Source organism: Natrix helvetica (genome assembly GCF_964273705.1).
Source record: "Natrix helvetica genome assembly, chromosome: Z".
In the NCBI taxonomy this organism is placed as follows: Eukaryota; Metazoa; Chordata; class Lepidosauria; order Squamata; family Natricidae; genus Natrix; species Natrix helvetica.
The window spans coordinates 49,010,559-49,154,737 of record NC_138554.1 but is presented as its reverse complement, the minus strand read 5'-3'; the positions used below and the strand labels follow the sequence as shown (position 1 = coordinate 49,154,737).

General features: G+C 38.9%; 5 protein-coding genes across 6 annotated transcripts in view; 3 read left to right on the top strand and 2 right to left on the bottom strand.

The window, feature by feature from the left end:
- GRB7 (growth factor receptor bound protein 7) overlaps positions 1-5,084 on the top strand; it is a 56,890-nt gene extending 51,806 nt beyond the window's left edge. The window contains exons 11-14 of the mRNA XM_081970635.1: positions 1,047-1,107; positions 2,293-2,380; positions 2,951-3,044; positions 3,787-5,084. Of these exons, the coding sequence (XP_081826761.1) occupies positions 1,047-1,107; positions 2,293-2,380; positions 2,951-3,044; positions 3,787-3,933 (390 nt within the window). The 3' untranslated portion in view covers positions 3,934-5,084. The remainder of the gene's footprint in view (positions 1-1,046; positions 1,108-2,292; positions 2,381-2,950; positions 3,045-3,786) is intronic.
- A 1,874-nt stretch (positions 5,085-6,958) lies between these two features.
- On the top strand, positions 6,959-20,764 carry LOC309381578 (retinol dehydrogenase 8-like; the record flags this gene model as incomplete). The annotated part of the gene is made up of 6 exons (XM_081932737.1): positions 6,959-7,055; positions 9,858-10,019; positions 11,508-11,687; positions 13,097-13,190; positions 14,434-14,617; positions 20,525-20,764. The coding sequence occupies 6 exons, from the start codon at positions 6,959-6,961 to the stop codon at positions 20,762-20,764; spliced, it is 957 nt and encodes a 318-aa protein (XP_081788863.1).
- A 45,704-nt stretch (positions 20,765-66,468) lies between these two features.
- IKZF3 (IKAROS family zinc finger 3) lies at positions 66,469-114,490 on the bottom strand. 2 transcript variants are annotated; one of them, XM_081933891.1, is made up of 8 exons: positions 114,368-114,490; positions 107,497-107,550; positions 107,048-107,161; positions 94,838-95,101; positions 94,236-94,403; positions 92,035-92,151; positions 82,606-82,722; positions 66,469-69,158 (listed from the first exon to the last, which is right to left on the bottom strand). In XM_081933891.1, the coding sequence occupies exons 1-8, from the start codon at positions 114,372-114,374 to the stop codon at positions 68,455-68,457; spliced, it is 1,545 nt and encodes a 514-aa protein (XP_081790017.1). In that variant the 5' UTR covers positions 114,375-114,490; the 3' UTR covers positions 66,469-68,454. The 2 variants fall into 2 exon arrangements, with proteins under 2 accessions (XP_081790017.1, XP_081790018.1); XM_081933892.1 differs by lacking the exon at positions 92,035-92,151.
- On the top strand, positions 113,377-134,938 carry ZPBP2 (zona pellucida binding protein 2; the record flags this gene model as incomplete). Its single annotated transcript, XM_081933893.1, has 8 exons — positions 113,377-113,506; positions 121,762-121,839; positions 123,220-123,345; positions 124,747-124,908; positions 127,481-127,699; positions 128,709-128,794; positions 130,214-130,391; positions 134,841-134,938. Exons 1-8 carry the CDS (start codon positions 113,500-113,502, stop codon positions 134,936-134,938), a joined length of 954 nt encoding a protein of 317 aa, XP_081790019.1. The 5' UTR covers positions 113,377-113,499.
- Positions 134,939-141,048: 6,110 nt separating this feature from the next.
- Positions 141,049-144,179, bottom strand: part of LOC309401564 (gasdermin-D-like) — a gene marked incomplete at its 5' end in the record, with an annotated part of 13,509 nt that continues 10,378 nt past the window's right edge. Inside the window, one exon of the mRNA XM_081970634.1 lies at positions 141,049-142,667. Coding sequence (XP_081826760.1) covers positions 142,434-142,667 — 234 coding nt within the window. The 3' untranslated portion in view covers positions 141,049-142,433. The remainder of the gene's footprint in view (positions 142,668-144,179) is intronic.

The window sequence follows — 144,179 nt, the reverse complement described above, 5'->3', positions numbered from 1 at the left end:
AGAATTGAAGCCTAAAAGCCTGATATTGGAGTGTCTTGGAGCCTGATCTATTAATTAAACAAAGTAATTATTGGATTAACAAAGATTTTAAACACCATCAGGCTTCCATTCTTATTAGCAAGTAGCCTGAACCAAACACACAGTAATGTTCATTATTTGTTATTGCCAAAAGTATTCGCTCACCCATCCACATAATCAGACTCAGTTGTGAGTGAATATTTTTGGCAATATAGTGTATGTGTGTGTGTGTGTATGCATATATGTGTGCGTGTATGTATGTATGTATGTATATATATATATATATATATATATATATATATATATATATATATATATATATATATATATATATATATATATATATATATATATATATATATATATATATATATATATATATATATATATATATAATGAGTTATACAGCTGCTCATCTCACATAGATGAGTCTGAGTGGTGTACAGGCATGAAAAGCACAAAAGCCGCAACACACCATTCACAGAGCTCATAAATAAAACAATGGCCCCGCTTACACCCCAAAATACTCCCAACCCACATGGACAACAGCACAACTGAGCTAACCTCCGGTCGCAAACACCTTTAGCATCCCATTATTTCCCTCCTTATTTCCCTTTCTCTTTATGCCAAGCAAAAAAAGTCCAATATTGATATTCCTGAACACATTGATTCCTTTGGTGATACAAGAACATTATTAGACAAGTAAATCTGAAATAATTTAAGGCAACACAAAAATTAACTCATTTATCATACTATTTGGCTTCTGTGAAACTGAGCAGGCTTTGTCAGCTGAATATCCTTCTTCAGGGAAGTCCAATCTCAACATTTTCTCTGAAGAAGCTCCTACTCTACAGTATATAGTAAATTTAGGACAGCAATTTTTGTAAAATGTTTATATAGTTGCTCACTGGAATTGGTCAAAAAGTGTATGGCAATTATCCAGGACAATTACTGATGTCAATTGTCTGATGTGATGGCAAAGTTAAAACACTTGAACAACCTCTGATTTTATTTTTTCTATGCTGCAGAAAAAGACATCGCAGCGATACAGCCTGCCCACCGCATTCCAGAGCTGTCCATTCAGTGCTGGTAAGTGCCTGTCCCAAGGACTTGATATGTAACCTTGTTTCATAACTGCAACATTAGCTGAACAACTGATTGGTGTTGTTGGTAGCAAATTAAGGGATGAACGAAGCCTAGTGATAGATCAGGGAAAAAATAATGCTCTTTCTTATGGCATTTGCTGTAATAAAGACATCATCTATAGTGTTCATCTAAACCCACAATACAATCAGCATTACTTTTTAAAAATGGAACTCCAGTTCACTATCTTGAAACACAGTAGGCAGGACAAAAATTGAATTAGAGCTGTATTTATTTAAACTCTTTAACTGAAGCACAGTTGAATTGTTTCAGTATTTGATTATTGTACTGGCCTACAGAAAATAATAAGACGGGGCAACAATAAAATTCTTCTGAGGGTGCACTAATTGTCCTTCTCTACTTGTCCCTAGTAGCAAAATAGCTAAAACAGTGTACTATTCAAAATTATCATAGAACATTTACATTTATGATATTAACACCTTGCTTTTATCAATTTATTACAAAATGGGAAGGTGTCTTAGAAATAGTATCCAACATTATTTTGTACAACTTCTTTAATAGGGAAATCTGCAGTACCATAATAGTCCCGTATATAAGAAAATCATGTGTCATGGATAGTTTTTACAATCTATTTATCTGCAGATAAAGACTGAAAGTTGTGAAATGTTGGTTGACAGCATGGTAGATAAAATGATGCTGTAAAGAAGAATGGAAATGAAGGGAGATATAAATGAAAGAATTTCCCATTAATTAAACTTCAATTTAATTTAATTGGATTTCATACTGATTATATTAGTGCCTGAAAGATTATTGATTAATTATTCTTCCCTGTTCGTCAGCTCCAATTTATTCTCAGCAGGTCAACATTCACATTTCACAAAAAATGGATCCTTCAATCATGATCTTTAATATTCTTCATTGTAGAAGTTAATGTTTGCATGTGAAGTTCTTTGTGAATATTTTTTAATGCTTTGCTTCTAAAAAAAATCTTTTCTTTCTTTCTTTTTTCTTTCTTTTTCTTTCCTTTCTTTTTTCTTTTTTCTTTCTTTTTCTTTTTTTTTTCTTTTTTCTTTTTTCTCCTTCCTTCCTTCCTTCCTTCCTTCCTTCCTTCCTTCCTTCCTTCCTTCCTTCCTTCCTTCCTTCCTTCCTTCCTTCCTTCCTTCCTTCCAGCCATCCACAAAACTCAACCCTGGTTCCATGGTCACATTTCTAGAGAAGATACCCAGCGCCTTATAGTTCAACAAGGACTTGTGGATGGGTATGTTGTTTGAGTAATATTTCAGTTCGTAATGTTAATACTGATTATATTAGTTCCTGACAGACTTATATTACTATATTCAGATATAGAGCTATAGAAATTGGCCAGGATGGAGAGAGATATTGATGTACCTGGAATTATCCCATACGAACCTTGTAAGAGAGTAGAAAAGGGTATTTCTGTTCTGGGAAAGGCAAACAAGTAAACTTAGCAGTCACTTTTCTTCACCTTCATAGCCACCAGAAGTTTTGTTAGGCTTTGACTTTCAAGGAAAAGGAATCAACATCTGTCCAAGTACTTGGACAGAGTTGCATCTCCCAATTCTGCAGATAAATTCATTCTAGTAGCTTTCTGTGTAATATGGTCCTTTAGCTGGGTTAGAACATTTTTAATTCTCAGATCTGCAATCTGTATACATCTGGAAGAGATTAGTATTAGAAAAGACAAAATAATTCAAATATGTATAATTTGCAAGCATTGCAATAGCATGGATTGTAACAGTTTATGGGGAGCGGCTATGGCTTCTGTGTGGTGAAAACTAACCCTTGTTTGGGGTCTTATTAACTGCAGGTTATTCCTGGTGCGTGAAAGCCAGCGGAATCCCAAAGGCTTTGTCTTGTCCCTTAGTCATATGCAAAAAGTGAAGCACTATCTGATACTTCCGGTAAGTGAACAATGAAACTGACTGAGCTGCTTTTATCCATCCTGCTTAGATTGGTGTCCAAATGCAAAGCAGGAGTTTTTATTGGTTTCTTACCTAAATTACTGTTGCTTCAGTATGCTAGGGATGTATGTATTTCTGTTGTATTTTGTCTTCCACAAAGATGACTTCTATTTAATAGCATCGCTCCTAGCCTCTTTTAGCTATATTTACGGCATGTTAGAAAAAAAAAAGAGTTAAAAACATAATCTACTTTAATCTGCATTTGTGGATGTATAAGGAATTGATAGATCATACAACTCCCAACTGCTCGTTAGTTCAAGGTTATCTATGTTTAGGGAAACCAAATATGTACAGAATCTGACTAAACAGAACATAAATATGTGACAGGATTAAATTCCAATTCATATATTGGGGAATATGAAAGCAACAAAGCAGGGAGAAAAATATCTGCAGTTCATCTGTTTTGTCACATCAGCAGAGTTAAACAGTCATGCATAAGGAATTCTTGGGAGATCTGCAATTCCTCTGGTGTTTACTTTCTAGAAAAAAAAGATGTTGTACTGTACTCAGATTAAATTCTGCAAGCACCTGTTACTAGAGAGCAAAAATGGGCATGGATGGGGTGGACCACTTCTGCCTGAGATTAATTCTTGAGACGGAGCCTGATATCACCTTCCACTTCTTCTGTTCCCTTTTGCCTCTATTTCTATGCCAATATTTTCTAATTCTTTATGCCTTTCAGTGTGAAGAAGAAGGACGCCTGTACTATACCATGGATGATGGCCAGACACGTTTTGCTGACTTGATTCAACTAGTGGAATTTCACCAAATCAACCGTGGCATCCTGCCTTGCAAGCTGAAGCACTATTGCACATGTGTTGCCTTATGATAGACTGTCACCCATTGGCCATTCCTGGGCCCTGAATTACCATTGGCTAAGGCTTATATGTAGGTCCTTTTGAAATGGGTACATCAGGACCTACTTCTGATTTTCAACCTCTCTGTCACCTTGCCTTCAGCCACTCCTATAAGAAACCAAGAAAAGAACAGTATTTGAACCTTCCCATGAGGCTACTCATCAGAAAGCCTTCCGTTGTTTTTTCCCCCCAGAATCAAAGAAGGATTTCAGGTCACAGTATAGTAGTTCAGTTTGGAAACAGTCACAATGTTGTTGGCTGGTGCCTTTTTTTTCATATGACATTTTTTTACTTCTTGAGTGCCCTTCTGTATGTTTTAATACAGACTTTGCTTTTTCACCATGTTACAGAAATTTTGCTACATTGATCATTTAATCTTTCTAATGTGATTGCCAATTTCCAATGGTCTGGATGTTGTATGCCAGACGTATGCATTGTTTCAAAATCCTAACTGACTAGAAAAAATAGTAAGATGTAGGAATTGATTCGTATTGCAAATATTTTTTGTCTTATTATTAGCTCTCTTAAGAACTATTGTCTGGTTCTACCCAAGATTCTATGGGTGCTGTCACCTTTATTAGAAAAGGAGTTCTTTTGTTGTTTAATCTCTTCCCTGGTAGTAGCATCACAGTTTATGAAAGTAAATGCAACCTGTTCAAGGGATGGGCTACAATGTTATGAGGATCCGATAAGAGTCTTTGGGACTGTCCTGAAAGAATCCACAGCAGGAAGTCTCACATTAAGCCTGCTAAAGAGTGCTCTGAAATTTCTTTTGACTCTGTCAGATCTGAGAACAGTGGGCTGCCTGGCAGGCAGAATTGCCTTGGGCTCTTGAGAATCTTAAAACCCATGAATTCTTCTAATTGTGAGTCCTACAGCAAGAAAAGATTGAAACGTTTTTGGTTAAGTTTAGATAATGTGACAGGTGAGAGGTTGAGGTTTGAAGAATTGTTTTTTTTTTCTCCTCCTTGTGTTAAGGGCTTAAATATTGTGGGAGCGAGAAGTTATGATTCAAGAAGGCTGTGACACTCTTATTTCTGCTACTTTTTGAGGCCAGTATATATTGTGATGTTTTATTGTTTGTATGTGTAAATGCTGGTAATAAATCTTATTTTTTATGATACTTTCATGCTGGTTTTCTACTCAAATCAAGTTGTGAAACAAACTAATTGCAACCTTTGACATGCATAATCAATGATACCTTATAGAATGTTAAAAAAATATGTATCTCCGTATCTAAGCCACCAGATTTCTAATGACACACACACACACACACACACACACACAAATCCACTTACTCATCACAAAATCTCCAGAACTGTAAAGCCTACAAACTTGAAATTTGGCACATATATTCCTCTTGGCTTTTTGAAATGACCATCAGATCATTACTGTTTCTTGCCAGTTGCCTTAAATTCCGTTACCTCAGTTCAAACTGGCAGACATTCCACTCCTTCACTCAGGAGCAGTACTAAACGTCGGTACCTCACCAAAATGTCTACACCTTCCGCCTATGGAACTGCATCTGAACTCAAGGTGGCAGGAGAGATATTCTCTTATGAGTTTCAATCAACACTGACCAACACAGAGCCAACGGATTGTGAACCAAATTTCTCCTGCATAGTGTCCCAGCCCCAACTCACTTCTTACACTGACCTCCTCAGTTCAGACAAATCTGTTTCTTCTACTGTAAGACCAGTTAAAGGGAAAAGAGGGAAAAATGCCACCAGCACCTCTGGCTTTTTCATCTACTTAGCCAAGCTAATAACTTGCATAGCATGGACTTTCAATTCCTTCCTCAGGTGAATTGCTCGGGACCTCCCTGTAAACCACATTCCTGGTTTTACTCTCTGGCTGGAGGATGACCAGGTGTCAGGTGAACTGACTCTGGAGCACGCCACAGACAACTGGCCATGGGAGAAACAATCACTTCACATGCACACCAGCCACTTTTAAAGTCTGTCCCTGTGCCTTATTGATGGTGATGGTATAGCACACCTTAATGGGAAATTGTATGTGTTTGAACTTGAAATGGTAGTCTGATGGTATCAGAGGAATTCAGGGGATGAAAATGGTTTCTCCCTGATTGATGCCTGGGAAAATTGTGGGTTTGATTATGTGTTTGTACAGAGTCTGAAGCCTGGTGCCAATGCACAGTTTTGGAGGGCTTAGATTGCGTAACAGCATAATTAGACTGCCAGTCTTGAGGTAGAGGACATGAGTTGGTAATCCTTGAGTTGGTGGGTTGAGAGTGTGCAAGAACTCCACAGGGTAATGTACAGCATTCTCGACCTTAATTGCTCATTAATTTTCAAGCTTTTAATGTCAATTTATCAAGCCCAATCACATAGTTTCCTAGCGAAGCACGGGTATCCAGCTAGTTAAGTATAAATATTTCATCCTCATGTTTTCCTATCCTAAACAGTGTCTGCAGCAGGAATGATAAGAGAAGTCAATGACTTCCTTCATTGCCATTTTTTAAAAATGTGACTGCCCAGGATCTTTCCAGATGCCTTGGAGAGAGAAGAGCTAAATAACATTTGCAAAACCATCCAGTAAATATCACTTTAAAAATTATTGTATCACGAAAAAAAGATCACTAAGTTCCAAATTAATTATGATGATTCTTTGATATTTTGTCTACAAACAAACCAATCTGGGTAATGTGCCCTATAAAGGTTATTGTGAAATGCCATTTTCTTTTTTCCAAATACTTTGCCAAGTCTCATGCTTTTGTTCATGTATCACGAGTGGCTGATCCTGGAACTGATTAGGTGGGATTTGTATGCAAATCCATTTGCAGTTTAACAAAATTCAAGAGATTAAGAGTTTATATTTTAGCCAATTAGGTCTAAAGATAGCCTTTTTAAAAGCCCTTTGAACCTTTTGGAGAAGATGTAAGAGTACAAAGTTTTTAGGAAGTTCCAAGTCTTTTCAAAATATTTTTAAAAGTCCCTTTTTGGGGAGTCTACATTTCTCTCCTTCACATAGGGCACTATGTCTCCTAAAATTGTACTGATAACAGGTTGTTCATCTGGCATTGGGCTGGCTTTGGCTGCTAAACTAGCAAAAGATAAGCAGAGGAGGTTCAAAGGTGAGTTTTCAAAATTGTGGGGTGTGTGTGTGTGTGTGTGTGTGTAAATAGTGCATATGCAAACCATGGATAAATAAGTTCATTAAGTTTGTCTGTGTGTGTATGTACACACACACACACACATGTATATTCATATTCCTGCCTTATTATAATTCTGTCTGTCTTTCAATTATTCTGAAGTTAATTAAAAAGCTGGTATGTTATAAAGCAACACAAAGGAAATAAACACAAAGGAAATATCAGCCAAAGTAAACTATTTCCAGCAATGCCTCTCACATCCTTAAAATACCTAAAGCATTCTTAGAAAACAAAATATTGAGTAGTTGTAGCTGAGAGTTTTATTTGCCTTCCAAAATATGAATGTTAAGTGACTGGTTACAGCTTTTCCGACAATCATTTCACAAGCAAGCTTTAAAAAAACTATCTTTATTACAGCATTGTCTAATATCCTCAAACGTTGGGTGGCCTTGTTTTACATAATAATACAGATCATGTTAGTAACTGTTCACAAAACATGGTTAAACTGTCCAGCTACAGATATAACAAAAGTATTTGTACAAAACCTTACAGTTACTGATACTAGTTTAATTATGATAAATATGTTTGGTGATTAGGAGTTCTGTGTATTATACTAATCGAGAATCCTACCTAACCTTGAATTGCACAAAATAAAAGCAGGATATAAATGTAATTAATACAAGAATAACTTCAGTAATCAGATTAAAATGTGAACATATATAAATGGGCATAAGAGTATTTATTTGGCAGTGGGAGCAAATACAAGTTTTCTATAAAATAGGTTTTGATGAATTACACAATATATTGCTAATGAGGACTCAAATTTTATAAGAATTTGTTAAAAAGTGCACAGTACTGAATAGCAACCTCACTTTCAAAAAAAGTTTCAGTTCCCTGGTCCATCTCTATAAATTGTTATATATTTGTTCAGGACAGGCATGCTCTGTTGTATTGGAAACACTGATTTGTGGTAAATGTTGAAGACTTTCAGAGTTCAGACTTCCTTTCTAGTAATTGTCTGCATATTCACCAACAGGTCACAAGCTGCATTTATGCACCATTTCAGATAACAGTATTAAAGGAGAAAATTGTGAAAATATTAATATTGGGATGAGATTTAGCCATACTTAGATCCCTTTTCTTATTTGGCCTCTATATTTCATTGCCAGAAATGATTAAAATTTTAAAATAAATTTAAATTACTGGTGTTTGACAAATAGAATAATGAGAATTCTAATAGCACATAACAGCAATTTTAGAAGCTACGATTTCATGGAACCTTTGCTTATCTATCTATTGCAAATTTTGAATTCTCCCTTCAATTTTCTTAACAACCGTTGGTATAAGGAATTATTTCTTCATCTTGTGGCTCTGCATGGACATTCTGTACTTCCATTTAATTGTTTGCATAAATTGCCAGCTTATTTAGAATACAAATGTTTTTGAGATATACAAGAACTACAGTTTGTAGACTTGTCCTCTTGAGGATCAAAATAGTTTATGGCAAATAACTATGAATCTCTAGTGTGCAAGTTGAGAATTTATTTGCTACAATTTATTTTACCTCGGAATTCCTGCTTGATCAAAAAGCTGTTGATTTACTGTTATCTTTCATTGTTCCAGTTTTAAATATAGATGTCCACTGCATGATCTTCAAGACATTGATATCTTGGATCATAAAAGTATACTTTGATACTTTGGGAGTAGAGTATTTGCCTGTGTTACGGTCATCAACTGGAGAAAATAAAACATCCAAGCCTTGGGCCTTTAATAGCATTGATATAAAACAACCAACAACTGGTTTTTACAAACAAATATTGGTACTCTTCAAGGCAGGCTTTTATTAATTTATTACATTTTTATCTCTCCTTTATCACTTTATAAGTAATTCAGGGCTGTGATCATAAACAATATTCCTTTCTCCTCCTATTTTCCCCAAACAGCAACTCTGTGAAGTGGGTTAGACTGACAGAGTGAATGCCCCAAAGTCACCCACCTGATTTTCATTCCTAAAGTGGGATTAGAACTCACAGTCTCCTGATTTATCAGTCAGCATCTTGTGGGGAACACATCTGGATACTATTACATTAACAAATGTTACATTTGAAGAATCTTGAGATTGTTTTATATATACTAGCTGGCCATATAGTCCTGTACCATCCTGATCCTGGAGAGACTTTACTTGCCCATGCCAAATGTTAGTGGACTTACACCCAAGGCTAACAAATAGTGTTATTGCAAAGGGTAAGTTCTGTACCAGCATTTTCAAATATATAATAGATCATGTTCCATGCTGTAATTTCCAATGTTTGGCAAATGCCAACTTTGCTGTAGATCTTTCCTTCAAAGAAAATAGATTCAGTGTGTGATGAGAGTCTGCTTCAGTTTTGTGAGCACATGCCTCAAGAACACATTTGTGCTTCCAAAAGCTCTGGTATGAGGTAATTATTACTGAATAGTCTGGAAATAGATTACAGTACTTAAATATGAAGTAAATATGTATTGTAAAGTGAACCTGAAGACACCAGATTGAGAAAAATTATGAGAAGAACTCATCAAAAGCAACATTACAAGACCAGTTGGTAATACTAACGTATTATGTAATTTGATGTTTACTTAATATGCATATATTTATACAGTTGACAATCTTATTTATTATTGGGTATATACTTTGAGAAAATTTTAAGCATTTGGCCATTTGAAATAAAACAGGAAAGAATCCACTCCCAAATTTGGCCAGCCAAGTTGAAAGGAATATATGACCAAGCATCACCTGTCTTCTAGTGATTGCCACAATGAGGAACATTACCAAGAAAGAAAAACTGGAAACAGCCATAGGGCCAGCACTCAACCAGACTCTAGAGGTCAAACAGCTGGATGTCTGTGATGATAAATCCATCCACAACTGCATTAACAGCATTCCTCAGAGACATATTGACATCCTCAGTGAGTACTCAGAGTGTCGCATCTTTATCAGCCTTTTGGGGGACATACAACAAACCCCATGAACCTGTGAGTGTGTGTTGTGTGTGTTTCTGCCTACCTTCCTGTCTGCCTGCCTGAATCTGACTCAGTTAAGCAGATACCTCCATGAAAGCCAAGTATCCAGTTTCTCTTATGGCTCAAACCAAAATGGCCATGGAAAGCAAGTGCTTGTGATTAGAGAATAGGCTTTCCTGCAGCAGCCTCAACTAGAAAATATGAATTGGCAGATGCCAGCCCCTGAGAGTTAATCACTAAGATCATGAATGAGGCAGAGCTATTATAGGTCATTCATACAATAAGATATTTTTCAGGAGAAGCTGAAAAATACTCCTTTACAACTGCCACAGTTAATCATAAACTTAGGTTATTCTTCCATAATCATAATCAGTTTAAGGCAAACACTACATCATGATGACATATCTCAATAGAAGAGAGTGTCTGTAGCTCAGGATTGAACCTGGGGTCCTTGGTACTGTTTGGGGTTGGTGGGTTTCTTGCAGATGTATCAGACTAAGTAACATCATCAGGGCTAGTAAGGAGTAGGGTCGGGGAATATTATGTCTTCTAAAAATGGCTAATGGAATATTTCAGCTACATCTAATGGTCATTTGGGATAGACTTTTCTCTAATAACACATACTATAGGCCAAATTTATTTTTCAAAGGCAAAGAAAATACAAGGCAAGAGTTATACATCACATTACTTGAATTGAGACAATAATGCCATTGAGAAATATTATGGAAAGGAAGGATGAAAAATGAAGGCATGTATTCTGGATGACTGATTCTACTGAGCCCAATTTCTGAGTGGGATTAAAATCTAAAATATTTCATTACTTTGTAATCAGATGCCACATTTTGGAAAAGGGAAGAGTGGCTAGGACGGCACAAAGCAAATTAAGGACATATGGATGTTACTGAAATGAGGACGTACTTCCTCGGAGGGTGGATCTTCCCCAGAATTTGGAGTTTTAACTTTTTTGCTTGTTGAACTTATATAAAAATTTCTATACTTGTTCTCATTCTATCCCACATAAGCCATGCACATAAAGTCTGCTTTCACATATAATCTAGTTTTTCATCACTATTGAATAATAATCAGTTGCCAGGTATCCAGGCACTGTACTTTGAATGTATTGGTGAACATTTGGTTAATCTTTGCTGCAAGCAGCAAGAGTCTTGAGTTTTCTTTGGTGATGTCCATCAAAACAATAATCATGTGGTGTTGCAGACTTCCTAATATTATTAATCCTCAGGTCTCCAGATCTCTGATTAACTGGAAAAGTTAATGGTATCCATATTTTCTGACTCAAAGCTTTGGATATCCAAGTGGCAAACTTTCAAGGTTCAATAATGTCATTTTCAATTGACTGTTTCCATTTACGTAATGGTTTATCTTATTGTGTGGTGAATGGGTAAAACAGTCAAAATTCTTAACTACTTATTTTAGTCAACAATGCTGGGCTGGGCTCCATTGGTCCTATTGAGTGTCAATCAATTGAAGAGATGAAGGCTATAATGGAAACCAACTTCTTTGGTGTAGTAAGGATGATTAAAGAGGTCTTGCCAGACATGAAGAAAAGGAGGAGTGGGCATATTGTGGTCATCAGTAGTGTCCTGGGTTTGCAAGGTAAGGTGATTTTAATTTATCTACATTGTCCATACAGTAGTCAATTTAGGAGCATCAGATAAGGCATTTCATTTAGATGCATATCTTTTAGGACAATATTTCTTGCCAAACATGATACTCTTCAGGTATATTATACCACAACTAATTTCCAGGTAGCATGAGCAAATAAACTGTGAGAAGTTTCCTCGAAGATATCTAGAGGATCTATGATTTGAAAATAATGTGGTTGAAGTTCCAAATTATCTACCAAATTTCATAAACATTTAAGATCAATAATGAGGTAGAGATATCATGGATCATTCATGTACCAATATGTTTACAAAATAAATATTCTGTACATGTAATCCTATCTGTATAGATCCACTTGTGTTATTCCCATAGATAGTTTGGGACAAATCTTGCAGATATTTTGATTGGTATATCATGGTATGTAAATAATACAGCAAGTAGCAATTTTTAACCTATCTGAAAAGTAATACATGTATTCAAATTTGAGTGACCAAAAATCTTTGTTGTAAAAGCAATAGGCACATTTTGCTTTCACTTTATATTTAGTATCTCCAAATGTTTCTTTGTTTCCTTAAATGCATAAAACTCAGTTTCAGGCACCCAGATGAATGAGAATTTGCAGCCTGATCGTATGTTTTAAAATTAACAATAAAAATAAAACCAATGCCAATACCAGGGACTGGTTGGATTTTCACAATACATCAGACTAGGGTTTGGTAGTATCTGGTTCAGCATGTTACAGGAACCTAGCCATTATCTTGTCCTGCTGACAGCCAAGATAATCTATTATCCTAGGAATTTGGTTATTTTCCCTTGGTTAGGGAAAATATCTTCCCATTGAAGGGCTACAAGTAACATGATTGAAAGGACAGAAGCAATGTTTCTAGCTAGTGTAGGCTTTTACAACCAGTTATTTGTGGGACGCATTGAGCTTCAGAGTTGCCACCAGACAACAAATTTCTTGATATTTTTCTGGCAACTGTGAGTTGGCATCGTCAGAGGCAAGGTGGCCCAATGGTTTCTACTTTTTAAATGCATTTTTCTAAACTTTGGGGAAATAAAATGGGAAAAGAAAAGTTGTGGGAAGCTATTCACTTCAATTTTCTCTTGCAAAAAACCCCCTTCAACAACACACAAACACACACCCAAATAGGTACGGGCCAGGAAATGGCCCTTTTTAAAAACTTGTCCAACATGATTCAGGCTTGATCACACCAGTAGCGTAAAGAAAAGCAGCAGTTCAAAGGAGAACTATACAACAAGTGAAACTATTTGGCCCTTTATAGACTGCATTGGAAAGGGGAAAACAGTCAACTGGACCTTACCATCCTAAACTAAATTAATAAAATACAGAGATACGGTCATGACTTAGTCATAATCTATTGTGTTTTGTCTTCTAGGCATCATTTTCAACGACATCTACGCTGCATCCAAATTTGCCATTGAAGGTTTCTGCGAAAGCCTTATTATTCAAGCACTTAAATTTAATATCTTGTGAGTGGGTAGTAGTGGTGATGCTAATAAACTCCCCTCCCATTCGAATATAGTTGGATTTGCCTTGTCCTTATTTCTGTAAGGTTTTAATGAATGGAATACAAACAAAAATTCAGGAAAAGCAGCTGCATTCATTGGAATAGTCTAGCAAAAGGCTTAGGTTTTAATCTTTGGCAGAAAAAAGTGGCAATATGTGGAAAAAATTGTTCTGTTAACTGAACATCACATAGCTGCTGATCAGATAAAATCATTACGAATAGTTCAGGGTTAACCTCTATGCAGATAGTCCTTGACTTACAAGAGTTCATTTAGTGACCATTTGAAGTTACAATAGCAATGGAAAAGTGATTTATGACCGTTTTTCACACGGCCGTTGCAGCATCCCCATGGCCACCTGATCAAAACTCGAATAACTGGCATGTATATATGATGTTTGCAGTGTGTTGGGTCATGTGATCACCTTTTTCGACCTTCTGACAAGCTAAGTCAATGGGGAAACCAGATTCACTTAACAACCGTGTTACTAACTTAACAACTGCAGTGATTCATTTAACAAATGTGGCAAAAAGGTAATAAAATGGAGCAAAATTCACTTAACAACTGTCTCGCTTAGCAACAGAAATTTTGGACTCAATTGTGGTCATAAGTCAAGGATTACCTGTATAAGCTTTTGGAATGTGTTTCCCTCCAGATCAGTTATAATTGTATTTGCCCAATCCTTCAGCTATGAAAATTCAGAGTGTTGTTAAATAGAAAAAAGCTGCTTTAGCATCTGTACACATTTTGATTAAAAGCTATTCAACTGGGACATTTTTAATCTAAAACAGATATTCCTTGTCCTGGTGTCCTCCAAATTATTGAGTTAATAAAAGAATACATTGGAATTATGTGAGTTGTAAGTTCAGCATTTATTGAGTCTTGAAGAAGTTAACTCAACATTTTCTTAATAAATCAATGCAAACAACTTTCACTCTTTTCTTGGGAAGCTTACCTGATTGGTTCCAGTCTCCAGTATGAATTCTGATCAGTATAAATGCAAGATCTGTATTATTGAATAGATTTATGCAGCTTATTCAATGATTTTTAAGATAGCTGGTGAAATTACCAATGAACATGACTAGTTCACAAAAAATGAAAAATTGGAGGAACAGAAATTTTGTACCCAATGTCCTCCAGAATAGGACTGCTGGTCGTACCTTCTAAAAATCCATTTCTGTTATGATTTTTCATGCTTTATTTGTAGTGTCAGCTTGATAGAGCCTGGTCCAGTGGTGACTGAGTTTGAGATGAAAATCTATGAAGATGCAGAGAAAGCTGACTATTCCCAGACAGATCCCGAGACAGCGGAGATGTTTTCTCAGATCTACCTGAAAAATTCCAAAGCTATCTTCTCCAGCCTGAGTCAAACACCTGAAGATATAGCGAAGGTGATATTAACTTCTAATTTGGGGTTTGATACTGTAGAATCAAAAGGTTAGAGATGCCCCATGATCTCACCACACTAGCTACACACCTTGTGTCCTGCCTCCTGTCTATTTACAGTATCTGTAAGCATGTGTGTGAAAGGAGGTTGTATTCACATAATTTTTTATGCATTCATACAAAATTGATAAATGTTGTATGCTTGATACCTTGGGACTCTTGTTCATTTTTATCATATAACCTCATTTGCTCTATTGAGAGAAATCATCTTTCTTTTTGAAATAATGCTTACACAAATATAATCTTTTTTAAAAAAACATTTTTTATTGTTAAAAAAAAGTTGGACATGGTGGAACCGTACTGGCATTATCTCTGCCATGCAAAACTAAACTATAACACAAATACCTTATGTATTCTGTTAGATATTAACATATATCGTAGGAAGTCTCCTCTCTGGTCCGCTGCTACAGCGGGAAACAGGTATCGCTCTGATTGGTCGAGAGGCGTACCCGAGTCCTATAAAAGGGGAACCCTCCGGCCACAGAGCAAGCTGGATCACTACTACTACTAATAAAGAGCTGTTAAGTCACTCCGTGTCCGCAGTCTGTTCTCTCGTTGCCCAGATCTAACATTGGCGACGAAGGTGGGATCGAGAGACAGATAGGACGAAGAACGCTACTTCAGAATCTCCGGATTTGATCCAGCCTAGGAATTCGGCAGAAATTCCGGCAGCCATCTCAGGACACCGCAGCGCGGCAAATTCAAACAAGAGAAGATGGCGATGCACACTCCCCCCGCTCCATTCGACCCAGCGAACGACGAATGGGAAGCCTTCATGATTCGCTTCGAGTGTTTTCTCGAAGCGAACGAATACACGGGGATAACCGACGCCCGAAAGAAAAACATCTTCCTCGGCTACTGTGGAAAGGAAGTCTTCAACACGGCCAGAGACCTCACCTCGCCTACTCCGATACAAGCGGTATCATGGATGGCGTTGCAACAGGCTCTACAGACTCATTACGCGCCAAAACCTTCCCGCCACGTTTGCCGCCAGGAATTCAACACGCGGAACCAGAAGGCGGGAGAATCAATCAACCAATATGTTGCAGCCCTGCGTAAAGCAGCAACTCACTGCGAGTTCAGGGATCTGGACGAGCATATCCTGGCACAATTTGTCTGTGGGTTAAGAGACATTTCACTACAAAAGAAGCTGTTGGCAAACCCAAATTTAACCCTACAGATAGCACTAAACGAAGCAAGGGCATCAGAGTCAGTGGAGAAATCATCGGTAACCATACAACGCGGTTTCAGCGTAAGCCAGCCAGCACCCAGGCAAACCAGAGTTCACTACGAGGACACAACCCCCGACTACGAGGATCCCGAGTTCGAGGACAGTCACCTGATGCGGAGCAGTCACATGAGGCCTGGGGGGAGACCCGGATTCCGTTGCGCAAGCTGCGGAGGGAATCACCCCCGGTCTACCTGTAGGTTCAGGAACGTTGTTTGTTCGCACTGCAACAAACTTGGGCACATTGCACGAGTGTGCCGGAGCGAAGTCCCTGCCTCACGGCAGCCACCTATGTACCACCAACAGAAGCCCAACCCAGGGGCTTGGCGAAATCAAAAAGGGCGCCCAGAGAGAAATCCACAAGTGTTTACCCAGAGAGAAAATCCCCAAAGAGCTGAGCGAGCGTATTCCCAGAGAGATTACACACAAAGAGCTGAGAGAGCGTTCTATCAAGACGCTCAACGAGAGTATTTTCAGGATACAGACGCTGAAATAGAGTTGACCCAGAGAGAGGAATTGCGAACGTATCTCACCACAATAAGCCAGGTCCGCACCAAGCGGCCTAAAAAGCTGAAAGTCACAGTCCTTTTGGAGGGCTCACCTTGCGAGCTAGAAGTTGACACAGGATCATCCCTGACGATCATTTCATGGGCATCCATGAAACAGGCTATCCCTAGCCTCAAAAAGATCCAACTACGTATTCCAGACATCCTGCTTCGAGACTACCAGGGGAACCGAGTCCCCATCGTGGGCCAAGGCACATTCCAGATCCGTTTCAAGGACATCGTAGCCCAGCTGCCCGTGACCATCACCAGCGCACCGTTACAGAACCTTCTTGGACTAGATTGGTTTGAAGCCTTGGGGTTAGAAGTCACCGGAATCAACGCCGTGGAGAACAGCAGCGCTGAGCAGATATTTAAGGAGTTCGAGGATGTGTTCAGCCCCGGTCTTGGTAAGTATGTGGGTAAACCAATCTCATTTAATTTAGACCCCAAAGTGGCGCCAATCCGACTTAAACCGAGACGAGTGCCTTTTGCACTCCGCCCAAAAATAGATAAGGAGATAGATAAGTTAGTGGAACAAGGAATCCTTGAGCCGGTGGATCACGCGCGCTGGGAAACTCCCATTGTGACCCCAGTCAAGCCAGACGGGTCAGTCCGCATCTGCGTGGACTATAAATGCACAATTAATGTTGCGCTACAACAAAGCGCATATCCTGTGCCAGTAGTACAGCACTTATTGCACTCGTTGGGGCCAGGAAAGATATTTGCTAAATTAGACATGGCACAAGCTTACCAGCAGTTGCCCGTAGACAGCGCCACAGCGGAGGCCCAAACTATAGTGACGCATAGAGGAGCATTCAAATGCAACCGGCTACAATTCGGTGTGAGCATCGCTCCAGGTTTGTTCCAGAGCGTCATGGAACGACTTTTGCAAGGGATACCGGGAGTCGTCCCCTATTTCGACGACATCTTAGTGTCCGCTGCAAACGAGGAGCAATTAAATAAAAGAGTCAGGACTGTTTTGGCCAGAATCAGAGAGAAGGGTCTCCGCCTTAAAAAGGAAAAATGCCAAATTAACGTGCCTAGCGTAGAATTCCTGGGTTATAGAATTGATGGTCAGGGAATACACCCCACTTCAAAGAAAATTAAGGCGATCCAGGACGCTCCCACACCACGGAATCAGACCGAGTTGCAGGCCTTCCTCGGACTACTTAACTTCTACAGCATTTTTCTGAGACAGAAGGCGACCGTTGCTGAGCCGTTACATCGACTACTCCAGAGGAACGCACCATGGAGATGGGGGCGATCCGAAGCAGCAGCTTTTGCCGCAGTAAAGCGCCTGCTCACCACTGACTCGTTGTTAGTCCAATACAGCCAGACACTACCGCTGGTATTGACCTGCGACGCATCACCTTTTGGAGTTGGCGCAGTCCTTAGCCACAGGATGCCAAACGGAAACGAAGCACCCATCGCTTTCTACTCTAGGACTCTTTCATCGGCCGAGAGGAACTACAGCCAGATGGACAGGGAAGCATTAGCTGCTGTAGCTGGAGTCAAACGTTTCCATGAATACCTCTATGGCCGCGACTTTGAACTAATTACAGATCACAAACCGCTGTTGGGACTCTTGGCGGGAAACCGCCCCACTCCAGTCTCCCTTTCTCCACGCATGACCAGGTGGACTGTTTTCCTGGCTGCGTACTCCTACAAGTTAATTCATCGACCGGGCTCCACTCTAGGACACGCAGACGCACTCAGCCGTTGCCCACTACCAGACCTTTTGCCAGACCCCACTCCCGAAGTACCGGTGTTGCTCATTGACTGTTTGGACTCAGGACCGGTTTCCTCCTGCGACGTTGCAAGGTTCTCCTCTAGAGACAATATAATAAAGCAAGTTCAAACTTGGGTTTGGAGGGGGTGGCCGAAGGGAAACGTGGGCCCGGAATTCAAAGTGTTTTGGTCGAAAAGGGACGAACTCTCAGTGTTACAAAGTTGTTTATTGTGGGGGGATCGAATTGTTATTCCTTATGCTTTACGTAGAAATGTGTTAGATGCATTACATGTTGGGCATCCGGGGATCGTTAGGATGAAGGCGTTAGCGAGAAGTTACGTCTGGTGGCCAAATATGGACAAAGAGATAGAGGAGTGGGTGGCCACTTGCGATCCATGCCAAGAATCGAGACCAGCACCCCCGGAAGCGCCCGCCACAGAATGGGAAAAGCCAAAAGCACCCTGGTCGAGAATACACATCGATTTCGCAGGGCCAGTTCAAGGTCAGACGTTCCTTATAGTTGTGGATGCATACTCCAAATGGCTAGAAGTAGTCCTAATGACTTCAACCACGGCAGAGGCAGTCATTAAGGTTCTACGGTGACTTTTCGCCACTCATGGCCTGCCCGACCTCCTGGTCTCCGATAACGGGCCCCAGTTCACGGCCATGCAATTCGAAACATACTTAGCAGGTCAGGGAATTCGGCATGCCCTCGTCACGCCATTCCATCCGGCATCAAACAGACAGGCGGAGAGAATGGTGCGATCCGCAAAAGAGGCCCTCGCTAGGATGGGTCCAGGTGATTGGCAAACACGCATTGATCATTACCTATTAATCCAACACATTACCCCCAGCGCAACGACGGGTAGGAGCCCCGCTGAGCTACTCATGGGCCGCCGTCTACGGTCTCACCTGGACCGTCTTCACCCAAATTACTCTGCCACAGCACCCCCAGACTCCACAAGCAAGATTTGGAGCTTTAGCATAGGGGATTCAGTATACGCCCACAACTATGCAGGGGGGACATTGTGGATGCCGGCAAGGGTCATTGGCATCACGGGTCCACGATCGTATCTGTTAGAACTGGAAGACGGACGGAACTGGAAAAGGCACATCGATCAACTTCGGGGTCACCTGGCACACTCAGACCTACGAACAGAGAACGAGAGCTACCAACCAATGCAAAGCCAGCCACTCGAGAGCCCCAACACAGAGAACTACGACACCTGCGAGCCCAGGACAGCGCAAGAGGCCGAGCGCGAAATGGAACAACCCCCAAGCAACGCAAGCGAACAGATCCCTGAGCGCCCAAGCAACGAAAGCCTGCAAACCTCCGAACTCGAAACAGAGAAAGCAACCGATCCTGCAACGACTTCTGACCAACCCGAACTACGACGCTCCACCCGAGTAAGGCAAACGCCTACATATCTTAAGGACTACATAACTAACCACAATGTTCCGTCTAAGAGGGGAGGGGTGTTAGATATTAACATATATCGTAGGAAGTCTCCTCTCTGGTCCGCTGCTACAGCGGGAAACAGGTATCGCTCTGATTGGTCGAGAGGCGTACCCGAGTCCTATAAAAGGGGAACCCTCCGGCCACAGAGCAAGCTGGATCACTACTACTACTAATAAAGAGCTGTTAAGTCACTCCGTGTCCGCAGTCTGTTCTCTCGTTGCCCAGATCTAACATATTCAGTATACGTTACTAATTATATACACATACTTAACCCCTTCTAAATGCTTACATTTACATAATATATTACATGTACTACATCATCTTTTGATCTACACATCCTTGTTCTTTTCTGCTCATACTTCCATTTCTCATATACAACCATTGGTAAAATCTCTTCCAAATCTCATAGTATTCTGTCTCTCCTTTATTTTTTAGTTCCAACATCAGTCTATCACATTCTGCACAGTCAAATATTTTCTTTATTATTTCCCTTTCTATAGGTATGCAACTATTCTTGCTGCTGTTATGATATGTAATGTTAAATATGTTAACCCTTTACTTTGACCTTCTTTTATAATTCCTAATAGGAATAGTTATGGTTTAAACTCCAATCTCTGTCCGGTCATTTCTTCCAACCACATTGGAATCCTTTGCCAGTAGTCTTTTGTTTTTCTACATGTCCACCACATGTGGTAGTAGGTGCTTGGTATTTGATAACATTTCCAGCATTTAGGTGATAATTTTTTGTACATTTTGGCTAGTCTACCTGGTGGTAGATGCCACCTATAAAACATTTTATATAGGTTCTCTTTGTATGATATGGCCAAAGTTAATTTCCTATTTGACTTTTGAAATAATACTCACACGAATATCCTCTGATTCCCTTGGCAGCATGTCCTAAAGATCATTTGTATGGCCAGGCCATCCTTCCGTCACCAAACTAATGCCATGTATACCCCCATGATGGCTCTCAAGCAAGCTGATCCAACTGGGGCCCTGATGACTGACTCGCTCTACAAATTGGTCTTCAGATATGGCAACCTTTTGCGCATTAGCCTAAGGGCCATCCAGCTCCTCCGCTGGCAAGCACGCAAAGTGAAGCAAGGTGTCCGATTGCTGGGCTTCAGATAAAGTCCTTTGTGATGGTATCCCAAACTGCACAGTCAGCATGACGATTAGGGTTAGTTGCATGGAAATTCTTCAAGCAATTGCTTAATGTATTAGCTTTAGACTATTGAATTTATACTTTATGTCTGTTAAACTCTCTTAACTCCCAATTCTTGTTTTATGTGCACTGTGGCATTATTAATTGCAATGTGTATATAATTATTTGCAAAACGAAAAAGAACAGAGCAAAAAAAGATAAATGAGCATCAATAAGAATCTCTCAACAGGAAAGCAATTTATGAACACAGGAAGCATAGCTGGAAAAAAAATCACAACTGGAAATTTGCCAAACTGATAAATTCACAAGTGTATACACATAAAGATGTCATAAACACAAACAATTTTAAGGGGGGGGGGGAAATAAGCATCCATTTTCAATATTTCTGACAAGAATGATATATTAGAACAATTATTAATATAACTTTCAAATGGTAAATAAATTTGATTAAATTTTCCTGCTTTTAAAATAATTTTGCAGCTTTTCTATAATAGTAATTTTATAGAAATACAGTCTACATTTTAAAACACTATTGATAAAATAAAAGAGATATTTTACTTTTCCAATATATTGTAATAGTCAACTGAATGAATCAATTCATGTTGTATTGTAAACAATCTCAGAATTCATTATTAAAGACTTCAAGTAATTTTCTTGGTTTCTTTAAAAACCTCTGACCAAAGCACTAATTAATTGGGCATTACCACTACAGTAATTGATAATATGCAGCAATCAGTTATACACCAGATAGCACAATCTATTATATTTCTAGCCTGAAGAATTCATGCTCTGCTAATTGAAAATTAATTTGGAATTGAGTATTGTTTATATGGCACAGAGTGTTAGAATATTATCTTATTTTATTGTATTTTATTCTTTCAATTAATTCTGTTTTCTATCTTGCTTTATGGCATTTTATTATACTTTTTAAATTTTGATATACTAGGTAAGCCTGTGACTTGATTCAATTGAACTGAATCTAGCACAATTACAATGTAAATAAAGTAACATTAATGAAGTGTAATACCACTGCTGACTTTTTGAGCGGACGAATCAGCAGACAGGGAAGAAGTCAGGAAGGTATCCACATGGTGTTCAAAAACAACCTACACCTAAATACTAGCAAGACAAAGGAGATGGTGCTGGATTTCCGGAAGCACAGAGAGGGACCTGCCCCACTGTATACCAAGGGAAGAGGGTTTCCTCTTTTACATTCTTGGGAGTGCTCATTAGTCAAGATCTCACCTGGAAAAACATGTCCCTGGTGGTTAGTAAGGCTCAACAGAGACTTCATTTCCTTAAAGTCCTGTGGAAAAATCTGGTGGAACCACGGCTGATGACTTCTTTCTATTGGTTCACGGTAGAAAATGTCCTAACATACTGTATAACAGTATGGTATGCTGGTTTAACAGTTGCAGACAGGAAGGCACTACAGAGAGTGATCAATTTGGCATGAGAAACCATTGGTTTCCCTCTAACACCACTGAATGACATTGCCAGGTCTTGCTGTTTCAGCAGAGTAAGGAAGATACTTAGGGATGATTCACACCCTGCCCAATGTCTCTTTTCACATTTACCTTTGGGCAGAAGATATCAAAATATACAGGTGAAACTCGAAAAATTAGAATATCGTGCAAAAGTTCATTTATTTCAGTAATGCAACTTAAAAGATGAAACTAATATATGAGATAGACTCATTACATGCAAAGCAAGATAGTTCAAGCTGTGATTTGTCATAATTGTGATGATTATGGCTTACAGCTCATGAAAACCCAAAATCCACGATTTCAGAAAATTAGAATATTTTGAAAAGGTGCAATATTCTAGGCTCAAAGTGTCACACTCTAATCAGCTAATTAAGCCATAACACCTGCAAAGGGTTCCTGAGCCTTTAAATGGTCTCTCAGTCTGGTTCAATAGGAATCACAATCATGGGAAAGACTGCTGACCTGACAGTTGTGCAGAAAACCATCATTGACACCCTCCATAAGGAGGGAAAGCCTCAAAAGGTAATTGCAAAAAAAGCTGGATGTTCCCAAAGTGCTGTATCAAAGGACATTAATAGAAAGTTATGTGGGTGGAATGGGAAAGTGTGGAAGAAAAAGGTGCACAAGCAGCAGGGATGACCGCAGCCTGGAGAGGATTGTCAGGAAAAGGCCATTCAAAAGTGTTGGGGACTTTCACAAGGAGTGGACGGAGGCTGGAGTCAGTGCATCAAGAGCCACCACACACAGACATGGGCTTCAAATGTCGTATTCCTCTTGTCAAGCCACTCCTGAACAACAAACAATGTCAGAAGTATCTTACCTGGGCTAAAGAAAAACAGACCTGGTTTGTTGCTTAGTGGTCCAAAGTCCTCTTCTCTGATGAGAGCAACTTTTGCATCTCATTTGGAAACCAAGGACCCAGAGTATGGAGAAAGAATGGAGAGGCACACTCTGCAAGATGCTTGAAGTCCAGTGTGAAATTTCCACAGTCTATATTGATTTGGGGAGCCATGTCATTTGCTGGTGTTGGTCCACTGTGCTTCATTAAGTCCAGGGTCAATGTAGCCGTCTATCAGGAGATTTTGGAGCACTTCATACTTCCTTCCGCAGATGAGCTTTATGGGGATGCTGACTTCATTTTCCAGCAGGACTTGGCACCTGCCCACATTGCCAAAAGCACCAGACCCTGGTTCAATGACCGTGGGATTACTGTGCTTGATTGGCCAGCAAACTCGCCTGACCTGAACCCCATAGAGAATCTATGGGGCATTGCCAAGAGAAAGATGAGAGACATGAGACCAAACAATGTAGAAGAGCTGAAGGCCGCTATTGAAGCATCCTGGTCTTCCATAACACCTCAGCAGAGCTATAGGCTGATAGCTTCCATGTCACACCGCATTGAGGCAGTAATTGCTGCAAAAGGGGCCCAAACCAAGTACTGAGTACATATGCATGCTTATATTTTTTAGAGGTCTGATATTGTTCTATGTACAATCCTTGTTTTATTGATTGCATGTAATATTCTAATTTTCCAAGGTGGTGGATTTGGGGTTTTCATGAGCTGTAAGCCATAATCATCACAATTATGACAAATCACAGCTTGAACTATCTTGCTTTGTGTTAGATTGGATAATGGAAAGGCACACACAGGCTAACGGTAACAACAGCTCTTACACAAGTTTGAACAATCCAGCGAAGGTTGAGTCTGACAGAAGCCCTTTTATAGGGAGCTGTCAGACCCTTCGACCAATGAGATTAAATCTCTGTTCCTGCTGGAACAGAGGACCTTGGTGGAAATCATTATAACTGAAGTTGTATCTAACACCCCTCCCCTCTTAGATGGAATAATCCTACTGGTAACATAGTTTTTGGTATCTCGGCCTGACCTGCGCAGTTCAGTTGGAGGGTGTTCTTTGGACAGGTCAGACAGACCTGTTTGCTCCGCAGCTCCGCTTGGTGGAAGCTCCTGAAACCTTTCACAGGCCACAGCTGGAGCTTCTACATCCAGTTCTCTCGGAGAGCGCTGCGGGCCTGCAAAACAAGAAGCTAAGTATCCTGGTGACTTTGGGTTTGAGTTGGCTGTGGAAGGAGTGACTTTGTGCTCCTTTTAGGTAGGGCTTTGGCTAACTCATGCAGGAGTTACCTCTGGCTGCTTAAGAGTGGAGTTGGAGAGGCGGCCATGGAGCTCGTCAACATGCCGTCTCCAATTCTGACAGTCCTCAAGCTCTACGAGATAAGAGCGAGGCCTGGTGATGCCTATCACTGTGGCAGGAATCCCCAGAGTTCCCCCAGCATAGTTGTGGGCATAAACTGAATCCCCTATGCTAAAGTTCCGAATCTTGCTTGTGGAGTCAGGGGGCGATGCGGCAGAATAGTTTGAGTGTAGCCGGTCTAAGTGGGACCTTAGTCGGCAACCCATGAGAAGCTCGGAAGAGCTTCTCCCTGTATTGGCACTTGGTGTGATGTGTTGAATTAGAAGATAATGGTCAACCCGTGTTTGCCAATCTCCTGAGCCCTGGGCCTCTTTTGCAGATCTCACCATTCTCTCTGCCTGACCATTGGAGACTGGATGGAATGGCGCGACCAGGGCATGCCTGATTCCCTGGGCTGCTAAGAAGGTCTCAAATTGCATGGCTGTGAATTGGGGCCCGTTGTCAGAGACCAGGACATAAGGCAGGCTGTGCGTGGAGAAAAGTCTCCACAGTACCTTGATCACCGCTTCTGCCATAGTGGAGGTCATCAGGACTACCTCTAGCCATTTCGAGTAGGCGTCCACAACTATGAGGAATGTCTGGCCATGAACTGGCCCAGCAAAATCAATGTGCACCCTAGACCACGGTACTTGAGGCCACTCCCACTCCTTAGCAGATGCCTCTGGGGGAGATGGTCTGGACTCCTGGCATGGTGTGCAGGTAGCCACCCATTTTTTGATCTCCTTGTCCATGTTAGGCCACCACACGCAACTCCTGGCCAAAGACCTCATCCTGACAATTCCAGGATGCCCTATGTGTAAAGCCTCTAATACTGCAATGCACAGTTTGGGTGGAACAACAACCCAGTCCCCCCACAGAAAACAGCCATTAACAACAGACAATTCATTCCTCTTACAATAGTACATTTTGAAATCAGACCCCTTGGGCCACCCCCTCCACACCCAATTCAACATTTGTTTGATGGTGGAGTCTTTTGCAGAGTGGCAGGCAATGTCACTAGATGAGACAGGACCAGTCTCTAAACAGTCAATAAGCAGGACTGGCATCTCGGGGGTAGGGTCTGCAAGAAGTTCTGGCAGCGGGCAGCGACTCAAAGTGTTGGCATGTCCCAAAGTGGACCCAGGTCGGTGGATGAGACAGTAAGAGTAGGCAGCTAGGAAAATGGTCCATCTGGTCATCCGTGGTGATAGTGAAACAGGAGTATGTCGGTTGGGCCAGCAAGCCCAAAATCGGTTTGTGGTCTGTAATTAGTTCGAAATCACGGCTGTAGAGGTACTCATGGAACCTCTTTACTCCGGCCACTGCAGCCACAGCCTCATGGTCCAGCTGGCTGTAGTTCCGCTTGGCAGAGGACAAGGTCCTTGAGTAATAGGCTATGGGAGCCTCAGTTCCATTGGGCATGCTGTGGCTGAGGACAGCTCTGACGTCAAACGGGGAAGTGTCACAAGTCAACACCAGTGGCAGGGTCTGGCTGTACTGCACCAGGAACATGTCTGCTGACAGAAGTCTTTTTACCGCGGCAAATGTGGCAGCCTCAGCTCTGCCCCAGGACCACTTCAAGTTCCTTGCCAGGAGACAATGTAAGGGCTCAGCAACGGTGGCTTTCTGTTTAAGAAAGACCTGTAGAAATTAAGGAGCCAGAGGAATGCCTGCAGCTCAGTTTGATTGCAAGGTGTAGGGGCGTCCTGGATTGCTTGAATTTTTTTAGTGGTTGGGTAAATCCCAGAGCCATCGATTTGGTGCCCTAAGAATTCAACCCTTGGCACGTTAATTTGGCATTTTTCTTTTTTGAGATGGAGGCCATTGTCTCAAATTCTGATCAAAACAGTTAGCAAACGTTTGAAAAGTTGCACCTCATTTGCATGTCATCAAAATAGGTGACAACTCCTGGAATCCCCTGCAAAAGCCATTCCATGATGATTTGGAACAGTCCAGGGGCGATACTAACTCCAAATCGCAGGCGGTGACATTTGAATGCACCCCTGTACGTCACAATGGACCACAATGGTCCGCAGTAGCACCATCTACAGGCAATTGTTGGTATGCCTGCACCATGTCCAATTTAGCGAATACTTTGCCGGGGCCTAAAGAATGTAACAAATGCTGTACAATGGGTACAGGGTAAGTGCTTTGTTGTAACACTTTATTGATTGTGCATTTGTAATCTGCACAGATGTGGACAGACCCGTCAGATTTGACAGATGTCACTAAAGGCATGCATGATCAACCGACTCTAGGATTCCCTGGCCTATGAGCTTGTCAATTTCCAGATCAATTTTTGGGTGGAGAGCAAAAGGTACTCTCCTGGGTTTTAGCCTTATAGCTATGTTGGGGTCCAAATTAAAAGAGATTGGAGTCCCCACATACTTACCCAGACCGGTTCCAAAGATGTCCTCGAACTCCTTAAAAATTGCTTTAGCACTCTCGTCTTTCAAGGCATTGATACCGGTCATTTCTAGGCCCAGGGCTTCAAACCAGTCAAGCCCCAGGAGGCTTTGCAGGTCACCGCTGACCACCGTCACTGGGAGCTAGCTGCTGTATTTCTTGAATTGCACCTGGATTACCAGGGGAACCTGGACTTGGTTCCCCTGGTAATCGTGAAGGCGGATGTCAGTGGCGCATAGATGCTGCTTCTTCAAGCTAGGGATAGCCCACTTGAGCATGGACCATGGCATGATGGTCAGTGATGACTCCGTGTTGATCTCCATTTCGCATGGAGAGCCCTCGATGAGGACTGTGACCTTCAGCTTTTTTGGCTGCCTAGTGCAGACTTGGCCGATTGAGGTGTGGTAAGTGACTCTGGTTTCGCCCTCTGAGTGCCATGGTGGCTTCTGCCATTCCCCTTGGTTGGGCCTCTGCTGGTGGCTGGGCCAGTTTCTTGGCTGCCAGGTCGTTGTGGGGTGCTCGCTTCTGCAAACCTTGGCGATGTGCCCCTTTCGCTCACAGCACTGGCAAATAGCGTCATGGAAATGGCAAGCCAATCGGGCATGGTCTCTTCCACAGCTTGCGCAAGGTGGGAAATGCTGTTCGAATTTGCGTGCTGGCTTGGCGTGGTTACTGCGCATGCGGCAGCTGTCATCTTCGTTGCCTTTTGAGCTCTCAGCCTCTGCAGCCCTGTGATGTATGCGTGTGTTCTTTCGCATGTCTTGTGGAGTGCCTTCGTGCTGCAGAGTTTCTGTTGACTTGACGGCTGATTCTGATGCCCTGGCTTCGTCCAAGGCAATTTGTAGAGTGAGGTTAGATTTGGCAAGTAACCTCCTCTGTAAATTAATGTCCTGCACACTGCATATGATGAGGTCAAGAATAAGCTCGTCTAGGTCTCGGAACTCGCAGTACACTGTAGCCTTTCATAGTGCCGCATCATACTCGTTGATTGATTCACCTTCCTTCTGGTTGAGAATATTAAATAATAATATAATAATAATATGAATTTATTAGCCGCTCCCTTTCCAAGTAGGACTCGGGGCGGCGTACAATGGAGCATATAAAACATAGAAGATGTATAAAAAACACATAGACATACATACATACAAAACACACATACACATACACGGACACGGACACGGAGGAGGTAACAAATTACATCATATAGACAGTTAAAAATCAGCATTAAAATACCCCAATTGTAAGAACCCAATATGCAATTAAAAATTTTTAACGTTTAAAAGACAATTTAAAAACAGTTAGGAGGAATAAGAGAAATTACGATTGAGCCAGGCCAGATAATTGAAAGAGGTGGGTCTTCAGCTGTACACGGAAGGAGCGGAGATCGGAAGTAATCCTGATGTCACGGGGGAGGTCATTCCACAGGGCTGGGCCCATCACAGAGAAGGCTCTGCTCCTGGGTGTCGCCCCCCGGCACTGTTTGGCGGACGGCACCCGGAGAAGTCCCTCTCTGTGTGAGCGAATTGGTCGTAGGGATGTGTGGGGCAGGATGCGATCCTGCATGTAACTAGGCCCTATGCCATGAAGCGCTTTAAAGATCATAATCAAAACCTTGAAACGCACTCGGTAGACCACAGGAAGCCAGTGCAGCTCGCGCAGGAGAGGTGTTACAGGGGAGTATCTAGTCCTCCCCATAATCACCCGCGCGGCCGCGTTCTGGACCAACTGTAGTCTCCGAGTGCATCTCAAGGGAAGCCCCATGTAGAGAGCATTGCAGTAATCCAGGCGAGACGTCACTAGCGCATGGGTGACTGTGCGTAGGGCATCCCGGTCCAATAAGGGGCGCAATTGGCGCATCAGGCGGACCTGATGGAACGCCCCCCTTGCCACGGCTGTTACATGGTCATCCATGGACAGCCGGGCATCTAGGAGGACGCCCAAATTGCGCACCTGTTCCATGGGGGCTAGTTGGACGCCCCCAATGGCCAGAGATGGAAGCACCTGGTTGAACCGGGAGGCCGGAAGCCACAGCCACTCCGTCTTGGAAGGGTTGAGTTTTAGTCGGTTGCCATCCATCCAGACCCGTACGGCCTCCAGACACCGGGACATCATTTCGACGGCCTCATTGGGGTGGTTCGGGGTGGAAATGTATAGCTGAGTATCATCAGCATACAGATGATATCCCACCCCAAAACCACGGATGATCTCGCCCAGCGGTTTCATATATGTGTTGAACAGGAGAGGCGAGAGCACCGATCCCTGTGGCACTCCACATGTGAGTGGCCTCCGGGTCGAACTCTGCTCCCCTGCCAACACACGTTGCGTCCGATCAGAGAGGTAGGAGCCAAACCACCATAAAACGGTGCCCGTGACTCCCAGCCCCTCTAGCCGGTGCAACAGGATACCATGGTCGATGGTATCGAACGCCGCCGAGAGATCTAATAGGACCAGGATAGAGGAACAACCCCTATCTCTGGCCCTCCAGAGATCATCAACCAATGCGACCAAGGCCGTCTCCGTGCTGTGCCCGGGTCGGAAGCCGGACTGGCGCGGGTCTAGATAATCATTTTCCTCCAGGTGACGAGGGAACTGCTGTACCACCACACTCTCTACAACCTTCGCTAAAAAAGGAAGGTTGGAGACTGGACGATAATTGACTAGGTCCGTTGGGTCCAGGGAAGGCTTCTTGAGCAGGGGCCTCACCACCGCCTCTTTCAAGGCGGCCGGTAGGGACCCCTCACCCAACGAGGCGTTCACCAGGCCCAGGAGCCAGTCGCGCGTAACCTCCCAGGATGCCAGTACAAGCCAGGAGGGACACGGGTCCAATAAACATGTGGTGGGTCGCAGACGTCCACGCAACCTGTCCAAATCCTCGATGGCAACCGAGTCGAACTCCTCCCAAAGCGGTCCCTCAAGACTCGCCACGGGCGTCTCTACTGGACCACTGAAAGGGGCCCATCCCGTCCGGATTTCAGCGACTTTGTCCTGTAGATATTTCCCAAACTCCTCTGCTCTGCCCTGTAGTGGGGCTTCCCGTGGTCTCTCAAACAAGAGGGAGCGGGTCACCCGAAACAGGGCGGCAGGGCGGTTATCTGCAGACGCAATAAGAGCGGCACAATGTTGACGTTTGGCCGCTCTTAATGCCACGAGGTACGTCTTCAAATATGCTCGTACCTGTGCTCGGTCAAATTCGGAACGGGAGGATCTCCAACGACTCTCTAGGCGTCTCTTGTGGCGTTTCATCACCCTTAGCTCCTCGGTAAACCAAGGTGCCAGGGTGGTTCGTCGCCGCAGGAGAGGCCGCAAAGGCGCCACCCGGTCTAGGGCCCCGGTAGTCGCACTATTCCATGCGTCTACCAGGTCCTCCACCCGGGGGCGGGTCAGGTCCACAGGAGGTGGCCCAAGTTCCGTCTGGAACCTATCTGGTTCCATCAGGCGCTTGGGGCGGAACCATCTAATACCTTCCAGTTCCGCCTCCTCGCGGCGGGGGGTAGCACCAGGGAAGTCCAGCCGGAGAAGTGAGTGATCCGACCATGACAGGGGAATAATGTCTAGATCCCCTATTCCCAGATCACTCGTCCACTGGCCAGAGACAAAAACAAGGTCCAGGGTGTGGCCTCCCTCGTGAGTAGGGCCCTGAAATTCATGCTGGAGGACATGCTTAGATGGCTTGGGAGCGTAGTGAGTCCTCAGCATCTGCTGGAGCACGGACCAAGCGACCGATTGTAGCGGCGTTGGCTCTGATAGGTCTTTGGCAGTTTTGAACACTTCCTGTCCACAGTAACCGAGGAACATGTTCTTCTTGCGGCCTTCAGAAAGGCCCATGAGGTTGTTGGCTTTGAGGAAGCAGTCAAACCTTATCATATACGAGTCCCAGTGCTTGGTGACTGGGTCATACGGAGTCGGTGGGGCGTGCATGGCCATTTTGTGTTCTGAGGGCATTTTGAGTTTGCCGCTCAAAAATGGCTACTCGAAGCCGCGCTGAGCTCCAGGCTAGATGTACTTGCTGGATTGCTACACTCTTTTTGGTTCGCCTAGTTGCCTTCCAATCCCATCCTCATCGCCAGTGTTAGATTGGGTAATGGAAAGGCACACACAGGCTAATGGTAACAACAGCTCTTTATTGTAACAGAACAAGTATGGACAATCCAGCCAAGGTTGAGTCTGACAGCTGCCCTTTTATAGGGAGCTGTCAGACCCTTCGACCACTGAGATTAAACCTCTGTTCCCGCCGGAACAGAGGATCTTGGTGGAAACCATTATAACTGAAGCTAATATCTAACACCCCTCCCCTCTTAGATGGAATAACCCTACTGGTCATGTAATCACGCAGGTAGTCGGGCTTTTTGGTAGCTCTGCCTCACCTGCACAGTTCAGTTGGAGGGTGTTCTTCGGACAGGTCGGACAAAGACAATAACAATCACTCCACGTACATATGGAAACGGATGACTAGGTTTCCCCCCCCCCCAATTACTTGTATAAATTGGGAATTGTATTGTCTTATATTTTCTGTTATGGATTGCACCAATAGAGGCTAAACCAATTTCATTGTATACATGATGCATAATGACAGTAAAGGTTGTTTTGTTGTTGTTGTGATGATGATGATGATGATGATGATGATGATGATGATGATGATGATGATGATAATCTTTGGTGAGATTCACTGCCTTTGGGGCTGGTTGGTAGCCTAACAACTCGAGTCCTAACCAAGGACCTAGGAACTGTTAAGGTAACATTGGAGGATATAAGTTGTTCCAAATAGGGTGGTTTTTGTAGAGTCAGACTGTTCAAGTCAGGTAAATTTAGAATTTTCAAATAGTGAGGTAGCCCTTTAGGTATTGCTCCAAGGGCTCCAATTACAATTGGGACAGCACATGATTTCTTTTTCCACAGTTGCTCAACCTCAATTTGCAAGTCCTGGTATTTTGTGATTTTTTCTTGCTGTTTATCTTCAATTTGTGCATCACCAGGTATTGCAATGTCAATGAACCAAACTTTTTTCTTTTCAATTATTGTTATGTCAAGTGTGTTGTAGGCCAAGTGCCTCTCAGTCTGGATTCTGAAGTCCCACAAGATTTTGCCTTTCTCATTCTCTAAAACTTTTTCAACTTGATGGTCCCAGTGGTTTTTGCTTTACTGAAATCCAAACTTTTGGCACAATTTCCAGTAAATAATCTTAGCAACTCGGTCATGGCATTGTAGGTAGTCAGTTTGTGAAATTTTGCTGCACCCGCTGATCAAGTGGTCGACTGTCTCATCTTTCTTATTACAGAGACGACATTTGCCGTTGGTGGTAACATGTTGAATTTTTGCGTTCATGCAGTTTGTGGCTAAGGCTTGTTTTTTGAGCTGCCAAAATAAAGCCTTCTGTTTCTTTTTTCAGTACTCCTGATCTTAACCAGTTCCAAGTTAGTTTTGGGTCAGCTTTGCCTTCAATACTTTTCAAGTATTGGCCATGCATAGCTTTGCTTTTCCAATTTTCAGCTCGCTTCTCAATTACTTTTTTCTTATATTCAGCTTTTAACTTAGTTGTCTTCAAAAGGCCTCCTTTAAGGAGAAGGAGGAGCCACGTTGCGATGACACAACGTGCAGTCTCGACACTCCGAGACCGCCGTTGAAACTTTTGCCGCTGGATGGTCCAGCTGGACCTAAACTGTCCCGTAGAGATGGTGATCAGGAAGACAACGCCTTGCTGGTCTCAGGGACATCACAAAATCCCTGATTGACCCAAGGGAAGTTCTTCAAGCCGGCGGTAAACAGGCAGCCCTAGGCTGATGAAGTTGGGACTGCTCTGGAAGGAAGGAAGTGAAAAGAGAAAGTGAGTCCATCTGGTGAGATTTTTTTTCTATTTTGGGAAAGACTGCCCAAAGAAACCTTTTTTTTAAAAAAAAAAAAGCCAAATTAGATTCTCAAGCAAGAATTAAGCTGCAAAATTAACTAATACTGGATTGCATTGGAAAGCTTTTTTTCTTTGTAACCATATTTTGAGGATTGAAGTGCTTGTAACATTTTTTCGTTTCTTCTCTTAAAGTGAACGGATCAATCTTTTTTGTTTCTTCTGCTCTTTGTTACTTTATTTTTTTGACTTCTGGACTAAAATCTTTCTTTTTGTTTTTAACAATTCTTCCTATTACTTGTTATTAAATTTTATTGAAGAACTTTATTCCATTTAAGCCTGAGATAGTGAAAGTGAAAAAGTAGCAAAGTTGCCACTCGGAAGTCGGAAGCTAGAGTTTTTGAAACAATGTATCTCTTTTTTTCCTCTTTGTTTTCACTGACTTTGTAGCTGAAGGGTTTGTAATCTGTTTATACAAACTGATAAAGAGCCAAGGGCACGAATTGTTTTTGCAGGTGCCTGTGAGAACTATTTTGGCAGGGGAGAGAAAGGGGGAAAAACTAAACAAACAGAACCCTTCGCTTTTAAAGAGCACAAAAAAAAAACCACATTTGTGCTTAAATCAACCCAAAAATAAAAAAATAAAAGAGGCTTGGAAGGCTAGAGTGGCAGTGGCTATTAGTTTTTTTCTTTTCTTTCTTCTTTTTTGGAAACATGGATAATATTCAGAGGAGGAAACCTTAAAATTTCAAAATATTTTGGCTGGAATTCAAAATTTATTGGAAGGATATGGGAGAATTGAGAAGAAGTTGAAAAAACTAGTATTCTTCACATCAAAAGGCCTAATCCAAAGTATTGAATTACAGGTATAACCCAGGTATTTATGGCTTTTATGATGTTTCCTCCACTCAGTTTGGACTTTAATATCTTGCAAATTCGTCGAATGTACTTGGCTGAGGTTAATTCCTTGACTTTATTATGCATTACGTCAGAGGCCTCTAAAATCCCCAAGTACTTGTAGCCTTCTTCTGGTTTTACTGCCTTTATCATTTCTTCATTCTCAAGTTGTATTCCATCATCTTCTAGGACCTTGCCTGCCTTGGTTGCCATTGTTGCACAGTTGTCAATTCCAAACTGCATACCAATGTCTTGGCTAAATTCTTTTGTGCTTTCAATTAATAAATTCAGTTCAGCTCTTGTTTTACCAAACAGCTTCAAATCATCCATGTACACCAAGCGTGAAATTTTCAGTCTTTTCTTTGCAAGTTCATATCCACAGTTCACCTTCTTCAAAATGGGAGAGTATAAAAAGTAGGAGTGAAAGGGAATCACCCTGGAAAATGCCTTGTTTAATTTCAACTTCACTCAGTTCTTCTCCATTAGCCATAAGTTTCGTTTTCCAGAGGTTCATTGAAGTTTCCATGAATTTTTGTATGTTGCTGCTAATGTCAGATTTTCAGGCATTTCTTGATCCAGCTGTGGGGAACTGAATCAAACACTTTCTTATAGTCTATCCAAGCCATGAACAGCTTGGTTCGTCTTTTCTTTGAATTCTTTAGGATTAGCTTGTCAATCAGCAGTTGGTCCTTTGTTCCTCTTGAATTTTTGCAGCATCCTTTCTGTTCTACAGGAAGCAAGTCATTTTTTTCCAAGTATCCGTAAATTTGGTTTGCAATGATACCAGTAAGGAGCTTGTATGTTGCTGGTGATTGGCCTATAGTTTCCAGGGTTCTTTCCTTTTTCTTTATCTTTTTGGATCAAAAATGTCCTTCCAGTTGTCATCCATTCAGGTGTTTTTAAGATCTGGTTCATTTGGGCTGCCAATCTTTCGTGCATACTTGTAAGTGCCTTTAGCCAGAAACCATGTAGCTCATCTGGTCCAGGTGCACTCCAATTCTTCACTTTTCTTGACTGCTTTTGCACCATTTATTTTGTTATTTTCACATCTTCCATTTTATGCACTTTCATAGAATCCTCAACCTGTTTGATCTATTTTGCATTTCTGTTGTGCTTCTTGTTGTTTCCCCCCAAGTTCTTCCAGAATTTCACAGCTTTTTCTTTATCAGGCTTTTCATTTGTTGTTACTCCACCTCCACTTTCTAAGCTCTTGTAAAACTGGTGCTGATTTGCTCTGAACTGTGAGTTTTCCTTGAACTGAATTACTCGATTTTCATATTGTTTAATCTTTTCAGCAATGGCAACCCTCTACTTCAGCTCTTCAATTACTACTGCAATCTCCTTATTCTCCAAATCGTATCTTGCTTCCAGGTTGCTTTTGACTTGCTTGTTCTTTAGCTGACCTTGCCTTAGGTTCTTCAAGTTGCTCAAATCTCAACAAAATTTTTTAAACTTCAATTCCAGCCGAATTTTCCACTTAGGCTTCCCCTTCTTGCCTCTTTGGTTCTTTTGTATTTTCAGACCCAGTTCTTTGGTGGTTATGAAGGCTGCTGCATACATCAACTGGTTTGTTTCAGCTAATGTAGTGGTTCGAATGGTTTGCACAGCCTCATTGACCTTTTAAATATATTTCCCAGTTCTTTCCGGTTCACTTGGTTCAGCTTCAGCAAATGTGCTGTTTCAGTATCTTTCATTTGGTGCTTTATTATTATTATTTGGTTAATCTTCGGTGAGATTCACAGCCTTTGGGGCTGGTTCATAGCTCAACAGTTCGAGTCGCTCAACTTCAATTTGCAAGTCCCAGTACTTTGTGATTTTTTCTTACTGCTTATCTTGAATTCATGCATCACCAGGTATTGCAATGTCAATGTCAATGAACCAAACGTTTTTCTTTTCAACTATTGTTATATCAGGTATGTTGTGGACCAAGTGCCTGTCAGTCTGAATTCTGAAATCTCCCAAGATCTTGACTTTTTCATTCTCTAGAACTTTCTCAACCTGATGTTCCCAGTGTTTTTTTCCGTACTCAAATCCAAACTTCTGGCACAGTTTCCAGTGAATGATTTTAGTAACTTGGTCATGGCATTGTAGGTAATTAGTTTGTGAAATTTTGCTGCACCCACTGATCTCATCTTTCTTATTATAGAGGCAGCATTTGCCATTGGTAATATGCTGAATTTTTGCCCTCATGCAATTTATGCCTAAGGCTTGTTCTTGAGCTGCCAAAATAAAGCCTTCTGTTTCTTTTTTCAGTACTCCTGATCTTAACCAGTTCCAAGTTAGCTTTTGGTCAGCTTTGCCTTCAATACTTTTCAAGTATTGACCATGCATAGCTTTGCTTTTCCAATTTTCAGCTTGCTTCTCAATTACTTCTTTCTTGTATTCAGCTTTTGACTTGGTTGTCTTCAAAAGGCCTCCTTTATTTACCTCCTTAATCATTGGTTCTTCACTTTTCTGAATGTAGTCATTCAAGCCCAGGTATTTATTGCTTTTATGATGTTTTCTCCACTCAATTTGGACTTTAATACATTGCAAATCCTTCTTCTTCTTCTTCTTCTTCTTCTTCTTCTTCTTCTTCTTCTTCTTCTTCTTCTTCTTCTTCTTCTTCTTCTTCTTCTTCTTCTTCTTCTTCTTCTTCTTCTTCTTCGTCTTCGTAGTATTATTATTCTTCGTATTATTATTCTTCGTATTATTATTCTTGATGGCTTACTAAAATGTTTTAGAAGAAATTGAATGTAACAAGAATTCTAATGATGTTCATAAAGTTTATTGCTGAAATAATCTCATGACTTTAAAATTCTTCATAGAAAGCCATTTTGCTTAGTATAAAATTCTGATAAAGTTCTCTATCAAATTAAATGCAATTAAATGGGAACAATCTAAGGTTCTTATGAGAGGTAAGAAATCCCGATCCAACTCCTGGCATGGTAACTTCATAGAAGACTTATAGACTAGTCCATTTCCATGCCAGAATTCATTATGTCCCTGAAATGACCAAACTTTAGTTCCTGCTATATCTGTCCTTGCTAGTTATGACATCAGTATTTATTTCTAGATCCATGCAACAAACTTCAGTTCAGAACCTTAGCAATTCTGCTCCTGTTCATCATTATTCATGCCTTGATCAACTCCCAGTTGGATTACTGCAGCATGCTTTACCTAGAGATGCCCTTGAAAACTTTCAAAACTTCAATTAGACAAGCATGCGTAGTTCTGGACAAATCTTGTTGTTGTTTTTTTCATTTATTTATTTAGCAAATTTATTTGCTACCCATCTCATGGTTCAGGAAATTCTGACACTTAAACCTATGTAACACTGCTATACTACAAGGTGCATTGGCTCCCAATAAGGTTCTTGATGAGATTCAAGGTGCAGGTTACTACTTTTAATGCTCCATATGGCATAGAATCAGGTTATTTGAGGGGTTGCTTTCTCTCAAGAACAACTATCTATCCCTCATGTTCCTAAAGGCAGCCCGCTTCAGGTTCCTTCTTTTAAATCTTGTCATCTTATCTAGGAAATGTGGTCTTTCTCTGGAACAATCTCCCTTCCCCTTCCTCTTGATATATTACAAGCTGTAACTCATCTTGCCTTTACAAAAGCTATTAAAACCTTTGTTAGATACTTATACCAACTACAGTGGTTTCCACCAAGGTCCTCTGTTCCAGCGGGAACAGAGGTTTAATCCTATTGGATGAAGGGTCTGACAGCTCCCTATAAAAGGGCTTCTGTCAGACTCGACCTTCACTGGATTGTTCTTACTTGTGTAAGAGCTGTTGTTACCATTAAGCCTGTGTGTGCCTATCCATTACCCAATCTAACACTGGCGACGAAAGTGGGATTGGAAGGCAACTAGACAAACTGAAAAGAGCGTAGCAATCCAGCAAGTATATCCAGCTTGGAGCTCAGTGCAGTTTCGAGCAGCCATTTTTGAGTGGCAAACTCAAAACGCCCTCTGTACGCAAAATGGCCATGCACACCCCACCAACTCTGTATGACCCAGTCACCGAGCACTGGGATTCGTACATGCTATGATTTGACTGCTTCCTCAAGGCAAATGCCCTCATGGGCCTTTCTGAAGGCTGCAAGAAGTGCATGTTCCTCGGGTACTGTGGCCGGGAAGTGTTCGAGACAGCAAAAGACCTTTCCGAGCTGACACTGCTCCAATCAGTTGCCTGGTCCGTGCTCCAGCAGATGGTTAGAACTCATTACACACACAAGCCGTCCAAGCACGTTCACCGGCATGAATTCAATATCAGGAACCAAAAGGAGGGCGAGTCGATTAATGAGTATGTTGCTGCACTGCGTAAAGCTGCAGCATACTGTGAATTCAGAGACTTAGATGAGCTGATTCTGGACCGCATAATATGTGGCATGCGGGACATTAATTTGCAGAGGAGGTTGCTCGCAAAATCAAACCTCACTCTGCAAATCACCTTGGACAAAGCCAGGGCATCAGAATCAGCCGTCAAATCGACTGAAACCCTGCAGCATCAAAGCGCGCCCTAAGAAGCGCGGAAAAGCACACGCATTCATCGCGAAGCCGCAGAGCCCGAGAGTTCTGAAGAAGATGATGACAGCTGCTGCGTGCACATTAGCTGTGCCCAGCTGGCACGCTCTTTCAAACAGTGTTTCCTACCTTGCGCAAGCTGTGGAGGAGACCATGTCAGATCGGCTTGCCATTTCCATGACACAACCTGCCAGTGCTGCGAGCGAAAGGGGCACATCGCAAAGATCTGCCAGAGCGATTTCCCTGCTACTGCCTGGCAGCCTAGGGGTGCACCAAGCCACCAATCGAGGCCCAGCCAAGGGGCCTGGAAGAAGGCTCTGCCATGGCATTCTTCTTTCAAAGACCATCTTCATAGGCCTATATAACTAATGATCAGTAAGTTTTGTCTGTTGTTTCCAAATGCTACCCTACTGCATTCTGGGCTAATAACACACTGAAAAAATCTATTTCTCTAGCTAGCTTTCTGTGTCAAGGGTAGTTAGATGCCCCATGATGCCTTTTTGAATCTAATGGAGTCCAGCTATACCTTTTTCCCAGTGGTGGGTTGCAATTTATTTTACTACCGGTTGGCTCGTATGTGCGTGTGCATGATTGCGCAGAAGCTGCCGGGCTGGTAGGTGGAGCCTCCCGCCGCTGCCACTACTGGTTCACCTGATCCGGGGCAAACGAGCAGCAACCCACCTCTGCTTTTTCCAACAACCTGCTAGTCACAATCCTTTCGAGATCCATAAGGATTTGCCCAATCATACTTTTATTAGTTTTTTGAGGCTTTGGCCGCTGTGGTTTACTCAGCTGTCTATTGTCTCTCCAAGATTATCTTCATCTTTGAAAACATTATGAAAATAGTTTGCTTTTGTTGTGGCCAAGCAGCAGCTGGCTGAGTTGTTGGTAGACTCTGACAGTGATGACCATTATGGGACTGCTCTGGACGATGAAGAAGACTCTGGAGGGTGTTTGGAGTCAGAGCAGGGACTAGAGAGGCCTGTTGGCCACCAGGTGGCATCTGAGTCAGGGAGCAGTGAGGAGGAACAGAGGAAGGTTGTCCCTGATATGCATGTTTGTAGAGCTGAGAAGAGAAGGGAGCAGCTGTGGAGAAGACGTCATAGAAGGAAATAGGGACAGGTGGCGTCTGTTGTGGCCCTTCCCAAAGAGCTTATAGGTGGAGCGACGGGAGGGAAATCTTTGCAGGAAACAACAGTCCACTTTACTAGTCGTTGAGAAAGCATTCCGTAAGTCTAATCTTGGTTTCTTGAAGATAGCGTTCTAGGCTCCTAGCCAAGGGATGGCTTTATCTCCATAATTAGTTGGGGCAAACAGCCACGCCTGTGTTCGCATATTCATTAGAATCATGGGGCATGACAGTTTGTTTCCTGCCTTAAAACAAAATCTGTAAATATCATCACCACGGAGCAGCTATGTGCTGAAAACATGCAACTTTCGCAACAGATGGCTATGTTGGCTGCCCAGATGGCACAGCTCCAAGCTCACCCTGCTCCACCCCCACCTTGGAGGAAATGCCCGGTTGCAGTGCCTGATAAATTTGATGGCAACCAAGCCATGTTTCCAGCTTTCTTGGGACAATGCCAGCTATTTATCAGCTTCAGAGGAGAGGACTTCCCCACTGACCGAGATAAAGTGGGGTTTATGATTAGCTTACTCTCCGGCTCTGCAGCTCGTTGGGCGATGCCACTGCTGGTCCAAGCTAGCCCTTTGCTGGATGATTTCAGGGGGTTCTGTGACCACCTCCGGTTAATGTATGAGGACCCCATTAAGATGGAGATGGCTACCCGATGTCTAAAGGCTCTGAAGCAGGGCTGGGGTTACTTGCAGGACTACATCAGTGAATTTAGACTACTAAGCCAGGATTTGGTGTGGAATGAGGCAGCCCTCATGGACACATTTGAGGATGGGTTGTCAGAAGAATTGCAGGATGAGCTGGTGCGTGTGGATAGGCCACCAAATTTCAATGCGATGGTCCACCTGTGTCTCCGGATTGATGCTCGGTTGCAGAGGCGGGGAATTCGCTGCATGTCCCAGGAGAACAGGGTGGTTCCGGCCATACGTGAGACTCCAGCTCTACGAGAGGAGCCCATGGAATTAGGTGCAGCCAAACCCCACTCATCGATAATGGAGAAAGACAGACGGTGCTTAGGGGGGTTGTGTTTTCATTGTGGGGAACCTGGGCACATGGCAGCCTTTTGCCCCAAGAAGAGACGAGGGGCATCAGTTACTGGACCTACACCCCAGCTCCAGAATGTTTTGTCGGGAAAGGCCCCCAAGCCCAATCTAATGGAGACATTGGGTCAGGCGCGCATCAATTCAGAGCCATGCTCAGAGACAGTGACTTGTGGGCCTCCCTGACACCTGATCCTGGCCTCATGAATAGTCCTGTCCAGTAGTCTGCAGGGGATTCTGGCGCATGCTCTGGTCGACTCCGGGGCTACCACGAACTTCCTGGACGAGGCGTTTGCGACCAAGTATGTGGTCCCTCTGTGTTCAGTAGATCCTCCTATGCTTGTGGAGACCATTGATGGCCGGGTGCTTCTGTCTGGGCCTATCAAGGCTGCCACGCAATCCTTGCACCTGGTCATTGGGGCTCATGAGGAAGCCATCCAGTTCTACGCTACCTCTGGCCTGCATTTCCCCATGGTCTTGGGCTTGGCTTGGCTTCGGGCACACGACCCACAGATCTACTGGTCCCAGAACCTTGTCACCTTTCCAGCCTTGCAATGTGTGGACCATACCCGTCATGTCTGTGCAGGCCAGCTGCTGAGTCCCCCAGGTTGTCCTTGCCTTCCAACATAGCAGATTTTGCAGATGTATTCACTGAACAAGAAGCAGACCAATTGCCACTGCACCGGCCATATGATTGTCCCATCGATTTGATTCTGGACATGCCACTCCCTGTGGGTCATTTGTATTCGATGTCAGACCCGAAGTTGGCTGCATTGCGGGACTTTTTGGACAAAAACCTAGCTTGGGGTTTTATCAGACCCTCGTCTTCACCATTGTCTGCCCCGGTCTTGTTCGTCAAAAAGAAGACCGGAGATTTGAAACTCTGTTGTGACTATCGTAGGCTCAATGCTATCATGGTGCACAATCGATATCCCTTTATTCCTGAACTGTTGGAGCAGCTCAGAGAGGCTAAAGTGTTCACCAAATTGAATCTCCATGGAGCCTACAATCTTGTCAGGATCCAACCCGGGGATGAATGGAAGATGGCATTCAGCACCAGGTACGGGCATTCTGACTACATGGTTATGCCTTTTGGGCTGACCAATGCCCCTGCCGTCTTCCAACATTTTATGAACGACATCTTCCAGGACCTTTTGGACCAGTTTGTTGTCATTTATCTCGATGACATCTTGATTTACTCATCCTCCCAGGAGAGCCATCGGCAGCACCTACGCCTGGTCCTACAACGGTTCCGTAAGAATCGCTTGTATGCAAAACTGGAGAAGTGCCAGTTTTGGCAGTCCACCATTGAGTTCCTGGGACATCGTATCTCTCCTGAAGGCATTGTGATGGAGCTGGGCAAGGTGGAGTCTTTGTGTAGTTGGCAACCTCCTCGACGAATGAAGGATGTCCAGAGACTTCTTGGGTTTGCCAACTACTATTGGACCTTTATCCCCGGCTTTGCTTCCCTGACTGCATCCCTCACTCGGCTCTTGCAGAAAAAAAGTTCATTTCACTGGGGGGGGGGGGGCTGAGCACCATGCATTCAAGGCCTTGAAGCAGGTCTTCATGAAAGAGCCCATTTTGAAGCATCCTGACCCCCACCGTCTGTTTGTAGTGGAGGCGGATGCATCCAATATCGCTGTGGGAGCAGTGTTACTTCAGGCTCATGCCTCCGGTGGTACCCTTTTCCCTTAGACTTATTACTCGCGGAAACTCAATTCTTCTGAGCGCAATTATACCATTTGGGAGAAGGAGTTACTAGCCATTAAGGTGATGTTTGAGGCTTGGAGGCATCATCTAGAGGGGGCCAGGCATCAGATTGAAGTCTGGACGGACCATAGGAATTTGGAATTTCTGCAGACTGAGCAGAAATTGAACCAGCGCCAGATCCGGTGGTCCCTTTTCTTTGCATGGTTCAATTTCCACGTGACGTACATCCACAGTGCGCACAACCAAAGGGTGGATGCCCTATCAAGGAAACCCGAGTATTCGTGTACCAAAGACCCGATTCCATCCCGGACAGTTTTGCCCATGTAGTCTTTCTCCACGGTTCACGAGCCTGTGGACTTATGGCCTCAGATATGGGAAGTGCAGTGGCATGACGATTGGGTGGAACAAAGGAAGGCAGAGGTGGGGCCTGCCTCCCCATGGACATTCACTGATGAACCTCCTAGATGGTTCCGCCCCAGGCGCCTGATGGAACCTGATAGGTTCCAGACAGAGCTTGGGTCACTTCCTGTAGTCCTGACCCGCTCCCGGATGGAGGACCTGGTGGCCGCATGGAACAGTGCGGCTGCCGGGGCCTTAGACCGGGTTGCGCCTTTGCGGCCTCTCCTGTGGCAGCGATCCACCCAGGCCCCTTGGTTTTCCGAGGAGCTGAGGGTGATGAAGCACCACAAGAGACGCCTAGAGAGCAGATGGAGATCTTCACGCTCTGAATCTGACCAAACACAGGTAAGAGCCTATTTACGGACCTACCTTGTGGCATTAAGAGTGGCCAAGCGTCGATATTGTGCCGCTCTTATTACATCCGCAGACAACCGCCCTGCCGCCCTGTTCCGGGTGACCCGCTCCCTCCTTTCACAGAGGCCGCGGGAAGCCCCTTTGCAGGGTAGAGCAGAGGAATTTGGGGAATATCTGCAGGACAAAATTGCTCAGATCCGCAGCGAGTGGGTCCCCTGCAGTGGTCTAGGAGAGACGCCAGAGGCGAGTCTTGTGGGACCATCTTGGGAGGAGTTTGACTCTGTTACTGCCGAAGATATGGACAGGTTGCGTGGTCGACTGTGAGCCACCACATGTTTACTGGACCCGTGTCCCTCCTGGCTTGTACTGGCATCCTGGGAGGTCACACAAGGCTGGCTCCAGGAGTTAGTCAATGCCTCCTTGAGAGAGGGGTTCTTGCCAGCCATCTTAAAAGAGGCAGTGGTGAGGCCCCTACTCAAGAAGCCTTCCCTGGATCCAGCTATATTAGCTATCTATCGTCCTGTTTCCAACCTTTGCTTTTTGGCAAAGGTTGTAGAGAGTGTGGTGGCACAACAGTTCCCACGCCACTTGGATGAAATTGATTATCTAGACCCGCGCCAGTCCGGTTTCCGGCCCGGCCACAGCACGGAGACGGCTTTGGTTGCGTTGGTGGATGACCTCTGGAGGGCCAGAGATGGGGGTTGCACCTCCATCCTGGTCCTATTAGATCTCTCGGCTGCTTTTGATACCATCGACCATGGTATCCTATTGTGCCGTCTAGAGGGGTTGGGGGTGAGGGGTACCGTTTTGCCGTGGTTCTCCTCCTACCTCTCTGGCCAAACGCAATGTGTGCTGATGGGGGGGGCAGAGGTCGACCCTGAGGCCGCTCACTTGTGGGGTACCGCAGGGGTTGGTCCTCTCGCCTCTCCTGTTCAACACATATATGAAGCCACTGAGTGAGATCATTCGTGGTTTTGGGGTTGAGTATCATCTGTACGCTGACGATACTCAGCTGTACATATCTACCCCGAACCACCCCAATGAGGCCGTCGAAATGATGTCCCGGTGCCTGGAGGCCGTACGGGTCTGGATGGGCAGTAACAGACTCAAACTCAACCCCTCCAAGATGGAGTGGCTGTGGTTACCGGCGCCCCGGTTCAACCAGTGGGTTCCATCACTGGCCATCGGGGGTGAACAGCTGGCCCCCGTGGAGCGGGCGCGCAATTTGGGCGTCCTCCTGGATTCCCGGCTGTCAATGGATGACCATGTGACGGCCGTGGCAAGGGGGGCGTTCCACCAGGTTTGCTTGGTGCGCCAATTGCGCCCCCTATTGGACCGGGGCGCCCTGCGCACAGTCACCCATGCACTGGTGACGTCCCGACTGGACTATTGCAATGCTCTCTACATGGGGCTTCCCTTGAGATGCACCCGAAGGCTGCAGCTGGTCCAGAACGCGGCCGCGCGGGCAATTATGGGAGGTACCAGATACTCCCATGTAACACCTCTCCTGCGCGGGCTGCACTGGCTACCTGTGGCTTTTCGGGTGCATTTCAAGGTGTTGACTATCATCTTTAAAGCGCTCCATGGCACAGGACCTAGCTACCTGCGGGATTGCATCCTGCCCCATACATCCCTGCGGCCGATTTGCTCTCACAGGGAGGGACTCCTCCGGGAGGGACTACTCCTAGGCAGTGCCAGCGGGCAACGCCCAGGAGTAGGGCCTTCTCTGTGATGGGCCCGACCCTCTGGAATGACCTCCCCCCCCGACATTAGAATAACGACCGATCTCCGCTCCTTCCATAAGAAACTTAAGACCCACCTGTTTAACTTAGCTGGCCTGGCCTAACTGTAGTTTTTGTGTCCCTCTAGCCTGTATTTTAAATTTTAAATTTTTTGGGATAGATTTTTTAGGTTGTTTTAATTTTTAACTATACTGTACAGCCTATCATTTAATTTGTTTTAATGGGTATTTATAATTATCTAAGTTTGTATATTGTTTTATTGTGGTCTGTACACCGCCCCGAGTCCCTCTGGGGAGAGGGGGCGGTCTACAAATTTAATAAAATAAAATAAAATTAACTCTTGCGGTACCAAGACAGACTCTATGTGCCAGCAGGGCCCCTTCGGGGACTTATTCTCTCCCAGTGCCATGATAATCCTGCAGCATTTTGGCCTCTTCAAGACCTTGAACCTGGTCTTCCGTATCTTCTGGTGGCCCCGATTGCAACATAATGTACAATCTTATGTCACGTCTTGTGTATGGTGTCGGCAGGCCAAGTCAATGACGGGAGCCCCTCCAGGGCTGCTCCAGCCATTGCCAACCCCGAAGAGATCCTGGGGGGCCATTTCTATGGACTTCCTGACAGACTTGCCTCTGTCTTCTGGATTTACCACGGTGTTCGTGGTGGTAGACATGCTGACGAAGGTGGCACATTGTGTCGGAGATTACTGACAGCCTGCGCCACCACCCACATGTTTATCCAACATGTTTTCAGGCTACATGGCCTATCTGACAGGGTCGTGTCGGACAGAGGAACGCAATTCACAGCCCAGTTTTGGAAAGGGCTGATGATGACCTTGGATGTTAAGATCTATTTGTCCTCAGTGCACCATCCCGAAACCGATGGAGGGACAGAGAAAGTGATCGGGAGCTTGGAGCAGTACCTGCACTGTTTTGTGAACCAGCAGCAAAATGATTGGGCGGACTACCTGGCAATAGCGGAATTTGCATTCAATAACTCACAGCACACATCCACGCAGACAACGCCCTTCTTGGCCAATGTGCAGTATCATCCTCGGTTCTTTCCCCTCACACCCATTGACTCACTATTCCCCCAGCTAAGGAATTCCTGTTGGAACTACAGGCAGTCCATTAAATGGTGTGGCAATATCTGGATAAAGCCAAGGAGGACTTTAAGAGAGTCACGGACAGGTCTCGGCGCGCAATGCCGGCGTTGACTGTGGGCGATCGAGTGTGGCTGTCCACTAGACACCTTCCGTCAAACCAGCTGGTCAAAAAGTTAGACCACCGTTACCTTGGCCCGTTTCCTGTTGAAGCAGTCATCAATCCGGTCGCCTATTGCCTGACTTTACCACGTTCGATGCGAGTCTATCCGGTCTTTCATCGATCTCTTCTTGTTCCTGAATGGCCAGCTTGTCCTCTTTGCCAACCCGATCATCTCCAGCCAGAACCCCATGCCGATGAGGAGCCGGCCGAGTACGAAGTTGCCAGGATCCGGGATTTCCGATGGCTGAAAGGACGGTTCCAATACCTGGTGGAATGGAAAGGCCATGAGCTGGAGAATGTTACCTGGGAGGATGCGAACTCTGTGCACGCATCTGCTTTGGTGCAGGCCTTCCATGAACAATTCCCACCTAAGCCACACCCTGAGTGTCAGACCCGAGGGAAGGGCCCTGTGATGAGGGATAGTGTTGTGGCCCAGCAGCGGCTGGCTGACTTGTTGGTAGATTCTGACAGTGATGATAATTATGGGACTGCTCTGGACGATGAAGAAGACTCTGGAGGGTGTTTGGAGTCAGAGCAGGGACTAGAGAGGCCTGTTGGCCACCAGGTGGCATCTGAGTCAGGGAGCAGTGAGGAGGAACAGAGGAAGGTTGTCCCTGATATGCATCACCGAGTCCCTTTTTGGGAGAGGGAGCGGTTTAGAAATGCGAAGAATAAATAAATAAATAAATAAAATAAATGTGCGTAGAGCTGAGAAGAGAAGGGAGCAGCTGTAGAGAAGACGTCATAGAAGGAAATATAGACAGGTGGCTTCTGTTGTGGCCCCTCCCAAAGAGCTTATAGGTAGAGCGACGGGAGGGGAATCTTTGCAGGAAACAACAGTCCACTTTACTAGCCATTGAGAAAGCATTCTGTAAGTCTAATCTTGGTTTCTTGAAGATAGCGTTCTAGGCTCCTAGCCAAGGGGTGGCTTTATCTCCGTAATTTGTCGTGGCAGACAGCCACGCCTGTGTCTGCATATTAAATAGAATTACGGGACAGAACAGCTTTCACCTCTGCTGATCACTCCTTGGAGTTTCTCCCTCTGGTTCTCTTCATGTTGCCAAACGGTTTGTATCAATATCCTCAGATCTTATTCATCACTTATCATTGAAGATAGTATTTTTTTTTAAACATTCAGGTTTTTTTTAATTCAGAAAGTTAAAATACAAATTTCCCCAAAGTAAGAGATTTTACAAAAACAACACAAAAGTAGGCAAACAAAGAGGAAGGAACATAATATTTTAATATGCCCCTTAGCACCAAATGTAAGGACTTTGCAATGGACTGCACCTTTATTATTTTTTCATAGGGATAATGGGGTCTTTTGCCCAGAAATCTCCAGTAACTTTGATTCCATTTAAGTTTGGACATTATATTGCATCCCTTTCCCCCCAGTTCAGAGGTGTGTCCAGAGAATCCTTGACTTTTTCTTGCATCAAATGGCTTCACTTTATAAACTCCAACGTCTAATTTGGACCTTTCAAACCCCTCATTCAAAGGGTATGGTCCTTTCCCTTACTATTTTCCAAATGGATACTAGCAATCATTGAGCTTTGTTATTTGCAACAAAGAAAGGGTACATGCAAGCAACTTATTAAGCTGTTGAATATTTTTCCTGATATTCTTTGCTAATACTTCAGTAATGAGGTCAAAGAAAGTGAGATAATTTAGTAATCCTATTTGTTTTAAAATGTCTTTTGCTGAGTCCACTGCTTTTAATTAATTCTTTTGTGAGTAAATATAACTGATTGATAATAAAATCAACTAATTGTTTCCCAGTCAAGTTTTTAAAATTTACCTTCTGCTCCTACAAAAGCTTTCAGAATATCTAAAAACAGTAATGATCAGCATACTGTATTGTGGTCAATATTTTTCTAATTGAAGATATTTTATTTATTTTATTAAAAAAAACAGAGTTGATCTGCAGCGATATAATTATATAAGGATAGATTTAATTTTTGGACAATAATGTAGGGCTTTATTTCTAAGTTTTCACTTAATAATGCTTATATTGTTAAGTGAATTTTAATAATATATTCAATTAAGATATTGTTTCTAGGGACCCAGAATTTTCACTAATGCCTACCTTTGCTTTGGGAAACGAGACCACTTTATAACCATGTGTATAAGTTGCTCTACTTCCCAGATAAATTTAAAGTTTTTTACTCTTTTGCAGTGGTGGGATACATTTTTTTATTACCGGTTCTGTGGCCGTGGCTTGGTGGGCATGGCATAGCTTGGTGGGCATGGCTTGGTGGGCGTGGCAGAGGAAGGATACTGTAAAATCTCCATTCCCTCCCCACTTCAGGGGAAGGTTACTGCAAAATCCCCATTTCCTCCCGATCCGTTGGGACTCGGGAGGCAGAGAATAGATGGGGGTGGGGCCAGTCAGAAGAGATATTTACTGGTTCTCCAAACTACTCAAAATTTCCACTACTGGTTCTCTAGAATTGGTCAGAACCTCCTGAATACCACCTCTGCTCTTTCGAAAGCTTTTCTCATGCTGATTGTTCAATTTTTGCATTATGGCAAATACTTTTTTCTCACAAGGTTTTAAGCAATATTGCCTTTAATTTAATTTGGTGGTTTTCACACTTTTAAAAAAAATCTGATTATTAACCATTTCCAAATGTTTTCACTCACATGTGCACAGCATAGAAAAGAATAGTCACTTACTATTCATTAGTAAGTGACTATATAGTTCAATCTCTTGGTCTACCTCAAATCACCACAAAGTATATTCTAATTTTCTTTACTATGGTGGCTTCTTCCAGATATGTTAGGACAATAGCTCTCAATGTACCCAAAATCAGCATGGCTAAAAACAGAACTGCTATTCTAAGCACTTGAGAAACTCAAGTCGGAGAAGGTTATAGCAGTTGGTACTGGTTTCATTTTCTCCAAGACTAATAGAAAAAAATGTAAAGAGATATAATGGACAAAGAGAAATAATGAAAAAGAGATTAAAACTGTGCCTAGCCAGATGCCCCCCCCCCCATGTGACAACTATGTTGTTTGGGGTTAATGAGAATTCTAGTCCAATAACCTAAAGATCAATATAACTGAATAGCTGTTTCCCTCTTTAAGTCATTGAGTTCATGGCATTAGTTCTACATAATTATCTGCATTCTCCCTTATTCTGTCCCACATAATTCATTCTAATTCATTCATTGCTAATTCATTGCAAAATGTGTATCTTTATCCTAAAGCGTACAAATTAAGAAAAGTATGTGCTGTGTAGTTTCTTTGATGCTCATTTATAGCCAGTGGCGATGATCTACTGGGTATAAAAGTTGCTAATGCAGGAAAAAGTGCACAGTCTTAATGTAACTGTAAGACATTTCATCACAACTACAAAATGAAAGGGAAAGTAATGTAACATTTAATTAACTCTGATGAGATATAAGGTAAACTCATCTAATAAAACTAGGGATATAAATGGGCTGCAAAAAAGCCAGATGCCCACTTGATGGCAGCAAAAAGAGATCTAAGTGAGATATCTGTACCTGGAATGAATTCCAGGCCTTCAACATTGAATACTTGGGTAAGTGGCGACACCTAATGGTTTATCTTGGTAATTTTTTATTCCTAATTATATTTTCTAAGCATATTGATTTAAAATATTTTTATAAGGTATTATACTTCATTTATTTTATTTATTTGTATCTCACCTTTACTGTACAATTTTTATCTAGCTCTTTCAATATATATTTCAAGATGTAGATGCATATATACACAAATGCATTAGGATTTCTATTTCAGGTAGTCCATGATTTATAACAGTTTGTTTAGGGACCATTCGAAGTTACAATAGTCCTGAAAAAAGTGACATGATCATTTTTCACACTTATGTCCATTGAGGCAACCCCATAGTTACATGATCAAAATTCAGATGCTTGACCACTGACTCATCATTACGACAGTTGCAGTGTGCTGAGACCATGTGATCACCTTTTACGACTTTCTGACAAAGAAAGTGAATGGGGAAGCCAGATTCACTTAACAACCGAATTACTAACTTAGCAACTGTAATGATTCAATTAACAGATGTGGCAAAAAGGTCATAAAATGGAGCAAAACTCACTTAACAAATATCTTAACAACAGAAACTTTGAGCTCAGTTGTGGTTATAAGTTGAGGATTATCTACACTACTTCTAAGAAGTCAAAGTGCAAATTATAAATAGTGCAAATAGGGGAAATTTGAACAGTGAGCTACAGGAAACACCATTGGCTGTCTTCACTGCACCCTCTTATCCATCTACTAAAATTCCAAGATCAAGTTGTCATCCCAAAACTTCTGAGAGGCCTGCAACCAGAGAAAGATTGCTATGGCCAATATATTTGCATGTTCACAGTCATACGTTCAGTCCCTGTTATTGCTGATTATAAATGGTTCAGGCAGAATGTGTTAAGATCTGAGTCATACACAGATATATATTTTTTCATTACAGTCACTGGATTATCAGATTTTGCTCCATTTCGGTATCTTAAATGAGTAATATATTTGGAACTCAGCACTTTCCAGCCAAATCATCAACTAGAGCTGTGTTTTTCTTAAACTTCAAGGCAGATCTAGGTGGAGCAACAGTTCAACTTTTCCACATACAAAGGGCTTGGTGTATCCTATTTTTGAATACTTTTTTCTGTGCAAATATTTTTCCCCCATAAGATTGCTTTGTCCTAGTGGAGACTCTTGTTTAAGAATGAAGATGGTGCTCCCACACCTTCAGATGTTTACGTGTCTGTTTACAGAAAGTACATAGAGTACACCTAAAATTTTCTGAAGGAATCACTGTTCTGTAATACTCTTCAGTAATACTCTGAAGTCAGAGACAATAGGGAGCTTCCCTGGGAGCACCTGATGCTGCTGCTTTTTCTGAGGAAGCAAAGTGACAATACAATTACATCCAACGAGGAATTATAACATTATCTACTCTATGAATCTGAATTGTACACAATCAGAACAGAACTGAGCTATAGCAGATATCCTCCAGATATAGATGTGTGTGTGTGTATGTACACAAACACACACACACACACACAAAATTTAAATGGTCATTGGGGTGCAAACACTCCGTTTTGAAGAATCTAGAGAATTAATTTTAGAACTCTTCCAGAATCAGAGGATTAACCATTTGAACCAAAAAAATTAATCTGATTTCCTTGGTTCTACATAAGTAAATCCAACAGTTACTGTTGGAAAACTATGATTTATAACTTGGTTTTATGGCCTGTTTAAGGCAATATACACCACGGCGTGAAATGATTTCTTCATTTTAGCTTTGTGCAGACTATGATTCCAAGCATATGGTTTTTAAACAATACCAAATTATTTTCATTTTATGCGAACCTAACTTTGACAATTTTACAACTACAGTTAAACAAACCATTAATATAATGCATGAATTCAGCAAATATGGAAACCCGTGGAAAAAAACTTAGTCTTTGCCTATCTGGCCCTTTCTTTGCTGTATTAATTGAAGGTTGAACATATGAAAAGATAACCTCCTAGTACATTGTGTTTGTTCATTCTACTTCCCTCACTGCTTGCTGCTTTCAGTCTTATTTGCAATCATTATGTTCCAACTTTTCCTGTAGTAGTTTCACTGCGGGGGAGGTGGTAGCGGTGATTGTGGCCATCTCTTTTGAGTGAGAACTAAAGTGTGCGCAGGGAGGGAAGCTTGCATCAGGTTGAACAGCTCACATGATCCTAAGGCAGGCAGCCCATGACCAGCCATAGGAGTTTCAGTTCCCAGTCCCAGACAGAAATATCTCCAGTGAGAGGTATTTATTAGACCATGACACAATATTTTTAGTCATGATGAGGTCTAAGCAGCAACAACAACAAAAATGACTGAGAAGCACTGCATTTGCTTTGTGACTGCTTGGATTGTGACTGCTTGGTGCCAAGCAGGTGCCAGGACAAGACCTGTGACTTAAAAGGCAGAAGGATCATAAGTGAAGCTGATGCTTTTTGAGATATAGCTACAGAATAACAATAGCGATGGAGGTTTTATGGGCGGGAGGGGGGGGAAGACTTCTGTGCAAGGACATCTTTTTTTTTAAGGAACACACAGCTCTTTCCCCAGAAGGAAAGAAAGAGGATGATTTACAGATAGTTCTTGTCATATGGCCTCTATTGAGATCAGGGTTTCCATGGTTAAGCCAGGCAGTTGTTAAATGAGTCATGTCTATTTTTCCAATCTGTCCACCCCCCCCTCACAATTGTTAAGCAAATCACTAAAGCTGTTAAGTGAATCATGCATTCATTAAGTGAATCTGGCTTCCTCATTGACTTTGCTTCTCAGAAGTCAGTTGGGAAGGTCACAAATGGCGATCACATGTAACCCTTTTAAATTCATGCTGGCTACCAAGCACCTGAATTTTGGTCACGTGACTATGCAAATTTTGCATCTGTTGTAAATGAGAGGACCAGTTGCAAGCGTCCTTTGCATGTCACTTTGCCAGGGACAACCTTATAAACAGGGGCAGCTGCAATATCAGTGGTAGGATTCAGCCAGTTCGCCCCTATTCGGGAGAACTGGTTGTTAACTTTCTAAGCAGTTCGCAGAACCAGTTGTTGGAATAAATTTTATTTTGTTTTTTTTCCACTTTACAGGGCTAATCCTGTAAGGAAGGCAGGAAGGAAACATTCTGGTGTTGTTCCTAGCCTAATCATTATTGCCCCGCTTACAGAAACTGCCTCTTTGGTTAACCCTTATTACATTGTAACAGCTAAGGCAAAGTGCCCATCAATGTGAATGAGTTGGCCATGCCCACCCAGTCACATGACCCACCGAGCCACGCTTACCCAGCTTACCTTCTCATTAGGGCAGAGAACAGGTTATTAAATTATTTGAATCCTACCACTGGGAAGCACAGATGACATCAAGCTGCGGGCAATAGCCAACACTTTAGAAGTTAGGCTCAAAAGCTAAAACAATCTTGACAGACTTGAGCACGGGTATAAAATAAGTGGTATTCAACAGCAGTCAATGTGAGAGGGATCTAGTGGACAATTCTTCAGTATGAGCCAGCAGTGTGCTGCAGCCAAAAAAGCCAACACAGTCCTAGGGTTCATCAACAGAGGAATAGTATCAATGTCACGTGAAATGTCAATAGTGATTTATATGCACTGGTAAGATCACACTTGGAATACTTCATCCAGTTTTGATCACCATGATACAAAAAAGATGTTGACACTCTAGAAAGAGCGCAAAGAAGAACAATAAGGATGGTAGGTATACCATGCAACAAATGTCTAGTCTAACAAAGAGAAGGACTAGGGGTGACATGATAGCAGTTTTCCAATATTTGAGGGACTGTCACAGAGAGGAGGGGATCAATCTAGTCCCTTTTGGAACAATGGGTTCAACACTGTCCAGTATAGGGAAAAAATGGAGGAGCCAAGGAAAAGTATCAGAATGTGTGTGGATGCATTACTGCATTGGACACAGGAACTGAAGGCTTGAATGTATTTAAGAGGAAAAGACAAACCTGACCACGAATACAAATGAAATATGAGGACTTCAGAGTTGGAAGAAACTGAAAGGAGTCATTTCAGAGTCACTTCAGTCCCACAGAGAATAACATTCTGACTTATAGCCACATTGTAGCCTCCAATGAATGGTCTCGTGCAGCCTTTTTCCTCCTACCTGCTCCTGGGCTCAAAATCTCAGCAGAGTATCCAACAGCACAGGAACCAGGGGAAGCTAGGAGAAATGAAGTGCAACTTGTAACATTTAAGCTGATGGTAAGGCATAAAACAATTCATCAATCCCACCTCTGGGACCCATTGCACCAGTCCTTCTTTATCAGTCCTACTTCCACTTTACTATGTCAGATGCCCAAGAAGCACCATTCATCCTATTGGAGATCTTCCTTGCATTTCAAGTACTTGGATGACAATCAAGTGCTATATCAGAGCCCTCCTATCTGCCAGCCTGCTAAAGCCAGCTGACCTATGAATAAAGATGTAAGTCATGGGGAAAAGCTGTGGTCCTTAAAACATTTGGGATGGGAGAGAGGATGAACCCCAAGCACTTTAGTCCAGTGCTAAAGTGCTGGGCTAATAACCAGAAGTCTGTGAGTTCTAATCATGAAAGGCCCCTGGGTGATGGGTTTAGGCCAGTCCTTCTTTCTCAAACTAATCCATTCTTGGGGTTGTTATTGGAAAAATAGGACTATTAGATATGTATGCTGCCTTAAGTTTACAAAAAAGCAAGGACAAGATAAAAGTCAAATAAATAAACTTAGAGGGGTGAGAGGGTAAGAAAGACATTTGAGCCAACAGTAACTCTAGCCACATGCAAATGAAGTCTTTCTTGAGGAATCCCTCACCTGTTGTCTTACAATGTCCTATTTCATACAATATTAAATTAAATTATTATTTTATTTGGACTTTGAATACTGTGCAAAGACAGAACACGTTCGATGTTTTAAATGGCATTTATTTACCATGTCCAATGGATCCAGCTAATCATGATTTATTCAACTATGAATAAAAAAAAAACCATAGGTGTGATTCATCCCATTTTGACTGCAAGGTTCTAAGAAGTCATTTGAAAAAAGTAGGCTAGCAATGATACCCAAGAGCATCTATTGCCATCCTTCTCGCTTTGCTCATTGGGGCCAGGCTTCCCTTGTGGGCAGGATACGGGATGGGTTTGGCAGCTGTGAGAGCGTGGCTGAGGGGAAAGGAAGGCACAGGCAAACAGTCTGCAGCAGCTACCACATGTGGCCTCTCAACCTGTTGCAAGTACATTGGTGAGGGAATATGGGAGGAGAGGAGAGTGGTACTTCCTGAGTGCAGAGCCAGTACCTTACTTAGCCCTCTCTGGGTAGATTGCAGCCCATCTGGCTTATCCTCTAGGGAAACTGCAGGGGAATGGTGTGGTAGGGAGAGCATGCTCGCTCTCTGCACCTGATCCTGTGGTCCTGAGGCAAAAGCATTCATGCATATTCGGCCAATGATGGCAGCAGTTAGAGCCAAGAACCTGATCTTTGCTTATCTGTCTATAGGATTCAACCCAAGAAAGTATTCGTTTCAACTGGAAATTTCAGCATGTTATTAAATCTTTTCCACTGAAATTGGAAGTGGTTAAAATCAGCAGGGATTGTCCCCTGCACACCCCTTTTTTTTCTTTTTTCTTCTTCTTTCACACAACTTTTCTCCTGCGCTCCCTACATTTTTGAACAAAGGAAAGTTTTATTCAAATCTGCAGAAACCACAGAGTCAGGGGTGGCTGCATCTTTTGGGGTCTTTGATGGGAACACATGTGAACTGTGGATCCGGCAGGTGCTCTTCCTGTTGCTGCGGCAGCGGAGGAGGCGGCAGCTGGCTGCAAAGCTGGCAGCTCCCTGGCTTCTGGTTCTCTATTTTTTTTTCAAGTGAGATTCAGCAAGCAATCTGTAAGAGGGGGGACGGGGAGAACCTCTGTTGTGCAAATCCAATGAAGGTAAAAATGGATTCTGCAGAAGAGTTCAGTTACAGAAATCATGAAAAGTCTGCCCAGCATAATTAGAGAATATTATTAATTACTGTTACTGCAGTAAACATTCAGTTCATGGGAAACAAGCAATAGGCTTGTTTTCTTTTTTACACATCTTTTATGACAGAAAGAGAGAAAAAATAAAGAGAAAGAGAGAGAGAGAGATGCTTAATTCTATTTTGCACCAAAGAAGTCATTTGGGATGGGTTCAAGTCCTTGGGAAGGACTTGATCAGTGAATAAAAATCAGTGAATAAAAATCCAGGCTAAACATCTGGCTGACTGAGTGACCAATCATCATCATACTAATATAACCCATGGATAGATTGGATGGAGATGATGGGAACTGTGCTTTGAAATACTGTACATCTAAGAAATTCCAGGCTGCGAAAGCTGATGTCTGCAATGGATAATGGCAGATAGGTAACTTTCAATTCAATAATAAAAATATCATCTCCCTACCATCATAGTATCTCCCCACCTTGACATAAAAACTGCATTCACAATCTTAATACATTTTAAAGATTATTTGATAATTTTGATATAAAAATAGAAATATTCAAACATATGCAGCTTGGACATCCAAACTCATTTTAATCATAGCATCATCACAACCGGAATAAAAAGGAGTTTGTTTCTACTGCCTCCATGATAAACATTTTTATTGGGAAATAATATATATATATATATTGTTTTAGAAGAGGACAATTTCAAGTAAATAATAATAATGAACATTTGTATCCACAAATATGCCCAGCTGTCTACAGAATGTTTTTACAAATAAGAGAATGCTGTGAGGATCACATTGGAAATGGTTGGCCTTTTTCAGTTGTCTGTTACACCCTGTTCAATCATAAAGTGTGAATATTGGGTTGTCAGATTTTCCTCACAACAACAATTCTGTGAGCTGAGTTGAGCTGAGAGAGAGTAACTGACCAAAGTCACCCATCTGGCTTTCATGCCTAAGGTGGGACTTAAACTCAGTCTTTTGGTTTCTAGTATGGTGTCTTAAATACTAGACCAAGGTATTTTCCCATCCCAATTAAACACGATGGCAAGTTTGCCTAATCTAGTATTCTTTGCTTGGTTGGGGTTGAACATTTCTGTTCAAAATTCTTCAATTCCTTAATGAATTTAAATCTTGAATCTTAAGAAACACAAAGTATAGTCAGATCAGGGACTCTTAAAAAACAGGGCAGAAAGAGTATTGATGTCTTTGAACTTTGGTGTTGGAAATTCTATGGATAGCCAAGAAAACAACAAAGGAATCACAGAATAAAGGCATGTTTTGGATACTGCGACCAATTCGCTCTCACAGGGAGGGACTCCTCCGGGTGCCGTCCACCAAGCAATGCCAACGGGCGGCGCCCAGGAGTAGGGCCTTCTCTGTGATGGGCCCAACCCTCTGGAATGACCTCCCCCCCGATATTAGAACCACCACTGATCTCCGCTCCTTCCGTAAGAAACTCAAGACCCACCTGTTCCAATTAGCCGGCCTGGCCCATTTATAGTCCTATTCCTTATCCTCCTGGCAGTTATTTTTAATTTTGGGGTAGATTTTAATGTGTTTCTAATTTTATTATTGCTGTACAGTCTATATATTGCCTCCTATAAGTATATGTATATGTATATGTATATGTATGTTCATGATGTTTTTACTCTGACTGTACACCGCCCCGAGTCCCTTCGGGGAGAGGGAGCGGTTTATAAATCTAAATAAAGTAAAGTAAAGTAAAGTAACATTATGCAAGATATAATCCCCCCTTGAGAAGTCCATAATTCTAGAAATAGTGGAAAGAAAGAAGAAATGGTGAAGGGCCAGACTGGTGACAGATCACCCTGGAGAAGATCTACCTATATTGCATCTAAGAGTGGACATTGTGATAATGTGATGGCACTATACAAATCATTTTTCCCCAACCAAGCAAAGAATACTAGATTAGGCAAACTTGCCATCGTGTTTAATTGGGATGGGAAAATACCTTGGTCTAGTATTTAAGACACCATACTAGAAACCAAAAGACTGAGTTTAAGTCCCACCTTAGGCATGAAAGCCAGATGGGTGACTTTGGTCAGTTACTCTCTCTCAGCTCAACTCAGCTCACAGAATTGTTGTTGTGAGGAAAATCTGACAACCCAATATTCACACTTTATGATTGAACAGGGTGTAACAGACAACTGAAAAAGGCCAACCATTTCCAATGTGATCCTCACAGCATTCTCTTATTTGTAAAAACATTCTGTAGACAGCTGGGCATATTTGTGGATACAAATGTTCATTATTATTATTTACTTGAAATTGTCCTCTTCTAAAACAATATATATATATATATTATTTCCCAATAAAAATGTTTATCATGGAGGCAGTAGAAACAAACTCCTTTTTATTCCGGTTGTGATGATGCTATGATTAAAATGAGTTTGGATGTCCAAGCTGCATATGTTTGAATATTTCTATTTTTATATCAAAATTATCAAATAATCTTTAAAATGTATTAAGATTGTGAATGCAGTTTTTATGTCAAGGTGGGGAGATACTATGATGGTAGGGAGATGATATTTTTATTATTGAATTGAAAGTTACCTATCTGCCATTATCCATTGCAGACATCAGCTTTCGCAGCCTGGAATTTCTTAGATGTACAGTATTTCAAAGCACAGTTCCCATCATCTCCATCCAATCTATCCATGGGTTATATTAGTATGATGATGATTGGTCACTCAGTCAGCCAGATGTTTAGCCTGGATTTTTATTCACTGATTTTTATTCACTGATCAAGTCCTTCCCAAGGACCTGCAATAGACAAGGACAGACAGATGCTGTTTAATGGTGTGAAAGATCTTGTTGCAGGTAAGAACTTGTTTCAATTATTATTATGGTTGATCAATCAGCCAGATGTTTACACTGGATTGACATTAACTTTCAAAATATTATAAAACACAAATTGACCAATTGAAGGTATTATCATGGGAACAAGAAGAAGAAAGACGTCCCTATGGCCTGTCTGCATCATAATTGTATGCCAATATGGAGAGGGTCTTGGCGATCTCTCAATATATAAAGCATGGAATTTCTCCAGACTTTAGAAACATAGACCTTCCAGTTAAACTTTCATTTCATTTGTTGTTCAAGTAAGACTTATTGATACTTCAACTGCTATAGGAAGACAAAAAAAAAAGTGACACCAAATCATTGAATCATTTCTCCTCCTCACTCACACCTCCCAATAATAGGAAAATGTTTTCTAAGGGTTGTGAAAACCTCTTGAAAGAATTTTAGAAGATAAAAATCAATCTTAAAGTTCTCACCTTTCAGTGGTTGTTCGCTAATTTGAGGTGGAAAAATATATGTGGGTGTTGGGAGCCTTGTTTGGGTCAAGGCTTATGAGAGGGGAGGGGGGGAAAGAATGTAAATTCTCGTGGATAACGTGGTAACATGGAAGAAACATAGTGCCACAAACAGTGGTGGGTTTCCAGTGGTGGTTTTTTTTTACTACTGGTTCACTCGTGTGCATGTTATGCTTCTGGGCAAGAGCAGAAGATTCTGGGTGGGTGGGCAGAGCCTCCTGCTACCGCTACTATTGGTTTACCCGGTGTGGGCCAAACCAGGAGCAACCCTCCTCTGGCCACAAAGTTTTGCTAACTAAGATCTCTCCACAAGTGTCAAACAGAATCTTTCAGAAGCCTTTCAATGAAGTCAGTTGTCACTGTTAGAGCTGCCAAGTATCTGGTGGAAAAAACAAAAACAATCCTTGCCCAACAATTTAAAAGAACCCATTTTTTGGTTTCTTTTTCCCCTCTTTCTTTTTTTATTGGCTTATAATATGTAGTAGAAAAATACAAAAGAAAATAATAGGAAGATAAGGGAGAAAAAAAGGGAAGGGAAAAGTGAAAGCCAAAGGGAAAAAAGAAAAAAAAAAGGCATTGATGTCCGACTTCCTTTGGTGCAATAGAATAAGATAATAACATCAAACTTGAAGTTTTTACTTTTTCATAATAATTTAAACTAGCCAGTTCTACAAGTATTTTTTGTGCATTGCTTCAATCAAATAATATTTCAACTAAGATGATTGTTCTTCCCTAAACTTTATAAATACAGATTAACAGAGTTGCAAGGGACCTTGCAGATCATCTGGCTCAATCCCCCACCCAGCAGACCATACACCATTTTTGACAGGTGACAGACCAGTCTGTTCTTGAAATTTTCAAGTGATGAAGCTCCCACAACTTCTGAAGGCAAGCTGTTCCATGGGTTGATTGTTCTCACTGTCAGAAAATTCCTAGGTTGAATCTCTCTTTGGTCAGTTTCCATCCATTATTCCTTGTCTGGCCTTCAGGTGCTTTGGAAAATAGCTTGACCCCTTCCTCTCTGTGGCAGCCCCTCAAATATTGGAACACTGCTATCATGTCTCTCCTGCTCCTTCTCTTCACTAGACTAGACATGGCCAGTTCCTGTAACTGTTCTTCATATGCTTTAGTCTCCAGTCCCCTAATCATCCTTGTTGCTCTTCTCTGCACTTTTTCTAGAGTCACAACATCTTTTTTATAGTGTGGTGACCAAAACTGGATGCAATTTGTAGATGTGGTGTTACTAAGACTTTATAGAATGGTATTAATACCTCCCTTGATTTTGATTGCATCCCTCTGTTAATGTAACATTGAATTGCATTGGCTTTTTTGGCTGCCTTTTGACCTGTATTTAATTGGTTGTCCACTAAGACTCTAAGATCCCTTTCACTGCTATTAAGCCTGGTTTCACCCAATCTATAGGTGTACTTTTGTTTTTTCCTGCCTAAGTGTAAGACTTTACTTTACATTGAATTTCATTTTGTTAAATAGGGTCCAGTGTTCAAGTCTGTCAAGATCCATCTGGATCTTGAGCCTATCATCTAGGGTATTGGCTATTCCTGCCAGTTTAGTATCATCTGCAAATTTGGTAAGTTCCCCTTCTATTCCCTCATCTAGGTCATTTATGAAGATATTGAAGAGTACTGGGCCTAGGACAGAACGTTGTGGTACCCCACTGCTTACTTCCCTTCATGTAGATGTAGTACCATTAACGACTACATCATTCAGTATGGTTTGTCAGCCAGTTACAAATCCATCTAATGGTGTTGCTATCTATCCCACTTTTTTCTAGATTACCAAGAAGTAGTTTGTGGTCTTTTTTGTTGAATGCCTTGCTGAAGTCTAAGTATATTATGTGAAAAGCATTTCTCTGGTCTACTAATTTTGTCACTATATTGAAGAATGAAATAAGATTGGTTTGGCATGATCTGTTTTTAACAAACCCATGTTGACTTCTAGCTATTACTTTACTCATTTCTAGATGTTGGCAGATCTGTTTTTATATTCTTTTTCCAGTATCTTCCCAGGTATTGATGATAGGCTGATTGGTCTGTAGTTTCCTGGTCTATTTTCCCCCCTTTTTTTGAAGATGGAAGCCACATCAGCTCTTATCTTATCCACTAGGCTGCAAAGATTGTAGCATCTAGAATTCCTAACCAATCAGGGATATCCCACAGAAGAAAAGGTGAATAGTGTCATATACCGTATTTTTGGAGTATAAGACGCCCCCTTTTCCCTTAAAAAAGAGGCTGAAATTCTGGGTGTGTCTTATACACTGAATACAGCATTTTTGGCCTCCTGAAACCACACACCCTTTGCAAAAATGGCCGTGCATAGCCTTTAGGAGGCTTCCAGAGTGCTCCTGGGGGCTGGGGAGGGCAAAAATGAGCGAAAAACAGGCCATTTTTTGCCCCCCAGCTCCCAGGAGCACTCTACAAGCCTCCTAAATGCTATGCATGCCCTTTTTCTGGACAAAAAACAGGCCCGTTTTCACGAAAAAAACCGGCTGTTTTTGGGAGGTCTGCAGAGTGCAAAAACTTTTTTTTTATTATTTGCCTCTTCAAAATCTTGGTGTGCCTTTTATTCTGTTGCATCTTATACTCCAAAAAAATACGGTACATCACTATATCTAACCTGTATTTGTCCATCTTGATAGGAGAATATATTTCATTTTTTATTTTTGTAGTTTAAAGTTCTTTATTATACATGTTTTATACATGCCACTCACACTTTTGTCTTTCTCTCTGCTTTCTAAACCATTCCTTTTTTCTGGCTGCTGTTTCTCCAAGATTTGAAGTGCTATTTCTGCATTCTCTCCCCTCCTTTTAATCACACACTGATCAACTAAGTTTTCTAATATTAGCAAATATCACAGTTCCAAAGATTAAACAGTCTGACAAACATAGAGGGAACTTCATCTAAAAATTACAAACACCAACCACACAATCTTGAGGGTCTTCTTAAAAAGTCTACTGCTTCTAGTTATCCCTTGCTGTAAAATTTCCAACTTTTTTCCTCTGAGTTACTTGTTGCTTCCCCAAGCAGGAGCATCATTCTTCTGAGATGTAGCAGCAAACACAAGAGAGACAACCGCTTCACTGCACTCCAATTAAGCTGGAACCATGCTTGGATACTTGACATTTCTAATAATATAATAATAATAATAATAAATTTGAATTTATTAGCCGCTCCCTTTCCAGGCAGGACTCGGGGCGGCGTACAATGGGCATATAGGACATAGAAACATGTGTACAAACACATAAACACATAAACATACAAAAATACAAAGACACACATGCACGGAGGAGGTAACCAATTACAACCTTTAGACAGTTAAAATCCCCATTAAAATACCCCAATTGTAAAAGACCCAATGTACAAATTAAAATTTAAAATTTAAAAAGACAGTCAGGAGGAGTGAGAAAAATTACGGTTGAGCCAGGCCAGATAATTGAAAGAGGTGGGTCTTCAGCTGTACACGGAAGGAGCGGAGGTCGGAAGTAATCCTGATGTCACGGGGGAGGTCATTCCACAGGGCTGGGCCCATCACAGAGAAGGCTCTGCTCCTGGGTGTCGCCCCCCGACACTGTTTGGCGGACGGCACCCGGAGAAGTCCCTCTCTGTGTGAGCGAATTGGTCGCAGGGATGTGTGGGGCAGGATGCGATCCTGCATGTAACTAGGCCCTGTGCCATGAAGCGCTTTAAAGATCATAATCAAAACCTTGAAACGCACTCGGTAGACCACAGGAAGCCAGTGCAGCTCGCGCAGGAGAGGTGTTACAGGGGAGTATCTAGTCCTCCCCATAATCACCCGCACGGCCGCGTTCTGGACCAACTGCAGTCTCCGAGTGCATCTCAAGGGAAGCCCCATGTAGAGAGCATTGCAGTAGTCCAGGCGAGACGTCACTAGCGCATGGGTGACTGTGCGTAGGGCATCCCGGTCCAATAAGGGGCGCAATTGGCGCATCAGGCGGACCTGATGGAACGCCCCCCTTGCCACGGCTGTTACATGGTCATCCATGGACAGCCGGGCATCTAGGAGGACGCCCAAATTGCGCACCTGTTCCATGGGGGCTAGTTGCACGCCCCCGATGGCCAGAGATGGAAGCACCTGGTTGAACCGGGAGGCCGGAAGCCACAGCCACTCCGTCTTGGAAGGGTTGAGTTTTAGTCGGTTGCCATCCATCCAGACCCGTACGGCCTCCAAACACCGGGACATCATTTCGACGGCCTCATTGGGGTGGTTCGGGGTGGAAATGTATAGCTGAGTATCATCAGCATACAGATGGTATCCCACCCCAAAACCACGGATGATCTCGCCCAGCGGTTTCATGTATGTGTTGAACAGGAGAGGCGAGAGCACCGATCCCTGTGGCACTCCACATGTGAGTGGCCTCTGGGTCGATCTCTGTTCCCCTGCCAACACACGTTGCGTCCGGTCAGAGAGGTAGGAGCCAAACCACCGTAAAACGGTGCCCCTGACTCCCAGCCCCTCTAGCCGGTGCAACAGGATACCATGGTCGATGGTATCGAACGCCGCCGAGAGATCTAATAGGACCAGGATAGAGGAACAACCCCTATCTCTGGCCCTCCAGAGATCATCAACCAATGCGACCAAGGCCGTCTCGGTGCTGTGCCCGGGACGGAATCCGGACTGGCGCGGGTCTAGATAATCATTTTCCTCCAAACTCTGCTATCTTGGATGTTAATTAATTCAATGCTCTGAAGGATAGCACATTTTTACATGTTAGCTGAAATTTATCTTTAGTAAAATGCTTCATTGTTTTGATGAGACTTCAGCATACTGCCAACAGAGCCAATGATTTGAATGGAATTTAGTGGACTATAGTCCAATCATATGGAAGACATCAGACTCGAACTAGGTTTAAAATATTTCATTTCAATAGGGTTTGGAAAGTATACGTGATAATTCTCAGCAGCATGCCTATTTCAGCCTTTGGAATTTTCAAGGCCCACAAATGACAATGTGTAATATTTTCTCACAAGTAGGGAAGTGGCCTAGATCAGGGGTCCTAAATCCCCAGGCCGCGGACCACTATTGACCTTGAGCTGTTGGAACTGGGCCGTGGAGGTAGAAGGTAGATGAACACTTGTGCATCACCATTTGCATGAGCAGTGGGCACATGGACACACTCTCATGCAAATGGGGCTGGGCATATGTGTGTGCTTGCCCGCCGCTTGTATGGAACCAACCCCTCACCCGCCATTAGTCCACAAAACTGGAAAGGTTGGGGAACTCTGGCCTAGGTTCCTATTAAAATGTTTAAAGCATTAATATGTCACTGTCATAAGACTAGAAATTGAGTTTTTTTTAAAAAAATGGTTTGACAATAAATTCAAGACAGACTTAATCCAATCGTTTAACTTTGTATTTTCCATACCACAAGTTATACAATAGTCATTCATTTAGAGGAATTCCAGCTTTGATCAGTTTGTCTCCAATAAACACCTTCTTAATGTGCTAACCAGAATCCTCTCAAGAGAGGTTACAGTATCTATGGAAGCTTAGTGTATCAGAACCAGTGGTGGGATTCAGCCAGTTCGCCCCTATTCGGGAGAACTGGTTGTTAACTTTCTAAGCAGTTCGGAGAACCAGTTGTTGGAAGAAATCTTATTTTGTTTTTTTCCACTTTACAGGGCTAATCCTGTAAGGAAGGCAGGAAGGAAACCTTCTGGTGTTGTTTCTAGCCTAATCTTTATTGCCCCGCTTGCAGAAAATGCCTCTCTGGTTAACCCTTATTACATTGTAACAACTAAAGTGAAGCACCCATCGATTTGAGTGATGTTGAGTTGGCCACGCCCACACAGTCACATGACCATTAAGCCCTGCCTACCCAGCTGGTCATTAGGGCAGAGAACCAGTTGTTAAATTATTTGAATCCCACCACTGATCAGAACTTTGTTGCAAGAGGACAATCCATATATAAAAGAAGCACATTCACTCAAATGAGGCATTGTTCTTGTCCCTTGCAGAGACATATTATTTCTACCCTTTCTTCTATGCTAATGTTTCTTAACCTTGGCAATTTTAGGATATGTGAACTTCAACTTCCAGAATTCTGCAGCCAGCAAGATTAAAGTCCATACAGTATATCTTGAAATTGCCAATATTGAGAAACACTGCTCTAAGGAAATCACAAAGGGGTTGTGTTTGTTTAGATAATAAAAAGCAATTGAAGTTGGGGAGAGCCTGGGAACAGCATGTGATGGGGGGAAAATGGGATCCCATCATCCTGCTCATTGACCTCTGAATACCTCCTGAAATTTATTAGAAGCTGAGGGAGTTCAAGAAAGAAAGCAGAGTACTTTTGCTTCAGAAAAATGTCTTACTTTTATGGAAATAGTTAATAGCTAGGAAATAGCACTAAGATTTTTTATTTCCATTTGTGAAATGGAATTTTCTGTAAAATTTAAGACAATACGTGGATCTTTATTTTTAAATTTTTATTTTAGATGTGTTATCCCATCTTTATTATTTTTTGTAAATAATTCAAGGCACCAAATATATTCCTAATGTTCCTTTGTCCTACTACCTTCCCCACAACTACCCTGTGAGGTGAATTGGGCCCAAACAGTTTCATGTCTAAGGCAGGATTAGAATTTACAATTTCTTGGTTTTGAGCCTGCTCTCTTAACCAGTAGACCAAACTAGACCAAATGTTAATCTTTTATTCAATTGTCATGACTGTTTATATAGTTATATTTTTCTATAAAATTGTTTTAAAATCCTCCTTTCTTTAAGTAATGAAAATTTCCATTTCTAGAAAACCAGTGCCATCTTGTGGCTTGCCTGATATTTTATTATCTTTCCCCCTTTTTTTAATTCCTCAGAAAATGGTTGACCTGAGTTGGTCACTTTGTACTAGAATCTCTTCTCCCTGAATATATTTTAAAATTTAAAGTTAATAAGAGATTGACACATTTTATCTGTTTTCTTTTTTTTTTAATAAAGGTTAATTTTGTTCATTCCTTATGAGATTGGTCTATCACTCCCAATAGAAGGGTATTATTATTTCAATTTGTTTTTATCTTTTAATTATCATAAATGACCTAGTTCTGCCATATGCTGGTTATCAAATGAGCAACAGATAAAATGCCCCCTCCGGAAGATAGATGGCGGCAACAGAAATAAAGAAAGCAGAAATTGGGGCTAGAGTTGAAAACCCAAGGACTTCTAGTAGAGGAGATCTGAGGCCTTCGGCTTCCAATTTTGCTAGTTTAAGCAATCCACTAAGACTTGGCTAGCTTCTACTTGAAACAGCACCTTGGACTAAGTTGACCCAACAGAGTTCCTATATTGAGAAATTGTGTGCTTAAGTATAATGAGTCCTATGCCAAGGATAATAAAGACTTGTGAAATTTTCTGAATTTGCTGCTACTTTGTTCCCATATAGTATTTTTCTCATATGCAAGATATCCTTGTGATAGGAAAAAAATATTGCAACGATTGATTACTAGCATAATAAATCTGAAAGTAGTAAATCAGCATTTGTCAAATAAGGATAGCAATTTTTTTTCATGGAAAATGAATGTGATAGTGGAGGATCCCCCCAGACAGAGAATTTGGCCTCCTATTTCCTTTGCAATTAAAATCTTTTATGTATGTTGTCCACATTGCTATTTGTTCCTAAAAGGATTTTGTGGGTGGAGTGAGTGGAGAGCAATTTGACTGTAACAGTATGTGCCTTTTGATCCCACTGTTATTAGGTTTCTCAACTTAGATGCCTTGATTCAAGTATTAACAAGCTGTTTCTACTGGATTACAAAGATGGTTTATAATTTCTAATCTAGACCAAAAATAACAATAAAGTAAAATAATCAGAGCCATGTATATTGAAAATCATATTGTATTAAAATTATATCTATTAATTTACATTGAAAAGACATTAAAACAAGCGATTTACAATATAAACTAAACACAGTAGAGATTTATATTTAAAGTCAAAACTTTCCACCCAATTTTTCTAGGGAAGAGTTCTGAGCAGCCAATAGTTGAAGCAGCAGTGTTTATACACAATATTACCATATATTAGAAATAAGATTTAGCTATTACATGATAATATTAAATCTATTTGGATAATAATAGTAGATTTTTTTTTTGTTTACTAGGTAAGAGAAAGGCTTCTTCTTCCGGAAGTATTAAAATGAAAGGAGACTAAGCAAACTTGAGTAAAAAGTTACTAGCACAGTAATGCAATTTCCCCCCCACTGGCCTGAGTAATATCTCTAGCTGTATAGAAACGTCCGTTTTTTTTTCTTAAGAATTATTTGAAGGAAAAGAAAATCTAGATTTTGAAAGCTGGTGCTGAGTAAAATTTCTTAGCATGTATTGGATTTTCCCCCTATTCACCATTGAAAGATTTTGCTATTCATTATATCTCAATATCCCTTCAAAATTCCCATACTATTTTGCTCAGAAGAAATGTTGACATTTTCATTGAAACATATTTCATTGAAATGTGGTGACATGTCTTCACCCCCACTCCACCCCCCAATCTTCCCTCTTCATCAAATCTGGAGTTTATCTTGAAGGACAGAAAACAACAAAATTGTCTTCTGCTTGGTATGATTTTATAACTAGCAGGCTATTATTGTCCATGTGACGCCGCTTTAGGATTGGAACACTAATATTACAGAGGATAACTTCATTCCTAGAAAAACAACAAATCCTAGCTACCCATCTTGTCTTCAGTACTCAATATTCAACAAAAGCTAAAGGCATTCCCAGCAAATTTGACAAATATCCTTATAACACATGATTTCAAATATCTATTGACTAAATATTAAAGTGCACGTATCAAAGAATGGCATGTATAAGAAATTCTTAAATTCTTCCCCTATAAATCTTTATCCAATGTTCATATAAACATGTACCTTCACTTTTTTCCATAGATGTCCAAAACATGATTATGCAATCCTATAGCACTATCCCTAAGTCTACTTTTAATACTAAAGATGGCAATGAGTTACATGTTCAGCCCTTTGGTTTCATAATGATTTAGATTCTAATTCAGTCACAGGTTTCCACATTTTAAAAATTTCCTTCTTGTTGGCATTCCTTAGGTCTTAATCACATGAGTTCTATATGTTTGCTAAATTGTAATTTCTTCCTGTAAGAAAAAGCCTTTAGTTTTGTCATTATACCTTTCTATATATCATCATTATGTGTTTCCAGAGTGCTGCTGAAAGACATTGTGGAGCGATTTGGGAGGTTTTTTCTTTATTGTAATTCTGAGACAAGATGGTTAGAAATAGAAGGTGATGTCATTTGGATATTTAGTAGAATTCTGAATAAGGCAGTTTGACAGCTTAATAGAAGTCTAGTATGGAAGAAGCCTTTGTTTTCCTTAAAAAGCATGTAGTAAAATAAGGCAGTAAGATTTGCTGGAGTTAGGCAGCGCTATAATACAGTAAACTCTTTGCCACAAGACATGCAAAAGATGTTTAACTAGACAAAAGATGGCTGGGCCAAATATTAATACATTGTTAATAAAATGTTGAAAAGCAAAGAATCACTGAAAAATAAACCAGTTTTTCTAAAAACTTCAAAATTTAAGGAGATCTTTGCTTTAAAAAAGATCTTATTATGCTGCCTGTATTAGAAAGTATAATGTTTAACCTTATTGGTTCCTGATCAAAGAATGCTGAACACGTTAGTTCTTTAAGTGAATTTCGTAAAAATACTCATTCATACATTCATGATCAGATTTGTTTTGCTTTATCTTCTTGAGAAAACTTAATATTTAACTCTACTTCAAAAACTGGCTAATTTTGCAATACAAAGTGTCTCAGAAAAGAATAATTTTGCTCTCATATCAGACCACTCTATGTTCACCCCGAATTATGTGGGAGGAGAACTCATATTTGTCATGGCTTCTGTACCCACACATGTTACATTCAAAAGGGTCACGAAAACCATGACATCCCATATGGATAGTGAACATAACATAATCCAAGAAAAGAACACGACAATGATCACATCGAAAGAATCCAACGGGTTCACCTTCTTTGTTGAAAACTTTCAAGACATCACAGGGACAAATAGTTGATTGCCTTAACATGTCATATGATCTAGGGTTTTCCTTGAAAGTCAGCAGTCCATTCCTGGCCTGCAAAGGAGGAGGAACCATTTGATTTTGAAGGTAGGCATGATTCTGGTTCTCTTCTTGAATGTTATCTGAATCTGTAGAATGTTGACCACTATTGTTTGGAGAAAGGCCTTGCTCAGTAGGTATCTTGTCTCTCGGTTGGATGTCACTCCTTTCCATTCTCAGTGGGTTATTATTGGGCATTTCAGTGTGAGTGAATGTAAGAGGGTATAGGCTGCTGATAACAGGCACCATCTCTGAAGTTGGAGCAGCTGAGGTCTGCACAAGTGAGCGTGCTGGCTCTGCACCAAGATAGCCAATGGCATTGTTGAAGGCTTGCTCTGCCATGCACCCTGGCAGCATAGCCTCTCTCTCCTTTTCATATAAAAAGCCATGGCTGTAATTCACTTCAAAGTTAGGATGTTTTTCACCTACAGAAGAAAATAATACTTGAGGAGTTAGAAAACAAATTTCCCAAAGCGCAATATTTATGATGAACAAAGGAGGTTACACCTTTGATGGGCAGCATTTAATAACCAAACAAACATTTTCTGCATACTTTCTAGCCTTATTCAAGTCCTGGAAAATTATCTTTAAAGTAATGCAGAAAAGGGGGGAAAAAACCAGCAGGTAAAATGGTTCACAATATAGGCCCGGTATTTGAAAAATAAAATCATGGAATCAGGGTGAGTAGTTTTCATCAAAACTGCTGACACAGCCAACTTTTTAACCTGCAGTAGACAATACTTTCATATTAAAACTTTCTAAGCTACTTAATAGAAACTAGAACAAAACCTTGAGATATTTATCACTGGCACAACTATGAGTCAAGGACCTCCAATGTTCGGTGGATAGAAGTGAAACCATACACTCACGTTTCTTTAATAATGTGCTTGAGAGCGCTGACAGCTTATTGCCAATCTCAAGACCCATCTGATAGTTCAAAGGAATTTTAAAAAATCCCCACAACATGACATTTCACTATGACTCATAATACCTATTCTAGAAAACATGAATCAAATAATATTCTTAAGCTAAGTTCTCAAGAGGCATCCTGATTATATGTCAATATGTTTGCCACCCCTCCAAGTTGCTGGGATGTGAACAAAAGTATGCAAATATACCAACTTGCTTGGAATAAGGTGATCATTTATGTGGTAAAACCGAGATTTGGTTGAACTTGTTGAATTTGGCCTACATGTGCCTGAATGTATCAGTCTTACCTTTACCATTAGTAGGAAATGCCCCATATGGCACACAGATACTAAGGCTGGTGCTACAGTCTAACCTGCCCTTATCAAAAATGCATTATGCAAAATCCTTGAATGACCAAAGCCGTATTGGGCAGTGGAGGTCAATTTTTAGGGGGCCATCTGTGATGAACATGGTAAAGGTAGCCCTCAACTTACAACCACAACCGACCCCAAAATTTATGTTGCTAAGTGAGAAATTTGTTAAGTGAGTTTTGCCCCATTTTACAACTGTTCTCACCACATTAGTTAAATGAACTGGCTTCCCCATTGACTTTGCTTGTCAGAAGGTTGAAAAAGGTGATCGCAAGACCTTGGGATGCTGCAACCGTCATAAATGTGAATCAGCTGTGAAGCATACAAATGTAAATCACGTCATGGTGATGCTGCAACAGTCATAAGTGGGCGAAATGGTCATAAGTCACTTATTTTAGTGCTGTTGTAATTTTAAAAAGTCATTCAATGAACTGTTGTAAGTCAAGGACCACCTGTATAAGGAAAGTCCAATTCAGAATTTAAAAAAGTAAATGCTAAGGAATACAAATGAAATAAAAAAAGAAAACATTGTTATTTTTTAATGAAAATAAGATAAATGATATAATATTTTATATGTAATATAAACTAATCTGAGTAGAATTGGTAAATACTTGCAGGGAAATAAAGATATACATTTAATTATGAATAAAAGGGCTGCAAAATGTCTGAACCAGAGTCATTTTGATTGCTATGATTATGTATGAAAACAGGAATTAATAGATTGGTGATGACTGAAAAACTACAGAGGAGTTAGACTTTAGAATGGATGTGATTCAGAGGAAAATATTATTCTCTGAGGTGACATGATTGAACGAGTGAAAAGAAGATAATGAAAGAATACAGAAAAAGTTTGGGTTACTCTTGAAAACTGAAGAATGAATGAAAACAGTGATTAAAATTTGCTTAGAAGAAGTTCTGTTTGTTTCTAATACATAACATCAATTTGTTCATACATACTTATGTGACAAATATTACCCTAAAATCATAATAGATTTAATTATGATTTTATAATGAGAAATTGAGAAAATTAGTGAAAGATACAATAATAATGAATAGCTCCAAATGAGGGGCAAACCAGTTCTCATTAGTTTCATAAATGCTTCTTAAAAAAAAAAAAAGGGGGGGGGGAGAAACATAGGAAAAAAAGAAGTAAAAGATCCTAGAGTTGAAGTAAAAACCTGTGGGAAAAGAAAATACAAATTATGTAAAAGGGAAAAAAAAAGATAGATTAAATTTCCAGGAGAATGAACATATGTTAACAAGGAGGAAAATGTGAATACTGCGTACAACAGAATGAAAAGAATTGTGTTATAGAGGATCGCAGAAATATGAAGACTTACTCTAATGATCACTATGGAAAAAATGTTGGGTGGGATGATGAAGTGAAAAACGTAGTGGATCTGGAAAATGCACGTAACAGAATGTTGCAGAAATGAGGATGAAAGCAAGCAAGCGCTATAGATAAGAGAGAAGGATAGCTGCAAGCTCTTTAGTCAAAGAGAATAAGGAATTGTTAAAATTTAAATGAAAAGGGAAACTCACATTGATGAAGATAAAAATCTTGTGAGTGATCAGAGCTAACCAAGGAATCTTCATCAGAACGAAAGGAATGGGATTAAATATAAAGCCAATGAAATTTGAACTGAAACTAAAATGAGAAAAGCATGTTGGGCTATCTGAAGATATTTTTTATGTAAACTACAGCTATATTTTCAGGAGTAGAACTGAAATGAATGTTTTAAATATTTGTGCATATGAATGAAAAGGAAGTCATAAATACTGGGGGAATATTGAAAAAATGGTAAAAACTGCGGGTGTAGACGATGTAGCAGAAAACACATTAAAAGTATGGATGTGGCTTGTGAAAAAACTATGTGACTTATTTATTACATATGTGATGCCTGCATCTCTAATTAGAAGTAATGGTCATGTCTTTACTGAGAACTATGCAGAGTTCATCTCCATTGAGCTTGATAATGATATTGATCCTGCAGATAATATTGATTTTGATACAATTAATTTTCCAACTGCTTTTGTCGTATGAACAGAATCAACAACATTTGGAATCATATAAATGGGACCATACAAGTTTCCTACTAAGATAAAAATGCACTGAATAAAATAAAAATTTAAAAATCTGAGGTCGATACGATATTGTGACTTTGGGCCAGTCATGCACACTCAGCCCAATTCATCTCACAAGGCTGCTGTAGAGAAAATGGGAGGTGGAAGAAGTATTGTGTATGCTCACCTTCCTGGATTATTTATACAGACAATAAAGGTGAAATTAATATATAAAGAGGTGGCAAATAGAGCACATTTGCCATCTCTTTATACAACCTTTTAATTCAACCAATCAAGAGAAGACGAATGCTGATCGAAGCAATTGGTAAGATATTTTTCACCTTTTTTGGAGAAGAGGCTTATACTGATCAGTATTTAATTTCACTCCCTGACATGGGAAAGAACTGAGTGATGGAGCCACTGGGGTGAAGATGGGACAGATCTAAATCTGGATATAAAATTGAATCATTCAGTATCTCTACAATAACTGGAGATTTTTAGTCACCAGACAAAATCTCAGATTGTCTCCTTTCTCATTGAATCAGGGAAAGTATTGTCTATGATACACTCTTCTTTATGCTTTTCATTGTCAGAGCTCAGTACTAGCAAAACCAACATCGCAGTTGGTTATACTGCAATGGAACTCTGCGCTGGTGAAGAAGATGGTTTGTCCCAAGTGGCACTATCCGTCTCAATGTTTTCTTGGTTTATTTGGAAACTAAGTTTTGTCAGATGACTAGACTGTGCCAATGAGGATTTTAGTTATGGGTTAAAAAGGAGTAAACAGATATACCACTGCACTCAAATAAGACACAGCAGAAATAAGGTGCTAGACCCTGCTTATTTGCCCCAGGAATTGGTGTCATCCTAAAGTTTCAAATATTCCCCATTACTCTCAAGAGAGTAGCATAAAAAGCATAGACACAGTTTTTAAAAAATCACTATCCTAATTTTAAGATAGCCTATTCTGCTGTTTGAAGTTCTTAAATTTATCATTTTTGGCTGCTAATAGAGATTTGTATCATGTAATTCCCAGATTATTCTAGAGTAGACCAAAACTATTTTACTAAATTGCTAATTTACTCACTGGACTATTTTGTGTACATCTTTATATCTAATTCTCTCTTTCTTAAACAAATACTTAGGTAGAAAAATCAACATTTTCTTTTAATAATTTTTTATGTTGTACTTAAAAATGATTAAGTACAGGTTAATAATGTGATTTCGAGGAAAAAGGATGGAGTGAGGGAATTATTTTGATTTTTTAAAAAAGAACACCAATCCGAAGGATAATATTTTAAAACAAGAAAAACAAATGCAAAAAAGGTATCAAAATACCTCTGTATTTTTTCCTTTTTAATATGGTCTGCAAAAAATATTTTGCCAAATTACACCACGGAAAAGAGTTTATTTATTTATTTATTCATAACCCTCATTTGTTATTTTAACAAATAACTTAAGGCAGCAAACATATTCAACACAGCTTCCTCCTCCTATTTTCCTCATTGCAACAACCCTGTGAAATGCATTGGGAGAGAGAGAGAGAGAATCACTGACCCAAAGTTATTTGGCTGGCCTTCATGGTTAAGGCGAGACTCGTCTTGAACTCATAGTCTTTTGCTTTCTACTCTGGTGTCTTTTTTAAATATATATATAAACAAGACGGATTGATGACATCCACAAATATTGTGGGCCCAATTGGTAAAAGAAAGGACTCAGGATTATATTGATTGGAAACATAAGGAAGAGGCTTCATCCTGCAGTGGATAGATAATGGCTAAAATAATGGTGATGATGTTTTATCAACAGGAATAAAATGCAAAACAGAGAAAACAGAAAAAACATTCATCCAACAGTAACAACAACAAAAAATGTGTCCAAAAAAGGAAAGCAATAACCCAAACACCATAAAGGGCTAACATTGAACATACAGAAAAAAATATATCCTAGCTGGATGCTACACACACACACACACAGAGAGAGAGAGAGAGCCCGTATTTTTCAAAATATAAGACACACCTTTTTCCCTCAAAAAAGAGGGTGAAAATCTGGATGTGTCTTATACACTGAATACAGCATTTTTGCCTCCCAAAACCCTGCCTCCTTTGCAAAAATGGCTGTGCATAGCTTTAGGAGGCTTATAGAGTGCTCCTGGGGGCTGGGGAGGGCACAAATGCCCCCAAAATGGGCCGTTTTTTGCTCGTTTTTGCCCCCCCCCCCGGAGCACTCTATAAGACTCCTAAAAGCTATGCATGCCCTTTTTTTTTTTGATAAAAAACCAGCCAAGTTTTGCGAAAAATGGGGCATTTTTGGGACGTCTGCAGAGTGTATATAAGAACAGTCAACAGGTTAACCAGAACATTATTCCAATCTTCAAATCCCTCTGTTAAACATCTGTTATTGTATTGTATCTAATTCACCTCCAGTCTCTTATAAAGCTGTCTAGTCCATTGTCTCTAATCAATTTATTTGTAAACTGCTATCATATTTCCCCTTAATCTTCTCTTTGCAAGCTAAGTATACAGTTTCTTTCTTTATTTTTCATATGCCACTGTTTTTAGATCCATCATCATGTGAGTTGCCTCCTGAAGTCATTTTTGTTTTTCTGAATCTCATTTAATGTCTGATGCCCAGTCCTGGAGCAGAACTCCAAGCTAATAAGTGTGTATTATTTCCCATCACACAGGTGTAATGCTTTTGTTAATGCAATCCAAAATAACATTGGTCCAATTAGCTATTTCATCGTAATTTTTGCTCATTTTCAGCTGGTAATGTACTAAAAACCCTAGATTGTTCTCATAGGCATGGTGGTCAATGATGGATCTATATATTTGATGTTTCCTCTGATGCATCATCTGTTAAGATACAGCTAAATGTTCAAGATTGTAAGCATTATTTCATTTGTGTGTTTTTTCTTCTAAATTTTTTTAGCCAATCACTATTTAATGTCATCAACCAATTTAAAAAGTTTCCAGTCCATCCAATAGGCCATGTATAATAATGTTTAATAGCAGGTGTCCAAGGTCAGAGCTCACTCAGTATGCTCCTTCCAATGAATTTATTAGTATTCTTTGTGTGAGCTTTTCAACTAAATCCTCTGCATTGCAGAACTGCAGAACCTCTAGTTCACATTTACCTATCTTGTGTGCAAGAATGTAATGAGAGGTTTTGCTTTTGCTAAAGACAGTGCTCAATGTCCTATATCATCTAATAATATCAGTTTTCCCTTTATTTTCTACCAAGCTAAGGGATTACTCTGTCATGAAAAAGAGACAGACTGACATTTGTCCTTAACAAACCAATTCTTACTCCTACTAATCACAGTATTTTTTTAACATTCTCGGAGACCTACATCTTTATAATCTCTTCTAGTATCTTACCCAATGCAGATATTAGTTTGTATGTTTTGTATTACTTTACAGTCTGACGTTTTCCAAGAGAATCAGCTGATACATTTAGCAAACTATTGCAGAAAATGGGTGACAGACATACATATGACCAGCTCAAAGAACACCCCCTCCCCCCAAAAAAGATGTAAGTCCCAAAAGATAAAAGTTGCAAAATAGTAGTGCCAAAATGAATATAGCACTCCCACTAAACAACAATTTCTAGGCACCCAAGTGGTCAGGAGAATAATAGATTAAGAGTGGAGTGAAATGACAGTGAAACTGCAGCTTTAACTTCTGAAGATGGAATCAGCAGAATAGTTAAGTTCTTAGAAAAAAATCATGATGATGTGTCAATTCTTACAAAGATTAGAATCAAGCAGGAAATTGTTTTTCCTGTGACATTCTAGGGAAGTAAAGTTGGACGTTAAATTAACAGAATAGTAAAAGTATTGATACTTTTGAACTATGGTATTGGGCAAAATACCTGAGAATACCATGGATAGCCAAGAAGACAAGACAAAACAAAAGAAAAAATACATGCATTGAAAAAATCAAACCAGAGTTCTTATGCAAGGCACAATTTACCAAACTCAAACAATTATACTTTGGATACATTACACAAAGGCCTAGATCTCTGGAGAAGTCTATTGTGCTAGGAAAAGTGAAAAGAAAGAGAAGAAAATGAAAGAGAAGATGAGTACAGGTAGCAAGATGGATTTACTCAATTACAGGAGCAATTGATGCACTCATAGAAGACTTGAAAAATCAGAATAGAGACAGATAGTCTTGAGAAAGCCAAGAAGTTGATATCAACTTGGTGGCACATAATCAACCTATGTGGAAATTTTCAAAGTCTTCTTTGATTTGATGGACAGTTTAGGACTAATTGATATATTGAGACAGAAGAACAGTAATTCAAAGGATCCGTTTCAAGAATGGATCTGATTTGGATTTCAAAGAACAAATGTAGAGTTAGTATCAAACATCTTTTAGAATTATAATCTTGTGGATTTGGTTTATAAGGGAAAGTCAAATTCTTTTAGATGGAGACTGAATGAAATGTCACAGAAAGAAGAGTAGCAAAGGATTGTGAAAAGAAATTAAAACGTTTTTGAAAATAAAGGCACTCATTTAAGTATGATTTGACATGCAGGTAAAACTGTTATTAGAGATTATTTTACACACCACAATACTGTACTTAAAAAGAAGAGCCAAGAGAAAACACAAGCTATTTTGGATAATACAAAGGGGGTGGGGATGGAGACAAATGAAAGACATTTCTAGAGAAGATATGTATTTCTCAACATATTAAATTGCTACAACATCAGTAAGAGAAATGGAAATAAAAATCATTTATTTAAAGCAAAAAATGGTTGAATTTGCAAGTAAAGCAGAAAAATGGCTAGCTTATAAAATATAAAAAGGAGAAGAAAATGGCCTATAGTCACTTGGTTGAGTTAGAAACTGAATGAATGAGTGAATGAATAAGTGAAATGATAAGAGGGAGAAACAGCTATAATGGACAATGCGGCTGTACAAAAAACACTCCATCATTCCAATTTACATAAAGCAGGGGATATTTTACTAAAGAAAACAGATGAATTTCTAAAGAAATAAAATTTATCAGGGATTACAGAGGAGCAGAAATAAATTATGAATGAACCTATAACAATAAGAGAAGTTGCTGAAGATTATTGTTGTTGTTGTTGTTGTTGTTGTTGTTGTTGTTGTTGTTGTTGTTGTTATTTTAAAAAACCAGGGAAGATGCCTGGACCAAATGGATTGCCAGGTTCTTATGTTTTGAGGATGAACATAATGAATTTTATTTAGGAAAGAAAATCCTAGATACTTGGAAAGAGATCAATATAACACTAATAGCTAAATAGGGACAAAATTTGATTTTAACAAGAAACTATAGGCCAGTTTCATAACTGAATAATTTCTACAAGACATTCATAACCATTATAGCCAATAAACCTAAAATATTTTTTTTAAATGTATTTATTAAGACCAATGTTAATTTTTTTTTAAATCTAAAAGACTGTTATAAATGTGCTAGATATTTTGGAATATTTAGAGCAACATAATGCAAAAAAACCTGCACTGATTTTGTAGATGTAGAGAAGGCTTTTGACCATTTGAATTGGGCCTCTTTATTCAAAGAGGTTTTAAATGATGTTTATTTTGGGGAGAACTTTATAACATGAGTAAGACTGATTTATACATCACAGAAAGCACAAATAATTGTTAACAAAGAGCTAACAAAACCATGTTAAATACAAAAAAAAAAACAAGAGAAGGATGCTCTCTGTCTCTCCTCTTATTTATTTAGTTTCCTGAAATACTAAATAGAGATAGAAGAGAAGATGAGAGACTTTAAAAGAGACTTACAAGTTAAGAGCTTTTGTAGATAATTTGATGTTGATTCTGGAAGATCCTTTAAAGAGAACTGAAATATTAATGGACACATCAAAATTAATTGGTGCACTGGTAGGTTTTAATGAGGTAAAATATTTGGGTATCATTATGTCAAATATAATTGTATGTTATTTCAAAATAGTTATGTGAAGACATGGAACAATATTAAAAAGATATGTTAAGATGTGGAAACCAAAATTTGATGAAAGAATCTTTATGATAAAAATAAATGTTTTGCTTCGAATGATGTTGTTATTTCAGACAATACTTACATTGATAACTGATGCCCCATTTAAACCATATCAGGAGAATATGTCTAAATTTGGATGGCAAGGGAAAAAAACACGAGTTAAATATAAACTTTTATAAGATGCAAAAGAAAGAGGATTGAACACACCTGGTCTGGATGAAGAATGGGTGTTGGTCATAGGTGGGCTCCTGCCGGCATTACTACCGGTCCGGTGCCCGAAAATTTTTGCTAGAAGTAAAGATATTAGAAGTTGGACAAGAGAAATATAATATAAAATCAAGAAAAAAGCTTGGGGCGGAGGGATAGAGATTTCAATAGTTTTCTTGTTTGCAATTATTAGAAAATTTTAAAGTAAATAAAAGAGTTTATGAGAGTGAACATTGTAAGAGTGACTTTGAAATAAAATCTAATTGCTAAAATATATATATTTTTTTAAATTAAAACTTGAAATAGAAGAACAGGTGAAAGAATGCATGATAAAGTAGCTTTAATTCTTTTATTATAATATGCAGATGTAGTAATGTAAAATATATGGCTGAAAGGATTGAAATTAACATTATGTTATAATCTTAAAGAGAATTTTTATAAAATGATGTACCATTAGTATATATCACCAGAAAAATTGTCTAGAATGTTTAAAGACAATCCAAATCTATATTGGAAATATGAACAAGAACAGATATTTTACATATTTGGTGGACCTGTAAAGAAGCTAGAAAATTCTGGCTTCAGCTATTTATAGACTAATTCATACGATATTAAACATTAATATACAATTGAGACCATGGGTTTTTCTTTCAGGATTGATGGACAAACGCTTGGAGAAAAAATCATGACACTTTCTTTTGATACATTAGAATTACAGCAAGATTATTGTATGCACATAAATGAAGAGATTTGACACTAAATGTGTCAAAGACTAGATGGAGAAGCTGATGAAAGTGGCTGGGATGAACAAATTCATTTATTTGATCAGAGAAAAGACAATATTTATGTTTATTGCTAACTTGGAAACCCCTTATAGACTTCCTTGCACAAAAAAGAAAAAAATGAACTCGTGATTTATGGTTTTGATGATTAGACAGAATATATTGCAGAAAGAAGAGAGCTACGTTGTAATCATAGAGTAAGAGGTAAATTCATGTTGTACTTATAACTGCTGTGAAGTAAATCAGAAGCTATTTCTTTGTATGGTTCATTTTCAGATTTTTCTGTTTTTCTCTTCCTTTCTTTCACTTTTAGCTTTGTCTTTGATTTCTTCCTTCTTTTCTTTTTCTCACTTTATATTAATTTATATTAGTCTTTATCTTATTTTATAAAAATCTCTAGCATAATTATACTAAGAAGGAAGTTGGCTTCATAATCTTTACAGATATCTAATCTTGTTTTCATACTGACTGTGTATCAAAAGTTTGATGTTTGTAAGTGCCAGCATATGCTGATAGGTACAGGGGAAAAATAGAGAACAGAATTTAAATGATCTTTCTTTCATAGAGTTATTCACCAGATTAGATTTCATTAAATAGATTTTTGACAGTTCTGTTCAATAAGAAGAGTACTAACAATGTCGAGGCCAGTATATGTTCTTCTTTATCTTCTGGGTCTGAACAGTAAGACAATTGTGTTATTAAATTTGCACTTATAATATGAAAGAAAATGACACAATAAAAGAAAAACAATGCAATCAGATGTAAATTAAAATGCATTCAATAAAAAATCAGGAATCATATTGCTTTAGTATTCAGGTGGCAACAGGCCGGCTAGAGAGTACCCAGTACAGGTAGTCCCTGACTTACAACCATAATTGAGCCCATAATTTCTGTTGTTAAGTGAGACATTTGTTAAGTTAGTTTTGTCCCATTTTACAACCTTTCCTGCCTCAGTTGTTAAGTGAATCACTGCAGTTGATAAGTTAGTGAAATGGTTGCTAAGTAAATCTAGCTTCCCCATTGACTTTGCTTGTCAGAAGGTAGCAAATTTAGCATCACATGACCTTGGGACACAGCAATGTTCATAAAAATGAACCATCTGGTATGCTTCTGAATTTTGATCATATGATCATGGGGATGCTACAAACATAACTGTGAAAAATATTCATAAGTCATTTTTTTCAGTGCCATTGTAACTTTAAACAGTCACTAAATGAACTGTTGTAAGTCAAGGATTACCTGTAGTACCTTATAGGCTCTGAACTTGTAGTTTGCCACAGTAAAACACACATTATCACTGGTTTAAAATACAGCATTCCTATACCAATTCCATGCACCTATCATTCTCCAAGAAGTTTAGGGTGGGATGCATTGACTTTATGTATTTTTTTCTCACAATATGAAGTTCATAGCAGATTGAGGATTTTATTTTCTCCTTACCAAGTATTCTACCTCCAAAAGCTGTGATTTATTGACTACTACTGGAGGAAGAGTTATTGATTAAGTATAGAGTATTAATACCAGTAATGTTAAATCAAACTTTGAATTTTCTTAGTTCCCCAAGCACAAGCAAAAATAATCTGCTCCTTCTGCAACCCTAACATTTTGGATTCATCTCCAATATTCACAATGAAGCTTGCACAGCAGAAAATCTGTGTCACTGCAAATCCGCTCTGATCAACAAATTCTTACACAGAACCATTTCTGGAGTTTAATATATGGTACTATCAAACAATTTTGCATGGCTTTTGATGTAAATGACTGAGGGAGGTCTTTGCAGTTAAGGTGAACAATTGTTCCCCCTCCACTTTTGCAAATTCAGAAGAAAAATATTAGGTCAACTTTATTTTTGTTCAATGGCAAAGGAATAATAGCTGTAAGATCTTTAGACAAATCCAAAGTATTGTAGATCTCTTCATACAATTGTGGGGGGTTTAATTTGGGCGCTGGGGAGCAGGGAAGAAAAAGATGTCATATTAGTTTGGGCATGTTTGTACTGTCAGAAAACAATATTTCCTTCTACTCTGAATGGAAATAGAATAATACACAAAATCAGAGGTTAAAGATAGAAAATCTATCTACTTTTAAGGGCTATTGCTTAAAGATTTATATTATAGCATTAAGATCGAACAGTGAAAGACGTATAACTATGATTCAGTGGGTTTTTATTAATCTTCAAAATTTAAATGAAGTTGCTGCCAAAAACTACCTGCCCAAAATGGCCAAGCCTTTAACATTATACTGAAATCCATATTGAGATCATTTAATAGGCCTCCTTTAAGTTGTGTAAAAAGCTGAGAAATCAAGCAACCATCCAATTTTTCCAATTGAGAAATATATTTGATTTGACATGGCCACATAATTAAAAATATATTTTCCCTTATAGTCTGGTTAGTATTAATTATTATTCCATTATTTCATATTTGATAATATAATATACTTAGGAAATACTATAAATCCTAGAAATTAACAGCAAAAAAAATCTTTTTTCTCTTTTTCAATTAATTATTTCAGTTACAATTGAACAAATCATATTTTCATTAAAATTCCACAATATAATTATCAGATGCCTAAAATAAACTGCATTAAAATAAACATAATTTTGAAAAGTCAATATTGACACTGACACTGATATTATTTTATTATAAACAATCATTCTAATTAATAAATTATTTTTAAATAAACAATATATGATAAGAAGATAGGAATTAAAAGGAATATTACATGATTGTATATGCAAGCACCTGAACTTTTCATTCTACGAACAACTGATGTGATCGAGCAATCATAATAGTTATTTTTAAAAATTCATTACTGATTCAATATTCAATTGATCTAATTAGTAAGTAGAAGAAAACAATTCTTAATCAACAAAACAGAATGTCTCTGCATTTACTTTTAACACTGCTTCATCTAGCTCTCCGACGGTGGTAAAGAATGAGATGTTTTACTCTTGTAGCAGTTTACTCTATATTTCAAAAGACGTATTGCTGAGCTTTTGAAAAAATATTTATCAATGAAAAGCAGTAAGCTAAAACCAGTTTTGCTATAAGTATTTATTATAATATCTATTTCATGGAGGAAGAAAGAATGCTTCTTCCCCACCCCCCAATGTTAGATAAAGGAGAGAAAATTATTTGCCCTATAGTATCTGCATATACTTTGGTAACAGGATCTGCTGTTTATACACCTTTTTGTTTTGTGGCTGCCTTGATTGGTTGACAATAATTTGAAATCAGTGACAATTCTCCATCTAATGCTCTCCTGGAGGCTTTGTGGTTTGAAAGAGTCATCTATCATCAGAAACCTCTCCACTGTATATTTCAGGGGCTGGTCTGTATTAAGCCATGAATACGCCTAAATCCATTCATGTCATGGTAAAGAGGGAAGAAGGAAATATGGTAACGGCTTTTCTTTATTTGATATGTTACTGTTGTCTAACAAATGCAAGTTTATATTTGTTCGTAAGAAGAACCATTTCATATTTACATTGCTTTTAATGGCCATACCCAAAAGAGGGTCCATGAAAAAAAAATCCTTACCAATAAATTTCTGTGGCATGGAACGTTTTCGTTTGGCAACGTTGCTTGCTAAGCGGTCCAGGACAAGGGCCCGCTCAGTCCCCATTTCAGTTCTGATGTGCCTTCTCTCTGAACTTTCTAGATTGGGAAAAGCAAACAGAAAAATTAGAATAAAGTCCTTAAAAGCAAGTTTTAAAGGAAGATGTAAATGCCCACAACTGTTCATTTAGCAGATCTGCATGGGATTAACTGTGTGGTTATTTTTTTCTTCTTCTGCCTCTCTCTTATTCTCATACCTCCGTTTCACTAATGTGGTCAGCAGAGCTGGAACAAAATAGAAGACACATCCAAATTTTGCAATTCTCAGATTCACAAAGCCTCACAGAATTAACATCTTGATTATACACTTCCTCTTGTTAATGAACAAGCTTGACCTGGTAGTTTATGAAACACAGAGGAAGACCTTGTCCCGCCCAAATTTCCATCTGATTTTGAGAACGATAACTAGACACCTGCAGAACGGCCCCTGAAGATGTAAAACGCAAGGGCACATGGAGAATATTCAAACCCATGAAATGTTGATCCACTGAGATGAAATCTTACTATCTCCACCCTATGAAACGTTACTTATTATTAATAGTGATAGTAATATTCATGATAGCAGTATATTATCAGTAGGCTATACTGATAGCAAGAAAGAAACTTGCACAACAAAATTTCATGGTGGCTGGGTTTATACCACATGTTAAATTCTATCTACAATGCATTTTTCTCTTAATTTCTATGGAATAGTACAGTCTAGTCATATTTTGTTTTATTATTATAGTTATATTTTGTTTAGAGTACTGTGAAGACAAAACAACAGAATGTTGGGGGTTTCTTGGTTGGGAAATATTCTTATTACATCTTATTACAATTATTTGTCCCACAAAGCAAGGAAGTAGGTTGGTAAATGCAATAATTGCCATAATAAAACTACCCCATTCCTCCATTTTCAGTTTCAGTGAATGTTTCATTGCAGCTACATCCCAATTCCTTTCAGTGCAGAAACGCATGGTAACCTCTCCCAAGGATAACACTAAAACCATTTTTTAAAATCAATTATATATCTTCTTAAAGAAAATGTATAAAATTGAAATCATTAGCATTGGCATAAATGTGTCAATTTGCTTCTGTAAGCGTAAGGGAAGGCTGCAGCCATATATGAGGTTATTTCTATATGCAGATGAAAATGTAAAACAATTGAAATGGTGTTTTTAGTCATTTTTAGTCTTCCTGCATGGAGAATTGGTGTTTCCAGGAATCTGATGGCACTAATAATTTTGACAGTGCAATGGAATGGGGAATTGGCCTGGTATTGTTGGCCTCTCTAAGAAACCCTGGGAAACAGATGGCAGGCTACACTTATGCACATAGATACATACCTTTACTTCATAAGATTTGATGTTTTGCTCCTTTATTAACTTTATAAACAGAACATAATTTTAGCTGAGAGATGTAGTACACTAACATTAGTAAGAATTTCCTAATCTGAATTATAATTTTGAAAAGCAGTTGTCCAAGTATGTTTCCAGTCTCTTGAGAATGGCTTTTTTCCAAACAATTTGTCAAATTCTAGAATTTGCATACAGTTTAGGTGAAATGTTTTAATTTTGATCTTGACTGGATGGACATAATTTTCCCAGTAATTTGATGTTTCAAAGGTGGCTTTCCAAAAATTCTTATTGCTCTTTTTTTTTAAAGCAAAATCTTATATTATAGTCTTTTAATTTATCTAATAGTGGTTTTTTAAAGTTCTAAATAAAAAGATTCCTCTCCCTCCATATTGCAATTTTTTATAAATTAAATAAAATGTCCCCTAAAAGCAAAAATATATCTTGGAGGGGAAAAGGTTAAATAAATTTTCCTAATTTTTTTTTAAATCAGAGTATATTTTTATGAAATGATTTGCAAAAAAAATATGTAAAACAGACAATATCTGTGAGCACCTTGAAAAAATATGGTAAATACATGGGATTTATTAATAATTACTTTTTCCAGATTAACTATATTTTATTTTTCATCAGTAGATTATAGCAAAGCTGCATATGTAATATAGTTTGTAATATATTTCAGCAATGGAGTAGGTAAAATACCTCATGATTAGCAGCTACTTAAGTACAACCATAATAAATGGATATATAGCTCAATTAACAATTATAGCAAATTTGTTTCAAGGTAGATCAAACTGAACTCAGGTAGGAGTGGAGTGTAACGAGGTTTAATCCTGGGTTTCAATGATTTTTGTTAGTCATTTGGTTGAGGAAAGAGGTAATGCTTATCAAATCTGCTGATGATACAACAACTTCTCAAAATATTTGTCAAAAACTTTGAGGAGTTGCAAGATTGGGAGGTTCCTGAGAGAATGCCTTCTCAGCAAAGCCTTATGAGCAGGCTTACCACTTCAATGCAAAATTTTGCTAAGCAAAAAACAAAACAAAAAAAATTATATTTTCAGAGCCTGTATAAAGATTAATATGTTTTGTTTTGTTTGTGGTTTCTCTCCCGCCCCGCCCCCCAATCCATCTGCTCTACATTTGACTTTTTAAGGAAAAATAATTATTTCTTGAGCAGGACTATCGATTTCCACCCTGGAATTATGAATGAGGAAGAGAGGTAGCTATCAGACTACAGGGAAGAGGGGGTTGCAAGAACGAGGGACAAGATTTTCAAGTATCAGAGTCTAAAGGAAATAGATGATCAGGCAGTGACTTTATGGCAGTGCAACTACATGGGGAAAGAATGCCAAACCCAACTTAAAGTCTTTAGCGGTTTGCAAGCTTTAGTATTTTAACAGTAGGTGATTTAAAGGAAGTGGGATTTTTCTTATGATCGTAATAGCTCAGGAAAAAAACCCCATCAATTTCTATTCTTTTTTTGGACTTCCTTGAGTAAAAATAACAAAGTGGGGAGAGAGTAAGTTATAACAAAATCAATAATCATTCTGATCCATATACAAACTAAAATTAGTATAGGAATTAAGTTTTTGCCTATATTTGTATTTGTCTCATGAATAAATAATATCAAAATGTATTACTTTACTTGAAAATATCGTAACAATATCTAAACAAATATTGTTTGGTTTGGGATTCAAAGATAAGCAAATTTATCCTGGCCATTAAAAAGAAAAAGGTTTTAAATTCCCAGTCAGAGAGATTTTTAAGCTGATATGTTCTAGCACTGTGTTGATATATGAATTATTTTTTAAATAGTATTCTTATTTCTTGCCCAGTCTTAACCCAAATGAAATCATTAGTTTTATTCATGTAGTGGGTTATGCAAAATCTTTACAAAAGTCTGTTAGGGAACAAGAATCAAGTGCACCAAAGAGACTGGAAATGTGGTTTAGAAACAATATTTAGGGGGGGGGGGATTATATTCCTTAGAAACCAAACATGAGTCAATAGCATTTGGCTGCAGAAACATTAATTCCAATTTTAGGCTACATCAACAAAGGTACAGTTTCCAAATCTATAAAGTAGTACTTATACTTTATTCAACATTGGGCAGCTCCCATTTTAAGATCTGTATTTGGTTTTGAGACTATCCCAGCACTTTAAAAAGATTGAAAAATCTGGAGGAGAAAAATTTGGGAATTAGAAATTACATCCTATTCAGAGAGATTGAAATAATTGGAAATATTTAGCCTCGAGAAATAAAAACTGAGTGTGGCTTTAAAAAGTACCGTTAAATGGCTAAGCATGTGTTACATAGAAGATGGGGAAAGTAGGAAGTCTCCCATTTGCTTGGATAGGAAGTTTATTTTCACTCCTGCAGTAGAAAATTGCACTTAGTGCCCAAACTCTATCATTATTTTATAATATAAAATAATTATGCATTTCAGTCCAGTGTCTCATATTTTTATATTAAAAAATATAAAATAAAACAAGAAAAGCACAGGTGGCAAAATAGGAGCACAAATAAAAGCAATAAATAACAATGCAGAAAAGAATCTGATCAGACTTGTTTAATTATTTAAATGACTGCTGATGCTCTTAACATTCTTTCAGCGAACCTGAAATAACACCAATTAAATTTAATGCAGTATTAACATAATCTGGAATTGTGGCTTTCAAAATTTGTTCCTCCGAGTGCAACAAGTTTATCAGTATTTTATTAATGAGAAGATTTATGAAAGCAGACAAACTTGCTAAAAAGTAGTTTGTCTAACATATTTTCCTTTGTTTGAAAGATAGGAACAAATGCTAAATATGCTCTAGGCCACTCGTCCACAGGAAAAGCATACACAGAGTTTCATAATCAATTTCACACAAACTACTTTAAGCTAAAACTTAAAATACAGAAAAGCTTGGATTTTTTTTTTACCAAATACCATCCATTCTGAATTTCACCTCCTTGGGTTAAGCAAGTAAGAATAATTTACTGGGAGGAGATCAAAGATCTGTCTAACTGGAAATTTTGTTCTTTGCCAGAGATCAAACTGATGGCTTAAAGACTGATGCAGAGAGTAGCTAAGATGATTATGATCTGCTCCACTGGAAGAGATTTGTCATTAAAGAAAGAAGTGCTTAAAAAGCATTATATAGACATAATATTGTACCACATATGAAGGCTGTTGCTCTGTAGATACTCGCTCTGTTGTTACATCCACAAACACTCATAACTTTAACCTTAAACTGTCTAGTGTGGACCTCACTAGGGGGCCTCACTAGGGGGCGTGCATAAGCGCAGCAGCGTGCCTATCATCACTGTCCTATGGTCCCCACTTATTCGTACCCATTTCCTGTGTTCATGTCCATCTTTATACTTATACCTGTTATCTCATGCATGTGAATAAATAAATGAATAAATAAATAAATAAATAAATGTTTTGACAACTAAATTTCAAATTCAGAGTTATTTGAATTGGCTCTGATATTCGTCATAAAAAGGCAGATTACTTAATTTACAAACTTGCACTTTACACAGCAAGTGCTACTGAAGGCATAGGGCCATCAAAACACACATTTCCTAAATGGTGCTCTGGAAATTAATCAAAACTAGTGACAGGAAAGAGTAGCATTAACCACTGCTGTGACTTTTTGTTTCTTTCTTAGGACATTAAGTTGATAAAAAAAAAAAAAGATACAGTCCTACTACACAGCAGTTAAGGCAACAACGTAGGCACTGAAAGAATGTGAGTTCCAGTCCTGCCTTAAGCATGAAGCCAGCTGAGCCAGTCCTTCTCCCAGTTAACCACAGGTCAAGACTGACTTGGGAACACCAAAAAAAGCCAAAGCATGCAACATGCCTCATCCCTATTTTCAATCTAAAGATTGCTTATAGGGGAAACTAATTCACATAACTTTTAGGAAAGACCTAATCTTATGTTCAATTTTGTTTTGCAGATGACATTTCTTTTGTGTATTTGTAAACCTCATGGTATTATCATAGTGTTGAGGCAAAAGATCAGAATTAATACCTATAGTTGAAAATCTGATTAGCCATCTATTTAAAGAACATCAATTCTATACTATTTCCCATATTAAATATCTAGGCATGTGTGTATCAAAGGATAGAATTCAGTAGTGCATGTAATATAAATAAAATACAAAGAGAGGTTTCTTCAGATATTAATAGATGGAGTCCATTAAACTTTATCCTTTGGCAAAAGGTAAATGGTCTCAAAATGAATATTATTCCCAAATTATTTAATATTACTTTATATAGTATTAAATATTGAAGCCAACAATCGGTGTTAATTTTCCAATTTGGACAATTTTGGGATTCTTTTTGGATTTTGGAACACTGGTTGGAATGTACAGTTAGGAATGAAATATACTAAAAGCAGAATCTCTTGAAATAATTGCATCAGTTAGAATTGTATGGAATTTAATACTTATTATTGCTTATTTCATTAGTTTTATTATTTCAAAATATTCAAAAATCCACATATTTCTAAATGTGACTTTTCCTGTGTATGTTTCCAGACCACCAAAACAGTAGATACACTTTCCAAATATTCATATATTTTAGTGCCCATTTTTCATCTCATGCACATTTTGTATATAGTTTTTTTTTTAAATTGCATTGCAATGTCTGAAAAGTCTTTTAGTTTTTAATATTCACAGAGTTTTTGTAAGGGATGCTATTTCACTAAGTTTAAATTCACAAGTGTTCTCTGCTGTACTTGAAACACAGAATACAAACAATTCAAGAAGTTAATTGGATGGAGTGATCGCATAATTATTTCTAAATAAATTATTTTTCTTAATAATTAATTAAATAATGGTTTAAAATAATTATATAAATAAATTTCTAAATAATTATTTCTGGATAATGTAAAATCTCACCATATATATTTCTTTCCAAGAGGCTTCCATACTAGAGGAAAAATACTCAGATCACATGGAAAATATTAATTTACGGAGCTTGTGTCCATGCAGTATAGTTTCAATAAACTCCACACTAAAGAACATACAGTATACAAGTTTCTCTAATAGGAATCTGGTCTGTTTAATGTAAGTTCAACTAGATCCCCCCCCCCCCAAAAAAACCCTTATTGACTTAATTAGACTTCTTGACTTATAAGTAGAGATGGGTAAATCTATCACTTGTGGATTCTTGATTTCTTATCAGTAATATTTTTGTTATCTTTATTCCATTTCTTTCTATATCCCTTGATTCTCTGTTTTATTATTATTTCAAGGGTGAGTCTTTTGGAGAAACAGTTCACACTGTTCCAACATGTGACTTTTGTCATTCCAGGCCTATAGTTTCACATTTTTTCAGAGCAAGAGAGCTGGTTAACAAAAACCTCAGAAATACTAAGCGTGACCTGAATGAACGGCACTGTTTCCTGTAACACCAAATGATGTGGTCACCAAAGGAATGGAACACGGAAAAAGAGAACCTGCTAATGGTCTGATATGAATCTCCAATCAAGCATGGAAGCCACATTTGAATTCAATGTTACATGCACGTCCCTACCTTCCCCCAGTGTTCTCAGCCCTGTGGTCATAAATGTTAAAATTATCACCAATGACGAATTCCAGAGGAGCAGTCAAACAAAGGTTAGTGTTAGGTAATTAAATATCTAAGCATGTAAGTAATACGGAAAATCTCCATGTTCTCTCTTCCAATAGACCAGCTAAATTTGATATAACCAGATAGCTACCCTGAATTTTGGCAATTATTTTACCTATGTCATTTATAATTTTAAAAAAGAGTAGGTTTCTTTTAAATGATATACATAATTCCAACTGTTCTGTTATTTTTGACACAAATATTATGATCAGAGATTTCTTTACTACTTGAGATATTGATAAATACTTGATATTACCTCAAAATAACCCATTTGCCAAATTTCTACTTTGAAATACTACATTGAACAAAGGCCTGTGATTTTTAAATCCATATTTCTGTAATTTATTTTTTAAAAGTGAAGGTAGATATTATCATAAATTAGAAAACTATAAAATATGAACAAAAACTAAATGCAATTGTACAGCAACCATTATTTTTAGTCCTGCAAGGAAAAACCATGCATGAAGGGGATGGGTGATTAAGAAGTTTGATAGATAAACAAACAAACAAATATCAAATGACTATATCCTCAGCCAAAAAATCCTACTGTAGACGTAGCAAGCCAGATTAGTACAATAAAAGCCATTTCAACAGGGATGCCATTTTGGGGCAGTCTATGCCTTAAGACAGACACAGGTGTTTTTTTTTAAAATGCCATTCCTTCAGTGGTACATCAGTAATAAAATCACAAGTTACAGTCATGTGATGCCTCCATTGACGTGCGGTGAGGTTTATGGCTGGTAAGGCACTGACCCAGTGGTGGGTTTCAAATTTTTTTAGACTTGTGGACTTCAATTCCCAGAATTCCACAGACAGGCATGCTCAGTTCCGATTTAAAGCGACAGCATTTGTTTTTCTCCTTTGCGAAAGAAGTTTCCTTCTTTCTTTTTCTTTTTCTTCTCCCTTCCCCTCCTCCCTCCCTTTCTCCCTCCCTCTCCCCTCTCTCAAACACACACACACACACACACACACACACACACACACACAGAAGTTGGATGGGACTACACACACTTTCCCCCAGCCCCGGAAGGATCCAGCCCAGCTTCACTGATTACAGGTTTGAAAAGGAAATGTGGCTCTGCCTGCAATCAAACCCTAACCCTTCCCTCCAGCCTTTGCCCAAAGCCCCGCACCAGGAGGATGAAGTTTGAATTCCTCCCCCTACCTCCAACCCACACGTACCTTTTTCAGCTGTTTCAGAGAGGATTTCAACTCTGCTCTTGCCTCGGGTCCTCTGAAGAAGTCCCGCCCAAACGAGCGCCCTCTACTATGAGGCAGGAGAACTGCGTGCCTCATCTACGTCAGCAATTTTTAGACTTTTAACCCTTGCTTAACTCTACTCGAGTGATCATAAAATGCCTAAAGTCAGATTAGATGAGGCATGCAGTTCTCCTGCCTCATAATAGAGGGCGCTTTTAAGAGGCTTTTTAAACAGTTAAGCAGAGTCATCCACGATGAGGCAGCAACTAGCTCAGCCTGACCTCAGCTCTCGCCTTTTTCCTTTTACATTTTTTTTCTTTTCATGATGACAGTGATGAGGCTGTGCCTCCCCTGCCTCCCCTGACTGCACATCACTGGATGCCTCGCTTAATGACTTTTGGTGATTGATTTAATAACTATGGCAGAAGTGAGATTTGCACTCCATTGCAGTGACACGATAGTTTACTTAACAGCCACATTATTAAGGACAGTATTGCTGAGTTGACTGTGATCATTAAATGAGGACCACCTCTATGATATTTAAATTCCCATACTACCTTATTTTTTGGATTATAAAATGCACCTTTTCCCCCCAAAACAAGGCTGAAAATCTGGGTGTGTCTTATACACTGAATACAGCATTTTTGGCCTCCCGAAATCCCGCCCCCTTCACCAAGATGGCTGTGCATAGCCTTTAGGAGGCTTCCAGAGTGCTCCTGGGGGCTGGGGAGGGCAGAAATGAGCAAAAAAAGGCCATTTTTTGTTCAATTTTGTCTCCCCCCAGCCCCCAGGAGCACGCTATAAGCCTCCTAATGTCTATGCATGCCCTTTTTTGACAAAAAAAACAGGCCCGTTTTTGCTCATTTTGGGGGGCCCTCACTCCCCAGGAGCACTCTACAAGCCGCCTAAAGGTTATTCATGCCCCCCCTTTTTTAAAGCCCCATTTTGGCAAAAAAAAAACAACCCGGGCTGTTTTTGGGAGGTCTGCAGAGTGCAAAAACTTTTTTTTTAATTTGTCTTTTCAAAATCTTGGTGCGTCTTATACTCCGGTGCGTCTTATATTCTGAAAAATATGGTATATTCATTTAATCACATAGTTCCATCACTCTTCCTTACAGCAAAAGGAAAATAAGATTCCCAAAAAGACTGTTTAAACACAGCAATTAAGAATTCCCAACTGCTCACCAGCTTCACTGAGGCTAGCATTCTGCAGGTATGTCCGACATCTTTCTTTGTGTTCCTCTAATGAACTTCTCTGCTTATAACTCCGTCCACAGAATTCACACTTGAATGGTTTCTCCACTAGAAATGAGTATTTGATTTATAATAATAATAATAATAATAATAATAATAATAATAATAATAATAATAATAATAATAATAATAATAAATATTTATTTCTTAGCCGCACCCTCTCCCGAAGGACTCGGGGCGGCGTACAACAAAACATAGGAAATAAATATATCGACATACATATAACAAAACATATACCAAGACATATATACGACATATACAAGGAGGAGGTGAACTGATAGATAAAAACAAGTAAAAACACAATGTTTTTACATTTATAGATGTTATGTAATAAATATTATATCATCTTAACATATCAAGTACTTCAGTTCATGACCTGTTAATCCCCAGAGCAGTCCTGCCAGGTTAAATAACCAACAGCCTTGAGACTGAAATAGTGAAAGATGCCCTAAACTGATGAGCTAAATATATCTGATTAAAAGAAGGAAGAAGCTTTTTTGCTTTTCTCTGGATAATGCTGCACAAGAAAGGTATTTTAATCTTTTTTTAAAAAAAGCCATGGTCTTATGAATGTCTGTGGAGGAATTGGGTGTGTGTGAGAGAGAGAAATGATATCATAGGCAATTACTTAATTGACAACATTTGTACAATGACATCATGACACACAAGACCTCATTTTGACTTGAAGAAGTTGGCTCTGTCTGAACCTTCGTATTTCCTTGCTGTCAGCAGTGGAAACCTCAGCTCATTTATACAATATATGATTCATCAGCGATGTACTGGAAACTGCTGCAAAGCTAGAGATTTGCTTTCCTTTAATTTTGGATGCACTGCAGCTCCATTTCCATGCTAATGAGACCTCTTGCTTAATACCTCCTCATGGTTCCTGAACTTTAGGTCCTATTAGGGAGATGCCAGGATGACCCCCTTCGCAGCTACATCTCAGCTGTCCAGACATAAAGTGAAGAGCATTCGATTATTTTGTCCTTGCCTCCATTTTGGATAAACTAACAGTGAGAGGGGCTATTGATATTCCTTCCTTCCTTCCTTCCTTCCTTCCTTCGTCTCCCACTCTCCCTCCCTCCCTCCCTTTCTTCCTCATGGGAAAGGGCTGCCAAGACTTCAGTAGCTAGAGGAGCTGTTGCAGCACAAACTATTGTTCTGATTTTCACTTCTTTTTAGTATTGCAAGGCACAAATTCTGAAAATAATAACAAATTATCTTTAGACTACCTCTGAGAATTTGAAAAGAAAGAAACAGTACAGTGAAGAAGTGCCACCAGTATTCTCAACCTTTATTTGGGGTATTGACTAGTGTTTGTTTGTTTTTTGTAATTCTTTATTTCTTAGCTCTTAATATAAAATAAAGTCTTCTCTCCCCAGATCATTTATACTGGTTATTTATTTACAGTATATTTCCTATTTCTTAACTGTCCATTTCCTCAGAATTGTTGTTCCTTACTTGTGACAACAATAAAATTGGATTGGTTTTATCACATTGATCAATCTGATGTAATTAATGGATTCTTATAAAGGCTGTACTTGTAAAATTATTTTTCATGGTTAATATGAAGGAGAATTGATCATTGTTAAGGAAACTCAACTAATTTCCACTTCTCAATTTACAATGTGGACCTGCAGTTCTATATGGAGGAATATATTATCTCAAATAACACAATTTTCTGATCCATGTTTTAATCTGAGAAGTAAAGAAATACATATATAGAATTGCAGAATACACCCACAGAGAGAGAGACACAAACATGGCAAGGGAAAGTTATCTCCAATAACAAAAGAAAAAAATAGATGAAATTTATAGATGAAAATTGCAAAATTATGCAGGAATTGGATGGAGCTAACATGAAATCGGATATATATATATATATATATATATATATATATATATATATATATATATATATATATATATATATATATATATATATATATATATATATTACTGATGAGTAGTAATTTAATCTATTTAATCTAATCTAAGATTAGATTAAAGACTTACTTTTTCATTTATGGTTTTAAAACAGATAGTAATAATAATAAAGAATTGAAATATAGCTGATAAAAACAGAAATAAAGGAACTAAGTCAATCAATTTTAAGAGAAATAAACACTTACCAGAATGTGTCCTTAAGTGACCTGTGAGTGCATCTCTTCTTTGACAAGCATAGCTACAAAGGTGACATTTGAATGGCTTTTCCCCAGTGTGAAGTTTAACATGGCGGAGAAGATTTCCCTTCTGAGTAAATGAGGCTCCACACTGATTGCAATGGAAAGGGCGCTCACCTTAAAAACAATATGAGTAGTGAAGTGATTATTAGAACATTGCAGTCTTAGCTAAAGATAAATTCAAATTATTCTGCCATAAGAACCAGGGGTTTATTTATTCCATTAAGCTTTCTACTAGCCTGAGCTAGTAGAAGGCTTAATTGAATTAAGGGTTGGTTGAGAAGGGGGAAATCTCTGTTTCTGATTATATTGCAGTTTCCCCCAGTTCCCAATCAGTAGCTTTCTTTACCAAAACAATTTCCTTTCAGAATGTGTAAGAGTAACAACATCTCCTCCCCAACATACATACATATTATGCATGCACCTAAGTTGTGCCACTCTACCTTGCTTGATCACTACCTGGGATCTGCCCAACTTAGTGCATTGCAGTGGCTACTAGAACAGCCTCAGATCAAATATTTTCAAATTTCTTCTGAATGAATGATATTTACCAGTATGGCTGCGTTTGTGAACCACCAGAACGTTGAGGCTGACACAGCCCAATCCACAAATGTCACACTTCAGTTTTGCTGTATTTGATTTGACAAGGTCATATGGTTCAGAATGCCTCTCCAGTTCCATGCTGTCATAGTCTCCATATTCCGGCCTGTAGTTATAAAGGATTCTGGGTTCTTCCCCAATTTCTACTGGCTCAGACTTCATAATTCCATCTTGTTTGTCATCATAGTCACATTTCATCTTAAACATGCTGTCTTCTGGAAATAACATCAACATGGTCCCAAAATAAAACATAAATATAAAACATCACAGAAAGAACATTATTATTATTACTGTTGTTGAATAGTATTTTTTATATTTTCTTATTTCTTTCCTCCATATTTTTCAGCTTTTTTGATAAAGTAATCAGTCATATGCACAATGAAATTTACTGTAGATCAATAAAATCCTACCATTACATCCAATATTTTCCAGGGGAGGAGAGGAGAGAGGTTACCTTCTTCCTAGGGCTGAGAGAAACTGACTGGTCCAAAGTCAGTCAGCTAGCTTTGTGCTTAAGCTAGACTTAGCATCTTCCCATTTCTAGCCTGATGCCTTATCCAGTACATTTAATTAGCTCTCTCAATTCTGATGTCAAAACTGAATAGAACTTTAAACTGAACATTCAGTTTGATACAAAAAATGTTCTTTTATGTTCTGATTTAGAAAACATTCATTTAACTTGTTTAATGAACCTTAACTGCAGATGTTATTCTCCTTCCATATATTCATAGCTCAGCAATACAGACTGACATGCCATTTAGCAAATATAAATGTAGCAAATTGATTCTGAATGAAGGGGATGTTTTTTTTCAGTTTCCAAAAAACTGCCTATCTCCAGCATAACCATTGTGATAATGGATTTCAAGTAACAGGACTGCATTCTGAGTACTCATTCCTCTTCACATCACCTATATTACAAAGCAGATTTGCTGCATTCAGAATAGGTTGGAACTTGGAAGAGTAATATTAGCTCAAATGCTAACTTCCATGAAGAGTTCCTTTTTTAAAGACATGGTGGCCACTACGTTGGGTGCATTTGTGGCAAGTCACTAAAATAGTTTGGATATGATTATATTTTCAGTTTAGGTTTGTTAGGTTTGTATTTGGAAAGAACTGTCTGCCAATCAACATTCATTCTCTTTCAACTCATGAATAATAGTGCCCCCCCCCAAAGAGGTATTGTTCATAATCTTCACCAACATACTTCATCTTTTTATGAATACGTACACATCAGTAAATTCTATACAGTTTGAAGGGAAGTGATATGAGGGAGGATTAATTATAAATATACTGTACATATACAAAATGTTTCCAGTCATCAGGACTTATGTTGCAATCTAAATTGTAATGATGATATTTCAGCAATGCTGTATGTCCTTTTCCTATGACCATACCATTATTTACTGGACCATAAACCAAGAAATCAATCAATCAACCATGCCAACATGTGTCTGGTGAATTGGGTGGTGTGGAGTGAGAGGATAGAAGGTATGTACTATGCCTAGACATTAGAAAATCCAGGTATTAAAGTTCTCCAACTTGACAACTTTAAGATATGGCTGGCTGAGGAATTCTGGGAGTTGAAGACCAACAGGTCTTAAAGTTGGAGATCCCTGTATTAGATAACAGGATATTGAAGAATGGGAGGGATAAGCAATACAACTGCAGTTGTTGACTTAGAACTGTCCACATGGATTGTGAAAACTTATTGAAAGAAGCTGATATATCCCAATTCAAGGGAAAAAAGTTGAATATTCTGTGTTTTCAGAAACACCATGAGGTAGCACATAAATAACATCTTATTTAAGATCTTTCAGAAGCATTGCTAAAATGTATTCTATTACTCGATTAATAATGGTATGTGAAAATCCCCCCAAAATATTCTACAAGTCTTAAAATGATAGCTGTGAACCTGCCTTACTGTTTCAACCATCCTAAGAGGATACTAACGATAATGTTTCTCACAACCTTTGTACTGCAGATTCTAAGTGAGAAGAAGTGTTGCTGAAGAACTTTCTCAGGTAAGACTGCGAAGGAGTGCTGTGGCAGTGGGGTGTAACCAGTTTAAGCAGAAAAAGAAGCCTTCCATTTTTTGCAGTTCAGTACTAAGGAGAAGTTTTGCAAGAAAAAGAGGGACTCAGAAAAGGGTAATGTCTTTTAGAGAACTCATGTTGTTTTATTTATTAACCTTGCCTGCAAAGGTGTTTATATACTTCTCAGTGCTGAATTCTGAAAACAATCAGATTCTACAATTCGTGCCAATTCTTTCACATAAAAAATACCACTTTTCCCAAAAGTCAGGACTTTTTGGTTGTTGTTGCACAAAAGAAAACCAGTCCTCTATTTGGGGAGTTTCTTAATTTTTTTTCTGGGAACTTCACTGGGTATATACAGTAACCCATTCTGGTATTTTTATTTTTTGAGGTTCCTCCATGGTAAAAAATATCTGCTGTTCGCCTTTCTTCTAAACCATCTGCTTTTGTATAAGCAACTCAGCCTTTGATAACTTCTGGTAGGAAACTGAAAGGATGCACCTGAATCTTCCTCCTGATTTTTTTTTACCATGCTCCAGCTGTGGAAAGCTCCCCACAAAGAAAACCTTGAACTTTTCAATGCACTTTGTTTAAAAAGTCAATGGAAAACATATGCTGGCTGGCAGAAAACCAAAACTGAGAAAATAACTGTTTAATCACAAGCAACACAATTCAAATAATATTGTAAGAGTTACCCTGTGCTAAGATGGATAGTGAATAAATTGGATAAATAAATAAATAAATAAATAGTCTGGTCAGCAAAAGATAGGCAGCAATGAGAATAATCTTGCTTTGACTGATAGTTTACTTCTAGAGGATAAAAAACATACTCATGGCAGTATGCTTGATTTTTTTTAAAAAAAAAAAGTCCGATCTGGAAGCTTTCCTTAAATACCACCACATTTAATCCATTACAATTTATTAGATTTTTTTACTTTGCTTTTACTTTACTTTGCTATCATGGTAATCAATGCTATTTCCTCCTTTTCCCCCCTCATCTCAACCCTCCTCTAATTGATTTACCTGAAAGAGTGGGGGGAGCAAAATCACCTTGGAATTTCCAGAGCTGAGGATAGACCGAAACCAGAATCCTCCCAATACTGTCCAATGCCTTAACTAATAGCTATGACAATATAGTGGCTTTTTTACAGCCTACTGAAAACTGCAAAATATCATCAATAGATGAATAACAGAGTTGGATGGGACCTGGAGTTCTTCTAGTCCAACCCCCTGCTCAGGCAGGAAACCCTGTACTTTAGTTAACTATACAAATTCAAACAAGTGGTTGTCTAATCTCTTCTTAAAAACTTCCAGTATTGTTCCCGTTGATGAAAACTGGAAAGGTCAGAATTTATATAGTTGAGCTGAAAATGTATTGCATGGTCTCCAAATAAGTCTCAGTACATCTCACTGAATTCAGTAAAACATCTGACCAAACCTATAGAGGATGTTGTAGTTTAGTTTGCCATTCTGTATATATTTAGCTGACAATAACTACTACTGAAATTTCAGGATGCTACTCTGTAATTATCCTATTTATATTGATAACGAAGAAGGAGCTGTTGGGTGCCCTTTTAAAAACCCTATCAATTCTTACCTATATTCTTATTCTATTATTTCTTCTCTTACATACAAAATTACTCTCTGAGGGAAAAAAATAGCTTTCTCTGTCACTTCACCTCATATATAACTAAAACGTTTTTTCAGAACCTTCTTGAAACTTCAAAATAAAATACAGTTGGGATAAAACAAGATGAGTCTCCTGAGCTAGATTCGTTATCCATATTGTGAAATGGGTTTCACAGGACAGCCAATATAATATGAAAGAAAAGAAACATTCTAGAAGCTAAATTCAACTTCTGAAAAATTAAATCTTGCTTTGAAAACACAAATTTATTTTGCCTATCTATCCCAGCAATCATCACAGTATTGTTGTAAGGGAGTGGAAATCAGTACATTGTAGATTAGAAAAAGTAGTCAGTTTCTGAAGATATGTCAGATGAACATTATTTATTTAGTGAAGTAATATTTCTGAGAGTCTGAAATCACACTAAATTCAACCATTTTGTTCATACCTAGCAATATTTTCTTTTGTTCATTTGAAAAGGAAAGCTTGTTCTCATGTCATTAGAAGCCTTATTTTACCCAAACTAGTAAGCAGGGGCCAAAGATTACAAATGAAACACCTTACAAGTTGTAAACACTTATAATTTTCTTTTTATGCTTCATTAAGGATATACCCAGATACCAGGAATTCAGTCATCATAATGGGACAAATTAATGTCACACCTGATTTGTTATAACAATTCCAAGATAAAGACACCTCACGCTTGTAGATGATTTGCTTGGCATATAACCCACCTCCATCAATATATGAGGTATATAATAGTAGTGAGTGGGCTATCCTTTCCTAAATATCCTATTTAAAATGTCCTACAAATGTGTCAACAGCAGTCAATTAGTTTTAAGAGTTTGATGCAGCAAAACATCATTGCAGTCCATAACACACAAACACCCATCAAACCTCTGACGTAGCTGTAACAAATTAAATGACATTGCCTCTAGGCAAAAGTGATAAATATTTAATATTTAGGATGGATCCACATTACAATATAAGCACATTGAGATTCTTTGAGGCCATTCCCAGAAATCCATGATGGAGTTGCTTGAGGTGGCCCTCTAACAATCTATGTGAAGGATGTTTGGAGTGCTAATTGAGAATCTATTGGGTAGGCTAACACAAGGATTTATCTCAATACATGCTTCTGGAGGTAGTCCTTAAATTATCACACTTTTTACCTAAACTGACATTTCCATTGAACAGCATAGAAATTATTTAAATTCTTTTGAGTATTGCAAGTAAGACAGGTCCTCTTAACCACAGAGTTTTAAGGCTTTTGAAACTGTAGAGAAGGATCTCCAAAGTGTCATAAAAAGCAGTTCTTTACTCAGTTATACAGTTATTCCTGCCTGATTCACTTTCTTACTCTTTCAGAACTCAGGATTAATGTCAGATTTTAATGTCAGAAACATTTTTTTATTTACATAACTCACAAATGCAGCATCAATTTCATTAGGAAGCAGACAAGGGTAGCAATACATTTGTGGGGAAAGACAAATCTGTCTGCCACTTTCTACAGCCTTTCACTCACAACTTCAATCCATCTGATTTCTGCAAATTTACAATTTTAGGTGTTTTTTTTTAAAGGAGGCATGAAAATATATCCCCACCCTTTTTTTGTTTTATCATATATATGGATGGATGGTTGGATGGATGGATGGATGGATGGATGGATGGATGGATGGATGGATGGACGGACAGACAGACAGATAGATGAAAGCAAAAGAGAGGTTTTAATTTAGTTAAGTAATTAGATCTATTTTTTTCTTTGTTCTTTCTCTTAATTAATATACTTTTGTACTCATTTTTATGTTGTATCAAACTATCATAAAACACAGAGAAGTGCAAAAATGAAAAGATATCTACTTTGTGCTGTTTTATTAAGTACGAATCAGGATGATTCATATTACAAAGTAAGCAAAATAATTATTACTATTTCTTCAACATTAGAGTTTTTAACTGGTTAGTTTTCCTGGCCCATTGGTTTTTCACTAACTGTCAGAATAGCTAATGTGACAGTTGAAACAGTATAATGGCTGTTTCACCTACTTACCCATCTAACAACAAAACAAAACAAAACAAAAACCCTTAAGTCACATACAAGAGGATCTTCAGGACTAAATAACTTATCGGCTGGTGGATAATGCTGATTCTCTTTCTCTGGAGGTCTACAAACAGATGATCTAGTGAATCCTGTATTAACTGAGGGATGGACCGGATAACTGAAGTAATTTCCACCTTTACATTCTGCAATGACAAATTTCTCTGCATTCTTCATTCCTCAAAATTTTTTGCAGATTTAAAATATTTCACTAAATTGTTGTTAGAAAGGCTTTCCCAACCTACATTAAAGAGCCAAAAATGGTCTTAAATTGTACAATTCACCAAAAAAAAAAATGGCTGAATCTTACTGTGTATATAAACAAAGGGAGAAATGAAGAGGAAGAAATGAAGTCACATGCAGTCACAGGGGCAAATGTAAATGACTGGACTTTGACCTAAAATTAGACACTAACTCTGATCCTTCAAAGCAAGCTGGGGGAGGGGAGAAAGCTGAATTAGAAAAATCCATCTCTTATCACAAAATCTATTTAAAAAGATGAATGGTCCTGATGGAAAATGTCTATCAACATCAGAGAAACTTGAAGAATGTGTTCCTTTTAGCATTTATCATTGAGAAAAACTGGTCACAAAAGAATGGAGAAAGAATATCGATGTTGATCTCAATGTCTTGTTTGTCTGAATAATTTATAGACATAAAAGCTAACTTAGAAAATTGTTAGCTTGCAGTTTGGCTTCTGGGGATAGTTCAGAGGAAGGAGAAATTTATCCATGATTTCTTTTACACCATTTCACTCTTAATATCTGTCATTCTGAACTTCACTCATTTACACTATGGTTTTGGTAAAGTGGAAAGAAATTCAGAAATATCATTTTTTATTTCATGAAAGGGAGTGACCTAGGCCTTGTGGATCTGAGTTTGGATTTTGTTTTTTTTTGGGGGGGGGGTTCTCCTTTTCAGGTCACTGAAACACTAAGATAGGAAGGGATTCGTTTTGAACTTGTCTTGTTTTTTCATTTAAATAATTCAGTTTTGGGGTGATGCCTCAATGAACTCAAACAGACAGTAAACACCTGGTGGAAATTTCACAAGCTAAAAATAGCAACAAAACTTTCTGAATTCCCTACCAAGCATGAATGCAGAGTGCAAATTGGTTCACCTCTAAGAAGGGAAGGGGAGGGGAGGGGACAGGAGGGGCATTCTTCTGAAACAAAGACATGGAATACTATTAAGGTTTTTAAATACTGGAACTTGTGCTTCCAATGTAGAAGGCATCCAGGTATTTGAAGCAACTTTATCTCAGGAAGCATAACTAAATATTGTATTGATGGTGGTTGATATTGTTATTTTCCTATTTCAAAGAGCCCATTCTAGATATAGTTTCATAATGAATTCCTGAATAGTGAACGGGATTTTGGGTTTCTTTCTTTCTCTTTCAATTATCTGGCCTGGCTCAACCGTAATTTTTTCGTATTCCTCCTGACTGTCTTTTTAAATTTTAAATTTTTATTGTATATTTGGGTTTTTATTATTGGGGTATGTTAATGGTTTTAATTGTCTAAATGTTGTAATTTATTACCTCCTCCGTGCATGTATGTCTTTGTATATATGTATGTTTATGTGTTTGTACACACGTGTTATGTTTTATATGTTCTAGTGTACGCCGCCCCGAGTCCTGCCTGGAAAGGGAGCGGCTAATAAATTCAATATTATTATTATTATTATTATTATTATTATTATTATTATTATTATTATTATTATTATTATTATTATTATTATTATTTCAGGTCAGATATTTAGTTTATCTTCATGGCTTTGTTTACCTTTATGGGATGCCACAATCCCGCCAATCATTACCATACTTTACGACACATTTTGCTGGTTTTATGTAAAAAATTCAATTTAGGAGAATGGATTCGCTTAATGATCATGTGAGTCACTTAATGACCATGTGATTTGCTTAACAATCACCTTACAACTGTTGTAAAAACAATCATAAAATTGCATCAGGTCATGTAGAGACTTGTTTAACAAATGCAATGATTTCCAATCAATATTCCAGACTCAATTATGGTCATTAAATGAAAACTACCTCTAATTTACTTATGGAAGGAGAGTTGTGTTAAATCAAATAGTTACATGCTCATATATATGGTTTTTGAATCATGTTTCTTCATTTATGTGTGCTGCTCTCTGTATGTAACATTGTATGTTGTCCCTGGTCCTGTGTCTATATATCTATCCCTCTCTTATGGCTAAACATATGCTTAACAATTAAATATCTTTAGAAAGGAAGACTTGCACCGGGCTTGCGCTATGTATACTGAAAAGAGAAGCACTTTATTTATTTCTTAGCTATAGAATTATATTTTATGAAAATTAGGGAAAAAGAAATGATAAAATCTGACTATGAGTTTCAAATCACGGCCACAATCAAAGGAAGGCCATGCCATTGTAGTGAGTCAGGTTCCATCAACTTTTTCAGATTTTTAATTCTTTCTATAATTTCTATAATTGCTTGCTAACTGAACCTCTGCAGAAAAGTATCAGCTGAGTTTGCTACATCACCCCACACCTGCACCCTACTTTCATTTAAAAATAAACATTTTGTTAATATTTTTCAGTTGCACCCCACTTTCTAACTCAGCAGGATGGTACACAAGATCTAATTTTCTGACTAGAAAAACACGGCATTTCCTTTCCTAGCACAACCACACGTCTTCTAAGACAAGGGTGGCTGGAACCTCAGCTACAAGCCTAAGTGTACTTTGGGCTGATTTTCCCACCTTCTCTGCTCCTCTTTCCTGCCCATAAAACACCACCATCACCACACCAGTTAATTTAAAAGCCTGAAGTAGGAACATTTACGCTGCAGTTATTTTTCCTTTTTTGCATGCACCAAATCTATGATTTCAAATTCCCACGTAGAAAAAACATGTCTTTAAAGAAGTTATTTGAAACTTCCGCAGTGGTATTTTGACCTTTTTAAATGAACACATAAAAATTGTCATTTTTCTTTATGAGAATAAGTGACTTCTGTGCCCATTGTTTTTATCTCTTCCACATAACTTTCTCTATCTTTTTTTCTTAAAAAAAAAAAAGCATTTTCAGATGCCCAGGCTTTCTTTATCTTATCACCATGCTTCCTTCAAAGGTCTGTGGGAGTGCTATGTAATATCAAATAATGCTTGCAATACTCCTTGACAAAAACTTTGGCATGGTTTCAATGTCACTCATTGCTGAGAGGGAGCAAGTGGTGCAGTAATGTTGCAGAAAGAAATGTATTTATATGCACAGGCAAAATATCTCCATGAATCTCTTACTTTTGGGCATGGAGTTCACACAAACAGGGAGCTGTCCTTATTTCTCTGTCTATCTGTAGAAGATACAATATGCTAATCCCAAAGATGCTTTTTTTTTCAGGGGGCAACTGGACATTCTTGTTTTTCCTTTTGAAGATGTTTTGCTTCTCATCCAAGAAGCTTCTTCAGCTCTGACAGGATAGTGGGGAATGGAAGAGGCTGTCAGAGCTGAAGAAGCTTTTTGGATAAGAAGCGATACGTCTTCAAAAGGAAAAACAAGAAAGTTCAGTTGCCTCCTGAAAAAAAAGCACCCTTGGGACAACCATGACCTGGATGACTGAGACTCTCTACAGACTCATACAAGATGCTACTTATCTGTCAGCAGAGCACAAACGTGGTCTATTTATACAAGCAGGTGTTAATATGAGGAGGATTTGCATACAATATTCTCAGTTGCAACTTCTGTGCAAAGGATTAGGACTTTTAAAGAAGAGATTGGACAACAAATGCCTGAAATGGTACGGTGTTTCCTGCTTGGAATAATAGATGTCTAAGGCCCGTTCCAATTATCACTAATGGTCTCTTCCCCATTACAACCGTATTTATTTTATTTACTTTTCAAGACTTAATAGTGACAATCAAAACTTCCAACTCTGCTATTCACTTATTTCGAATGTAGAATGATCATGCTGAAAACTGAAAGAGAATTGTGCATGTAGGAAGTTTATTTGCTTGAGAAAGACAAAACAAAATCTCTTACTCCATGATGGATGGGCAGCACTTTTCTAAGGACAGCATTTTATTGGAGGTATAGTACTGAATGGGCAGCATGCCAGAAATGGCTTTGTTGAAAATCTGTATTGAACAGTGCCAACAATAGCGATGACAATCCCTTTTCTGTTTTTATTTTTCATTCTTCACCATATGCACTGCTAAAGGGGTTTCAGAAGACTCTGGCCAATTTTTTTTTTAATTAGCAACACAAAATTAAGTTTAAACCGACTGGTTGTCTATGAACAATAGTGTTATGGAAAACCTTGGATATGTGAAAACTCATGGGGGTATGTTTGGGGATTGTTATGTTGGGCCTGGTCTCTGGGTGTTATGTGAATTTTGTTGTATGTGTAAACTGTGTATATGCGTACAATGACAATAAAGTAAAGTAAAGTAAAACCTAGACTTCAAGAGTCTAGGAAAAGTAGCAAAAACATATCATCTTTGCAAACATGACATATTTTTGCTAGTCTTCCTAGATTCTTGAAGTTTGGTTGTCCAGACCAAACAAAGGGCTAGAGGGGAAGGGAATGTGAACTTTGGGACTTCCAGAATCAATTTTGATTAAATGGCTACTAAGTCTTGAAAAGTAAACAAAACAAATATGGTTGTAATGAGGGAGAGACCATCAGTGGTATTTGGAAACATATATATTTGAAAATGATCACCCTTAGTACGCACAACATGCTAAGCAAGACAAAGCTAAATTTTAGTAGTGTGTGTGCTTTGACATATTGTAAGAAGCCAGGTATTGCCATTTAATGTTATATAACCAAGACACATTATAAGCCATGATATGTTTCATATGTTATACAAACATGCAACAGCAGTGTGGAACAGAGAACTGTTGGACACCTTTAAGTGGTGTTTAAGTGGTTATAATGGAGTAGGGAGAAATCAGTAGTAGTAGCTAGGAATTTGTCTTCTCTGGAAAAGAAGCATTAAAAATGCCAGAAGCATGATAAGTTCACACCTAGCTGTCTTCTTCTTTTTGTTTGAATAGGCTACTTCTCTTCAGTGTGAGATGTGCAAAATAGAATATATTAAACACATAAAATTAGTTCTTCTCCCTCCCTCCCCCCCCCTTTTTTTGACTTAAACTTTGAAGGCTCTGCAGTGCAGGGAAATAAAGAGGAAGTTCATGACCTTTTCCTTTTTATCTCCTTTGTTGCTTATCACTTTTTTTTGATGCATAGACAGTTACTGTTCTGCTAACTCTATAAGAGATAAAGGCAACGTTTCCGAGCTAAATTATGTTGGTTAAAAAAAATTGAGTCCATTTGCCCTCTGAATCAGGCATTAAATCCTCTTACCTTTGCTACTGATTCGGAACCGGGAACGTGCGTGCAGTGCTTCTGTGCATGTGCAGAATCTTCTGCACATGCACAGGGCATCCATGATGACGTCTGGGCATGTGGGCGGAGCCTCCTGCCGCCACCACTACCGGTTCACCCGAGCCCAGGTGAACGGGCAGAATACCACCTCTGCTATGAATCCTTCCAAACTTGTAAATTTTCTACCTGGAGATGGCTTTTTTCTCTGTTAGAATTCAGGCTATCACTACCCATTTCAATCTAAAGCTGCAGTTAATGGCAATTTTGCAAGAACAAGTTAGACTGCAACCGAGAAGTCAAGATTTGACCATCTCCTGCTTTTGCCACCCGTGCAGTTCCTGCCTCCCATCAACCAATCTTTGTCCTGTGTCTGTTACTCCACAGGATCTTCTTAATCCTCACTCCCATCCCCAATCTCCCACAAACGCTGTTCTATGTGCCTTCAAAGCCCAGCAAACCCATTCAGGTTATGGAAGACATTGCTGTATTGGTGTCTTCATAATTATGCTATTACAGGTAGTCCTCGACTTACAAGAGTTCATTTATTGACGGTACAAAGTTACAATGACACTGAAGAAGTGACAGGACCATTTTTCACACTTATGACCTTTGTAGCATCCGCCTGATCATGCGATCAAACTTCACTTGCTTGGCAACTGACTCATACTTATGACTGTTGCTGTGTCCCAAGGTCATGTGATTCCCTTTTTACAATCTTTTGACAAGCAAAATCAATAGGGAAGCCAGATTAACTTCACAACCATGTTACTAACTTATCAGTTGCGGTGATTCAGTTATCAACTGTGGCAAGAAAGGTTGTAAAATGAGGCAAATGTCACTTAACAGATATATCACTTAACAACAGAAATGCTGGCTCAATAGTGGTCATAAGTTGGGAACTACTGTACAAACAATAGAATTCTGGTATTTTATTTATTTAATTAATGTGTGTGTGTGTGTATGCATGTGTGTGTGTATTTATGCCACATTCTCTTTACCAAATTATGAATTTTAGTTTTACAACTTCTACTTTACCTTCTCTCTCTCTTCCATTAGTCGAATTATATTCTTTCTCATATTCACTGTTCTGCATGTTTTCTGTTTCATGATATGAGTTAGGATCCCCATCATTCAAAATATCTCGTAAACCTGATACAGTTTTAATGAAAAGAAAACAAAGACAAATGATGAGGAAGATGACGAATCACCGTAGCAGGAATTTTAATGAGGTTTGAGACCTAATTAGGCTATTCTTTAGGTACAGCATGCTTTGAGTATTGGATAATATGGCATAGATTTAGCAGTAAGGTAGGAAGATAAATAAGTTTGTTTATATATAATAAAATGTAATATATAATAATATAATAAAAGCATCCCATAGGTAAGGTTGTTGCTGGTTTGTACCACTATCCAAAAGGGCCCTGTCACAAGTAGGTAAGAAGCTTTTTTAAGGAAGGAAATGAGGAGAATTTAATGGCCCAAACCTGCATGTTCTGTCTGTTCTTGACAACGGCTGAGGTCCAAGCCAGCTGGTGAATCTACAACAGGCAAACACAAAGAAAGAAATCAGTCTTTGTAAACTCTGTACTGTATCACTTCTGTAATGCAAGCGGGTACAGATTATAAGGGCTCAGAACTGTGTTCTTATTTTGAAAACTGATCTTTCACGTTAGAACACTTTTCCAAAGTGACAGCTCTGAAAGAAATCTATACAATGTCTAATAAATGCAGTGGAATTCATGTAATAACTAAATATATCCCCAGACTTCCAAGGGCAAATAAATTATCAGAAGAGAAGACAAAAAATTTACTCCTAAAGCAATGCATGTAATTTCTGGATAGATTCTGATGCAATGTTTAATGAATGTCTTTGCAAGCTGAGCCTAGTGCAGGTTTACATTTTTATTGCATGGTTATGGCTATATTGTGACTTCTTTGATCTCCTCTGTGAATGTCCCTGAAATTTACTTAGGACAGGATTGGACAATCTGTACCCCCATGCCACATATGCACCTCAGTACAAGATCATATTGAAGTTTTGGGGCAAATTATTCAATTGCCACTTTTTTCTTTTTACGAAAAAAAAAGGTAGGAATGGAAATGAATGCCCTCTGAGAGGTTTAAACACCCTGATTTCTATCCAGTGGTACCTCAAGGCAGAATCCTGAGGCAGAAGTTTAGACTCATTAGAAAGAGAAAGTTTTTCATATATATTAGAACTGGTTTGCTACATGTTGAAACAACAATAGTAATTGTATTGCACTCCAACATTGCACTTGGTAAAAATAAGCACACAACATTAATAATGGAATATCAATTTAATATGAAAATAAATGTATTACAAAACTAGGCAGCCATGTTCTAAAGAAATAGAGCAGAATACCAAGCAGGTATTTACAATTTAAAAACTGCATCCAGTTTTGGTCACCACACTACAAAAGAGATGTTGAGATTCAAGACAAAATGCAGAGAAGGGCAACCAAGATGATTAAGGGACTGAAGGCTAAAACATATAAAGAACAGTTGCAGGACTGGGCATGGCTAGTCTAGTGAAGAGAAACATCAGGGGAGACATCATAGCAGTGTTCCAATATTTGAGGGGCTGCCACAGAGAGGAGGGGATCAAGTTATTTTCCAAAGCACCTGAAAGCCAGACAAGGAATAATAGATGGCAACTGATCAAGGAGAGATTCAACCTAGAAATAAGGGGAATTTTTCTGAGAGTGAGAACCAGTGGTGGGTTTCAATTTTTTTTAGAACCTCTTCTGTAGGTGTGGCCTGCTTTGTGGGAGTGGCTTGCCAGCCATGTGACTGGGTGGGAGTGGCTTGGCAGTCATGTGACTTGGTGGGCGTGGCCAACTTGTAAAATGTGGTGAAACTCACTTAACAATGCCCTTGCTTAGCAACCAAAATGTTGGCTCAGAAATTGGCATTTGAAGCATGAAGTCTTAAAGCTGTCAAGTTACAAGACTCTTGCACCTTTTAGAAAAAAAACCCCAGGGGTGTTCAAACTTGACAGCTTTAAGACTTGTGGACTTCAACTCCCAGAATTCCTCCTCCAGTCATGTTGGCTCAGGAACTCTGGCATTGATGTATGCAAGTCTTAAAGCTGTCAAATTACAAGACCCTTTCACCCCAACCCTTTAGAAAAAAAACCCAGGGATGTTCAAACTTGACAGTTTTAAGACTTTAAGGTTTAGATAGGACTCTTAGAGGCGGGTAGGGTGATTGGTGGGCGGGGCAAGTGTGGTGCAGATGGGTGGGGGGAGGGAGCCGGAACCAGTTCTAAACAGCATGGTAGATTTGTGGAACGTCTTCTATAGAAGAGGTTAGAACTGGCAGGAACCCACCCCTGGTGAGAACAATCAACCAATGGAACAGCTTGCCTTCGGAGGTTGTGGGAGCTTCGTCACTGGAAGCGTTCTAGAAGGGACTCGACTACCATCTGTAAAAAAATGTGGTAGGGTCTCCTACTTGGGCAGGGGGTTGGTTTAGAAGACCTACCAACTCTGTTAATTTGTTAAAGGTGCATGATTTCCATCCTAATCCCGAATCCAACCCAGGCATGAAAGAAAAGGCTTTTACTCCATCCAGTGCTCCTCAACTGCTCAGCCAATTCCCATCCATGACATAGGCCAGTAACATGGCCTGGTGTTTTTAACAGGCTCTTTTCCTTGCGTGACTGGTCTGTTCATTGCAAAACTGATCAACTGCCTTTGATGAAGATCAAATTTTCCTCTTTTAAAGGTAATATTACAGTCTCCCTTTTTAAGTTAATTTCTTCCTTTCACTCCACTTTTTATCACCTTATCAAGGAATCTGAAAAATCTTAAAATCTTGCTCCTGGCTGTTACATAACTGAGAAATTTAGTTCATTTGAAGCAGCAGGAAAGTGTTAACCGCTTCCCTTGCATTACCACCAAGGTTTATGGAACATACACGGGGCCTCTGCAAGCTCTGAGTATACAAACTTTGATAAATAAAGACCTTTCCAAACCATTATCAAAACACTGCTTTTATTTCCCTAAGAAAACCAAGTGCTTTTGGGTGGGGGTAGGGGAGTTACAGAATTAGGAATACATGATTAACATGAAATAGGTTGAGTGAAGGAATTTAATCCAATTTCTTGCCTCACACTCTCTTCACCACTTGTGAGAAAAATGGACTGTAGCTTAAACTATAACATTTTAATTGTTCCTGTTTCAAGATTATTTTTAAAATCTGTATTTATCAGATATCACTTAAAAAATAGGTACCTAATACTGTGGAATTCGAGAAAAAATATCACAATGATAGTACTTTTGTTCCTCTCCATATCACTTAAAATGGGTTATGTACACCAGGACACACAATATTTGCCAAATAACAATCACAGAAATGCATTTGAAAAATTCTTTTTACATAAAGGTTGAAACTGGAAGGTCAAGTAAAGCCAATTAGTTCTTGAGCTATAAGTCAGAAGTTGATAGCCACTTGTCGCTACCTTCCTCAATAGTTGTTTCTCACATGTAAACTATAGATAGATGCCATCAGCTTTACTTGAGTGAAAAACCCAGAGAATCTATTTGCTGAAGCACTATTGAAAAAAGTGTGGATCGTAACAAAAAAGAAGAGGAATATCTCTAAACATGTAGTAGTTTCTTTTTTCTCATAATTGTTATGCATTGAGAGGCTCTCATCCCATGTGAGAAAATAAGGAGTTTCAAAACAACACTTTCAAGGAGAACCTGAATCTTTTCTGAAATTAAGCAAAACTACTTTTTATTTATTTTTCTCCTTTTCTTTGATACTTGCAGAATTTAGCTAATGATCATCAAGTTTAAGAACATGTTGATCCATTGTCACCAAAACAATACACAGCTTTCATTTTTTCATATACTTTAAAAAAAATATTTATATACTTTCCCACTATGTTGATGTTTGAAAGGATTACCTCCTTAAATTGTACATTCTTGCAGAATAAATAAACAGCAGGTGCAGACCCTTTGGTGCATATGCACCAAGGACAAATTTCTTGTGTGTCCATTCACACTTGGCCAATAAAGAATTCTATTCTATTCTATTCTACTTCAACAATATGCCCTGGATGTCTGAAGCAAGGAGTGCTTGCAAATTGACCACCTTTTTTTTTACAAGTAAAGAGGAAAAAAGCTAATAATGTTTGATATCAAAAATGAAAGTGATTGTACTTATTAAATAACAGCTCCAGCTTAAGCACATGTAACAAACTCAGTTATCTAACAGTTAAGATTGTATTGAGAGAGGACGTATTGGAAGAGAGTTTTCATAGAAAGGAAAGGAAAAACCGCCCTGAATTTTAGGTCAATGGTTTTCGGATGTATGTACTCAATGATCAGTATGCATAGCTGCTCCATCCACTCACTTCTGAAGGTTTAAATTATAGAGAGTTGAAGAGAGAACTAAAATGAAGGCTGAAAACTGTCAGCGCTAGCAACTTTCACTCACAGAGTTTTTAAATAAGGCCTGGTGACCTCAAACTTTCTCTGGGACAAAAAGAAAAGAAGGGGGGGGGGAGAAACAGACATAAACTTCAGGGAGAGGTCATAGTAAGATTTATTCCCAATAAGAAAAAATAATTGAATGACTTGCCCAAGAAATAAGCAAACAAAAGGACATCATTTAGGGTTTTTACTAATATCTGTTAATTCATTTGATATGAAGAAAAAACACTTAGTCCTCAGATTTGTAGGTTGTCCAAGATAATATTTTAACAATCCATAGTTCATGTGTAGATGTCCATAGAAGGCATGCATTCACCAATAACGTGGACCTTTCCTTTGCAAACGTATTTCCAATGTCAACTAAATCTTTGTTTCCACCTTTAAGACCTGGGACATACCTTCAAAAACTATAAATTAGCTTTACATATGAAATAGCCAAATCTTTCAATGATAATCATCTGGATATCCTTGGGCGGCTAATGACAGGAACCCAGTCAGAAAAAGGCTGATGAAATATTTCATCTTTGTTGAAGACTTAGGAAATGCAGTCTCTGAAGAATAATTGAAAGGCCAGAACAGTATTTAAAATGACAAAGGGGCAAATCATACACCTAAACCTTCCCCAGTCTGCAGAGGCCAAGAAAACCTCTATGACAAGAACAGACCTGTGGATGTTAACTCCTCATTCATAGGGTTAAGAAAGCAACTAGGTTTGGAGAACCAAAAGAAATGAGATCTAGAATCTGGAAATCCCCCACTAATGATACTATTAAGTACACCTCCTACTTCATGCTACCATTCCCAACGTGTTTTATTTATTTTTTAAAAAATAGCTTTTTAAAATTAAGAATGGGGTAGTAGGTGATGTTTTTGTTATTCACATTTGTAAAGTAGAATATTTTAACTTTGCATTGTCCCAGGATTTTAATTGCTCTTTTCTCAGGAAAATAAGAATGGATCTAATCTTAGGGCATAATATATTATTGTATATCTTTGCCTGTAAAAAAAGAAATAGGGAAGAGTTTGATATAAAGACTTAAGCCCTTATTTAAAAATTTGAGCTCCCTCCATTTTACTAGAACATTATACTTAAATATATATATTATCACTACCTAACAAGGTGAAAAGATTGCTGGAGGGTCTCAGAAATCTTTTTTCCCCAATTTTTTTCTCCCCCCCCCCTCCTTCTTTTGAAGAAAAGAATGCTTAGTCTTTGCATTAATATTTTGCATTATATTTGCCTATTTTCTTGCTCTGCAATAATCATCTGAATTTTTGGCTAATCTAAAATATCATAGTTTGGGATAGGGCAATGAAGCAACATTAAAAATATTGGGCCACATTTTGGAGAAAATCTAAATCTTCAGCCTCATAGAAAAAGTATAATCCATGTCGGAATAAATAAAATGGAAAGAATGCAACTGGAAAAGAAATTATTTTTGCTTCTGACATTAGGAAGAAAATCAAAGACACCTGCCTCGTTTTTATTATGTTGATCCAAAAAGTATATTTTAAACTGAATGCAATCTGAAAAAAGAAGTGTAGTGGTGTTTTACATTTATACACAGGCATATAAATAACACACATATTAAATCCTACTGTTCAGTTCACAGGTTTGCATTTTCCTCTCTCAAACTGTAACACATAGACATAAAAAGTATATTTGTTTTGATGTGTTAGTACCAACTCACTAGATGAAGAGACTTTTTAAAGGTGTAGCACACTTTAAAAACTGTTTTGGCACCATGCAAACATTGTTGCTAGAACTAAATCATGTTGACTGAGAGGAATTCCCCACTGATTTCAAAGAAGCTTTCTTTTAAATAAACACATGAAATTTCACTTTTGTGACACATAACGTTTTTAGAGCACAAATTCACTTGACAAGTGGGATCTCTTAATATCACTTATGGAATTATAGTGAAGAGTTCAACCTGCTGTGCTGGATATAGAAATTCACAATTTACCTGTTTGGGTTTTTTTTATCTTGGAACGCAAAACTCCTAACAATGGCAGATAACATTTATGACAGGTAACTGATTCTGATTATCTTGATTGCAGTGACATTTTAAACTTTCAGATTAAAATGTTTGAAGCATGCAATATTTTTACAATTTTATATCTGAAATTATATCCTGATATAACAAATAAAAAGGAAAATTGGAATTGTGTAATAATTGTGAGAGCAGCCAGATCCTATTCAATATATACTTACTTGTGGAAGGATTTTGATATTTAATTTAATAAACTATTATTGAGGTAATGGTTTAACTAACTCCCTTCTAAAGATTCTAACCTATGACAAATATTTTCTGTTAAAATATTTCCTAATTTACTAGTCAGCAAAAAGCATGTACTGCAAATATATAATTCATGTTCTGAGAAGCTATGAGAACCAGAAAAAACAAAGCTAAACTTTTTCTTGTAGTTTTTAGTGACATTTTAGGAAGTTCTTTGCAGGTTTAGAAAAACAGCCGTTTTGGTGGGGAGGGGGTTTCTTTGTAATATATTTGTAAATCTTATCATTCTTCTAGAAATATATTGGTTGATTCAATATTACAGTATATAAGAAAAATAAAACTGTTGAAAAATCCTAATAACAGGCATATGAGCAAAGAGGCATAGAAAGCAAAGTTATGTAAATTGGAGAAACTAAGTAAGAAATTGGAGTAGAAATGTATTACTCTGACAGAATGTTGGCACTATTATTCTTCTGAGATGGTAAAGTTAAAATCTAGAGGGGACGCTTAAGTCGGCAATGAAAAGGAAACAGATTTTAAAGCAAAAATACTTTTTTAAAAGTGGGTAATTCAGATTACTATGTTTGCTGAAAAATAAAAGAAACTTGAGTTTTACTAAAATAAAATCAGCAGAATTCCAGTAAATCTCTCACCTTCCATTTTGTTTGGCAGCAGCACCTAGTCAGAAAGCTTCTCTCCAGGGTTCAGGGATTCCACTGAACTTCAGAAAGGAAGGAAGATTCCCAAATAGGCAAGTTTCAGATTCAAAAAAAAGGAGCCCGGTTGCATTGCAATAATGAGATGATGAAGACAGGAAATGGTTAGAGGTTGTGTAGAAACAGGGCGCCCTCAAGCTGTGAGGAAGGTGGTCCAGTGGATGTAAATCATATTCCCGAACCATGATAACTGTTGAGTTGTTATTATTATTCATTCCAGGCTACAATTGTTTTCCCAACTACTGTTAAAAGAAACATAATTCCTCTAGCCCTAAAAGTACTTTTTCATGATGCTTTTTTTAAAAAAGGATCTTGAATCTGATAGGGCTTAATTCAGTCAGAAAACATTACCCCCTAATCAGAAAGCCCTCAATTTTGTGAGACAGAATAAAAATCAATCTTTCTTTCTTTCTTTCTTTCTTTCTTTCTTTCTTTCTTTCTTTCTTTCTTTCTTTCTTCTCTGTCTTGGGATTTGGTTAAAAAAGCAAAAAAGCAAAGTTCTTCAGATTGCTAGTTATCTTAGATTTGCCACAGGTTTTTGTTATTTTAAATCTAAACATTGGAAAGCTTGGCTTGTTTACTCATAAGTAAATTTCATTTATAGTTACATCACTGTCCTATATCCAATATTCATCGCCACTCTCTGTTCCCAACAATCTATGCTTGTGGCAACAGCCCCACTTTGCAAAAGGAGAGAATCAGCCCTAAGAGGACGCACACACCATTGGCTAAGCCTATTGAGTCCAGCAGTCAACTGAGGGTTTTAGAAGTGGTATGTTCTTCTCCTGAAAATTGAGCATTATATGGGACTTTTGGCAGTACACAGCCAGGTATCAGGCCACCAGAGCCGAAGTTAATATGTCCACAAAGAATCCCAACATTCTCTGGAACCTAGCTGAAAACCAGTAAAGGAGAAAGGTAGTCATGGTTACAGTTGGTTGACAGTTGGAATGTCATGTGGGTAAGGAAGTGAACTTCTTACTCTTTTTTCTTCCGTATGGACCAAAGGCTGTCTAGGCCTGGGTAGGAGGAAGGATGGGCTCTCTCTTGCACTATGCAAGGGGGCAACACTTGGTTAATTCTTTTTCTCTGCATTGTCCTGCACCTATTCTTCCCTGCAAGGTTTGTGCTGAATGCTTTCATGGCCCCAGAGCAAGGTATATGGCATCTTATAAATTGTGTGTATAAGGCAAAGGTGGAGAACTTCTAAGGAGTTGAGTAACACTCTACTTCTTGATTCTCTGCAAAAGGCCTCCATATTCCTCTAAAAATGCTGAGAGCACCAGAAGGAACATGGCTCATTTGGGAGTGGTGGGTGGGAGGGTTCATTTTTCCCCAACAGAAGAGGGCAAATCATTATAGTTTAAACACTTCATAAAAGCAACGGAGTAATTTGCACAATGAAAAAATAATGTAAAATGCTGTGGATTTAGTAGCATATATATACATTCTAAGATTGTATTTAATTTGGAAAATGAGAGGTGTTAAATTATAACATGATCTAAAAACTGCAGGCCTTTAATGGAAAAGATATGTTCTTTAAGCACTAGACAGACAGATAGACAGATAGAGTATTTCTGTATATAACATATATCCATGTACTACGTTATTTATCCCGTATTTTTGCTCAGAAGACTTACTATTTGTTCCATTTCTCCCTCCTTCATTTCTTTTCTCTCTCCTTTATCTTTTATTATTCCTTTCAATATTCTTATGATTGAATCAACTTCTTTCCAACCTCGTCTATTTCAAGTTAACAGAAAGCATATCCTTAAAGTTTCTTAGAGCAGAATCCTTGATTTTCAATGTACTGGTTTTATTTTTCTGCCAATTCTCTGGACTATCCCTAGCTTCAGAAAAAAATTATGCACCATCTGTTTTATAGTTTTATTTATATTACATTTTTGTATTTGCAAATGTGTTTTTTTAAATGTACAGCCCATGATTAGGGTTCCACTTTTTTAAAATAATATTTTTTTTATTTTTATCTTTTATTTTAATTTCTTTTGAATTTATAGTTTATTATTGTAGATTTCCAGGATACATTGCACATGACAGGAATTCTTTATGGTGCCTCTGTTTGTTTAATTATTCTCTAATAATTTATCCTGATTAAGTTTTTCTGCTTAAAGTCAATATATGGAATTAAAAGAGCAATCTGAGAAAGCAATGCAAAAGATTCAAGACTAGATCTTTATTTCCCTGAACTACGTTGAATTCTATTTACCCTTGGAGTAATTTTGGGGGTATAGGTAATTTTTTTTCTTTAAGAAACATGGTTCTCTTTGGAGGTTTATCAGTAGTTTCCGAGTTAAAAGCTTCCTAAGTAGTTCTTTTCCATAGAGTTTGCTCATCGGTGTGAAGTCTTTGTCCCAGCCTGCAATTGTGTGGTGTAGGTTTTTGCTTCCTCAACTTGAATAAAACAATGGCAAGACACAAATGACATGTGCAATGCCCCTGATACATGTTTTTTTTAGAATCCTAGAATTACCAGCAATTTTGTGGGAAAGGAATTTTTAATACAAATGTTCAACCAGCTGTATTTATTTATTATTAATTTTTTAGATTTTTTTAAATGTCACCTTTATTATATTATAACTCAAGTCAGCCAATATATGTAATTATTGCTCCTGTTTTCTCCACAACAACAATCCTTTGCATTGGGTTAGGTTGGCTGAGAGAGTGATTGGACCAAAGTTATCCAGCTGGCTTTCATCTTTAAAGTGGGAATAGAACTCACAATGTCCTGGTTTTCAGGTCAGCACCTTAGACACTACACCAAATTAGCTCAAGCAAGGTTTTGAGGCTTTTATGATAAGTTCAACACATTAATGCACATTAACTCCCCAGAGCAGATCCATAAATACCAGATCTCATTCCCAAAATAAGCTACCTACAACCAAAAGCATCAAAGGAGACTTTCTCTCTTTGTACAGCTAGGTAATCTAAGAGCTAGATTTAAATTTTAATACATTAGAAATAATAATTTTCCAACTGGGAGGGATGGACCCTGAAGGTTTATCAATGCTGACTATGGGTTAGTAATCAAGCAGCAGTAATCAAGTACATCTGAAAAATACCAGGTTTGAAAAAGTATATGATTATCGTATCATCCTTCCTATCATCCGTCTCCTCCAACTTAAGACTGCAGGACTGTAACTTTGTTGCTTGTATTCTTACTATTTATATTGATATTGATTGTTTCCTGATTGCTTGTTTGTACCCTATGACTATCATTAAATGTTGTAGCTTATGCTTGACAAATGTATCTTACAAAATACAAATGTATTTTATGTACACCAAGAGCATATGCACCAAAGACAAATTCCTTGTGTTTCCAATTACATTTGGCCAATAAAGAATTCTATTCTATTCTATTCTATTCTATTCTATATGATGCATCTGAAATAACTATTACAAGTATGCACAGGTGGATTTTTTTTTGCTCCATATGATTTACATATTCATTCAGCTGCTGTCTGAAGAAAAAGCTATTTATTATCCAAAAACCTTGTTTGCAAAATATTAATATGGAGCAATAAAAGGTTTCAAATAGTAATACCAGTTTTTTAATAATTGGGTTTTTTAGAAGTAAGCAAAATCTTTCCTGATAACTCCAGGACAATGGCTGTCAGATAATGTATGATAAGCCTGGAAGCATATTATTTGCTTCAAGTAGGTTTGTCCAAAAACCATGGTATAGTGATAGCTTGATTCACAAGGCAAAGTCTATGTCTCCTCAACTAATGGGAGATTAAAGTAACTATCCAAAAATGAATTGAAAAATATTTATGGAAATTGTTTAATTCAGTAGTTCCGGACCTTTTCTTCACCAAGGACCCCTTTAAATACCATTTGTGGCCACAGACCATGGCCACAGAACCTCAAGACTTAATTCAAGATTTAAATCATAACATTTCTTCTAGCATTCATGAAACACCTATGACAACATCATTGTCACTGGTTTAATCCTTAATACTGCCCACGATGCAACAGCCACAGCAATTTGGTTCCTTTTGTCCTTCATAGTTATCTTGGCTTGTGTCTCACTAATAATCTCTTGTATTGCTGAGGCAATATAAAGCTTTTATCATTACACATCTACCTTCACAATGATGGTTGGATGACGCTAGATGACACTATAAATCATGAGGGAGGAAATGGCCTTCACTGAAGTATTTGATCTACATTTATTCTGAGTCACTTCCTTTGTTTCCCATGTGGGATTAATAATAATAATAATAATAATAATTTAAATTTATTAGCCGCTCCCTTTCCGAAAAGGACTCGGGGCGGCGTACAATGGAGTAAAAAACATATAACATTTACATAAATCCATGACATACATAAGTACAAAGACACACATGTTCGGAGGAGGTTAACAGATACAATACATAGACAATTAAAAACCATTAAAATACCCTAATTACAAAACCCCATGTACAATCCAAATTCAAAATGTTAAAAAACAGACAGTCAGGAGGAGTACGGGAAGATTACGGTTGAGCCAGGCCAGATAGTTGGAAGAGGTGGGTTTTCAGTTGTACACGGAAGGAGCGGAGATCGGAAGTAATCCTGATGTCCCGGGGGAGGTCATTCCACAGGGCTGGGCCCATCACAGAGAAGGCTCTGCTCCTGGGTGTCGCCCCCCGACACTGTTTGGCGGTCGGCACCCGGAGAAGTCCCTCTCTGTGAGAGCGGATTGGTCGTAGGGATGTGTGGGGCAGGATGCGATCCTGCATGTAACTAGGCCCTGTGCCATGGAGCGCTTTAAAGATCATAATCAAGACCTTGAAACGCACTCGGAAGACCACAGGAAGCCAGTGCAGCTCACGCAGGAGAGGTGTTACAGGGGAGAATCTAGTCCTCCCCATGATCACCCGCGCGGCCGCGTTCTGGACCAACTGTAGTCTCCGAGTGCATCTCAAAGGAAGCCCCATGTAGAGAGCATTGCAGTAGTCCAGGCGAGACGTCACCAGCGCATGGGTGACTGTGCGTAGGGCATCCCGGTCCAATAAGGGGCGCAATTGGCGCATCAGGCGAACCTGATGGAACGCCCCCCTTGCCACGGCTGTTACATGGTCATCCATGGACAGCCGGGCATCCAGGAGGACGCCCAAATTGCGCACCTGTTCCATAGGGGCTAGTTGCACGCCCCCAATGGCCAGAGATGGAAACACCTGGTTGAACCGGGGCGCCGGAAGCCACAGCCACTCCGTCTTGGAAGGGTTGAGTTTCAGTCGGTTGCCATCCATCCAGATCCGTACGGCCTCCAAACACCGGGACATCACTTCGATGGCCTCATTGGGGTGGTTTGGGGTGGAGATGTACAGCTGAGTGTCATCAGTATACAGATGATATCCCACCCCAAAACCACGGATGATCTCGCCCAGCGGTTTCATATATGTGTTGAACAGGAGAGGCGAGAGTACCGAACCCTGTGGCACTCCACATGTGAGAGGCCTCCGGGTCGATCTCTGCTCCCCTGCCAACACACGTTGCGTCCGGTCAGTGAGGTAGGAGCCAAACCACCGTAACACGGTGCCCCTGACTCCCAACCCCTCCAGCCGGTGCAACAGGATACCATGGTCGATGGTATCGAAAGCCGCCGAGAGGTCTAATAGGACCAGGATAGAGGAACAACCCCTATCTCTGGCCCGCCAGAGATCATCCACCAATGCGACCAAGGCCGTCTCCGTGCTGTGCCCGGGTCGGAAGCCGGACTGGCGCGGGTCTAGATAATCATTTTCCTCCAGGTGGCGTGGGAACTGCTAAAAAAGGAAGGTTGGAGACTGGACGGTAATTGACTAGGTCCGTCGGGTCCAGGGAAGACTTCTTGAGCAGGGGTCTCACCACCGCCTCTTTCAAGGCGGCTGGTAGAGACCCCTCACCCAACGAAGTGTTCACTAGGACCAGGAGCCAGTCACGTGTAACCTCCCAGGATGCCAGTACAAGCCAGGAGGGACACGGGTCCAATAAACATGTGGTGGGTCGCAGACGTCCACGCAACCTGTCCAAATCCTCGATGGCAACCGAATCAAACTCCTCCCAAAGCGGACCCTCAAGACTCGCCACGGGCGTCTCTACTGAACCACTGAAGGGGGTCCATCCCATCCGGATTTGAGCGACTTTGTCATGTAGATATTTCCCAAACTCCTCTGCTCTACCCTGTAAAGGGGCTTCCCGCGGCCTCTCAAACAAGAGGGAACGAGTCACCCGAAACAAGGCGGCAGGGCGGTTATCTGCAGACGCAATAAGGGCGGCGCAATGTTGACGTTTGGCCGCTCTTAATGCCACAAGGTACGTCCTCAAGTAGGCTCGTGCCTGTGCTCGGTCAAATTCGGAACGAGAGGATCTCCAACGACTCTCTAGGCGTCTCCTTTGGCGTTTCATCACCCTTAGCTCCTCGGTAAACCAGGGAGCCAGGGTGGTTCGTCGCCGCAGGAGAGGCCGCAAAGGCGCCACCCGGTCCAGGGCCCCGGTAGTCGCACTATTCCATGCGTCTACCAGGTCCTCCACTCGGGGGCGGGTCAAATCCACAGGAGGTGGCCCAAGCTCCGTCTGGAACCTATCTGGTTCCAACAGGCGCTTGGGGCGGAACCATCTAATACCTTCCGGTTCCGCCTCCTCGCGGTGTGGGGTAGCACCAGGGAAGTCCAGCCGGAGAAGATAGTGATCCGACCATGACAGGGGATTAATTAGTGTTTTTCTTATTTCTCACCTGGTAAGAAGGAGGGAGGGAAGGAAGAAGGAAGGAAAGAAGGAAGGAAGGAAGGAAAGAAAGAAAGAAAGAAAGAAAGAAAGAAAGAAAGAAAGAAAGAAAGAAAGAAAGAAAAAGAGGAAATAGTTTTATTTGATTAGTAATCTGAAGAGTTATAAATTATAAAATAAATGGATTTGTATGAATGTGACTTTGTGAAATCTACTAAAATGCAGTAAAACATGTATGTATAGTACAAATTGTAGCCTTATTGTATCCTCTTTCTTGGCTTGAATGTCCTTACACAAATAATTCATTTGTGAAACATGTTCTGAACATTGTATAGTTTTACAAAAAAAAAAACATTTTTTTAGTGAAATGGAAAAAAAATGCATCAGGGAAATTGATGTAATAAAAAGCAATATCAAGACAATTTGCATTGAGAAGTCTTTGGGAGATGTATTTTTAACTATGTACATTAGGAGAAGTGGTAACTAAAACTTTTTTTGTTTAAAAACATGCTAGAAATATATTTTTAAGTGGCAACATTCTTGAAAGCAAACATTTGCACATTAATTCCCAGGTCTAATCTGAATGATAAACTTTAATACTTTTATTTTCCCTGCAATAGGAAATGGAGTGGACGAAACACAGTATTCTGTTAAGTTAATTAGAAAGAATTATATATATGGCAACGTTAATCATAAAGGTAACATTTTATGTTTTTAATGAAAAACTAAGATGATGCAAAGAATGTACCTATATTCTGGAAACAGATAAGATCAAACAAATTATTGACCTATAAAAGGCAAAATTCTTTAGGGAAACTAAAACCAAGAATTACATTTTATGTTCTATAACTGGGGCAGACCCTAAGAGTTACTTATATAAAAATCTGAAATCCTTCATATTCCAGTCTCAGTTATCATTGTTAACGGAAGACTACCTGTATGTTGAAAACATTTCTAGAGCAGCCACTAGGTTCTCTTGGCTGGTAACAATCCACAAAAACCAATTGAAATGAACCAAAGGTGTTGGTTCACCTACAGGAAAAAGGCAACCCACAGTTGGGATGCCATAGCAGAGAAAGCTCTTCCCCATATCATCCCTAAACTGCAGGACATTGAAACTACTGCTGAAAAAAGAAAATCATGTGTTTTTACATCAGACAGGAAAAAAAATCTTTAGAGTATAAAGCAGGAATTTGGATCCTAAAATCAACAGAAATTAGAGTTAAGAAAAATAGGCAAATCCCTCCTGACAAAATATCAATTTATAGTCTCTTAGATCATTGTTCCCTAAGATAGTAAATCTGTTTGTGAGATATATCACTACAGACTGTAGGAAAAACCAAACGTTTTGCCTTTTCTACTACACAAAAATCTATTGCCATAAAGCAAATAAGGGTGGGTATGTGGATCAGTCCTTTCCAAATATTTCAAGCAGAAATTTCCCGACACTAGGCTTTGAGTATTGTGGAATTATTTTGTATTCAAAGTAATTGTTCTGAATGTGGAGCAATCCTGTGTTCAAAACATTTGCCCAAAACAATCTATTTCACAATCAAATCAGCAGTTTCACACTCAGAATAGGAGATTGTTTAAAGAAAATAGTTTTAAACAATAGTGGGGGAGAATAAGCTAAGAATATTTATTTATTTGTGATGGAAAACAATAAGGCCAATGTTTCTTGGCATCAGGAATGTGAAGATATGTGGACATCAGCTCCCAGAATTCCCCAGCCAACATATTTTCTTAAAATTCCCCCGCCACCAGTCATCTTAAAATTGCTGAGGTTGAGAAAAACTGATTTAGGCCAGCGAGTCCTACCACCAGCTCAGAATACAAATCCAAATTAAAGCATCCCTGACAGATGGCTGACTAGTCCTCATAAACATTTTCAGTGAAGTGAGGGGCCATCATTTCTCTGAGCAATTGATTACATTGTCGGATTGCTCTTATTCAGAGAGATGTAAGTTCTGCTTCACTGGATGTGTGCTCAAGGGGAAGCTAAGGGAAGCTTTAATTTTCTCTGTGTTGTCATTTTGCACAATAGCTATGGAAGATGCCTGTTTCATCTTCTTCTGCAGTCAATGTTTATGTCAAAGTGCACAGAAACAGCCCCTATCTTGTCTGCATGGATTTGTCTCTTTCACAAAGTGAAGTTATAGACCCCAACTATCTCTGGATTGGACCAGATGGACAGAACCTAAAAAGTAAGTTGCATTTTTTATCAAAATATTCATTTGTTTTGAAAACCTGCACTATCAAAATAGTCCTGCAAGCTCTATTTGTTCTCAAAACGTTATAGCTCTGTATGGCATACAAGGTACATTAACAATATCAGTAACAGAGGTGGATTCCTACCGGTTCGGACCAGTTCAGCCGAGTAGGTAGTAACTCGGCCTGCCTTGCCCCCAAATTGATTCTCTCGGCGGCGCCATAAGCACCGCCGTCTTGTTTTTTGCTTTTGCGCATGCACAGAAGCTTTTTTTCAGTACTTCATGCATGTGTATGAAGCATGTCCCTGAGCGAACCGACAGTAGCAGCAGCCGGAACCCACTCCTGATCAGTAATAATAACAACAATGCACAAAAGCTGTAAACATGGTGCTTGGGAAAATACGTTTTTTCCTCAAATTCAGCTGGTAGAGGTGTGAATCAGGAAGTGGGGATAGGAGAATCTCCAGCAGTCTGGCCAATTAAGAAAACACACACAAGCAAAGGTTGGAATTGCAGGAATGTGAATCCCATCAGTTTCCAAAATGCCTGTGGAAATAAAAATCAAGGAGAAGAGTCTTAGGAGAAAGAAAAATAGTTTAGAATGATCCTTGCTTTACAAAACCTGTTCAGAGGCCATTGTAACTCACAACAGTGGTATTTATGTCTAGTCCTCAAACTTATGTCAGTTGAAGTCTCCCTGAAGTCTTCAATCACAATCCAGGTACTTGGCACCTGACTTACAATTAATTAATGTTGCAGCATCCCACAGTCACGTGATCATCATTTGTGAGACTTCTTTCCCAGTTTCCTACAATCAAAATCAATAGGGAAGCTGGCAGGAGTTCACAAACTGCAAGCCTTTCTTATTTAAAGACCCACAGTGATTCATTTAACGATGGCAGCCAGAACTGCCAGAATTTCCATTGCAGTCACATATCATGCTTTATAACTGCATCACTTAGCAATGGAAATTCCATGCTCAATCACACACACACAGAGATCATAATATCTGAACAGTTATATACTGAAGGAGACAGTCCTCCTTCAAGTATTAGGAAAAACTACTAAGAGCCTTGAATGCCACTGTTAAAGAGGAAACAAAATTGAGGTGCCTCCTAAAAATGTGATATTCAACCTTTACTTTCCAAGGAGTGCTGTTTTAAAAGCCAAAGTTAAGATCAGGTTTATCTAAACTATAGCCTGCAGGCTGGACACACAGTAATGAGCCCCACAAGATTGTAAACTTTTAACATATGACTTTTAGCAGTAGTTACTCTATTCTATATTTTATAAATAGCTCAAGGCAATTCTTCACTCAGAGTAGCCCAGCAAACCAAAAGCTTAGACAGACCCAAACTTGAATTATGTTGACCTGGCTTCTCATTTTTGTTGCAGGAAAACAATATGTGAACCTCACAGAAACTGGAAAGCTGATGTTGGTTGGTTTTAAGGAGCACATGTCTGGATCTTATATGTGCACGCTTTCTTACAGAGTTTTTCGAAACGACATGCAAGCAGAAGAAGAAAGATTTAAGACCTATAAATTTATGGTTTATGGTAAGCCCTATTTTAGGTTGTGCCAAGTTGCTCCTCATTAGGATCTAAGCTTTAGATCCAAATAAAAAAACAAACATTTTAAAAAGTTTGGATTTTCGAAATATCTAATCCACCTTTCACCTCTAGTCTCCTAAAGAAACAATTTAAAACAAAATATTCCATTAGACATACTATTGTATGAAAAATAATAGACTTTGTTGGAAAATAAAAGATTCACATGAAAATATAATGAATTGCACAAATGCACTAATAAAAACTTTATCATATGCTATCTCTTTTTCTGCACTGGAAAAGATGTGCAGGCAATATATTTTTTTCTGCGATGAGTTGGAAAATAGTTTGGGGACAAATTAAGAGGTTGGTTCATATGAAAATATAGACTTCAGGCAAAGAATTCAGTAGGAAGTACTTCCTCCAGCCCACTCACAAAGCTTCAGGGCCAATTCAACATGATGGAAATATGTCCCAGTGTTTTTCTTATTCTTATTTTTTACCATATTATGTCCATATAAGAGTCTGAATTTGATTGGAACAATTGTATCAGAGAAAAAGGGTGCTTAATTTTTTCCCTGTGGGCCACTGTTCTAATCAAAAGAATCCCTTCCCTGTAAATATGTTTTCAAATGCCTATGCACTTTTTCCATTATAATGAGTAAACAGCTGAAGAGATTCTAACAGAACAAATGTTCCACTAGAACAATATTGAAAAGTTATTTTTCTCTATCTCAACCTTCTCATAATTGTTCTGATCTAATTAAGAAAACTTCCTCTTCTGTTTCTTTCCCAAGGTCAAAAACAATTTTAGGACCCTTCAAATACATACGGTTCACCCTTCAAATACATACGGTAGTTTGCGTGGAAGGGGAGATGGACAACATAGAACCATCATGCCACTAGATGGCACCTACTACCCTCCAAATAAAAATGCCCCAGATTTGAACAGCCAAATCTTACCATTTTCCCCCCTGTGAAATTATTATTTTGGGTTTCTTAATTTTTAATTTTAAAAATTGTGTATGAACATGAGATACTTCTTTGATAAAACATTATGATACCATCCTATTTCATGCCTGTATTTACATGATATCCTGCATTTCTTAATTGGTTAACAGAATCCAGTTCCTGCATTTCCATAGCATGTAAGATCTCATTAAATGTGATAGCATGACAATGCTAAAAAAATGAATTGTTTTCCACAGTGCATAGAACCAAAAAATATATCACTCCCATTTTCACCTAGTATTTTGTCTGATTCCAAGTAGCTTATGCTATTTTATGTGGCACTAAAAAACATAAGTGATTATGTATTATATTAAAAGCATAGTAATCTCTACAGTTGTTTCAAAATGATAAGGCTCCATTAACTCAAACCTTCAGCAGATTTTTAATTGATCCCTGCACCTCTGTCTTTTATAGCAACTTGAGCTGTAGATCACACTGGGCAGTTTTTGTAGTTCATACTGGGAAATATATACAATATAATGTAATGTTATGTTGTTATTATATTAAGTTATGTTTCATTGTGTGTATATCAATCAATCAAAAGCCAAGAACACTAAACCAGTGTGTCTCAACTTCATCAGTTTTAAGATATTGGACTTCAACTCCCAGAATTCTCCACCCATAATTACATCTTCACTGAAGTGCCTGTTTTTAGATTTTTTTTCTTTATTGTGACATCTGTATGCTAGTCCACGTATCCTCTGGAACATTCATATTTAAGTAGCATGCAGAAATCTATATATATAACAGCAAAATACCTCTCACGCAGCATCACAAAATCTTCAGAATTGTAAAGCCTACAAACTTGAAATTTGGCATGTATATTCGTTTTGGCTTCTAGGTGCTCACTAAGAAAGGATTTTTCAAAATGACCATCAGATCATTAGTATTTCTTATATTATTGTTAACCCACTCTGATGCTAAGGAGTTACATGTTCTACTCCCCCTCCCCACCTGAAAACCCCAACTGCTACTTGGGCATAGCCAGTGCGTGACTCTTCTAGCCTGCAGGCTGGGAGTTTGGAGAGGATCAATGGGGACTGCCCGAGGAAGAGAAGGGGATAAGATAGGAGGCCTCTGTGGGGCAAGACTGAGGGAGAGAAGGAGATAGGAGAGGAGAGGCTTCTGTGGAGTAAGCCTGAGGAGAGAAAGGGAGAGGAGAGGATGATCACAACTATTCAATAATTTTCAAGCTGTAAGTGTCAATTTATCAAGCCCGATCGCATAGTTTTGTAGCGGAGCACAGATATTCAGCTAGTGTATAATATACACATATATTATGATGATATTATTTTTTCCATCCTTCTTGAGAAACAATGAGAAAATGAAAATAAACCACGCTATTGAAATGGCTATCCCAAAGTAGCATATTTGTGTACTTCAACTCATCAGTTTGTCAAGATGGTATGTAGATACTTCAAAGGAGAATGCTCCAGATTTTTATTCTGTATTGAATTTCTAATGTAGATAATAATAATGTGGATAATAAACCAAGATTTATGAAGAGCAACAATATATTACTTTCCCAGCCACTTACATTCTATTTCTTTCCTTGTCCCATTTTTTGAAGCATATCGAGAACCAGACTATACTTATCGTATATCTGTTCACTTTACAACCAAAGAATGCAAACTAACAGCTAATAGACAATTCTTTGAAGAACTACAGAAAATCTTGAATAATCTGATTGATTATCTGAAATGTCACATCGTCGATTCATCATACAGATGTTTTTCTGTCAAGCGACCCAAACATGGATTAGTAGATGAACTATTCATTGTTTTTCAAGGTACTATAAAAATGATACTTACTTTTTCAGCATAGTTTTTCTCTTATCTGGACAGCCTGTGTGGAGCTGGATTGTGGGGGGGGGGGGGAGTCTCTGTTCAACATAACTATGTTTTCAGTGCCTTTCTTATTGATGGTATGATTTCATCAAATCATAATCCCTTTAATTTAGCTCTGTGTCCTTGCAAACACCCAATTTTATCCATTTAATACAGGCATAGCTGCTCTCCTTTTGATTTTTGAAGTGAGCTGCATTAGTTCTTCCCTTTGAAAATTCCAAGATTGTGTCATTCTGAAATATATTCTCTTGAATTCAGTCACAAGAGGTTTGCTATGGGAAATCCATGGAAAACTCTGAACAGAAAATTATTGCAGGCTAATTATTATCACCAGAGCTTCTACTGTATTTTGAAGGAGGGAGGACTGTCACAAGCTAAATCTTTTTAATTCAGCATCAGCAAAAATTCTATACATCTATTGAAAGTTTGGCTGAAGATGAAATCTGTTGCACTGCTGAGATGAAGTGATGGTATGACTAATCTGCACCCTGAGTGGAATATATATCTTGAATTCATTGCAATTTGGGGGCCATAGAAAAAATGGGAAATATTTCCTCAGGAAACTTTGACAGCCAGTATGAAAATGCTTCTTTCAGCTGCTGTCCATGGTACCTAGTCAGATAAATTGGGACTCTGATAGCTTTTCTCTTCCCACTTCCATCTGCTTTCACTGTAACAATTGGCTTTACATGTTTTGACCTGGGTAACTCAAAGATGAAGCTGGATTACAGGTTATGTCTCTTTTAAATTAATTGTTCTTCCTAGGAACAGCTCTACATAAGGCACAATTGTTATGGCCCAGGGAGAAATAGCCTTTGTGGCTGAAAACATAAATCCATACAATTTTGAGTCCCATTTCAATGCCCAGGTTTGAATTCTTTATTTTATTTAGGCACAATTCATATAGAACTATATTTTTATCTGCAAATGTTTATTTTCTTTTGTCACTAGTAAATCCATTTGCTCCTGGCTGGGAGGTTAGTTGCCGTCACATTACCACTGACTGTGAAGAAATTACCAACAGCCATGTACATAAGGTTCGAAATTTTTCCCGCAGACTTTTTCTGGATACTCAAAATACCAAATAGTTTAAAAGATGTTAAACTGCAGGTTGTGGTTGCAAGAACCTATCACAGGGCAGGATCTCCCTGGAGATTTAACTATTTAACTTTAGCAGCAAAATGCAGAATTCAGTGGTGGGGGTGAGAAATAGGGTATCAAAGCATAGAGACCTTTGAAACCTCAACAATAAAAATAGGTAAATATCCTATTTACCTATTTTTATTCCACCAATTAAAAAGAGAAAAACGTTTAAGCCTACCTTGTTCAGTGACACTGATGCATCAGCACAATTGCCCTGCATCCCTTAGAGTCTGAAAATTAAAATAATATTAAGTCATCCTGAACCAGATAAGCTGTGTTCCTGCCAAAATAGATAGATCATTAAAAAGTATATACTTCAACAAACAATGAAATGTCAGTCACTTTCTTCAGTGTTACTAAATTAGATTGAGGATCAGATTGCAGATCATTTTTCTGTAAGAATTTATAAATAACAATAAAATCCAACCCATGATCAGAGAAGTTCATTCTCTCATTGATTATTTTAATCAGCTTTTAGAATACCATTAAGATTTAATACAGAGGTCTTCAAACTTGACAACTTTAAGACTTTTGAACTTCAAGTCAGCTGGAGAATTCTTGGAGTTGAAGTCCACAAGTCTTAAAGTTGCCAAGTTTGGGGACCCCTGATTTAATGCCACCTTGGCATAGAAGAAATGCCATCATCCAGAAACATTGCTTCTGTGCCCCCATCCTCTAAACTGAGAACAAACTCATAATTTCTCACATAAAAATATATCAAATTATTCAATTCCATTTAGAAGAGATACCTGAGAGTAGCTGGGAGCGAAGATATCTAGGCCCCTTGAGGTTAAAATTAGCACTTTTAATCACAAAAATACCTCGAAATCTATTTTAAATCAATGCACGGATTTTATCAAAACACAAAACTGCAACACAAGCATTATATGACCTGGCAGCATTCCCCCATAAACAGAGAGAACAAATATCAGACAGGATTGACCTAAAGGCTTATAGAAACATCAATATAAATTGGTACAGCATTTATTTTATCCACCTGATTATTTGGGAGTGTGCTTCTGATGTATCCTTACAACTAATGTTCAATGGAGTTGGATGCCCAATAAATTTAAATAAATAAAGGTTGTAAAGTGGACTGCATAATTAACAGCCTTTCCTCCTGGAAATCTGGGAAGGGTGGGATTGGCCACATGAACTCTTCAGTTTAATTTACCTAAAATGTAGCCTAGAAAATCTCCAGGCAGTTTACCCTTTGATTGGCCTTACATTGTGTGAGCAAAATTTCAGGACGCTGGGCATCAAGGTTTATTTCTATGATTTCATTTATTAATGTTCTTGTTTTAATGTTTTAGGCTCGAGGGCTCATTGAAAAGTTTTTCTGTGAACAATGGTACATCTTGAAACATGAGTTTGTGAAGATCCCTGCAATCCATTACATAGATCACAGTTTCCAAGTCACTCGGCTAGACAGCTGTCGTCCAGGGTTTGGGAAAAATGACTTCATCCACAATGACTGTGCAAATTGCTGTGGTATTTATTTTATTCCACATGCTTATTTACTCGAGGACTCTGCTTTTGATTTATCCTCACAATCACCTTACCATTTGTGATTGGTCATAGTTTACATGGCAGTGGTTAAATCCTCTTAGCTTGTTGGTTAAATCAAGCAAGAGCATTCATTTATTTTGACAAAAAACATTTTAGGAAAAAAAAATTTTTTAACTGAATTTGATTTAGGGTTCAGGTTTTCTTTTAAGTTTACTGCCACCTGTTAAAATTGTCTATAGCTGCACAGTGTAATGTCCCAAAAGGAATTATATTAAATTACTACAGGTAGTTTTCAAATACTGTTTTGGGTTATCAAAGGTTCTCTGCAATTTTACTCAGTTTTATCACTAAGAAGATTATTCCACTGTACCAAGATCTTTTTAAATCTTATTATAGGCTCTAGGCTATATGTTTTTTCTGCTCCTCTCCATTGTGTCAATCAATCTGCTTATTTCCATTTGTACACAGCTCCTCTTTGTGGAGACAGTTAAGTGACTAAGTTCTGGCCTCCTGATCTCCTATCAAGATCTTACTGTCTAGCCCAGTTGTCCCCTTTTCTTCCTTGTTATCTTCCTTTGTGAGCTCAATTCACTGTGTGTTTTAGCCTTTCTATTTTCCTGCCAATATCAGCTACCTCCTAGTAATTTTCCTTTGTGATTATGCCCAGCTTCCGTGTTCTGTGCATGTCCTTTGAAAGCGCTCCATATATCCCAGATGGCTTACTGGGCTCTCCTCCCAACACCATCTTTATTATTTTTCTTATTGGAATTGTGTGTAATTGAACTTCCAATATTGCTAAGAGGAGGAGAAAGAGGAGTGGGAGGAGGAGCTAAATTATAGCATCAGACACTTTGAGCTTCATTGTTTTGTCAAGTTCCAACCTCTGGTGTTCCTCTTGATTGAGGGATTCTCTTTGTTCATCCCTCTCTATTCAATTTCAGAAGAATTCTTATTTTCATCAAATCATTTTTCATGCTCTCTTTTAATCTTATCTGTTCCCTCATCTCTTCTATTGCATTAATTGCATCTTCCTATTCTGTGTATACACACATTCTCTCATCTTCACTTTAGTAGCCATCATTTTCACATATGCATTTTTCCTCATATGCAGCCTTGATAGAATAGAATTCTTTATTGGCCAAGTGTGATTGGACACACAAGGAATTTGTCTTTGGTGCATATGCTCTCAGTGTACATAAAGAAAAAATAAAATATATTTATCAAGAATCATAAGATACAACACTTAGTGATAGTCATAGGATACTAATAAGCAATCAAATTATACTAGGAAACAATAAAAACAATATAAGTTGTAAAGATACAAGGAACATGCATATAACCATAAGTGGGAAGAGCTAGGTACTAGTAAGGATGAGAAGAAGAATAGTAATACAGTCTTAGTAGATAATTTGACAGTGTTGTGGGAATTGGTTGTTTAGCAGAGTAATGGCATTTGGGGGGAAAACTGTCCTTGTGTCTTGTTGTTCTGGTGTGCAGAACCCTATACCATCATTTTGAGGGTAGAAGTTGAAACAATTTATGTCCAGGATGTGAGGGATCTGTAGATATTTTCACAGCCCTCTTTTTGACTCATGCGGTATACAGGTCCTCAGTGGAAGGCAGGCTGGTAGCAATTGTTTTTTATCCAGTTCTAATTATCCATTGAAGTCTGTGTCTGTCTTGTTTGGTTGCAGAGCCAAACCAGACAGTTATAGAGGTGAAGATGACAGATTCAATAATTCCTCTGTAGAACTGAATCAGCAGCTCCTTAGGCAGTTTGAGCTTTCTGAGTTGGTGCAGAAAGAACATTCTTTGTTGTGCTTTTTTTCCCATATGTTTTTTTATTTTTAAACATAAAAGACAACATTAAAATATTTTCATCCATTACATACAGCATGTCATTTGGTTACAAGTGTTTTTGCATCCGTATTTTCAATTACATATACGATCACAGTTTTTCCATCCAATATAGCCAAAAACCTCACTTTCATTGTACAGCATATGTTCAATTACGATTAATATTTCTTTCTTTTCAATAAGCTTAATTCTCTTACATTCTTAATTGTCTGCTTAACAACAACATAACTTTATGCAATCATTGTCTCATTTTAAATATTTTTACAGTATAGAAGAATTTACCAAGTGTTTATGTTTATATATCTTTCACTACTTTCAACAGGATATCTTTATGGTATGCACTTAGAGTTATATATTATATTACCAATCTTCTATCAAATGTACATTGGTTCATTTATTATCTTTTTTTTGTTGTGCTTTTTTGATGATGTTTTTGATGTTAGGTGTCCATTTTAAGACTTGAGAAATGATAGAACCTAGAAACCTGAAGAGCTTTACCATTGATATTGTAGAGTATTGTCTACCGTATTGTAAGAGATGATAGTATAGGAAGGTTTCTCCTAAAATCTACCACCATTTCTACAGTTTTGAATGTATTTGGTTCAAGATTGTTCTGGTTGCATCCCAAGGCTAGTTGTTCAACTTCCCATCTGTATGCAGATTCATTGTTGTCTCAAATGACACCAATCACTTCTGTTTGTAAACCTCAGTACCTTAACAGAGGGATCTTTTGAGATGCAGCCATTGGTATATAGAGGGAAGAGAAGAGAAGTGGAGAGAACACACAGCCTTGGGGGCTCCTTTGCTAATTGTATAGGTATCATATGTGATTTTACCTAGCTTCACCTGCTGCTTCCTGTCTGTTAGGAAGCTTATGATCCATTTACAAGTGTGGTCAGGTACCCCTAGCTGATTTAGCTTAGTTAGAAGAATATCTGGAATGATGGTACTGAATGCTTACCTGAAGTCTACAAAGAGGAGCAATACATAAGTCTTTGGAGATTCAAGATTTCGTAGGATGTAGTGCAGAGTCATATTAACAGCATCATCTTTCAATCTATTTGCTCAGTAGGCAAATTGTAAGGGGTCTAACAGCAGATCCATGTTGGTTTCAGGTGGGCCAGCACTAACCTTTCAAAGGTCTTCATAACAACAGATGTCAGAGCAACTGGTCTGAAGTCGTTCAGTTCCTTGATGGAGGGTTTCTTTGGCATTGGGATATTAGTCGAATGTTTGAAGCAAGAAGGAACATAGCACATCTCTAGAGATTTATTAAAGATGTGGGTGAAGATGGGGGCCAGTTGGTTAGCACAAGCTTTTAAGCAAGAAGGAGTTATCTTCTCTGGGCCTGGTGCTTTTCCTGGCTTTTGTCTACGAAATAGACCTTGCACCTCATTCTCTGTGATCACCAGAGGTTGTGGGCCCAATGGGATGGGGTAGGTTGTAGGAAGCTTGGCTGATGTTAATGTGTCTGAGGTGGGCATTGTGAAGATGGGTGGCAGTAGTCAAATTATTTTAGTCAAATAGGGCATAAAACTACAGATAGTCACAGAAACTGTGGCTTTACATTATTATGCCACTAACATATAAAATATCTTTGTTCTAAATTCTGTAAATCAAATTATAGTGTTATTAAGAACGTAGGAAAGCTCTTTTGGTGTAGGGCTTCAGCCATCAGGCTAGAAACCAAGAGACTGAGTTCTAGTCCCGCCATAGGCAAAAATCCATCTAGGTGACTCTGGGACAATCCCTTCCTCTCAGCCCTAGGAGGAAGAAAGCAATGCTAAACCACTTCTAAAAACTTTACCAAGAAAACCATAGAGATTTATCCAAGAAGTCATCAAGTGTCAACAATGAAATAAAAGCTTAAAAAAAGGACTCCCTCAAAAAAAAGGCCAATCACTTATTCTGCACTTCTTGTCTTACCTTTTCTATTCAGTCCTGTCACCAGCATAAAATTTCTCCCCTAAAGATCAGATTCAGAATGTTGCATAATTTTCTTTCCAGATCATAATTTTCTTTCCAGATCATCCCTGATTGTTCAGTTATCATCCTCTTTTACAGCTTTCTATTTTTCATATTCACTCATAATGACCTAAGATCACACCAGCTCAGAGGTGGGTTGCTGCTGGTTCAACCCGGATCGGTACATGCACAGAAGTGCCATGGATGCAAGCGCAAGCACGGGAGCATGCCTGAACCAGTAGTAAAGAAATTAGCAAACCACCTCTGCACCACTTCATACCTTCTGTTATACTTTTCATCCCTTTCATTCAAAATTAAATCTTTACCTTTACTTCCCTGCATGTATTGATAACTCTACTCCACAAGATCACATCACCTTCATTCATATCTATTGCATCTTTCCCATCTCTTCAAGTTTCACTGAGACACAATATTATCTTTCTCGTGTTATTTATTTATATTCATATTATTAATTCATTTTATATAATTCAAACCCATGCATATTTCATCTTATATGGCCCATGAGATTCAAGTATTTCAAAAATGTCAACTATGGCCGGATGTTTTCCTTTCTCTAATTGACATACTGTTTATTTATTTTGTTTGCAGTTGCCTGTGACCCTGGGAGTTACAGCCCAAACAATGACATAACCTGCCAGCCTTGTACAAGCATCCGGATTAAACATTATGGAGCAAAATCCTGCTAAATAAAATCAAAATAAGAAAAGGAGAATTGCTGCAAAGCATCTTGTTATCTCATCATTTACATTTATGTTATGTTTAGATGTTATGCTGAATTCAATATTCCAATTGAAAAACAGTAGTTATGCATTTAGCAGTAGAATTATGTAGTAGAATTTACATCCCACATTATTGGCAACTGATAACACAGTATGAAAAATGCCAAACTTAATAATATCTAAAGAATATAAATTATATCAGTTGCTATGATCACTGAACAAGAAGTGAAATAGTTGTCTTTCATGGCTAATGGCTAATTAGCCATGCAATTCATGTGGTATGTAATTGAACTCTGTGATCTAGTTTTCTATGCACTATTCAGTAATTCCTTTGTCATAAGAAAGTCTCTGAATATTATCACATTTGCACTTGCATAATTTTTGAAGGATCTGCAAAGTAATCCTAAGAAAGCAAAAATTGGAAGAAACAGTTTGAATGCATGTTCCTAGAAAGTGAAAAGCAAATCAAGGTTATGGTTTAGTAATTTAAGAGAAAGGTTTATTTAGCCAGAATTCAGAAGATAGGCAGGAAAGGCTATAAAGAGAGAGCAAAGGCAACATGGAAGATGCTAAGATTAGAAATATTGTAAACAAAGAACAGGTAGAGTAAGAAATAAAGAGGAAACAGAATTTTTCCTTATCTGTTCACTGCCTATGGGAGTCGATAAATAGAGAAGAGGAAGTACACCTGAATCCTCCTCCAAAACCTGCTGGAAAAGATTGTGACTTTTCCAACCTATCAAACTTTGCAATCAGGGCTCTAATAATCAAGAACCAGTAGCATTAGTCTTGTTCCACTCTTTGAAAAAAGAAGGAACAGTATTGAACTTGGGGTACGAACTTAATAGTATAGGTTGTAGGCTTATCTTTTCAGAGGTTTTACCTGTATATAAGGAACAAAAAGGGAAGGGCCAGCGTGTAGCAGAGTTTAATGTTTGGCTAAAGGAGTGGTGTAAAAGGGAAGGCTTTGGTTTTATTAGTCATGAAGCCTGTAGCTGGTCCAATGAAAAACTGTACAAAAGAGATGGGTTGCACCCATCCAAGAAAGGAACTGAGTTACTTGGCATTAAATTCACAGATTTTCTTGATAAACATTTAAACTGAAGAGGGGGACAGAGAATTAATAGATACAGAACATCTCTGTCCCCAGCAAACTAAAATTCATAGGGTTATAAATGCATGTAACATAGATGTGTGTGTGGGTAAGATTATCACTCCTGCTGTCAAGCAAAACCAAGCATGTAATAGTGATTGTCATACCATGTGCATGAATCACACAAGTGGCAAGAAAATAGGGGCAGTCAGGCATAATACAGGTTATGTAGACAGTAAACACAAGGTCAATCAAAATGGACTCAAATGTCTATATACCAATGCACAGAGCATGAGGAATAAACAGGGAGAATTAGAAATTCAAGTAAAAGAGGGCAGATATGATATTATTGCCATTACAGAAACTTGGTGGGATGAAACTGACAAATGGAACATACAGCTAGAAGGATTTAAATTATTTAAAAGAAATAGACCAAATAAAAGAGGAGGTGGAGTTGCACTATATATAAGAAATAACTATGTCTCTACAGAAATAGAGCACAACAATAATGAGAACTATCTTGAATGCATTTGGGTCAATATTAAAGGTTGTGGGGGAAATGACATTGCCATAGGTCTATACTACAGGCCACCCAACCAAGCAGAGGAAGAAGATGAACTTTTTGCTAGTCAGCTAACTAAGGTATGTAGGAAGCACACCACAATAGTAATGGGAGATTTTAACTACCCTGACATCAACTGGGAAACAAACTCTGCACCAAGTGGAAGATCCAACAGGTTCCTAACAAACCTAGCAGACAACTTTGTTTTCCAAAAAGTAGAGAAGGAAACAAGGGGATCAGCCATACTGGACTTAATTCTCACTAACAGAGAGGAAATGATAGAAGGTGTTGAAGTCATAGGAACCCTGGGGGCAAGTGACCATGCAATATTGGAATTCAACATTATCCAAACACAAGTAGTAGAACAAAGTCAAACTAGAGTCTTGGACTTTAAGAAAGCTAATTTCAATAAACTTAGAGAGAGCTTGGGAAAAATTCCATGGATGAGAATCCTCGAGGGGAAAACAACTCAAGAAGCTTGGGAAATTTTGAAAAATGAGATTAGAAAAGCCCAGTCTAACACAATACCAATGAAGAAGAAAAACAACAGCTCCCAAAAGAAACCAGCATGGCTGCATAAACAACTATCTGACAAACTGAAAGACAAAAAAAGTAAGTATAAAAAGTGGAAGGAGGGGGACATAACTAAGGCAGAATATCAGCAAATAGCCCGAGCCTGTAAAGATGAAGTGAGGAAAGCTAAGGCTCACAATGAAGAAAGGCTTGCCACAAAAGTAAAAATTAACAAAAAAAGCTTCTTCCAACATGTTAAAAACAAGAAAAAAGTTAAGGAAACAATTGGTCCATTGCTAGGAGAAAGTGGCAAGAAGGTGACAAGCAACAGGGAGAAAGCAGAACTATTTAACTCATGTTTTGCATCTGTCTTTACACAAAGGGATAAAACAGTCCAACCTATCAAAAGCAGCACCACAAAATTAGGAACACAAATTGAAATAGGGAAGAAAATGGTAAGTGAGCACCTGTCTACCCTAGATGAGTTCAAATCACCAGGACCGGATGGATTACACCCCAGAGTTCTGAAGGAACTAGCAGACGAGATCTCAGAACCACTGAATTATATCTTTCAGAGATCCTGGAACACCGGGGAACTACCAGAGGACTGGAAAAGAGCTGATGTGGTTCCCATCTTCAAAAAAGGGAAAAAATTAGATCCAGGAAACTACAGACCTATCAGCCTAACCTCAATACCAGGAAAGATTCTGGAAAAAATAATCAAGCAACGAATTTGCGAACACCTAGAAGCAAACAAAGTAATAGCCAAAAGCCAACATGGATTTGTCAAAAACAGATCATGCCAGACTAATCTTATTGCATTCTTTGATAATGTGACAAAATTAGTGGACCAGAGGAATGCCGTTGATATAGTTTACTTGGACTTCAGTAAGGCTTTTGATAAGGTAGACCATAACCTACTACTAGATAAAGTAGAAGAATGTGGGTTAGACAGCATCACCACCAGATGGATTGGTAACTGGCTGACCAACCGCACTCAACGTGTAGTTCTCAATGGAACTGCATCTACATGGAGGGAAGTATGCAGTGGAGTACCCCAAGGCTCTGTTTTAGGCCCAGTACTCTTCAACATCTTCATCAATGATTTGGATGAGGGAATAAATGGGGAACTCATCAAATTTGCAGATGATACCAAGCTGGCAGGAATAGCCAACACTCCAGAAGATAGGCTTAAGATACAGAAGGATCTTGACAAACTTGAACATTGGGCACTATCTAATAAAATGAAATTCAATGGTGAAAAGAGTAAGGTTCTACATTTAGGCAACAAAAACGGAATGCACAGGTACAGTATAGGTGATACCTTACTCAGTAGTAGTAACTGTGAAAGGGATCTTGGAGTCCTAGTGGACAACCATTTAAATATGAGCCAGCAGTGTGCAGCAGCTGCCAAAAAAGCCAACACAGTTCTAGGCTGCATCAACAGAGGGATAGAATCAAGATCACGTGAAGTGTTAATACCACTTTATAATGCCTTGGTAAGGCCACACTTGGAATACTGCATTCAGTTCTGGTCGCCACGATGTAAAAAAGATGTGGAGACTCTAGAAAGAGTGCAGAGAAGAGCAACAAAGATGATTAGGGGACTGGAGACTAAAACATATGAAGAACGGTTGCAGGAACTGGGTATGTTTAGCTTAAGAGAAAGAAGGACTAGGGGAGACATGATAGCATTATTCCAATATCTCAGAGGTTGCCACAAAGAAGAGGGAGTCAAACTATTCTCCAAAGCACCTGAGGGTAGAACAAGAAGCAATGGGTGGAAACTAATCAAGGAGAGAAGCAACTTAGAACTGAGGAGAAATTTCCTGACAGTGAGAACAATTAATCAGTGGAACAGCTTGCCTCCAGAAGTTGTGAATGCCCCAACACTGGAAGTCTTTAAGAAGATGTTGGATAGCTATTTGTCTGAAACGGTATAGGGTTTCCTGCCTAGGCAGGGGGTTGGACTAGAAGACCTCCAAGGTCCCTTCCAACTCTACTATTGTATTATTGTATTATTATTGAATTTTATGTGCAAAAGTGTTAACTAAGAACACTCATTTGGGCAATTTAAATTTTAAAACTCGTTATTTGGAAAATTTGTCAAAGAATGGAAGGATTTAAAATTTAAAGGCATTTTTATTATCACACCACAATGAAAATAAATTGGGCAGCTCATAAATTCTAGAGAAATGAAAAGTGGACCTGACCACTGTTGAGCATCTTACTTCAAGGAGAGGGAGGGTAAGTGACTAAAACTGACAAATACAGTAAAATGGCAAACAGCTACAAAAACTCAGGTTAACATTTCTTATCATTGTCTGGACACTGCAGTAATAGATAAAAATCACATTTGATGTACAAATCACCATTTCAGAATACCATCGACACAGAACTGCATAAATATGTCTCCTTTTCTTAATTCCTAAAATAATGGATATCTGCTCATTTCCCTGTCCTCTTAGCATCAAATTGGGCAAATATGCCTTCTTTTTTCCATTCTAATAACAGAAAAAGTTATTTGTTCTCTTCTTTATTGGAAATCTAGAAAGAAGATTTCAAAAAATGAAGTAGGGTTACAAGTACTAAAGCAACTCAAGAACCAGAACCAAAATAAAGATGGAAAGGAGTGAGAAAGAAAATTGTAACAGATACTACTAGTGATTGGAGGGATAGGACATGACTTCACCACTGCAAAGCCACTCAACTGATTGTGTCTACAAGAACTAACCTCATTTCCAAGTAATGGCCAACAAAGTGTTACAGAATATAGTCCTGAATCTATGAAGAGATTAGACCAACAAGTGTAAAAGATATTGGTAATGTTGCTGAACAATCTTCTCAATCTGGAATGTGCTATTTTTTGTTTCAAGTTTCATGCTGAGTCTGGAAGTCAAACAGATTGTAGCATTTTACTCTCAGTTGAACATGTACTCATTACATAGGTCACTTGTGAAGCAGCTGCTGATCATTATTCAAAAAAGAAGATGGATCATTGCTACTTTCACCACTAGTTTCAGATATTCAGACATTTCTGAAATCAAATGAATGCCTTGGTGATACATCAAGAGAAGGCCATAGAACCTGTCTCTTGGAATTTAGGAATTTCCACACTTCACAAATCATTCTAAGCTATGGTGAGACAGCAGAAGAATTCTTCTCAATGTAAAAAAATCATTTTGGAACTTATTAATACATTTAAAGTAATACATTTTATTTGAACAAAATTTTCAATTAATGTTGTAATAATAAATTTCATACAATGCAAATGGAAACTTCATGTTGAACTCCTGGCTGATTCTTACAGAACCTTTGGGTTCCAGGAAACCGAGTTTGAATACCACATTCAAATCTTTTGATGTTCTGACTAACCCATTCTGATTTAAGAATTCTAGTTGATAGCTTAGTGCTGTTAGCTCTTCAAAAGCTATGGCTTGCAACAAATCATGATGTATAATAGAAAATGGTTAATGAACCTAACCTCTGACTATGGTCCGGTACCCTTTGAAACTGAACTTTTATTGGATTTTTAAATTGTTAATAGTGTGTTAATTAGGAAATATATTTCTCTATCCTTTTATCTGAGACTCATTAATATAGTAGATGAAATCAGAAAGAAATCTGTCTAGTTTGTACACCAAACACATCTGCTTTGCACATTGATTTGGACATCAATACCATTTGAGAAGTAAAATAATTTTATTTATTCTTCTTCATCACAATCACTTCCTCCTATGATATATGAGAATCTACTGAGTGACTATCACAAGCTTCTATCACATAAAATGAATGAAATGCCCAATCACGTAAGTGAACATTAGCAAAATGACCAATCGAATACAATAGTTTGAAGGATTTGTTTATTTGTTTGTTTGTTTGTTTAATCAATTTAAATAGCTATCCATCTCACAATACAGCAGTTCTGGGCAGCATACAACATTGCTGAAAACAGTTAATAAATACATTAAAATATAAAAACCAAACTAAAAACAAAGAATAATAGTTGAAGGGATGTTAAAAATAATGCAGCCATCTCACTGCTCCATCAACCACTCCATAGAGACAAGATAAACCTCCCTTTAGTGCAGAGAAGACTCCACGGTAGAAAGAAGTTGCCACCCACCACCACCACAGCTTCCTAGGTAATGGAATCTGTAATATACCCTTGGATCTTGTTAGCATGGACAGATAAAATCAGGAAGGGGCAGTCCCTTAAATAATCCTGTCTCATATCACGAAGGGCTTTAAAGGTCAATTCCAGCACCTTGAATTGGACCTGAAAATAAACTAGTAACCAGTGTAGCTTGCAAAGCAGAGGTACAACTTATGTACCACCAGAAACACACATGTGCTCAGACTGTGCATTTTACGCCAGCCTGAAGTTTGCAGATACTTTTCAATGGTAGCCCTGTGTACAGTGCTTTGCATTAGTGTAACTGGGAAAGGACTAGAGCATGATGGCCATGAGTAGGTCTCCTTGATCTAGGAACTGGCACAAGTGCTCCAAAGTTATGAAGTTGTGCAAAGGCCCTCCTTGCTCCACTGTCACATTGAGGTAGAGGATGGGTTGCCTTAATAATCATGTCTCAAAGATGTTTTTTCGAGCTTCAGAGCTGAAGAAGCTTCTTGGATTCTTGTCTCAACAGAACGTCTTCCAAAAAAAAGAAAAAAAAAGAAAGTCCAATTGCCTCTTGAAAAAGCACCTTTGGGACAACCATGATCTAGATGACTGAGAATCTCCATAGACATAACAATCATGAATTCTGATTATTTGTAGATCTCATGGTTTAAAGGAAAAACAGAATTTCCTTGTTAAAGTAAAAAAAAAAACCACAACTTTCAAGTATCAATTATAGTTAAATCAGCACATGAATAAATATAAACATTTCTATGCACTTACAAAAAAGAAATACAGAAATACACAGAGAGTTGTTCCTCAGTTTTTTCCAAGACTCTTGCTATAACCAAAATATAATTAATTTAAAATCTAACTTTGAACCTCATCAAGCCCCTTGGCCGTACGGATACAACCCACATAGATTCAATATAATATAGGAAAATTACTGAGAATTGTAGACAGTCAGGTGGGAAACTCAGCAGCTAATATCCACAATTTCCTACTCCTCATTATTTTCTCATAAGAAAATGGGAAACATCAGCCTATCTGAAACCAAAGAGAAGTTTTGAACCGCTAAGAACTTTTTTGAAATATTAGTTTTAGTTCACAGCCTGGTTGACCTTTTCCAGTTGCAAGGTAAAAATTGTCTTTTTATATTGTTTTAATTCTTCCTTCATCCACTTAGGATCTGCAGGGCATACAAGCTGGAGTATAGAGCTGCCAGTTCTGAGCAGGCATCATTATTACACTGGCAGGTGATGGAATCTGCCCCAGTTTCTAAATCCAGCCCGCAGATTTGCAGCATATCGAGGTTGAGATCAACTTCCTCCTCCATCAGGGAATGGGAAGGAAGAGTGAAAGTGCCACCTTCTTCGCCAGAAAGAATCCTTTCCAAAGTGAATTTCACCTTTTGAAGTGAAGCAGGAGAACAAATGAGAGAGAAAATGAAAAGAGAGGTAAGGAGACAGAGATAATGAAAAAAACAATTTACAAATACAAGTAACTGGCTAGCCAGAGATAGAGTCAATAGAAACTGCAACAATAATCATGAGATCTGCTCCTAGTTCTAAAATTTAGATTGGGCAGCTCATTACCACCCATGCTGGTCGTGATTATAGTCCAGGATCCCAACTCAGAGATGCTGAGACAAATGGAGATTCCCTGTTTTGGATCTCTCATACTGCAGCTTTTTCCAAATAAATATTTTGGATTGCAACTGACAGCCTAATGATATTTTGAAACATAATTTAAAAACAAAGGAGACACAATATAATTTTTGGATGGGATTTCACTGTCCCAGACAAACCCAATATATAATCCGAGAGTTCTGCTGGACTTACAACTCCTACTCAAAGAATAACTGGCAGTTGTGGCTACTAGAGCTTTTGCTCAACTTCATGCTGTGCACCAGTTATGCCCTTTCCTGGATAGGGACGCTCTTTAGTCAGTCATTCACACCTTTGTCATCTCCCATTTGGACTATTGCAATGTAATCTATATGGGACTACCCTTAAAAAGTATCCAGAAGCTTGAATTGATATATATTGTGGCCACATGAGCAATTTTGAGTGACCCAAGGATGGCACATATAACATCTCTGCTGTGCAAGCTACATTGGATGCTGACTTGCTTCCAGGTCCAATTCAAAGTGTTAGTTATAACCATTACAGCCCTACATGGTATGGGGCCATGAACTGTTTTTGCCCCATTAGATCAGTCCATCCCCTTGAGTCAGGCAGGGAAAGTATGTCGTGAGCCTCAACAGTTAAAGAACTGTGATCTGAAGGGTCCAAGAAGAAAACTTTCTCTTCCATTGTCCCTGCCCTGTCTGTCCTCCAGATATGAGGCAGGCTCCTAGCCTTCTGGCCTCAGAAATATCTGGAAATTTGGCTCTGGTGTCTTGCTCTGAACTCACGGAGGTGCCTGCAGCCATGAAACTAGTTAACATCTTGACGGCCTCCCCCCGCCTTTTTAATTTTGAATTTTAACTTTTCCTCCTAATATAATATTTATGCACAGTTTTAAGTTTTCATATTTTATTTCTACACATGCAGGGTTCCTCTGTGAGGCAAATGGGCAATTTCTAAATTCAGTGAGTGAGTGAATGAATAAACAAATGAGTGAATGAGTGAGTGAGTGAGTGATTAACCTACATTTCATGCTTCCTTCCAATTTGAGCCAAAGGCAAAAATAGTCCTTCTTTAGTCCTCTTTGCCCCAGGCAGTTTATTTCACATAGTTTTATATCTAATTATATTGAAGGAAGATAGGCTTCCTTCTTCTCTTGCCTTCAAAACTGTCTCCTGGCTAACAGCCCCAAGCCACTTCACAGAAACTTTAAGTCTTCCAACTTTCACCATCAAATTTATTTATTTATTTATTACTTGAACTTATTAGTCGCCCCCTCTCCCCACAGGGAC

What these genes read in the sequence shown, in the direction of transcription:
- IKZF3 (XM_081933891.1), bottom strand. An exon ending in AGAACAGACAGAACATGCAG is followed by an intron (nt 107,162 to 107,496) that starts GTTTGGGCCATT and finishes AAACTGTATCAG; the next exon opens with GTTTACGAGATATTTTGAAT. An exon ending in CATGCCACAGAAATTTATTG is followed by an intron (nt 69,159 to 82,605) that starts GTAAGGATTTTT and finishes TTTCTTCTGTAG; the next exon opens with GTGAAAAACATCCTAACTTT.